Source organism: Pleurodeles waltl, chromosome 4_1, assembly GCF_031143425.1.
Source record: "Pleurodeles waltl isolate 20211129_DDA chromosome 4_1, aPleWal1.hap1.20221129, whole genome shotgun sequence".
NCBI lineage: Eukaryota > Metazoa > Chordata > Amphibia > Caudata > Salamandridae > Pleurodeles > Pleurodeles waltl.
This window is the reverse complement of record NC_090442.1, coordinates 502,190,439-502,334,617: the sequence shown is the minus strand read 5'-3', so window position 1 is coordinate 502,334,617 and position 144,179 is coordinate 502,190,439.

Genomic DNA, 144,179 nt, shown 5'->3' with positions numbered 1-144,179 from the left:
TGGCACAGGCTCGAGTTATTGGTACCTTAGGGCACGAGTTATAGTTACTTGGAAATAACTCTAACCATAACTGTTGAATTTCTTTAGTTTTGTGCATGTAAAATCTGAACCTAACTATTACGTCCCTGTAACCTGTGTTTTTTTAGTGAATTTCTAAGGTTTTTGTATTCTATTTCCTAACTATAATGTCCCTGTAAACTTTGTTACCAGTAAATTCTGTTTTTAACAATAAATAAGATGCTCATGGCAATGCATGGTGGGTGGGGGGGGGTTTGAAGCAGGGCCTGGCCCAGCATTGTGCTCTCCCCACCCAAGCTTGCTCCTCCTGCCCCCGCTCCTCCTTGCCATCCATTGTCCAAGATAATGCCCCATCTCTCTCATTGCAGCCCTCTGTGGCAGTTGTTAGGCCACTGCCCTTCCCACCTGCCTTGAGCATCCACCTCCTCCCTACCCACCTTCCCTCCATTGTCTGCATGTATGCCATTATAGTGTCACTGTTGCCCTCCAAGATGTTCTGGGCTTCCAGTGCCATCCCGCTTGCCCTCCATGGTCAGCTGGCTACTCCTTCTGCCTAGCCCCACCCTTTGTTTTCCATGTGCGGCCCCCTATCCCCTTCCTCCAGTCTTTTCAGGTATGTTGTCATGCCCCTGCCCCCTCCCTCCTGCCCTTCATGGTCTGCTATTCTCCAACTGGCCCTCCTCTCTGTCGTCTGGTATGGTCAGCTTGCTGCCCTTGCCTCTTTCCCCTCCACTCTCTGATGTCCATGTGCATGGTCCTGACCCCTCCCTGTTGTTTTCTATTGTCTGTTGGGCTGCACTGCCGTCCCCCTTGCCTGTGTGGTGTATTATGATATTGCAACCCCTGACATCTGCCCTGTGAGACTAGTCTGGTGCCCCTGCCCATCATCCTCCTGCACTCTGTTGTTCAAGTCAATGTGACTACTCCATTCCTCCTGCACTCAGTGATCCAATGTTCCATACTTTCCAACATTGTGAACTTGTTAAGAGGGAAATAAAAAAAAAAGAATCCTGGGGAATTGATTTTCCCCATTGACTTACTTTAAAAAGAGGAACTTTTAGGCAGGCGACAAATAGAATAAAGTCATTTTGGTTTGAAAAACTGATGTTCATATAAAGCACTCCTCCTCCTCCAACAACCACTCCCTCTACCTCCACTCCCATTCCTCCTCCCACACACATTGGTCTTAAGAAGCTTTTTTTTCCCCGCCTTGACCTCTTCTCTCCACCACCCTCCCGTCCTGCCTGTAAGAGGAAAGTCCTCCCCAGGCCCAGTCCCTCCGGCTCCCATTTGACTCCTGCTCCTACCCCTAAGAGTTCCCCCTCCTCTAAGGGGAACAAAAGTGGCACTCCAGCCCTCCAATCCCAAGGACACTCCTCCACCCCCTACCCAGAAGGGAAAGGACCCGCCACCTCCAAAACCCAAACCCAAGGACCCCCTCCCAAGAAGATACACCACCCACCTCACGCTCCATGAGGTGCCTGCATACCATTTCAATGATGCTCCAACCCAATGAGTGCCAATGTTGTCTGCAGTCAAGTTGGGCCTTGGACGTTGGATACTTGCATACTTTGGACTGGCCAATGGCCCTGCCTGTACATATGTTCTTAATTATGTGTTTAAGTTAACGCTTGTTCTCCAACAATATTATAGTGGTTGGTCCAGAGGTATGTGTCCTAGCTTTCTTTGCTCCTGGGTTCTTTTGCAGTCGATTTACTGTGCAGTTAGTTCTGTGTGTGTGTGGTATGTGTGTGTATGGTGTTGTGCGTGTGTGTCACTCTCCCCTCCCTCCCTTGTGTGCTAGGCGGCTGTACTCACCTTCATCAACTTCTTCGGCATTGGTGCTCCTGGACTGCCATTGCGTGTTACAGCATCGGGAAGACTTTCAGTTCTGGCTCCATGGCGGCCGCAGACTCCGCTGTGTCCCTCGAGGTGAGTGTCTCCTTTTATGTGATGTGTTTCCATCAGGCTTTTGGTGGCAGTGCTAATGCCCCAGAAATCCTGGTGGTCTGCTATGTCATAATATGGTAGGCAGATCCTTGTCTTCTGCCAGCTTGCAGTTGGCTACTGCCGTGGTCAGTGGTCATACCGCAATGGCGGTTGGGGTGGTTCATTGGCTGTCCATGGGAGGGCTCATTGCCATGCTTATAATTTGGCAGTGATTAACGCGATCCTGGCGATGTTTCTACCGCCATTGCCGGCGTGACTGTCACCTGACTGCCAATGTCATAATGACCACCTTAATTTTTTTTTTTTTCTTTTGCAGTTTTATGTAGCGCAGACTAGACCTGAAGGTACTCAATCAATCAATCGAACAAAACATTTATTAAGCTCACTACTCACCCATTAGGGTCTCAAGGCGCTGAGGGGTGGAGGGAAGGGTTGCCGTTTACTGCTCGAAAAGCTATGTCTTGAGGTGCTTTCTCAAAGTTAGGAGGTCCTGGGTCTTGCGTAGGTTGGTGGGGAGGGTGTTCCAGGTCTTGGCGGCGAGGTGGGAGAAGGATCTGCTGCCAGAGGTGGTGCGTTGGATGCGGGGGACTGTGGCGAGGGCGAGGTCAGCGGAGCGGAGAGGTCGAGTAGGTGTGTGGAAGTTTACTCGTTCGTTAAGGTAGGCTGGACCAGTGTCGTGGAGGGATTTGTGAGCGTGGATAAGGACTTTGAAGATGATCCTTTTGCTGATGGGCAGCCAGTGGAGGGATCTGAGGTGAGTGGAGATGTGTTCGTGGCAGGGGACTTTGAGGATGAGACATGCTGCTGCGTTCTGGATTCGCTGGAGTTTTTGCTGAAGCTTGGCTGTGGTACCAGCGTAGAGGGTGTTGCCGTAGTCCAGTCTGCTGCTGATAAGTGACGTTTTTCTTGTTCCTAAGGGAATCCATTTGAAAGCCTTCCGTAGCATGCAAAGGGTGTTGGAGCAGGAGTACGATATGGGGTTGATTTGCTGGGCCATGGAGAGAAATGAGTCTTAGACGATTCCGCTGTTGCGTGCGTGGTGGAGGGTGCTGGGGGTGGTCCGGGGGTGATGGGCCACCAGGAGTCGTCCCATACTGTCTTGTTGGGGCCGAAGATGATGATTTCTGTTTTGTTGGAGTTGAGTTTGAGGTGGCTTGCTGTCATCCATTTGGCATGTCGAGGAGTCCGGCATGCAGGTTTGTCTTGGCGGTGGAAGGGTTCCTGCTGAGGAAGATGATGAGCTGGGTGTCATCTGCTTAAGAGATGATGGTGATTCCGTGGGGGCGGAGGATGTTGACCAGGGGGGCCATGTAAATGTTGAAGAGGGTGTGGCTGAGGGAGGATCCTTGGGGGACCCCGCAGATGATCTTGGTGTCTAGGGACTGGAAGGGAGGGAGGCGAACTCTTTGGGCTCTTTCAGCGAGGAAGGAGGTGAGCCAGTCTAGGGCCTTGTGTCAGATTCCTGTGTCAAAAAGGCGTGCGCGGAGGATTGGTGGCATACAGTGTCGAACGCTGCAGAGATGTCTAGAAGGATGAGAGCGATGGACTCGCCCTTGTCCACTCCAGTTCTGATGCCATCTGTGCAGGCTATGAGGGCAGTTTCAGTGCTGTGGTTCTTCCGGAATCCAGACTGGGAGGCGTCAAGAGCGTTGTTTTCTTCTAGGAAGTGAGACAGTTGGGCGTTCACTATCTTCTCAGCGTCCATGGCGGGGAAGGGGAGAAGAGAGATGGGACGGTAGTTTGTGAGGTCTCCCGGGTCTGCTTTGGGTTTTTTGAGGAGCGCGTTGACTTCGGCGTGCTTCCAGATGTCTGGGAAGGTTGCGGTGTCGAAGGAGCTGTTGATTACGGCGTGGAACTGGGGAGCGATGATTTGGCTGGCCTTGCTGAATATGTGGTGGGGCAGGGGTCTGTGGGGGAGCCTGAGTGGATGGAGTTCATGTTTTTTTTGGTTTCTTAGTCGTTGGTTGGGGTCCAGGTGTGTAGTTGGTTGGGGCGTTGTGATGTTGGTTGTGTCAGTGGTGGTGACGGTGGGTGCTGATGCTATGAAACTGTTGTGTATGTCTATGATTTTGAGGTGAAAGTAGTTGGAGAGGGAGTTTTGGGTGTGAGGGGATCGATGGTGCTGGATTTGGGTTTGGTGAGCTCTTTGACGATGGCAAAGAGTTCCTTGCTGTTGTGTTAGTTATTATCTATGCGTTCTTTGTAGAATGACCGTTTGATGGTCCTGATGAGTTGGTGGTGTTTGCGTATGGTTTTTATGAGGGCGGAGAAATTGGTCATTGAGGGTTCTTGGCGCCATGCTTTCTCAATTTTACTGCGTTCTCGTTTGGAGGCTTAGAGTTCTGTGGTGAACCAGGGGGCGGTTTTGATGGTGCGGGTGTTTTTGTTTCTTTTCAGTGGGGCGCAAGTTGTTAACCATTGTGTGAGGTTGTGTGCGGCAATCGTGGGGTCGTTGGTGATGGGGGGTGGAGCTTGTGTGAGTTTAGCGCTTAGGTGTTCTTTGGAGACTTTGTCCCACTTTCGGTAGGGTGCGATGTGTTGTCGTTGGTGAGTGGGGGGTTTCATGAAGGAGAAGTGGACGCAGTGGTGGTCAGTCCAGTGGAGTTCTGTGGTGTGCGTAAAGGTGACGTGGTTGCTGGAGGTGAAAATTGCATCAAGCGTGTGTCCTGTTGAGTGAGTGGGTGAGGTGACCAGTTGCTTGAGTCCGAGGTTTGTAAGGTTGTCTAGCAGGGTTGTGGAGTTGCGGTCGTAGGTGCTTTCCAGGTGAAAGTTGAGGTCACCAAGGAGTATGTAGTCTGTGGAGGTGAGGGCGTGGGAGCTGATAGTATCAGCAATGGCATCGCAAAATGGGGGGGGTCCTGGTGGTCTGTAAATGAGGGTTCCTCTAAGGGTGGTGTTGGCGTTGATGTGAATTAAAAAGTGTAGGTGTTCTGCGCTGTCTAGGGTATTTGTTGGTGTTGGTGGAGATTTTGATGGTGTTTTTGTGTATGATGGTGATACCTCCTCCTGGCTTGTTTATGCTGTCTCTACGGGAGATTTTGTAGCCTTCTGGGATGGGTATGTTTCCGTGAGGAAGGCGATGTCAGGGGAGTATGTTGTGATCAGGTCCCAGAGCTCTATGGCATGCTTGGGGACGGAGCGGGTGTTTAGGAGCATGTAGTTAAGGTAGTTGTGGGGGTTGTTGTTGTTGTGGTGTGTGTTGGTGTTGTTGTGGTGCGTGCTGGGGTTGTGGTGTGTGTTGGTGTTGTTGGAGTTTGTGTGAGTGCAGGAAAAACGGCATGAGTGGCATGTGAATGGTCCATGTGTCTGCTTGGGGTTGGCCTGGGCGCAGGCGGGGTGCTGTCCTGGGTTGAGGGTGTGGAGTTGAGGGCCAGGGGGACCGGCGATTGGTGTGGTCAAGGCACAGACGGGAACAGACGGGCTTGCCACTGGCGCACCTGCGCACGGCCACACAGCGGCCACCATTAAGAAGGGGAGGTGGAAGGGTGGAGCAGCTGGGAGGCAGGAGGGAAGGGCCAATGGGGGCGCGACAAATCTGTAAGTTTGTGGTGGTCTGCTGCATGCTGCACAATTTGGCTCTCAGACGCCATGTGCACTATCTGCGTGAGGAGGGGGGTGACAATGTACATGTGGCAGCAGTAGACACCGAGGACAATGAGGAGGAAGAAGAGGAGGATGTCGATAACAGGACACATATCATTCTGCAGTACTTCCAATGCCACTCAGGTAAGACTGTTGATCTATAAATGTCTCCATTTTAGTAAAGTGCTGTGTGGCTGTAGTGTTGTGCCAGTTACTACCTTTGCATCACAATTGACTGTCACATATGTCTTCCCTTATTGCAGGTGTTGGTGTGGTTACAACAGTGTACTGATGTCATGATTACTGACTGCTGAGACACATTTGTTGGATGGATTGACGCATGAAAGGACATTTGCAGTTCAATACAGTTCAATTCATTGCACATTTCTATCTGATAAAGCACTATTACTCCAGTTGTGTTCAAGGGTGTTTATTTGACTTTTAGCGAAACATTTGGAAGTGCAATTGAGTTGGATGATGGTTGGGAACAGTCCAGTGTATGGGGCCAGTCTGTTTGTAGCACAGGTCCAGTGTCCAAGGGGCCATAGAAAGAGGAGCAATGGCAGTCCAAAGTGAACAAGGTGATTCAGTGGAACACAAGGGGGACATTCTTGAGGGGTTCATTTCCTGGCGGTGGTCTCGGTCTTGGCAACTGTCTGGATCGGAGGGAAAGTTTGGGGGTGGTTCACCTTCTGCAAAGGGAGGGGTGCTGATGGCCTGTGAGTCCTGTGGCAGGGCCTCCTGTCCACTAGCTGCAGCAGATGTGGAGGGCTGGTCAATACACTGGCTAGTGGTGGGTGCCCGCTGGTGTGCTGTGTACTCCCGCATGATGTTCGCCATGTCACTCAGCACCCCTGCAATGGAGGCCATGGTGGTATTCAAGGACTGCAATTGTTGCATGACTTCCTGGTGGTGTTCCCCCTGCAGCCGCTGGTTCTCCTGAATGATGTTTAATACCTGACCCTTACTGTCCTGGGATTATTGCCATGCCCCTAAAACATTTGTGAGTGCCTCCTGGGCAGTCGGTTCCCTGGGCCTATCCTTCCCACTGTGCACTCCTGTCCTCCGACTGTCCCTGGCCCCTTGTACCTGTGTCCCATGAAGGGTGTGCCCATTCCCACTGACACCAGGACCTTCAATGTCTTGCCTGTGTGGAGCTGACTCGGGTCCCTTTACTGGTGGGCATATTTTTTATTGACATGTCCTGGGGAAAGAGGCTTGGGGTGTTGGCTGACTGCAATGGTGTTTGAGTCTAGTGGGGGGGGTGGACTGGCTTCGGGATGTGGTTGCCGACTGACAAGTGGTCCCAGATGGGCCAGGGAGTTCATCCAGATCAAGACTTCCAGAGTTGATGACATCACTGAGGGGATCGTCTGGTGGGGGACTGGGTTGCCGTGGCACCTCCTCGCCACTGACATTGGCTGCGGCACCTGTGGGGACGTGAGTGATTTGTTAGGGTAATTGTCTGTCACATATTGTGCATTTCTACCTTTCCAAATGATTTTGGTGTTGTCCTCCCAGCTTTGGTAGTGTATGGGATTGGTAGTTCTCCATGCTGTCCATGCATTGGTGGTGGGTGTGCATGCTGAGATGGGAGGGATGTGCTTGCAGTGTGTATGGCATGCAGGGGTAGGCATTTAGGTGTGATAATTGGGGTGGTGCACTGTGTGGGATGGAGTGGGGTGAAGGGAGTCAGGGTGAGGGGATGAGTTGGCATGCAGGTATGGGGGTGGTGGTAGGTTGGTAATGGTGACTCACCGGTGCCCATTCCTCTGGGTACACCAGTGAGGCCCTCAGGATGCAGTATTGCTAAGACTTGCTCCTCCTATGCTGTCACCTGTGGGGAAGGAAGTAGGGGTGCACCACCAGTCCTTCTGATGGCGATCTGGTGACTTGCTGCAATGGAATGCAACTTCCCCTGTAGATCGTTTAACTTCTTCTGATTGTCATCACTTGTGCGTGGATGTTGTCCCATGGTGTTCACCCTGTCCACGATCCTCTGCAATAGCTCCAGCTTCCTGGCAATGGAGATCTGCTGTACCTGTGCTCCAAACAGCTATGGTTCTACCCTGACTATTTCCTCCACCATAACCTGCAACTCCTCGTCAGTGAAATGCGGGTGCCTTTGTGGGGAAATGGATGTGGTGTGGTGTGTGTTGTGCAAAGGCTGTTGAGTAATGTGGCGGGTTGTGTGGTGTGTGGTGCGTGATGGATGGATGGGGATTTGTGGTGTGTGTGCAGTTATCTCTGGGAGTGGCGTGGCAAGGTGTATCGGTCTTCTCATGTTTACAAAGGTGTGTGGGTGATGTGGGGGTGTTTTATGGTGCTGTTGGTAAGTGTGTGGGGTGTGTTTATTTGTGTCAGGTATGGGTTTTTGGTTCTGGCCAATGTTGTCTTGTTTAGTTTTTGAGTGGCCATTTCATCCGCGGTGGTGTGCACCGCCAATGGTTTACCACTGTTGTATGTCCGCTGTGGTGATTCGTGGGTCATTATTTGGAGGGCATTGTTTTGGTGGCGTAACGGCATGGGTGGTAGTTCCAATAGTTTATCGTGTTCGTTGGAACTGGCTGATTTGTGGTTGTGGCTGGTTTCTGTCAGTTTGGTGTATGTGTGTCATTATCTGCTTTTTCTTCCCGTTTATATAACCTGTTGGGAGTGCGCTTTCACATGAGGACAACTTCGTTTTTGATAATTAACCGGCCTGTCCAGCCGGGAAGGCAGCACCACTGCACATCGTAGCAGGTCTGTGTGACTAAAAATGGATTGTCACATAAGAGCAATCAGGTTGGGTTATTCACAGCAAATCTGACAATTTTACTTTGGATTCGCCTACAAAGGTTTTGCACTTTGGGTCATTATTTCGTTTGGCTCCAGCAACCCACTTGGGGCAAAATGAAAAAATTGCAGGACCACCACAACCAGCATGCACTGCTCACTTGAGAGGCCCACTGGGGCGGACTAGTATTTAAAGAGACTAATCAGGTGCCTGTAATTAGACAAGCTGAAGCCATGCCGGTCTTTTCAGTAAGAAAGAGATGCCTGGAACACCTCCAGCACTGGCTGCACCTACGAGGGTGAAACACTTTTATATTTTTCTCAGCTGAAGAAAGGATTGACCTTGAAACACGTGTCCAGAGATGATTTTATAACTTAAGGCCGGGAATAATGAAACTGCTTAAAGAATTCACTGTGAGTTGCTGGCTTTGCTTTTTCTTCCCGTTTATATAACCTGTTGGGAGTGCGCTTTCACATGAGGACAACTTCGTTTTTGATATATATATATATATATATATATATATATATACAAAACACAGTTGTCCCCGGACAAAAGCACACTCCCAACAGGTTGAAGTTTTTATTTAATTTCAGAAAGCAGCAAAATCAGTCACCTTCAAAGAATTCTTTATATTTCCCAGTCCTTACACATTTCAGACATCTCGTCCTTGATCACAGGCCACATGTTTGGATTGAGCAAATAATTGCAGGCACCTGGGGCCAGATGTAGGTACAAAAAAATTAGCGACTCGCAATTTGCGAGCATGTGGGACTCGCAATTTGCGTGTCGCTAACTGGAATGCAGGTAGAAAGTGCGCGAACAAATTGCGACTCGCACCCGGAGTCGCACCGCTGATAGCGAGTCCACTGTTTGCGAGGTCGCTTTTTGCGACCACGCAAAAAACGGACTCGCAATTTGTGAGTGGGTGTCGCAAATAGTGACTGTGCTGAAAATTGAAAGCAGGTGCTGCAGAACACTCCAGAAACCACTCCAGAACACTCAGGAAAACACTTCCTGCCACATGATGATGACATCACAGCCAGGAAGTTTACAAATACACCTGGGGGGAGGGAAGACCACAACCTTTTTTAACTGCAGCACAGCTAACAGAGCACCAGCAACCATGGCTGACACTCCCAGGAAGAGAAAGCTCAAGTTTGCAGAGAAGGAGCTGGAGGTACTGACGGATGAGTGCTGTCAGCACCATGATGAGCTTTTTGGGAAGGCAGCCCTCAATGTGCCAGACTCTGACAAAAAACGAATTTGGCAGGAAATCCAGGAGAAGGTAAACTCCCTGGGGGTCAGCCACAGGAGTGTGGATGAACTAAAGAAGAGGTGGTACGACCTCCGCTCCTGGACCAAGGAGAGGGTGGCAGAAAGGCTCCGGGAGATGAGTGGCACAGGAGGGGGACCATCTTCCTTACCACCACCCACACCCCTGGAGGAAAGGGTTGAGGAGACCCTGGAGCCGGAGGCTGTTACTGGAATTGGAGAACTGGACACCTCTGAGCCTGGACCATCAACCGGTGAGTACCATGTGATATGCCTGTACCCCCAACAATGCCATACCCTCACCCACCATGTACACAGGGGCATGCACAACCAAGATAGCTCCATGTCAGAGTAGCAAACACCAGAATGATGCATTATGGGCAATGTAGTCAAGTAGGCACTTAATAGGCAAATGTTTATTAGGAAGTGTTTAACAGATAGTAGACACTGACAGTGTTTTCCCCATGTCCCACAGGTCTCCCTCAAGACACCCCCACCAGCCAAAGCAGCCAGGTGCCAATAGTCAGCCAGCCCCAAGAGGAGACAACAGGACCAGCCACCACTCCCACCTGCAACACAAACACCATCCCCTCTCTGGCAACACCTGTTGCAACAGTGGTCTTGGAGCCTGCACCAGGTACAATCCGGAGTGCCACATCAGACATCACAGGGCCTCCACCTCTGCGCAGGCGACACAGGATGATGAGAGCAGGGCAGCAGGCAGAGTCAGGGCTTCCATCCACAAAACCAACAGAGGCCCAACTGCTACGGGGTCAGCGCCTGCAAAATCAACAGTTAGGGCGGATTAGTGGGGTTCTGCAGCGCTTTGAGAGGAACCATGCCAACAGCATGCAGCATGTGCATGCACAACTGGAGGTCATTGAGGACAACACTGGTGACCTAACCCTGTCAATGCGCAAACTGGTGGCTGGACTGCTAACGCAGAGTGAGGGTGCCTGGCGCGGGGACCGCCAGCTGCTCCAAAGGCTGGACAGGATGGCCTCCTCTATTGTCAGACTGGCAGTGAACACAACGGGGCTGTCAAGGAGAACAGTCAGCCTCCAGGTTGACATGGGCCACTTTGCGGGTGATGTGGCACGGGGACTGGGCCGGATCACCCATGCAATAGACCTTATGGATGCACGGCAGGTGTCCAGGGGTACAGGTGACACCCCACAAGACAGTGAGGAGGGCTCCACTGTCAGCAGTGTCTCTGCTGGTGACACCAGGGTGCTACGGAGTGGGATTACAAGGCAGAGCACTGCTGAGCAACCTGGTACCAGCCAGGCTGGCCGAGGCCGCTGTAGGCTGTGAGCTGAACACTGTCCCTGATGTTGGGGCACATGATGGCAATGTATCCCATGCCAGGTGGTCATTTGAAGTCCCTGAACAGTTTTTCCTTGTATATAGTTTGGTTTTTGCACATATTAAATCATTTGTTCGTTACACTTAACACATGGAGTGTTTGTTCTATTGGTGAGTTTGGTAGAAGTTGGCACGTACCTTCCAAAGTATTGGGTTGCAATGTGTTCCCGTCTCAGTCTGCCTTGATTTGCGATGCTCCTATCCCCATGATGACAATGTGGTTGCTCTTGCTCTTCATCCTCAGAATCTGGGTCTGCAGGGGTGAGAGGTGGGCCACATCGGGTGGCAATGTTGTGCAGGATAGCGCATGCGACAACTATTTTGAAAGCCGTTATGGGGGTATACTGGAGGGCACCTCCACTTCAGTGGAGGCATCTGAACCGTGCTTTCAGCAGTCCGAAGGTTCTTTCAATCAAGTTCCTGGTCCTCTTATGTGCACTGTTGTATCGCCTCTCACATTCATTGCTGGGTGTTAAGTACGGAGTCAGTATCCATGGCCATAGTGCATATGCACTGTCACCTGTTGGGCACAAAACGTGCACTGTTAGCAAGTCGTGGTTGGTTTGCACATTGATCTGTGTGCATGTCTACAAGGTGCATGCAGCTCTACCTAGGAGGTATCCGTCTCCAAACTCCCCACATTCCAGGAGTTGGTGTATCCCACTGTGCCTAAAAATGTAGGAGTCATGAGTACTGCCTGGAAATTTGGCAACCATGTCAGTGATGACATAATGGGCTTCACATACCACCTGAATATTGAGTGAGTGGGTACACTTTCTATTGCAGAACAGATATTCCAGGTTTGCAGGAGGGCATATCTGAATATGTGTCCCATCTACACACCCTATGACATGGGGAAAGTTGGCAATTCGGTAAAAGTCTAACTTGGTGCTGTTAATTTCTGCCTCATTCCTGGGTAGGTATATGTATCGGGACATGTGTGTGAGTAAGGCATCTAGGAATGCCCTGAGGAACCTTGACAGTGCACTTTGGGATACCCCACCTGCCACAGCAATGACCCCCTGATAGCTCCCCGAGGCCAAGAGGTGCAGTGAGCATAGCACTTGCACATGCGTAGGGATGGCGCAGCCGCGCACAGTCTGGTGTTCTAGCTGTGGTTTGAGTAATTCTATTAAATCTAGTATAGCTGCGCTGCTAAGTCTGTATTTGTCATATATTTCCTCCTCAGTTTGCTGGAAAAGAGTCTGCCTTGTTCTGTAAATCTTCTCCTGTCTCTGGCTCCTCCTCCTCCTCTGCTGGGCTGCGTGGGCTCTCCTCCTCACTGCTATCAGGTATATCTCCGCCATCTTGTGTAACCCAGATGCCTTCTGGGTCCCCTTTTATACTTTGGTAATGATTACTACCTGCTCTGAGTTAGTGGTAAATTGGACATGCAAACTGGGCTTTTTGCGACTAGTCGCAATTTGCGAGTTGCTATTGCATATGGTTTGCGACTCGCAAATTGCGACTTCCTATTAGTGGGTCGCAATATGGGGTCGCAAATTTTGAGAGTCGGTAACGGCTCGCATCGCATTTTGCGAGTCGGAAATGGGATTTTTGTATCCCATTTCCAATTTTGCGGAGTCGCAAATAGCGATTCGGGCCATTTGCGACTCGCAAAAGTTTGCTACATCTGGCCCCTGATTCCTTCATTAAATACTCTGGTAAGTGGCACATTGCATTTTGGTAAAGGTAGTCCTGCATGTTTATATTGTATCTTTAGTAGATACACATCTTTGCCTAATATATATATATATATATATACTTATACTAAATAGATCAAACAACCGTCCTACTATATATATATGTATGCAATATATGTATTTCCAATATTTTCTATGGAAACTAGGGCCTAATTATAAATAACTAGTGTAACTAGTGGCGACCTCCTCTAGGTACTCTATCTATCTATCTATCTATCTATCTATCTATCTATCTATCTATCTATCTATCTATCTATCTATCTATCTATCTATCTATCTATTGAGATATATGCATCTATTGATCTATTGATCTATCTATCTATCTATCTATCTATCTATCTATCTATCTATCTATCTATAGATATATATATATATATTTATAAATACACACACACATACATACATACATACATACATACCACGCAGCCCCCCCACACCCCGGCAACCACCACCTCCCAGGGGCAACATACAGAATTATTGATATGGGGGTCCTATGAACTCCCCTGGCCACCACTTACCTGGGGCAACATTTAAAACAAGGGGGGGCATGCAGCCCCCCAGGTGGAACCATGCCCTGGGGACCGCCATGCCCAAGGGCGGGCTAGCACCTGCTGCCTTCCAAAATGCCCACCCTTGGGAGGTGGCTGTTTGCTTTTGCTTGGAGGAGCTGACAGTTACCACCAAGCAAAAGCAAACATAACTCCTATTTCAGCAATCAGGAGCTGTCAAACAGCTCCCACTTACTGAAAGTGGAGTTTTCATCTCTTTCCCTGCATGCAACTATGCACACACAAAACTGGGCTGAGAACAAAACAGAAAGCAGTGTGAAGAAGAGAAAGGAGGGCAGCAGGCACACACAAAACCGGGCTAAGCAGAAAGCAGTGAGAAGGAAGGAGAGGCAGACAGCCGGCATGCACAAAAATAGGAATTGCGCACGTAGAAAGCAGTGAGAAGGAGGGAGAGGCAGGCAGCAGGAATGCACAAAACCAAACTGATTGCAAGGAGAAAGCAGTGAGAAGGAGGGAAAGGAGGACAGCAGGCACAGACAAAACTAGGCTGAGAAGGAGGGAAAGAAGGACAGCAGGAAAGCACAAAATCCGACTGACAGCAAAAAGAAAGCAGTGAAAAGGAGGGAGAGCCAGGCAGCAGGCACATAATAAAAATGGGATGAGCACAAGCAGAAAGCAGTGAGAAGGAGTGAGAAAGAGTCAGGCAGCAGGTACACATAAAGCTGGGCTGAGAGTAAGCCGAAGGCAGTGAGACGGAGGGAGCGGCAGGCAAGCACAAAACCTGGCTGAGTTCAAGTAGAAAGCAGTGCAAACGGGGATAAGGAGGGCAGCAGGCATTCACGATCTCAGGCTAGCGCTAGCAGAAAGCAGTGGGAAGGAGGGAGAGACTGCCAGCAGACATGCACAAAGCTAAGCTGAGAGCAAGGAGAAAGCAGTGAGAGGGAGGAGGAGAGAGGCATACACAAAACAGGGATTAGTGCAAGGAAAAAGCAGTGAGAAGGAGGGAGCAAGCACGCACAAAACTGGGCTGAATGCAAGCCAAAAGCAATGAGAGGGAGGGAGAGACAGGCAGCAAGCACACATAAAACAGGGCTGAATGCAAGCAGAAAACAGTGAAAAGGAGGGAGAGGGAGGCAGCAGGCACGCACAAAACTGAGCTGACCACAAGCTTAAAGCACTGAGAAGGAGGGAGAGGCAGCCAACAGGCATGCACAAAATTGGGCTGAGAGCAAGGAGAAAGCAGTGAGAAGGAGAGACATGCAGGCAGCAAGCAATGACAAAACAAGACTGAGCGCAAGGAAGAAGCAATAAGAAGGTGGGAAAAGAGGACAGCAGGATGCACAAAACTGGGCTGAGAGCAAGGAGAAAGCAATGAGAGTCAGGCAACAGGCACACACAAGACTGGGCTGAGCGCAAGCAGTGACAAGGAGGGAGAGGCAGACAGCAGGTACACAGGAAACTGGGCTAAGAGCAAAGAGAAAGCAGTGAGAAGGAGGGAGAGGCAGGCATCAGGTATGCACAAAAACAGTCTGAGTGCGAGCAGAGAGCAATGAGAAGGCAGGAGAGGTAGGCAACGGGCATGCACAAAACAAAGCTGAGAGCAAGGAGAAAACAGTGAGAAGAAGGGAGAGGCAGGCAGCAGGCACACACACAACTGGGCTGAGTGCAAAAAGAAAGCAGTGAGAAGGAGCGAGAGGGAGAGAGGAAGCAATCTCAAAACTGGAGAAAGCATTGAGAAAGACAGAGATGCAGGCTGCAGGCAAGCACAAAACCGGACTGAGCATAAGCAGAAAACATTGAGAAGGAGGAAGAGGCAAGCACCATGCATGGACAAAGCTGGGCTGAGCACATGGTCAAAGCAATGAGGAGGAGGGAGAGACAGGTAGCAGCATGCACTAAACCAGGCTGAGAGCAAGCTGAATGCAGTGAGAAGGAGGGAGAGGCAGGCAGCAGGCACACACAAAACTGGGCTGAGTGCAAGAAGAAAGCAGAGAGAAAGAGGGAGAGGCAGGCAGCAAGCACACACAAAACTAGGCTGAGTGCAAGCAGAAAGCAGTGAGAAGGAAAGAGGAGCAGGCAGCAGGCACTGACAAAACCGGGCTGCGCACAAGGCCAAAGCAATGAGATTGAGGGAAAGGAGGGCAGCAGGATGCACAAAACCATGTTGAGAGCTAGGAGACAGTTGTGAGAAGGAGGGGAGGCAGGCAGCTGGCACACATACAACTGGGCTGAGCGCAAGCAGAAAGCAGTGAGAAGTGGGTCAGGGCAGAGTTTGCGGAGTTGTGCTATGCGGAGGACTGCGAAGTGCCCAAAACACTCCGCTGCGCTAGATGGTGTTCCACAAGTAGTGGAGTGTGCTAGGTTGCACCTTTCGCACTGATTTTCAGTGCCAGGCGTTTGTCCTGCACTGAAAACTAAGTGTGAATGGCTCCCTGGGCAGTGCAAGAGGGTGCTGCTTCTTTTCTGCCACTCGAGTTGATTTTCTCGAGCGGCAGTTACCTCAACGTGAATGGAAGGTTTCTCAACACAAGCAGTCGAAACCATACTGCGACTGCTCGCATTGGGAAATCTCGCTGGGATGTGGTCTTGACTAAGATTTTCCTTGCTCACGGTCGCAAACTCACTGTTGAGGATCGCACGTGAGGAAAAACCTTTGCTCCTCTCCACTACACAGAGGGGGTCATTCCTACCCTGGCGGTCCGAGACCGCCAGGGTAGGGGACGGAGGAAGCACCGCCAACAGGCTGGCGGTGCTTCTGGGGCTATTCTGACCGCGGCGGTAAAGCCGCGGTCAGAAAAGGGAAGCCGGCGGTTTCCCGCCGGTTTCCCGCTGCCCCTGTGAATCCTCCACGGCGGCGCTGCAAGCAGCGCCACCATGGGGATTCCGACCCCCTTCCCGCCAGCCTGGTTCTGGCGGTTTTCACCGCCAGAACCAGACTGGCGGGAACGGGTGTTGTGGGGCCCCCTAACAGGGCCCCACATTGATTTTCAGTGTCTGCTTGGCAGACACTGAAAATCGCGACGGGTGCAACTGCACCCGTCGCACACCAGCAACCCCGCCGGCTCCATTCTGAGCCGGCTTCCTCGTTGCTGGTGCTTTCCCGCTGGGTGGGCGGCCTTTTGGCGGTCGCCCGCCAGCCCAGCGGGAAAGTCAGAATGACCGCCGCGGTCTTTTGACCGCGGTACGGTCTTCTGGCGGTTCCCGCTTGGCGGGCAGCGATCGCCGCCCGCCAAAGTAGGAATGAGGGCCAGAGTTTTCAGAACTCTGCGCTCTATGCTGAACGCAAAGTGGGAAAAACTCTGCAAACTCCATGAGCGGAGTGGACTTCACTGCTCACCCCTAGGGGGAAGGAGAGAGGCAGAGAGCAGGCAATCTAAAAACTGGGCTGAGAGCAAGCTGAAAGCACTGAGAAAGAGGGAGATGCATGCTGCAGGACAGCACATAACCGAACTGAGCACAGGCAGAAAACATTGAGAAGGATGGTACCAGGATGGTACCAGGCAAGGACAAAACCAGGCTGAGCACAAGGACAAAGCAATGAGGAGGAGGGAGAGGCAAGTAGCAGGCATGTACAATACCAAGCTGAGAGCAAGGAGAAAGCAGTGAGAAGGGGGGAGAGGCAGGCTGCAAGCGTGGACAAAACCAAACTGAGCGCAAGCAGAAAGCATTGGGAAGGAGGGAAAGGCAGACAGCACACATGAACAAAACCGGGCTGAGCACAAACAGAAAGCATGGAGAAGCAGGCAGAGGCAGGCAGCGGGCATGCACAAAACCAGGCCGAGTGCATGGAGAAAGCAGTGAGAAGGAGGGAAAGGAGGACAGCAGGCACACACAAAACTGGCCTGAGAGCAAATAGAAGGCAGTGAGAAAGAGGGAAGGCTAGCAGCAGGCATGCAGAAAATGGGGCTGAGAGCAAGAAAAAAGCTATGAGAACAAGCAAAATGCAAGCTCCAATTTTTGTGTGCCTTCCCTTTGTTTTTTCCTTGAAGGCTTTTCCCCATGTGTGGTTGAATGCACACACATGAGTTAGATGTACCTGGAGGGTTGGCCACAGGGCCTGGCTACAGGCCAGGCTATGTGGTCAACCCCCTTGGTGCATTAAAAAAACATAGATATTGCCTGAAAACACAAAGGTTATAGGGATGTTATAGTTAAGAAATAAAATAATAAAAACCTTAGAAATTCATTAACCAAAGGTTATAGGGACACTACCGTTAGGTACTGAATTTACTCACACAAAACCATAGAAATTCAGCAGTTATATATACGAGCCCTAACTATAATTTATGCCCCCCCACAGTTCACTGCGTATGACCTCACATATTATATAATTTGTGACATAGTCAGTAACATCACTGATGACATCAGTGATGACATCTCAAATGACTTCACTGATTATATCACTGGTGACATCATCCACCTAGAAACTCTTACACACCACTCACACATAAATGCAAAACCTCTCAAACACCCATTGACACACCACACTACTACTCACATACCCATTCGACACAAATATAGATATACACAACACACTCACTCGTAAAATGCACACACACACCCATTCAGTTACTCATGTAGCCAGTCACACACACCACTCACTTTGCCATGCAATTACTCACACACTGACTTATACACCCATAAACAATTCAGACTGCTATGCAGCCACCTACACAGGTAATACAATCTTCACTTCTTCTTCTTCTACAAATACTAAGAAACCCCCTCACTCACAAATAGAAGTACTCACACATTCACTTGTTTACCCATACATCTACACAGAAACCACTCAATCAGTAAAACAGCTACTGACACGGCCACTCACACAATTGTAAAGCCATTCACACAACCACTCACATACAAATACAGACACACACATATCCACTCAGATGTCATAATGACAAATACTATCACTGATCAGTAGCTGTGGAAGAGTACTAGGTTAACTTATGCAATCCCTGTGTATGCATCGTTAACTCATGTAAACATTTTTCACACACTTACACACACTGGATGATCTCATCAGTGATGTCATTTGAGATGCCATCAGTGATGTCACTGCCCAGGTCATTAGTGATGTAATATGTGAGGTCAAAAGCAGTGCATTGTGTGGGGCATAAGTTATAGTTAACTGCTGAATTTCTATGGTTTTGTGCCAATAAAGTCAGTACTTAACGATAATGTCCCTGAAACCTTTGGATTTTTCAGTGAATATATTTGTATATTCACTGAAAAAAACAAAGGTTACAGGGACGTTATAGTTAGGTTCTGAATTTACTAAACCATAGAAATTCAGCAGTTATAATTACATGAGCTACCATGAACTTGCACCCCCATAATGCACTGATTATGACCTCACATATTACATAATTAATTACATGGTCTGTACTTTGCCCCCGGGACCCGGCCCACTGGGGGCTTCAAAAAACAGCACAGGAGCCCATGCTCCTTAAAAACAAAATTGTCCTAAATTATGCAAATTTGCAAATATATATATTTTTTAATGTTTTGTTTCCCTGCAGTGTCCCTCTGGGACCTCAGCACCAGAACTAAGGGGTCAGGGTTTCTCTACCCTAGCCCCTTTTTCTTTTTTCACCTTTTTCTGAGGGACTCAGCTCCAGCTGAGTCCCAAATGGCTGCCAACACTTCCTGGTTGAAGTGTTGGCAGCCCATCACTGTACATTTCCCTGCCCAAGCTCATCATTATTCGCAAAATCATTGTGAGCAGAGATATCCACATTTGGATTTCCTTTAATTTCTCAAAAACTACTAAAGGGATTTACACCAAATAAACAAAGGTGTAATCTGCATTCTGAAAGCCACCTTTCTGCCATATTCCGTCCAGAGGTTTGGGCTGTGATCGTGTTTTAAGGTCCTATGAGAATTTAAATGGGAAATGAAACTTTTTTGACCCCCTTTTTCTCGGCCTCTGCTTGTCGGATCACCCTGAAACTTTCAGTGAGCAAATAGAATCACTGACACCCTTTGTTTGGATTTTTTTAAAAAGATTTGTCAAATGGTGCCAACGATATAGGCAAGTCAAAAACAACTTTTTCTATTGAAACATGATCCTAACTATAACTACCTAGTATTGATCGCCACTAAATAATATGTATATGTATATTGTATTGTAATGTATTTATATAGTGCTTACTACCCCTGTCGAGGCGTCGAAGTGCTTTTCGATGAGTAACATACTACTCTGGAACCCAACAAGAATTAGTGATGGATTAGTATAGTTAAATAATGAGTACAGTTTTAGTATTATTATGAGTTAATTTGAGCCGCAGATATGAGAGTTTGTTAGTTAGATTGACTGGAGTAATGGAGGGGTGGAGGAAGAAAGAAATCCAGAAGTGTTAATTGGGAGTATATCCTTCATTTACTCAACCCAAAGGCTTGGGATGAGTAAAGGGGGGCAGAGGGGGAAGAGTATGTGGAAGGGTTAGGGGGAGCATAGTAGCAGGGTGAGATAAATGTAGGAGAAATTAGTAGGGTTGTGTGGGAGGTCACAGTAGTAGAGTGAGGTTTGGTGAGTTAGATGTGGAAGCGGAGGGAAGAGCTTAGGCAGAGATATTTAGGAGATGAAAGTAGTAGAAGGGATTTGGGATGAGTCAGAGTGAGAATGGAGGATAGTTTAATAGAGAGATGACATATGATGATGAGTAGATAAGTGTGATAAGATGAGAGCAAAAATTCATAGATAGCTAGTATAACTACCCACCCAGGAGCCATGCAATGATCCACGAACATACCAAGCACAGAAACAACATATACACATACATACATATATATATACACACACACATGCACATGAATACACATACATATGAACATACAATACATAATTAGAACCATGGGTAAAAAATACTTAGTCAAACAGGTTTAAAGAGTGTGTGTGTATTTTATTGTTATGACATAGTAGCAATACATATTTTCTAAAGAAACTATAAATAAATAGAAATATACATATAATCTGAAAAACATATTTAGCAACATAGGCATATGCAGTTCATAGTTGTTTGAATAAGGTGGTTATGAAGGAAAGAGCCAACTTTTGAGTAGTTTTCTGAAGACAAGAAAGTTATCTGTGGCTCTTATAGTTAGGGGTAATGAATTCCATAGTTTGGCTGCTTGGACTGAGAAGGATGTACCACCTATAGTCTTTTTCTTGTATGGTGGTGTTCTAAGGCGGAGTGCCAATCTGGAGCAGAGGGTTCTTTGTTGGATGTATTTGGTAATTTTCTTTCTGATAAAAAGCGGTCCTGTTCCATGTATAGCTTTGTGGGTGATACAAAGCAGCTTGAAAGTGCATCTTCTGGCAAAGGGTAACCAGTGTAGTGCTCTCAAGGCAGGGGAGATGTGGGCTTGCGGCTTTATATGTAATAGTAGCCTGGCTGCGGAATTCTGGATACGTTGTAGTTTTTTCATAACAGATAGAGATGATCCATGGTAGAGGCTATTGGCATAATCCAGTTTGGATAGTACAAGCGAGATAGTAGCTTGCACCTTGTGTGGAAATCCGAGGTGGAGGAAGATGCGTCGTAAAGTCTTCTAGGTGATGAAGCTTGTGTGTGCTAATTTGTCTACTTGGGCATTCATAGTTAACTTGGAATCCATGGTGATTCCTAGGTTTTTAACTTCCTTGGATAATTGAGGAGGTGGTCCGAGATCCTCAGGCCAGACGCACAGAGGGTCATAATTTTTCCAGTCACCACATATGAGTATTTCTGTTTTAGAGGTATTTAGTTTGAGATGGCTCCAGGTCATCCACTGATCAACGGCTCTGAGGCAACTGAAGATTTGTGAGTTTTCAATGTGTTTGTAGCATGTGAGATGGAAATCATTGATCAGTTCTGGTAAAGATATCATGTAGATGTTGAAAAGCAAAGGTGAGATGATTGACCCTTGGGGGACCCCTGCTTTTATGAGGTAGGGTTCGGATGAGAAGGGGGGCGAGTGGATGATATTCGATCTTTTTTGAAGATAGGAAGTAATACTGTCGAGAGCACTCCCTTGTATGCCGGCTTTGTGGAGTCTTTGACTTAGGGTGTCATGGTCAACCGTATCAAAGGCAGCTGAGAGGTCCAAGAGAAGTAGTGCAGCAACTCCATTTCGGTCGACTGTGTTTTTAAGATCGTCCCAGATTGCCATGAGTGTCGATTCAGTGCTTCTTCCTAGGCGGAATCCAGTTTGGAAGTCTGAAAGTATCGAATTGTCTTCAATGAATTGTGACATCTGGGCGAATGGTGCTCTTTCTATCAATTTGCCCCGGAAAGGTCCATTTGTGATTGGTCTGTAGTTGTTGGGGTCTTGCGGGTCTAGGTTTGTTTTCTTTAATAAAGGTCGTATGTATGCCTTTTTCAGGTCTACAGGAAAAGTTCCTGAAGTTAAAGAGTTGTTGAGGATTCTTCTTACAAGTGTGGCAGCAGAAGTAGATAGAAGGATGTTCTTGAAGATTTGTGGTGGGCAAGGGTCAGAAGGGCAACCAGAAGGTCTGCTTGCTTTGACCAAATCCATAAATTCATCCTGGGATATTTGTTTGAAGGACTGTAGAGGTTGGGTTGGTTTATTCTTAAAGGGTATTTTAGGAAAGGGGTTGGTGCTGATGGTTTTCTTCTGTTTTAAATAAGAGTCCAATGTGTCTGCCTTGGTTGTGTGGTGAGTTGCCAATTTGTTTGTGAAATCTTGAGTAGTGGGATGACTTCCTTCCATGCATGTAGGTTTTCTAAATTCATTGAGAATTTTATAAAATTCCTTGGTTGTAGATTGAGCATTTTGAATTCTGTCTGAGTAGTATCTTTTTTTAGCTTTTTTGATTGATGATTTGTATATCCTGTTAAGTTTGTGTAGCTGGAGTTTGTCTTGACTGTTGTTTGTTTTGAGCCAGGTCCGCTGCAACTTTCTGATTTGTTGCTTTATCTTTTTAAGTTCTGTGTTTCTCCAAGGTGTTGGTTTTCTTTTGTCGTGTTTAGTTTTTCTGAGTGGTATTAGGACATCAAAAGCTTCCTCTAGCCACTCATAAAGTTTTGGTACAGAATTAATTGTATCTAGATCTGTGTTTGCTGTTAGTTGTGTTTCTAAGTGATCCAAATTGAGTTTGCTCCATGGTCGATAGGTGTATGTATGTAAGTAGTTGTGGGGCGTGTTGATTTGTGGAGTTGTATGTCGGAAAGTTATCATATGGTGGTCTGTACAGGTGATTGGTGTGATGCTATGAATAGTAACTAGTTCAGGCTTAGCAAAAATGACATCTAGGATGTGACCAGCGATGTGTGTGGGATTGTGTACAATCTGATGTAGGTTCAATGCAACTAGGCCAGTGGTGATAGCTTTTGGATGGGGCATATTGTGTTTGTCAAACCAAATGTTTAGATCCCCAAGAATGCATAGATCGGAGTACAGTGTAATAAGGTTTGAGACTGTGTCTAGAAAAGCATCTGGGAAAGTGGAGTTGTTAGGTGGAGGTCTGTAAAGGAGGAGAAAGTTACAGGAGGAAGTTGGAGTAGGGTGGCATCTGGTAAGGAGGGCTTCACAACCTTGTATGGAGACGTTGTCTGTTTTACTGAGGTTCATTGCCTGTTTGAATATAATAGCTAGTCCACCTCCTCTCTTGCCTATACGGTTTTGAGTGATGGTTTGATAGCCCGGAGGAACGGCTTCGTGCAACACTGGTACCATGTCATCTCCCAACCAGGATTCAGTTATGAATAGTAAGTCAGGTTGTGTGTCTGTGAGCAGGTCGTAGATGTGGTGCTTGTTTTTTGAGAGTGATCGAGCATTTATGAGCTGGCAGTTTAGAAAAGGTGTGTTAGTGGTAGTGTTGTTTTGTTTAGTAGAAGGGTAAGTATTGTAATGTGAGCTTGAAGCAGGAGTGTTGCTAGTTGTAATAACTGTTTGAGGCTCACAATATATAGTTATAAATATAGATAAATATATATATATCTATGTATATATATATATATATATATATATGTATATATGTTTTGGGTTTTTTTCACTGACAAAAAACAAAGGTTACATGGATTTTATAGTTATGAAATAACATTTTTTTTTTAAACATGGAAATTTACTTAAAAAATCAAAGGTTACAGGGACTTTATAGTTAGGCTCACATTTTAAACATAAGAAACCATAGACATTCACCACTTATACTCAGAGTTAACTATAACATGGGCATAAGGTAACTATATCTCATGCCCCGCCATGCACTATTTTTTCATCAAAACATTTACTGCAAATATTACATTGATATTATCAATAATGTTATCAAAGATGTCATGAGTGCTGTAATTTGTGGGGTCATTAGCAGTGCATGGCAAGGGCATGAGTTATAGTTACCTTAGGGCAATAATATATATATATATATATATATATATATATATATATACCTATATATATATGTACATATATATATATATATAGAGAGAGAGAGAGAGAGAATTGCCACTAGGTAGTTATAGTTAGGACTTTTTTTTACCATGCACAGAGCATTTTTTGTTTTGCCAGTAACTTTTGCTCCGCTTGACGGATCTTCACAAAATTTTCAAAACTTATACTTTGGTCAGTTCAACTGCTGTCTTGAAAGTTTTGGAGTGATCCGTCAAGAAGGTGCAGTGAAAAAGGGGGTCCCAAAACACATTTACCTCATTTTAAGTTAATCAGATTTTTCACATTTTTTAACACGACTACAGCCCGAACCGTTGGACATAATTACACCAAATTTGGCAGAAAGCTAGCTTTTGGTCGAAAAATTGTGCTTTTTGCGATAAATTCATTCAGTAGTTTAAGAAATATATAAGGCCAAAATATATAGATATATGGGACACAAATCCTTCACCGATCCACCACAGATCGTTCTGCGAATCCATGAATGATAGGAGGCTTCTGATTGGCTGGCTGCAACCTGAAAGGGAATTTGCGGCCCCCATTTTGTTTTTATCAGGGAATTGTCCCCAAGGCTGACATGTGGGCTGCAATTGTTATGAAGGTGTCAGTGTAGGAGTCCCCTGAACTCATAGGGTTCATGTAAATGTGGCTTATGTGTAAAATAAATAGCAAAAAAATATGTAAAATGTTTTTTTTTTTTACCTTTTTCAAAATCCACGGATCCACTACAGATTCACATGGGAGCTGCGCTGAGGCCCCTAGGAAACCTTCAGAAAGAAAATATATAAAATAAGACATACTCAGGCATTCATGCATACACTTTCACACCAAGGCATAGCCTGTTGCACTCACTTTCGCACCCTGACAGACACTGTCACACCCACTCTCACATCCAGATAGACACTGTCACATCTGCTCCAAGCCCAACAGAGACACTCTCACACCCACTCTCACTGCAAGATATACCCTCTCACAAATGGCAGGGTTGTGAGTATTGTGTTGGCTCAAATAAAGCATCCATGACAATGACAGCACTGCACCATTAAGGAGACAAATAGCTTAATCCTGTCCTTGTCCCCTGGGTTTGCAACCAAATTCTGATGTACACAAATGCCAATCCAAATGAGTCATGGTGGAAGGGTACATGGTTACCAGAAACACATGTCCATGTCTACTAAGGGTCTAACTACTGTTGTATGTAGCATAGTAATTTATATTTAAGGGAGCCATGGCAGAGTGTGTCTTGTGAGTCATGTATATGCAAAGTGACATTACATTTAGCAATGCTTGGAAAATGATTCAGTAGTAAGTCATCTGTAGTAACTATAGCGGTGACATGTATGTCAGGTTCCAGCACATATGTGTACATGTCAACCTAGCCTACCATTGTATGTCACTGAGACATCTATAATGGCCTAACTGAGTATTCCTCAACATAGGTATGCTATGGTCATTGGCAAATGATGTTTGATGTGCAATAGTTGTTCACAGTGTTCATGTGTAACATTCACAGTGCCATGTCTCACGTTCCCTCTTGCAGGTAGACCCCAAGCATACACTATTGGAGAGGTGGCAAGGTGTGATGACCCAGATGCAACCAGTGAGTCACAATCTGTATGTGTCATGTGTTGTGCAAGTGTTGTCTGTGCTGTGCTATGCGATGTCATGTACCAAGTGCATGTATGGTACTGCAAACATAACATGGGAAACATGGATATGGACTGTATGGTTGTAGTTGTGTGTAGGATGTGCATCACTAGAAATGGATTCACTGGTGGCAGCATATGCAGCAAGGGTCATGGAAATGTGGGAGACGGTACATGAGTCCAATAACAGTGATAACACTATGGACATGTGGCCGATGTTAAGGGTCCAACACATATGTGCAGGTTTGCGAGATGTTCATTATACATGTTACTGATCTGCGTGCCACGCACAGCACTAAGTAACTCAGGTCATGGTGTGATGCATAACCGTGTGACTAGTTACCTAAGATTAGCAGGAAAGTGGTCAACATACCATAATTGATATGCCAAACTTTAGACTACCTTTGTGATGTGATGCCCCATTATCTGAGTTATAGTTTTCAACATTTCTCACATATGTCATCCTCACATATCTTGTCAAGTACTTTTGGCTATTGGGATGTCCATACTACATTGACATTCAACATGCCATAATCCACAGCATCATCTACTCATGGTGATCCAGACAGTGTCCACAATGTGATGTAATAAAAACAAATGACATAAACGCACACACATATGAAATGGTGGTGCTGAGTGCTGTTATGCAACACACTGAGCATAGTTTAGGGCACATATAAAACAAGTTAATCTAGGACTATGCATCAATACATGGCACAGCTCACTAGCTACTGACCTGTGTTAATATGAGAGTTGTGTCATCATCCTCTGTGTGACATGAGTGAGTGCACCACCCAACAATTTCACATATCACATCAACTGTCATATCCAGTTTTGCATATAGCAATGTGTCCTGACATCTGTCCTTGCCATATGTGGATCTGTTGTGAGACCACATTTTACTTGCAATCTTGCTCAAATGAGTTGTTGTATGCCAACAGATCTGAGATCACTTGCACAAGCATGAGGGACACTGACAAGCAATCCAGCATAATAAGTGTAAAGTTGCATGTTCACATAGCTGAATTGTATGACAATCTTAGTCAATGGTGACATGGTCCCTTAATGATTTTCCAAGATGGATCAATGTTATTGTGCAACAAAAGCTACTCTTGATAACATGGACATGGGCAATGTAAAGAAAATATTAGTTGAGCAGATGTATGTCCCCCCAGACCTTCAGGATGTTATGGTGATTAGTGCTGGCAAATATATTCTTTCCTGCACGACAACACTCATCCCTGCAACAAAGGCCTCCTTGCAGTATGTGTGCAAAGGTTCCTGTGTTGCAGGGCTGAGTGCTTTTGTGCATGAAGGGACACCTTCTCATACATTCCCATGCACGGAAAGTGGTTGCATCTTACTATGGGTGGTTCAGGATACAGCACACATGATAAGAGGTGACAAGGAGAATGCTTTGTGACAGCTCTCCCCCTTGCATCACTCCTACCACACACATAGGTTGGCATAAGCAACTGACACATTGCCAAACATGTGAATGTGTGGATGTCTCAGGTTGCTACACTGCCTCTGGGGTGGCATTGTAATAGTGATACGCATGACTGACATTGTAGTGGGCCCATTTATTGCATCACTCAATGTGTGTTATAATTGGCAATAGGCATTGGAAGTGGCAGACACCATTCCTGATTGTTGATGTTGCAGGATGTGTCCCTACCTGCAAATGTGCAATCAAACCTGCAACACAGGCACCCTACACCATGCTCAATCTGTGCCAGTGTTGATGTTAGACAGCAGTTAGTGCCCCATCACCAAGGGTAGTACAGGGATGCATTGCATGTTAGTGACAACTACACATCCAAGCACATTCAAGATGATGGAGCACAGCAGGCAGGGCTGCTGTACTGAACTGCAAAATTTCATCAAACATGGTTAACAATGGGCCACATTTCCCAGACACTGACAGCACACTGCCCCTACCAGAGCATACTTTTTATGTTATACTCGAGTGAGGCAGAGTGGCAGACCACATTTCCTAGGCCAAGGAGGGCGCCTTGTGTGCCTTTTAATAGCCTGGTTTTATTTGTCAATGTCAGACCTCAGACTGCATGTAGGTGTCATTCCATTTGTGTTGCAGGGTGTGTTTCTGCAGAACACACATGTAGCCTACCCAACTCCTGAGGCATTCCCAAATATTCACATCTGAAAATGCTGCAGTTTCATACACCACGTCAGGTTTTGTGTGTAAGTGACATGAGGGTGAGCGTCATCTTTGTTAGTTCCAGTAATGTCATGTTACTCTGTGTGCTGCATTGTGCATTACACAGGACGGAAACACCCACTTGTACCTGACGTTGTGCAAGAAGATGTCCCTTCATGCACAATAGCAATCATCCCCCAAACACAGTCACCCTTGCAGCATGGTACAGGTGTGCCTGTGTCAGCACATGGCAGCATATTGGGCACCAGCTCAGACGGTAATGCAAGAAATGCCCCGTATGCTGTGTGCAATTACATTAGTGCTGTTTCCCAGTAGTATAGGAAGGCACATCCCTGCCCTTGCTGTCTCACCCTGCAAAACAAGCCTTGTAGATGGTGGCCAATGAGGGTTAAACATGGCCAGATAGTACAGTTGACACAGTGAAGATAGAGGTGTGAGGGTTGGAAAGTGGTCTGTGCATATAGTGGGGGGGGTAAGTGCATATTACATGTGTTTGGTGTTTAGCTGTTATTGTGCCCCCACACAACCCTTTCACATGCATAGAGTATCTCCTATGTGCCTCCCTCTCTTGTGCCATTATTTATTTACAACATTGCCTCCTGTGGAACTTACCCTGTGTTTGTTGTTGCTCATCATATGCCGCTCTGTCCTGTCCCTGGACTCTGGTCACCAACTCCTCTGGGATGACACCTGCCACCATCTCCTCAAGCTCGTCCAGCTCCTCCTGGGGTGCAGGACTTCCATCACTGGTCTGTAGTGCTGACTTTCGGTTTCTGGCTTTTTTCTCTTTGTTCTATGCTTGCAATCGTGCCAGGGCTTCATGCAATCTGTCACAGTCCTCTTCACCTCTGCCACCATGTTGACTTTATCAACTATGGATTGCCATATGGCCTCCTTCCTACTTATTGGTAATTTAGAGTTGACGAACAGCTGGTGTTGGTGCTCCGTCAGGACTTGATTCTCCTCCTCACTGAACCTACTTTTCCTCTTCTTTTTCCCCTTCCCCTGGGAGTCTGTCTGAACATCTTGGCTTGTAAAGGGCTGATTGGGGTCTCTCTGTGGTCTTTCTTGTCCTGAATCCTCCATTTTTTTACCTCATGGATTCTGTTTGGCGTTTTTGCAGGGTTTTTCCTTTACTCTTTTAAGGCCAAAAGTGGCACCTGCACAATTAGCATCAAAGAACGTACTGCAAATCATGCTAGTGCTTCTTTTGCGGAACAAGCGTCATTGTTTCTGCAACATGTCGCAAAGGTTACCATAATTTGTTTTGCGCTAGCCTTTACTTACTGCCATGCTGCGCAATTTTAGAAATATGGTGTAAGCATGGAGGTAAGATTTGACAATAGCTAGCATTAACATTTTTGATGCACAACTGCGTTAGGGCAGTTGTGCTTCATTTCTTGTAAATATGCCTGTAGTGTCTAACTAATACTACAACTCACATAGCTAATCACAAAATAATAGTATATAAAAATAGAGCTATATGTATTTTTTATTTCATTTGCAGATATTCACTTGTACGGGAAAAAGAAAAATCTGAATGCCTAATAAGACACAAATTAGAAAGAAACAGAGAAAACAATACTAGCTAATTCAAACTGACAGCAAAAAAGACAGATAAGGTGCAGAATGGTGACAAGAAAAAAAGAACAGCTGGTAAGAGCAGTAAGGACGTTCTAAAAGAATATGTCAAAATATGCAAATTGAAAAAAAAGTCCAACGAGAAGAGGAGTTGCAAATTAAATGACAAAGAGGAAGGTTTACTTGCTAGTGAAAGTAGAAAATGTAATCAACAATGGAACAATTTGACTTGGAGACAAAACCATTTTAGGGACATTAGAGCAAAATTGCTTTGAACGAAAATACATAAAATTTGATGAACAAGATGAAGCAGAAAGAGTAGAGCTATATTTAAGCAGAAGCAACTTATTTAGAGCATATTGGATAAAGCATTAGTTTTGAAAAGGAAACTTTTTATCCTACTATCAAACAGAATGAGGACACTAGGCAAAACAGTACTCTCCATGAGGAAAAGAACATTAACCGGTACGGTGCCTTGGACGAGGTGATCTCGTCCAAGGCACCGGTTCCCGGGTGCCTTGGACGAGATCACCTCGTCCTGCACCCGGGAACTGGGGGGAGCAATAGTGCTCCCCCCATGGGCCCCCCACCCAAACACCCCGGTCGTGGATGGATGGGGAATCCCTTCCCCTTCCACCCCCGACCCTACCTCGGCAATCCGATGACGTCAGCGCGCTCACAACGCGCCGACGTCATCAAATATTGCCGAGAGACGCGCTGGAAGCCATTTGCTTCCAGCGCTTCGAGGGAACAGGACCTACAGGTAAGTCCTTCCCTCTTTGGGGGTTGGGGGGGGGGAACAGACACGTAGAAAGGAAAAGGTTTTTCCTTTCCCCCTGTGCCTGTTTTCAGTGGGCCCGCGATCGTGGAGCAGGAATCCCCACTAGGCACCAGGGATTTCCTTTTGGTGTTAGTTTTGGGGGCGACCCCTTGAGAAAGGGTCGCTCCCATTGGGGGCCATTATTTACCTTTTTCTGGGCAGATCGTCCAGTTTTTCGGCCGATCTGCCCCCAGGGGGGACTGAAAAACCACAACACCAGGGAAATAATTTTTTGCATACATTTTGGGAGCGACCCCTTGGGCAAGGGTCGCTCCCATTGGGAGCAAATTGTTTCTGTATTTCGGCCCCCCCCTGGGGGCAGATCGGCTGATTTTTCGGCGGATCTGCCCCCGGGGGTGGCCCAAATCCACTAGACACCAGGGAAATGATGTAGGGCATGCATTTTAGGGAGCGACCCCTTGGGCAAGGGTCGCTCCCATTGGGGGCTAATTTATTTTCCTATTTCGGCCCCCCCTAGGGCAGATCGGATGATTTTTTGGCCGATCTGCCCACGGGGGGGGGAAACACTAGACACCAGGGAAATTATTTTCTTTGTTTTAGGGCAGCGACCCCTTAGGCAAGGGTCGCTGCCCCGGGGGCAATAATTTTGTTATATGTTTCAGCACCCCCTGGGTCTAGATAGGCCATGTTTTTGGCTGATCTGGCCCCCGGGGGGGGTCAAAACCCACTAGGCGCCAGGGATTGTGAAGTGTGTGTGTTTTTTTGTGTATTTGGGGGCACCCCTTGGGCAAGGTTCGCCCCCCCAAAGGGGGAAAATTTCATATTGGCCATCTCTGCCCCCCTTGGGGGCAGATGGGCCTATTTTTGTAGGCCCATCTGTCCCCAAGGAGGGCAGAAACCACCAATACGGCAGGAAATTTTTTTTTGGTTCACCTCTTTTTGTTTAGTGCTGGGGGTGCCCCTCGTTTGCCCCCTTTGGCAAGAGTCGCCCCCTAAAGTGGGCACAGAGCTTTTGGCCATTTCTGTCCTCCTTGGGGCAGATCAGCCAATTTTTTTACACCCTTCTGCCCCCAAGGGGGGCAAAATCCACTTAGGCACCAGGGATCCTGTGTGTGTGTGTTTTGTGTGGGGGTGCGGCGGCACCTTTTGCAAGGGTCGCCCCCCAAAGGGGGCACGTTAGTGATGGCCATTTCTGCCCACCTTGGAGGCAGATCAGCCTTTTTTTTTTAGGACCATCTGCCTCCTAGTGGGGCAGAAGCCACCTAGGCACCAGGGACAATTTCTAAGTTCTTGGTGGTGGGGTGTTTGTCAACTGGCGAAGTATTTGTATTTGTGATTATAACAGTTTATTTCTTCTTTTTGTTCTAGTTCAAAGCTTTTGCTTCCTTTGCTGTGAATCCTTGCGGTTTTGGCAGTAGTTGTCCTGCGGTTTGCATAGTTGCATGTTTTAGGTAAGTTAAAGCAATTTACTCCAAAGGAGTATTGTTGACATGCATGAATGACATGTTTGTAGGTGGTGTACTAAATGCAGTATTGTGTGTGAAATTGTCCTTAGATTTGAGCACAATGATATTTGTGTTGTCATATGTCTAATTTGCTTTTTTCTTTTTAGTGGGATATCATTGGTGATTGCTGGGTCTGTGCAGAGTAGTTGCTGGTGAGTAGCTTGTTCAGACAAGTGAGTGGTATAGTTTTTTAGTACATTACTCTTTGTGATAAAGCTACACTTTGTTTATTACTTATTTAAGTGCTAGTTGTTGTTGGCAATCTATTTGTTGTTAGTGAGGATCATGGCTAGCCGCAGAATGACTGCTCAGCAGGTTGTTGGCATGCTCTTTGAGTCGTCTTCAGACCATGATTACCAGACTGACTCTGCATCTGAGGCAGAGGAGGAAGTGAGAGATTCTGGCAGTGAGTTTTCTGTCCGAGAGTATTCTTCTGATGAGGAAGCTACTCTCAGTGCAGATGAAGGGCCTGTTTTAGAGCAGGACAATGATGTGTCAAGAGTGCAGCAGCCTGGGGCTGAAGGGTTTCCCATTAGAAGACCTGACACCTGGATTGCCCCAAACATGGAACAGCCAAAGTTACCTGCATTTACTGGTCTCCCAGGGTGTAGAGTCAATACGGAAAACTTTTTGACTGTCCATTTCTTTCACTTGTTTATGGACAAAGTATTTTTGGAAGAGATTGTGGAGCAGACTAATTTGTATGCAGAGGTCTATGTTCCAGGCAAAGAGATAAGTGTGGCCGAGTCTTTGGTCCTTTTCAAGGGGCGTTTAGTTTTTAAGCAGTACATTCCTAGTAAGAGGGCACGGTATGGGATTAAATTGTATGTGCTGTCAGAAAGCAGTACAGGATATGTGTATAATTTCCGGGTCTACACTGGTAGGGATTCCAGTATTGACCCTCCTGGTTGACGATGTATGTTTGGAAGAGATTGTGGAGCAGACTAATTTGTATGGAGAGCAATATTTGAGGGTCAACGCTGCCAGACTTAGGCCTCAGTCTAGAGCTACTCAGTGGGTTCCCACATATCTGGAAGAGATGAAAACGTTTTTAGGTTTGACTTTTTTGATGGGGTTGATCAGGAAGCCGTCACTGGCTTCTCATTGGTCTACTAGTCCCTTGATGGCAACGGCTATATTTCCTGCAACTATGACACGTAATCGCTATTTGCTTATTTTTCGTATGCTGCATTTTGTAGACAATGCTTTAGCCTTGCCACGAGATCACCCTGATTGTGACTGTCTTTTTAAGATTAGGCCTGTCCTTGATCATTATGTAGATCGGTTTTCAGAGGTCTATGTTCCAGGCAAAGAGATAAGTGTGGCCGAGTCTTTGGTCCTTTTCAAGGGGCGTTTAGTTTTTAAGCAGTACATTCCTAGTAAGAGGGCACGGTATGGGATTAAATTGTATGTGCTGTCGGAAAGCAGTACAGGATATGTGTATAATTTCCGGGTCTACACTGGTAGGGATTCCAGTATTGACCCTCCTGGTTGTCCGGCCACTTTTGGAGTTAGCGAAAAAATTGTGTGGGAACTTGGTAGACGACTGTTTAACAAAGGTCACGATTTGTACGTAGATAATTTCTACACTGGAGTGCAGTTGTTCAAGGAGTTGTTTAGAGTGGACACTGTTGCTTGTGGCACAATCCATTCTAACCGGAAAGGCTTTCCAAGGGAGCTTGTCTGTAAAAAACTTGAGAGGGGACAGTGCAGTGCCCTGCAGAATAATGAGCTGCTAGCTCTGAAATTTTCAGACAGGAGGGATGGTACATGCTATCTACCATCCATGATGAGAGTACTTCCCCTGTGACTGTTTGGGGTCAGGTTGCGGAAGTGCGCAAACCTGAGTGCATTTTGGACTACAAAAGGCATATGGGTGGTGTTGATAGAGTAGATCAGAGGTTGGAAACTTACGCTGCTCTTCGTAAGTCTTACGTGTGGTATAAAAAGTTGGCCCTACATTTATTTCATTTGGCAACTTTTAATGCTTTTATTGTGTTCACGGATTGTGCACCTGAGTCAAGGATGACATTTGTTAAATTTCAGGAGTCAGTGATAGAGAGCCTTATTGTGGTGGAACGGGCAAGAGTTCCTAGAGTAGAAGTGGTGGAGGAAGTAGCTAGATTGAAAGATCGCCACTTTCCAGATCACATTCCTCCCACTCCCAAAAAAGACTTGCCCACAAAGAAATGTAGAGTATGTGCCCAGAGATCAATCCCGAGGGAGAGCCGGATGTACTGCCCCGAATGCCCTTCAAAGCCTGGGCTGTGTGAGCCCGGCTGTTTTAGAAGTTACCACACTAGGAATTTTTGGGGGGAAATACCGAGAGCGTAAAGTGCCTGTTTTATATTTTCATATGTTCAGTTTTCACGGTTGGCATTACTGTCATGTATTTAGTTAGAGCTTTTGTGTTTGTAGTTTTGTACTTATTTTATAATTAATTAGTGGTTTCTTTATTGTTTATAAACCAAAAAAAAAGTGGTGGCAGTGTGCGTGGGGTGACGCTTGGCTGGCGGTGTGCTTGGGGTGGCGCTTGGCTGGCGGTGTGCGTGGGGTGGCTCTTGGCTGGCGGTATGGGTGGGGTAGCACTTGGCTGTCGGTGTGCTTGGGGTGGCGCTTGGCTGGGGGTGTGCGTGGGGTGGCGCTTGGCTGGCTGTGTGCTTGGGGTGGCACTTGGCTGGCGGTTTGGGTGGTTTGGCACTTGGCTGGTGGTGTGCTTGGGGTGGCGCTTGGCTGGCGGTGTGCTTGGGGTGGTGCTTGGCTGGCGGTATGGGGGTGTGGCACTTGGCTGGCGGTGTGCTTGGGGTGGCGCTTGGCTGGCAGTGTGCTTGGGTGGTGCTTGGCTGGCGGTGTGCATGGGGTGGCGCTTGCCTGGTGGTATGGGTGGTGTGGCGCTTGGCTGGCGGTGTGCTTGGGGTGACGCTTGGCTGGCGGTGTGCTTGGGGTGGTGCTTGGCTGGCGGTGTGCGTGGGGTGGTGCTTGGCTAGCGGTGCTAGCCAAATGCCAGTCCACACACTCCTCAGCTGGGGTGATTGTTGTATCAGGCATGTGGGCGTATGAATGTGATGGGCCCTTGACTGGCGCTGTCTATCGATGCAAGTGTTGTAATGTGCTGGGCCAGTGGCTGGAGGCGTGAATGGTCTTGTGCATGTCATGTATGAAAGGTGTGTGAATGGACTGTAAAGCGGTTGGTGCCTTGCCGTGGCTTTACAACTCACGAGCTGTGAGTCATTGGTTCAGTTTTTTGGCCTTTCAGTTATTACCAGTGCATTTCACTTTTGGGAAATCTCTTGTTAATAAAATTTGATCTACTGAACCATCACTCACCCTCGTGCCAAATCCAACCAGTATGTGTGGTAAAAATGAAAAAACCTGCTCCGCTGTAATCAGGCGTTGCAGCACACTTGTGACACGCTAGGTGTCTCAGGTGGGACCCCGATGTTGAAGCATGCCACCAACTTTGTTGGTGGGTGAGGGGTCTTTTTCACATAACCCAAGTGCGTTTCTTTTCACAATTTTAGTGTTTGGCACATCACAGACGTATGTGGACACATCAAACTGATATATAACAAAACTACCTGTGTTTGGGGGGAAGGGGGCACCTATTGTTTTGGTCCTGGGTGCGGCCTTCATCTAGGGAAACCTACCAAACCCAGACATTTTTTTAAACTAGACAACCCAAGGAGTCCAGGGAGGTGTGTTTTACGTGGATCCCCCAACATTTTCTTACCCAGACTCCTCTGCAAACCTCAAGATTTGCTTAAAAAAGCATATTTTCCTGACTTTCGTTTGTACGATCACCGCTCCAGCACAGAAATTCCTACTCCCCAGTGTTCCCCTCAGTCTCCCAAGTAAAATGACACCTCACTTGTGTGGGTCCCCAAAGCTGAGTCAGCCTAAAGATGTATAAAAGAAGAATGTGTGCTTATCAACTCGCTGTGCTATCCCCATAATCTCTACAAGTTTGTGGCCTTTTTCTGTTGCAGGCACCTGGCCCACCCACACAAGTGAGGTATCATTTTTATCGGGAGACTTGGGGGAACGCTGGGTGGAAGGAAATTTGTGGCTCCTCTCAGATTCCAGAACTTTCTGTCACCGAAATGTGAGGAAAAGGTGTTTTTTTAGCCAAATTTTGAGGTTTGCAAAGGATTCTGGATAACAGAACCTGGTCAGAGCCCCACAAGTCAGCCCATCTTGGATTCCCCTAGGTCTCTAGTTTTTTAAAAAAAGCACAGGTTTGGTTGTTTTCCCTAGGTGCCGGCTGAGCTAGAGGCCAAAATCTACAGGTAGGCACTTTGCAAAAAACACCTCTGTTTTCTGTCAAAAAATGGGATGTGTCCACGTTGTGTTTTGGGGCATTTCCACACAAGTGAGGTATCATTTTTATCGGGAGACTTGGGGGAACGCTGGGTGGAAGGAAATTTGTGGCGCCTCTCAGATTCCAGAACTTTCTGTCACCGAAATGTGAGGAAAACGTGTTTTTTTAGCCAAATTTTGAGGTTTGCACAGGATTCTGGATAACAGAACCTGGTCAGAGCCCCACAAGTCAGCCCATCTTGGATTCCCCTAGGTCTCTAGTTTTAAAAAAAGCACAGGTTTGGTAGGTTTCCCTAGGCGCCGGCTGAGCTAGAGGCCAAAATCTACAGGTAGGCACTTTGCAAAAAACACCTGTTTTCTGTCAAAAAATGGGATGTGTCCACATTGTGTATTGGGGCATTTCCTGTTGGGGCGCTAGGCCTACCCACAAAAGTGAGGTATCATTTTTATCGGGAGACTTGGGCAACGCTGGGTGGAAGGAAATTTGTGGCTCCTCTCAGATTCCAGAACTTTCTGTCACCGAAATGTGAGGAAAATGTGTTTGTTTAGCCAAATTTGGAGGTTTGCAAAGGATTCTGGGTAACAGAACCTGGCCAGAGCCCCACAAGTCACCCCATTGTGGATTCCCCTAGGTCTCTAGTTTTCAAAAAAGCACAGGTTTGGTAGGTTTCCCTAGGTGCCGGCTGAGCTAGAGGCCAAAATCTACAGGTAGGCACTTTGCAAAAAACACCTCTGTTTTCTGTCAAAAAATGGGATGTGTCCACATTGTGTATTGGGGCATTTCCTGTTGGGGCTCTAGGCCTACCCACAAAAGTGAGGTATCATTTTTATCGGGAGACTTGGGCAACACTGGGTGGAAGGAAATTTGTGGCTCCTCTCAGATTCCAGAACTTTCTGTCACCGAAATGTGAGGAAAATGTGTTTGTTTAGCCAAATTTGGAGGTTTGCAAAGGATTCTGGGTAACAGAACCTGGCCAGAGGCCCACAAGTCACCCCATCCTGGATTCCCCTAGGTCTCTAGTTTTCAAAAAAGCACAGGTTTGGTAGGTTTCCCTAGGTGCCGGCTGAGCTAGAGGCCAAAATCTACAGGTAGGCACTTTGCAAAAAACACCTCTGTTTTCTGTAAAAAAATTTAATGTGTCCACGTTGTGTTTTGGGGCATTTCCTGTCGCGGGCGCTAGGCCTACCCAAACAAGTGAGGTATCATTTTTATCGGGAGACTTGGGGAACTCTGGGTGGAAGGACATTTGTGGCTCCTCTCAGATTCCAAAACCTTCTGTCACCGAAATGTGAGGAAAACGTGTTTTTTTTAGCCAAATTTTGAGGTTTGCAAAGGATTCTGGGTAACAGAACCTGGTAAAAGCCCCACACGTCACCCCATCTTGGATTCACCTAGGTCTCTAGTTTTCAATAATGCACAGGTTTGGTAGGTTTCCCTAGGCGCCGGCTGAGCTAGAGGCCAAAATCTACAGGTAGGCACTTTGCAAAAAACACTTCTGTTTTCTGTCAAAAAATGGGATGTGTCCACATTGTGTATTGGGGCATTTCCTGTCGGGGTGCTAGGCCTACCCACAAAAGTGAGGTATCATTTTTATCGGGAGACTTGGGCAACGCTGGGTGGAAGGAAATTTGTGGCTCCTCTCAGATTCCAGAACTTTCTGTCACCGAAATGTGAGGAAATGTGTTTTGTTAGCCAAATTATGAGGTTTGCAAAGGATTCTGGGTAACAGAACCTGGTCAGAGCCCCACAAGTCACCCCATCTTGGATTCCCCTAGGTCTCTAGTTTAAAAAAATGCACAGGTTTGGTAGGTTTCCCTAGGTGCCGACTGAGCTAGAGGCCAAAATCTACAGGTAGGCACTTTGCAAAAAACACCTCTGTTTTCTGTCAAAAAATGGGATGTGTCCACGTTGTGTTTTGGGGCATTTACTGTCATGGGTGCTAGGCCTACCCACACAAGTGAGGTATCATTTTTATTGGGAGACTTGGGGGAACATAGAATAGCAAAACAAGTGTTATTGCCCCTTGTCTTTCTCTACATTTTTTCCTTCCAAATATAAGAGAGTGTGTAAAAATATGTAAATTTGAGAAATGCCCTGTGATTCACATGCTAGTATGGGCACACCAGAATTCAGAGATGTAAACTGTAAACTTTGCACTTGTATAGCACACTACTCACCCTTTAGGGTCTCAAGGCGCTGTACTCATACCACTATGGAACCCCTCCTGGCTTTTCCCTGTGAGGTGCCCACTCCTGGGCACCCCCATGGTGAAGCCAGGCATCCAAGCACTGTTGGGGCCATTGTGGAGATTAAGCAAGCTATTGCCCAGAGTTGCAGAGTGGGACTCATTAATTAGATGAGGCACCGAGGCAAGAATTATCTGGTCCAAGGGAATTGAGCCCAAGACCTGCTGAAGCAGGACTTGAACCCTGGTCTTGAGCCAGAGCTCTGCTTCAGGGTCTGCCACTCTAACCATTGTGCCACACTTCTCCACTGATGTGTAAATAACCACTGTTCCTCAACACCTTATCTTGTGCCCATTTTGGAAAAACAAAGGTTTTCTTGATAGCTATTTTTCACTCTTTATATTCCAGCAAATGAATTGCTGTATACCCGGTATAGAATGAAAACCCACTGCAGGGTGCAGCTCATTTATTGGCTCTGGGTACCTAGGGTTCTTGATGAACGTACAAGCCCTATATATTCCTGCAACCAGAAGAGTGCAGCATACGTAACAGTATATTGCTTTAAAATATCTGACATTGCAGGAAAAAGTTACAGAGTAAAACGTAGAGAAAAATTCCAGTTTTTTTACCTCAATTTCAATATTTATTTTATTCAGTTGTTATTTTCTGTAGGAAACCCTTGTAGGATCTACACAAATTACCCCTTGCTGATTTCAGAAGTTTGTATGCTTTTCAGAAATGTTTAGGTTTCTGAGAGCCAGCATTGGTTTCATGCCCATTTCTGTCACTGACTGGAAGGAGGCTGAAAGCACAAAAAATCATAAAAATGGGGTATGTCCCAGTAAAATGCCAAAATTGGGTTGACAAATTGGGTTTTCTGATTCAAGTATGCCTGTTCCTGAAAGCTGGGAAGCTGGTGATTTTATCACCGCAAACCCTTTGTTGATGCCATTTTCAGGAAAAAAAACACAAGCCTTCTTCTGCAGCCCCTTTTTTTAAAAAAAACGAATTTTTCACTGTATTTTGGCTAATTTATTGGCCTCCTTCAGGGGAACCCACAAAGTCTGGGTACCTCTAGAATCCCTAGGATGTTGGAAAAAAAGGACGCAAATTTGGCGTGGGCCTAAGCGAGAACTATTCCAAATAGGCAAAAAAAGGCCTGGCACAGGAGGGGGAAAAGGCCTGGCAGCGAAGGGGTTAAGGAAAAGGCTTATTAACAAAACACAATTTTGAAAAGTTTTTAAAGGTGAAGGGATACACACATCTAGCACAGGGCCATTTTTTAATGAAGAGAGCTACTTGCAAGGAAACATATTAGTGCACGCAGTTGACACAAGTGGCCATTGCTATGAATTGAAGGATGGCAGTCCTATAGAAAATGAACAGTTAGTTCATAGGAATGTAAAACAAGTGATAGATGAAGAAGTACAAGGTAGGTGTAAACAAGCTCCTGTGTATAAGTGGAAGTGTAGAAGTAGCTGTACTGTCCATCAGGAATCAATTCATAAATTAAAAAAGTTTCTAAGAGAATTTTCATGGAGGAGTCTGAAACAGAAAATTAAGATGCTTCAAGAATTAGATCCATGTAAAGCTGGAAAATACACAAACCTACAAGTCATTTATTGGCATGTCTTTAAAAAATGTGTGCAAAAGTACTTTTCACCACTTTAGAATGTTAGCTGTGCATAATTAAAAAATGCACAATCTAGTTAAGAGACTATTTTGTAAAAAGACCAGCTTTTTGTTTAGGATCTTTGACTAGAGCTCTGTTACATGGTAGTGAGACAGATGTTGAGAAATGTTCCGAAGATATTCAATTAAATTTATTTGCCCCTGAAGAAGATAACAGGGAAAATTAGGAGGATACTTTGAGAACTGTAAAAGAAGTGGATAGACAGATAAGTGCTGCAAACTTTACACAGGAAATAAAAAAGTTAAATGTAGTGTGTTCTGAGAAACTTGAGCATCTGTTGTCACCGTACATATTACAAAATCGGAATTCGTAATGTAGGTGTGTTTTCTAAAACTGAAGAAAACAGCAATGATGAGTGAAATTAATTTGTTGCATATCTATTTGTAGAAGAATGGTTTAATTTAGATGCAAAAGCAACAATATGTAAGTATTGCTATACCAAATTGGAGAATGATATAAAGCAAGCTGGAGCAATTCATAATAGATAGAGTTAGTACCAATTCCAAAAGAACTTGATGAATTAAATGTGTATGAATCAATTCTAGTACAAACTGTGCACCCATTTCAAGAAAATATTTGAAAGGCGCCAAAAACAGGGAAACTGCCACCAACATAACTACTGAAAGAACTTAGAGGAACAGTTGTACATTTACCTCAAGGTTTAAAAAAATGTTGATACTGTTGGTGTTGAACAAGATATAGAAGGACCACTGATTATTCTCGTAAATGGAGTACCTACCAAGTAAGAAAGTCAGGCAAGAATTAGTGGATGTGAATAAAGTAAAAAAAGCTACAATATACTTGAAAGAAAATAATGGCCCTTATTTAAACTTTTTTAGTGCTGCATTTGCATAATTTTTTTAGTAAAAGCGGTGCAAACTTACAAAATACAATTGTATTTTGTAAGTTTGCACCGCTTTTGCATCAAAAAGCAGTGCAAATGCGGTGCTAAAAAAGTATAAATATGGGCCAACGTTTTTTACAAACATGTGAATATCACTGGAGAGGTAAGTTGTATTGATGATGAAGCACTACAATTAAGTGAACAAATAGAGAAGGTGGATAAGCAGAAATCAGAAGAAATATATGAGCATTACAGTATTTATTCACTACATTCAAAAAAGGATATTGGGAACGCCATTGATCGTTTTCACATGAAACAAGTTAGAGGAGCTCCAATGAGTGTCTGGGAGAAAGGTTTCGAGACTTGCTGTTTTCGACAGCTATTTCTTACCGGAGAAGGTTGGTGCTAAGATGAGAGACCTATACAAATACCAGCATCTGAATATAGGTCAACAAGACTATATTCAGAGGACCCTAGGTTTCAAAAATCTATTTCATCTGTTACCTGAAAGTGACTTGTCAGGACTCTCTTATGCTGTGATCCACATTCTTAAGAATGGGATCAATCTGCAAAATCTTTCTGCAAGGGAGATTGTGGATAAAATACAAGGTAAAGGTCAAAACCTAGAGCACAACTTAATTGATTTATTGGTACGTCTACATGGGACTCATGGCTACTGGTATCGTCGTAATGGAGAACTTAAATGTATGCTCCACAACTTAGGTCCACCTACTTGGCTTTCAGCACTTAGTTGTGCAGAGTACGCATGGGATGCTTTGCTACAAATTCTAAAAGAAGCAAACTCTAACATTAAGGATATCCATTTGAAGACAGCAGGAGAAATTTGCTCTTTGGATCCTGCTAATATATGTAGGTATTTCAATCATAAGTTTCAATTGATGATACATTTTATATGCAATAAAATCAACCCTCCTCACAGATTTTTTGGGTGAAAAGAATACCAAGCAAAAGGTGCTTCCTATATAAACATGCTCTTATTGATAAATGAAGCACCAAAATTCAGCACTGATACTAATGAATGTGTACTGTCTTTCATAGAATAATATGTTACGTGTAGTATTCCAGATGAGAAGAAAAACAAAGCACTGTGACACCAAGTTGTATTTTTCCAAACACAGAGATGTAGCAAGTATTGCCGCAAAAGATACAGATCTAAAGTAAAGTTTTATACCAGGTGTTCTTTTGGATTTCCAAGGCCTATCATTTCAAAAGGAAGAGTCAACAGCTTTTTATCTGCAGTGAGACACACATTGACAAGAAAATCACCCCAAAATGCAGACAGTCTAAAAAGATCAGAGGTCTCCAAATATATTAACGATTATAATCCTGTGATCCTTAAATTATGGAATGGAAGCAAGGATATACAGTTTGTTGCTGACAATTCCAATGCTGTTGCTCGCTTTGCCACTACACACATTACAAAATGAGAAAAAAACCATGATGAAGGAAACATGGGAAGAGATTTCTGCAGAAAAATATACAAAGAAAAAATTATACAGTTTCAGCTTAAAAAAGTTCTTACATAGAGAGATAAGCTCCTATAAGTGCTGTGATAAATTAAGTTCAACTAGTTTGTTCTCAAAGTCTAGAGGAATTCTTTGGGTTAGTCTAGGCCTTGCCAACATGCGAAACAAAGTCTTGAAATTGTATCAAGAAATTCAGTACTTATCAGAGTTTGATACAGACAGTACAGATATTGTAAAAACAAATTTGCTGGATACTTACCATCCAAAGAGGAGTCCACAACTACAAATGATGTGTCTTTATGAAATCCTGCAGCACTATAGGTACAAAAATAATGTTTTAGAAAACATTGGTGAACAAAAATATGATGTAGCTGGTTGTGATTGTTGTTTGGTTTGGCATCTAAAAGGTAACTTAATAAACCATGGAAAAAGTAAGCGTCAAACTGCTGAGAAAAAATAATTGTTCTACTTAGCTCTTCTCCAGCTGTTCAAACCTTTGTGTTCTGAAACAGAGTTACTTGGACAATACTACTCCTATGAAGTCTCTTTCCATGCTGTAAAAGACAGCATTCAGTGTCCAATATTTCCAAACTATCTGAGAATGTTGAATGAAGAAATTGAACAAGAGGAGACAATTTCTACTGAGATAGCAAACAACAGGTCCCAAAGCAGCCAGATTTCTAGATCTCTTAGTCAAGATCCCCTTGGACAGCCAATAATCAAAAATGAAGCTTCCATTGCAATGAATGAAGTAGAGACAGCAATTCAACAAGCAAGAGAAGAAAATGTTGACTTGGAACAGTCAGTAGAACAACTCAATGAAGAGCAGAAAGAAATATACAACAAAGTTAAAGAAAAAATAGGCCATAGACTTCCATGAAATGAATCAATGTAAATGTTCAAGTTTTAAGGTCATTCTTTTCTATGTAAATGGACAAGCTGGCAGTGGAAAAAGGTTTTTTAATGCAAGTTCTCACCACTTTTCAGCATAAGACTGCAGATTCTATTTTATCATATGTAGTAATGGCACCTACTGGATTGGCTGCACACAATATCAAAGGAATTACCTAACATCACCTACTTATGCTGCCTGTTGAACACAGTAATAAACTGGAGTACCAGACGTTATGTGGAAAATCTTGTCACAATATTTCCAGCGTTTTGAAGAAATTGAAACATTTAATCATTCTTGAGGTCAACATGGTCTCAAACTAAATGCTCACCTTTGTACGTTTAAGAATGCAACAGATATTGAAGACAGATTATGTTGTCCTTTTTGGTGAAAAACATGTAATTGGGTTTGGTGGTTTGGTACAACTTGCCCCAGTGAAAGGATAGCCTGTATTCAAAACACTCTTACATGAAGAAAATGGTAATTCTTTAGGAAGTGTTGGAAATGTCAACATTTGGTTGAATGTGCTCTACAAAGAACTAACTAGAATCATACATCAAGCATCTGATATGCAATATGGGAATATTCTAAACAATATAGGAGTAGGAATACTGTAAAAAGAAGGGAAACATTGTTTGGAAACCCAACTTATCAAAAACATCTGCAGCACAGTTAACGTTTGAATTCATTCAACAAGGAAAATCCATTGTGTGTCTAATGCCTACTATTAAACAATGTAGCTGTTTCAATGAAGAATTACTACAACTGGAGAAAGAACAAATATTGAAACTCATATCAATTGATAAAATGTAACATCAAGGAGTGACAATAATGTTGAGTGAAAACTATAATCAAAACTCAACTATTTGGAAAAGTCTGTTTCCAAAACTGCAGGATTAGAAAAGGTCTATATGTTTGTAAGAACTATAGGGTGCCTTTAAAGTTTAATTTGAAAGTTGAAGAAGGATTAGTTAAAGGAGCTATCGGTAAAATAATTAATTTCATTCCGTATACAAAAATGAGGTTCAGTATCTAGCAATTCAATTTGGTGATCTTGAATGTATAAATCATATAGCAAGGTCTGTTGCACGTTTCTTACTTGTAAAAGACTTGTATGTCCACTCAAAGCAGTTTCCAATATTTTTAGCATATACTGTGACAATACATAAGTCTCAAGGTTTAAGTGTTGATGCAGCATTTATTAATACTGGCAGCACTGTGTTCAAGGGAGGTGATAGACTTTTCATCCTTGTTGGGGTCTCCCTTAACTTTTTTCCTCTGTTTCCCAGGTTGTTGATGTGTGCTGAACTCTGTTTTTGCTGTTTTTGTTACCCTGTGTACTTTATCACTGCTAACCGGTGCTAAAGTGCAAGTGCTCCTATACAAAATGTATAAGTAATTGGTTCATCCATGATTAGCATATTTGATTTACTAGTACGACCCTAGTAAAGTGCACTAGAGATGCCCAGAACCTGTAAATCAAATGCTACTAGTGGGCCTGCAGCACTGGTTGTGCCACCCACATTAATAGCTCTGAAATCATGTCTCAGACCTGCCACTGCAGTGTCTGTGTGTGCAGTTTTAACTACAAATTCGACTTGTCAAGTGTACACACTTGCCAGGCCTAAACCTTCCCTTTCCTTACATTTAAGGCACCCCTATGTAGGCCGTAGGTAGCCCCAAGGGCAGGGTGCAGTGTATGGTTAAGGTAGGACATATAGTAACGTGTTTTATACTGTATGTCCTGACAGTGAAATACTGCTAAATTTGTTTTTCACTGTTGCAAGGCCTGTCCCTCTCATAGGTTAACATGGGGGCTACCTTTTAATATGGTTAAAGTGTAGATTCCCTTTGGGATTGGATTGACATGTGGAGTCTGGGGTCTCTGAGCTCACAATTTAAACATACATCTTTTAGTAAAGCTGATTTTATGATTGTGTGTTTGAAAATGCCACTTTTAGAAAGTGAGCATTTTCTTGCTTAAACCATTTCTGTGACTCTGCCTGTTTGTAGATTCCCTCTCTGGGTCAGTTTGACAGTTGGGCTGGTTGCACCTCTCACTAGACACTGACACAAAGGGAGATGGGGTGAAGTCTGCATTTCCTGATGAGCCATCTGTGCTAGGAGGGAGGAGAGGAGTGGTCACTCACACCTGAAAGGTTTGTGCCTGCCCTCACTCAATTCAGTCTCCAACCCCCCTTGTGTGTGTCTGGGGCATGGCCTGGGCAAGGCAGGATTTAACAAACAAAAGAGACTTTTCCTTTGAAATAAGCCTACTTCAAAGGGTAAAATGGGTATAAGAAGGGCACCCAAAACCACAGACTTTAGAACACTTCTGGAAAGCAAGAGGAACCTCTGCCTGGAGAAGAGCTGAAGAGCTGAGGAAGATGAGCTGCCCTGCCTGTGACTCTGCTTTGTGAGGCTATCCTGCAGTTCCTTCTTCTGCCTGTGCTAGAGGCCAAAAACTGGACTTTGTGTTGCTTTCCTTCTTGTGCAGATCACCAAGGGCTTCATTTAGAGCTTGCCTTCTGTTATTTGAAGTCTCATGGACAGCAAAGACTTCTCTCTGCCAGCACCTGAAGTCTCTGGAGAGACTCCTACTCTGCCAAGCGGTGCCCCTCCAGTTCCTGGGACCCTGAAAGGAGAAGCTGGCAGTCCAAGAATGAGAAATCTACACACAGAACGCCATGGGGGGAAAAGATCGACGCAACTCCGATCTGTGGCTGAAAAATCAACGCGCTGCTGGTTTTGCAGCTGAAAATCGATGCTCGCCTACAACGTGACCCGAAGATCAGCGCCAGGGGCTGGAGAAACGATGCACAGCATCGCTGATGGAGGCTGGTGAGATCGCAACCGGCGCTGCATGGTTTTCAGATCATCGTGCGGCCGGATTTCTGACGTGAACTCCACTGGGTGTGTAAAAACGACGCAAGGCCTGCCCGGACCTGAGAGTGCTGACCTGATTAACGCATCGCTCTCCTGCAGAGAGAAGAACCAACGCACACGACCGACTAAAGGAGAAACAATGCAAGGTCTCGCTCGTTGGTAATATTAACACATAACATGCCCTTTTTGACACACTCTCGCTGGTGCGGGGTTATTTTTGACACACCCAAGGTATGTTTTCACGCTAACAGTGTTAGTGTGTGTTTAAAATCACATGATGACTCTTTCGATTTTTTGTGATAACTTGACTTGTGTATTGTGGATTTTTGTCGTTTTGGTCTTGTTTTGTTTGGATAAATATTTTCTATTTTTCTAAACTTGGGTTGTGTCATTTTGTAGTGTTTTCATTAAGTTACTGTGTGTATTGGTACAAATACTTTACACCTAGCACTCTGAAGTTAAGCCTACTGCTTGGGCCAAGCTACCAAGGGGGAAAGCAGGGGTTAGCTGAGGGTGATTCTCTTTTACCCTGATTAGAGTGAGGGTCCTTGCTTGGACAGGGGGTAACCAGACTGCCAACCAAAGACCCCATTTCTAACAGAAGGTATGTCATATGTAGCATTGTCTCGGGTTAGAACTTAGTCTGGTTTGCATCTGATGGAGTTTGATGACAATAAAGTAAATGCTGATTCCACTTGTGTACTGGAGTACAACCATTTGAGAAGCATGTGTGCTCCACATCTAGGACATTTTACAAAAAGCTTAAAATCTTACCAAACTGATAAATTTCAAAGGATCAGTCTGATATTCCTTTAAACAGAAGAAAAGAAAGAGGTATTAGAGAAAAATAATAGTAAAAAGGATGTTGAAATTTTAGGTTACCAGTTCTCAAACATCCCTGGAGTCAACTGCTTTGCTAATGTAGTCATCAATTCACGATTCAGTTTTTCTACTCTGATTCATGAACTAAAACAGAGAAAGGAAAAAAGATTATGCTCTATTCTCTTGAGCTTGTTAGAACGCTTGTGCAGTGAAAGAACTAAAATGTACTCTGCATCTTGTATTTGAGATCTTGCACAAGTGTGTGCTTGATTAGTGCAGTTCACTCAAAACATTCAAGAAGATGTACAAGTGTTTTTGATGGTCCTGCTAAGTATTTTAGAGGAAGAGATCATACCTATTGAGCAACTATTTGGACTAGTTATTGATGGGAGCAGAACTGTGATTTTTTTTCCTTTTCTTCAGAAATAGACTCAAAATGATTCATCTATTTGACTCTACCAGACTGTAAAACTGTCAGTTTTGATAAATTGTTTAGCGATGTATCACAGAATAATACCTGCACAAAGTGTAACTCTGACCTTCTATCAACTTCGAACATCAGAAGAACTGGCAGGTATATCATCCTAATGCTACAACAATGCAAAGAAGATGAAACTAAATTAGAAACTCAAATTACCAATTTTAGAGCTGGACAAATCTCTATTTGTGGAAAGCATATACCTGTACAGCCATAAAGTAAGAGAAGGAGTACGTGTTATATCTGGACATTACACTATCTACAAAAAGAATACAATTGGATGGACAGAGTGTAATATTAGTAAACTTACATTTAAGCAGTGATTACCATATCAATTACCAAATTCTGTCCTTCTGTTTCCTGAACCAAAGTTCCAAGGAGGATTACTACTGGAGAAATGCAATAATACAGCTAGGGGATTTCAAGGGACTGTAAATCTTTAAATCTTCTTAGTCTTGGATGGAAACCACATACACGGTCTTAAGCTGGAAATAAAGATCAGAAACTTTGAACTACAAACATATATCTACAAAAGATAGCAAGAAAGACTGGTAAACGTTTGTTTCTGGAACAGCTGATATACTATACTCCTCTTCAATGAATTACTGGACTTTATGACATCATGCGGCCTATCAAGGATGATATCTTTAAACACTTTTTACTAGTACTATGATTCATACACAGTAATTCTACTATAAAGATCTAATTTTATTTATATAATCTGACAAGTATGGGTAAAAGAGTTTGGTTAATATTTATAGTGAATGCCACACATAGCAATGTAAATTTCAAATAACGTGCTATGAACTTAGGTGTTTTTTTAAAGTCCATATGACTTTTTCCCTCTCCCCCACTGCTCAAGGATGAGTACCTATATGCACTGTGCAGTAATATAAATGTATTGTATCTTCTAATTAGCAATTTCATTTTTATTACAGATTGTGAACTTTTAATAGATATGTTAATAATACAAAAGTTCACATTTTATTTGTATTTTCTCTTTTTTTAGACGGATCGAAGGAGCTATTTATTGCAGTAATGTAGGTAATTAATTAGATATTTCTTCATAAAAGACCATTCGTAAACATACTCGAGTACATATGGTTAGTTGTTGTTGGCCTCTCCATAGGATCATTTATGCTGGCCTCTCCATATGATCATTTATGTCACCACAGAATATTGCTAAAAGGCACATGAGTCAGAACCACATTGCTAAATGCAGACAAGGTTGCTGACCACATTCCCTTGTGGTCCATTACACAACTGTAGTTTATAATATACACTGGACATTTATTCAACAAAATAGCTGTTACTAACTAACCAGTAGAAAGTATTTCAATTGCATAGACATTTTATGCAAAACAGTGGACTCTTGTTGAATAAATAGGCAGGTGCAGTTCCTTTATTGCCAAGTCACTCATGGACCCACTAACATGCTTGCACAGACAATCACACACACTATCAAATGCACTCAGACACTCAATCAGACATTCATACACCTAGTCACAGACTCACCCACAGACTCTTCTACTCAAACTCAGACCCACTCACACAATCATTGACCCACTCATACACCCACTGAGACAATCACACACTCACTGAGAGACCCACTCAGACATTCATATACCCACTGTCAAACCACACATGCTCACACAACCACTCACAGACCCACTCAGAATGAGGCACTCACTTAAAGACCCACTCATGCACCCACTCACAGACTCAATCTGGCACATATGCACCCACTCACAAACTTATTGAGGTACTGATGCACCCAGTCACAGGCCCACTCACAGACCCATATAGCCACTCATACACCTTCTTTCACAGTCCCACTCATGCACTTACTCACAGACTCAAACTGGCACAGATGCACCCACTCACAGACGTACTGTGGTACTGATGCACCCAGTCACAGACCCATACAGCCACTCATACACCTTCTCACCTACCTATACAACCATACACACAATCAACTTGAAGATTACAGGTTACAGCTAGGAAATAAAATTTAGAAAAACATTGAAATTAACTGAAAAAACAAAGGTTACAGAGACATTATAGTTATGAAATAACATTTTAAAAAACATAAACATTCACAGAAAAAAACAAAGGTTACACAGGCGTTATAGTTTGGAAATAGAATTTAAAAACCTTAGAAATTAAATGAAAAAAACAAAGGTTACAGGGGTGTTATAGTTAGGCTTTCATTTCATTTGTACCAGTGAAATTCAGCAGTTTTAGTTACCTGAATTAACTATAACTTACGCTCCCGCAATACACTGCTTATGACCTTTCACATTGCATCACTCATGGCATGGTCAGTGACATCACTGATGATATCACTGATTGTATCTCAAGTGTCATCAATGATGACATCACTGATGACATCATCCAAAGAACTACTCACACCCCAATACAACCGCTCATACACCGACTCACACACCAACACAACCACTCACATACCCATTCACAGAACTATTCAACTACTGACACACACACTCACTCATGCAGCCACTCACACATCCACTTGCTTACTCATACAGCCACTCACAGACCCATACATCTACACAAAACCACTTTCTGCTCTTTCCATACTAGAAGGTGACACAGAAGTTAAAAAAGTACTACAACCTTAAATATTGGAAAGTTCAAGAGCCCAGGTTTTCTTCTTACAGAATATATCGAACTTCCTAGTGAATGCTAATCTGGAATAACCAGGTTAGAGGCTAACCCCACAATATTCTAAGATACTAGCTGCATACACACAACCTGCAAATTATTTACATCCCTTAGTTCAATGTTTCTTGTAGTTTAAGAACGTTAAACTCTGGTCGCCATTTAAGATTGTCCCTTTCTGAGTCATTGGTGCCACCATTTTCTTTAGGCAATAGTCAATCAATTCTGTCCGTTGTACTCAATGGGGAAAGAAGTTACTGATGAGTACATTGTATGTAATTATTTGGTCCCTGTAGCCCACCCTTGTGGCAAAACGTTGCATTAATCTGTCACAGTCCATTGGGTGGTAGAAAAGTCTCCATAGTGATGCTTTTCATTTGTTGTAGCCAAGATTCAGAGAGGTGAGTCTGCGCAAAAGATTACTTACAACTAAAGCATTTAAAAAATTTGCCACCACACAGTCCCCCTTCACAGACTTCTGGTAGTAACCCATGCACAAGACTCTTCTGATCACAATAATATCCTTGTTTTGACGTTTGACGTTGAATCTGGCCTACTTCCTGGCCAGCAAAGGGGTTCAACGTGCTTCAATACCACTGCATAAGGGGTTGCTGCAGGCAGTATTTATAGTCAGCAAGTCTCACTGAGAAGGGCACAAAACATATTTGTGGGACAGGTTGGTCTAATCTTCTGAGTCATACCCCTCACTGCGATTGCCTTACATGATCATGGAGCCGTACCTTGATGATAAGTGATCACCCTGCCCTCCCTGTTGTGACACTCAGGGCCTGATTCAGACCCTGGCGGCCGGTGACCGCCAGGGTCACCGGCCACGGGAGCACCGCCGACAGACCGGCGGTGCTCCAAAGGGCATTCTGACCGCGGCGGTTCTGCCGCGGCCAGAAAGGGTAAACCGGCGGTCTCCCGCCGGTTTACCGCTGCCCTTGGAATCCCCCATGGCGGCGCAGCTTGCTGCGCCGCCATGGGGGATTCTGACACCCCCTACCGCCATCCTGTTCCTGGCGGTTCGGCCGCCAGGAACAGGATGGCGGTAGGGGGTGCCACGGGGCCCCTGGGGGCCCCTGCCCTGCCCATGCCAATGGCATGGGCACGGCAGGGGCCCCCGTAAGAGGGCCCTACTGTGTATTTCAGTGTCTGCCTAGCAGACACTGAAATACGCGACGGGTGCAAACTGCACCCGTCGCACATGCCCACTCCGCCGGCTCCATTCGGAGCCGGCTTCCTCGTGGGGAGGGGTTTCCCGCTGGGCTGGCGGGCGGCCTTCTGGCGGTCGCCCGCCAGCCCAGCGGGAAAGCCAGAATGGCCTCCGCGGTCTTTCGACCGCGGAGCGGCCATATGGCGGTTCCCTCCAGGCGGGCGGCGACCGCCGCACGCCGGGGTCAAAATGACCCCCTCAGTCCTTTGTTAGCTTATAGTGTCACCAGGGCATTTTACAGCTGGTCTCTCCTCCAGTGCTGCTGCAGCACAAGTGAATGTCTTTGGACTCACATTAGCAGATTCAATAAGACGACATCCTAGACTTCATCTCACTTAACTTACGTAAAATAGAGTTGCACAGTTGTTTAAGGTGGCCTCCCAGTTTAATCAAACTTTGTCATAGCTCCCAGTGTAATTCCATTAAATCAACATTACAGGACGGTTGCATTGTCTTCAGATTGTTAAACATGCACCTGCCAGTGTTATGGTTAAGATTGCATTCTGTGGAATGTTCCTTTCATGGAATGCAGAGTGCAACCAGTTTATCCTTGACTGTCTTTCTATGAAGGTGGACCTGCTGTGCTACCAGAGCATACCTTTGAACTTCAACTTGGATTAGTATTACTACAAACCAATTGCATTGCCCTCCTATTCAGTATGAAAGTTTAATTTCTGGGGGGGGTGACTTCCTTTGCTGCTTTTGTAGTTTGACACATCATATCTAAAGTGTCATTTTCTTTTTCTTCACCTTGGTAACTATAGAGAGAATCTTGTTATGACTAATAGCTAATGGTGTGTTATACATGCAGAAAGTACTGCTTGCTCCCTTTCTCACCGTGCTTCACCTCTTGTGCTTGGAGGCAGCTCCACTAGGTTTACTAGAAATAGAAGAGACAACTTCTACATTTGGACGTGATGACCCCGGGTCTTTCTTCAATGGTCTTTGTCTCATAATTTATCATCTTCATTGCAGTACTTGATGCTGCTGTTGTCAGGCAATCCTCCTACCTCCTCTGTATAATATGCGTAGATTTTCTCTTACCCATTCAGGAGTTAAATCCTGTAACTCTTACTGTGCAGGTGGTCTACTTTCCACCAAAAAAGCCAAGATGAGTTGCCAAATTCAGTCTTCTTTGGGCTGTGATGTCACAGACAGGCATCCTGCATAAGTACCACAAAGTCCTCTGGTGCCACACACCACCTGTTATAGCTGATTCCAGGGTCCAGTTTCTCAGTTATAGGTATAAATGTGGCACGCCATTTCAAGGTGACTCGTAAGACATCTTGAAAATTCATATAGGAGAAATTCTGTAGAAAGAAGTCATTCTTATTTTTCACAGATTTTAACATTTCCTTCTTTTCACTGTAGAAGTGGAATTTAGCAAGAATGACTTCAGGGCTCTGGCATTGCCCTGCCCCTATCCCATCATGATCTCTGATGTGGCAGAGGATGGTGAAAAAAGGGAGTGCCAACACACATCCTCCAGAGTCCTTCCCACCAGGGCGTCCTATACCGATATGGAACCTCTGAAGTCACCAGCGCTCCTCGTTTACTGGACAGAGCATTATCACAGAAGTCATAGAGGGGCATATTTATACTCTGTTTGCAATTAATTTAGTTCATTTCTTTTTCGCAAATTTAGCGCAAACTTAACTCCATATTTATATTTTTACGCTAGACCCATCTAGCGTCAAAATATGGGAGTTAATGCAATTTTTTAGATGTGTGAAACCACCTTGCGTCAAAGAGATGCACGGCAGGTGTTCCTGTCCAAAAAATGATTCAAAGCCCCTAGCGCATTATTTATCCTCCACTGCAAAAATGGTGCAAGAGAGGGATGCTAAGCCTGCTTAGCGCCTTCATTTAATACTTAGGTCAGAGCAGGCGTTAGGGGACCTGTGGACCCATTTCCATGGTCAAACACCATGGAAAGAGCCCACAGGTGCCCACCCAAGCCCCAGGAAAACCTCCACCCACACCAGAGGGACACCAGAGGATGGGGGACCCCATCCCAGCTAAGTAGGGTAAATAGAGGTAAGTATTTAAAAAAAACAATTAAGTGCCATTGAGGACCCTGAAATGTGCCCCTCTACATGGCACTGAGTGTAATGGCCATGCCCAGGGGACACTTGTCCCCTGTGCTGGCCATTGGGGTGGTGGGCATGCATCCTGTCTTTTAGAAAACAGGAGTCATGTGGTATGGATGGCTTTGCATTGTCGTAGTTTGGACTCTTGCTCTGGGCAAGACTGCTGGTTTAGGATGACAGTACTTTTGTTTGTAAGCGACTACGTCTTTCCTACAACAAGTTGCAACTGTTGTCACAACCTTACCGGCTCACTAACAGCACCTCACCAGAAACACAATAGTAAAAGGTGATTTATGGCAGCCGTTACGCATGGACTCGAGAATCAGATTTCTCAGGGAGTGTCGTGGTTAAACGGAGATTACCCTTTTCTCACAGATATATTATGTCTCATACAAACACAGGCAATGATACAGATGCAGTATGGTTACAATAGTTTTTATTTAACATAACTGCAATTTACGATAAGTTGCATGGGCTGCAATGATTAGGATAATAAAAAATGCAAGAAACAGAATTGTGAAGACGAGAGTCATTATTACAAAGACCCCCACCATCTTGCAATATGTAAAAAAGATATATGAGATGTAATATGCCCTAATACCCTAATGTGAAAAGCCTAACCTCCTACCAAAAGGAGAGCTGGGTTTGTTAAACCTAATCTGCCAATGCCATGTCCATGAGAGGAGCCCCCAACCCTCGTTATCTTGGAATGAGGTCTCTATCTCAGACTCCGCAGGGACACGAAGACTGGGTCAGCATCAAGACGACTGCAGCATCGGTATCAGCGATGGTGGCGATGCCCTCTGGTTGGAATCCCTCTGATTATCTGTCTAAAGTGTGATGTATTTATACAGATCTACAAGGTCCCCTGACGTAGGTGTGTTCCTAAACAATAGATAATAGACATGCTTGGGATGGCAATTAATATCAACAATCCCTAGAAGGTATAGAGAGGGAAAATCCCTAAGTGTGAACACCTACTGTTTGTTTGTCTTTGGTGCTTGATCTTGACGCCTTGGCACAGTGACACTGATAATGTTACCCATAACAAGTGGCCTAACTATAAGCAAAGCAGCCATCTTAGAAGAAATAAATAATTAAATGGGCTAAGACAGAGCAAGCTAAGTAGGTTAAAAGTCACTAGGTGACGGGGGCACAAGCCTACAAGCCAGAGGCTAAGCTAACTCCTGTTATCCCATTAAAACAAACTAGGATTCACTACACCCTCCCCATTGCCGTAACAGGTAAGACGAAGGTACAGGAACCCAAATGCTAAAACTTGCTTCTGAACTAAAAGCTAAAGGCAAAAACAAGCTAAAAAAGCATTAGCATGTGTTAAAAATATGTTAAAACAAATCTGTTAAAATACATACAGAGATGTTAATGTCAACTATGACAAGTACAGCATGCAACAGCAAATGTCAATTTAAATGCATAATTTGGAATCGGGAATGGCAAGTCAATTCATCAAATTATTTGTTATATGCATGATCTTGAAGAATGTTATCGAAGTCACCAACAAAGGACCTCAAAAATGAGTCAACATCGTGCGATGTTAAGTCGAGTGCTGGGCGGACAAATGGATCCACAGAGCAGAAGTGAGCCGTACTTCCAGGTGTATCGTTATCCATTGCAGTGTTCTCATCCATGGTAGATCTCATAACGGAAGGCTCATAGGTGGCCTAACGGAGCAACCTCAGTCTCAAGGGGCATGACCGTGTATGAACCCCCATCGGGGACATCAGCAGTTCGTGGTCCACAGGAGATGTCGGTGCAACAGCAAGACAGACCATAGGCAGATGTTCAAAGAGACACCATATGCAACGGAAGACTGGTTGTACACACCAGAGAAGGGGCAGAAATGACAACGACCAGTCAAGCTCCAGTTCCACCAGCAAAGGTGCACCGAAGATCCGAACCATGCGCTCACGGCACAGTGGAGTTTGTGGGAACGGCTCCATTGTTCTGCGTTGCTGGAAAGAAACAACCACTGCGAATCAGAAGAAATAGCAGTAGTAGTCCGCCAATCAAAGCCAAAATAATTGGAAAGCCACACACTTGAAAAGAGAGAATGGATGGCTGATGGGATGACTCCGAAGACAGTCTGGAAGATGGACACGAAACCAGACCCGACAGCCTTAAAGAAATGAACAATGCCAGTGGTGCTCGAAGCATTGAATATTCTGGATACCAGTTCTACAAAGTGTTTGGGGAAATTGGTATTTAAAAGGGATTGTATTTCGGCTGATGATCTTGCAATCTGGAGAGCATACGTCTCTTTTGCGGATGTCAAGGCGACCTGTTTCTGAAACAATAGCGCCTTTAGCCTACTCAGCTTGTCATAGTTCACATTAATCTTTTGTGTGGGTGGAAATAAAACATGTCCACAACACGTAACGACCTTCATGACCGAGATTGCGTAGGCAATTCAAGGTCTCATGCCGCAATAACTTTGATCGTTCAGTACCACATAACTTCCATTGGAAAGTACATGAAATACCTGACGAATCAGAGGGACGGGAGTACCCTTCAGAAAACAGGCCAAATTCGCGATCCCCGCATTGCAAAGCCCATGAAGAGACACCTGCTTGCATATCATAGAATGACGAACAGCAGTCTCACATTCGCTTCCACTAAGAAAGACCTCCTTCTCACCGTTCAGACATCTATAGTCAAAGGGCAACTCCCACTCTTCCTTAATAAAGCTATCTCCTAGTTGCTAATATCTTCCCACTGCAAGATGTTTCAGGCAGCTTGAGAAACGAAAGGTCAAAATCGGTAAATTAATAATGCCATGTAAGAGCCAGATAGTTGAAGGACTCTCTGCTATCGTGCAGGGCAACTTATCTAACTTCTCTACTTGAAGCAGGGCGAAACTAGCCTCCCTTTTAGCAATTGTCGTTTGTTCCTTGGAAAAATTAAAAGCAGTGAAGAATTCACTCCCATTAATATACTTCCATGGAATGCAGCCACTTTTCAGTGTCTGTAATGTCCAACCTAGCTGCATGATGGAACGTAGCTGTGTTTGCGCATGATATAACCGGGACAAGTCTGTCTGAGTGATATCAATAGCAGATAACACTATATTTGATAGTGAATAAATCCTGTTGGACAGTGTATTCATGCCGTTGTCAACGACAGCTAATGTTTTTTCTAAGTTTTCTCTATCCAGTTGCCCTAAACGAGCAGCACCCTCAATCTGGGAAAGATTCCAATTTCAATTTAAATAGCGTATAAAAACCTCTTTGAGCGCTGTTTCCTAGGACCCAGCAGAAAATCCTGCAAGTCTACATTGTCAGAAAGAGTGTTCAGGTGTTTCTTAACTGCGGTTAACGTGTTTGTTTGTACCCATTGCTGGCACAGCTTACCCACACTGTATGTTGTAACTATACCTGTATGTTGACCCGATATGAAGCAAGGGTCTGGCCTGTTAATTAAAAAAAGACCTGAAGAGTTCAAAAAACGTGCTTGACACCCATTAGTGTCAGTAGACCATATTAACCACCCTCCGGTACTGGAAAGTGAAGAATTATAGGTACCAGCCTCAACCATTGAGTCTAGCCTTTCCTCTGTGATATTAAGGAAGTGTTGCCAATAATAAAACCTTGCCGGAGTAGGGATACTAGGCGTGTTCAGATCTTTAATTTTTGCTAACCCCAGACAGGATGTCTGCTGAATAGTGTCATTTAAGAAAATCATTTGCACAGGAATCAGGCATGCTCGAAATAAAGCCTCCCCATCCTGTATTTGCCAATCTTGTGTTCCCCATACACTTTTTAAGTCAATAGTGTTCTTCCAGTATTCGTAACCCTCAATTGCGAGCCGGGAAACAAAGGGATCTGAATAAATCAGTTTTGTAACAGTTAGCAAAATTTTCGTCATTTGTGCCGGAGGTAATTTAAAACAATACGACTCTGCTTTTCTTGCATCATGCCCAGAAAAGTATGTAAATTTATCGTTATAATACTTCGGACTCCCCACCAGTGGTGTAGAACAATGTTCCCACTGTGTGTAGTTCAATACTGGCCTGTATCTAGTAGCACAGTGTAGGTAGTCATGTCCCCAATTGTTATAGCAGAACCATAATTCATTGTATAATCATATACATCATTACTTTCAAAAGCGGAATAGTCCTTCATTTCAGTTAGCATGGAATTAACTGTTTGGACATCCCAATCATCAGAGACAACATCAGGTGTAATCACATCAGTCATAGAAATTTTGAACACGTATGGTATTTGAATAATTTCTGTAGGCCCGTATATATCGAATGGAACATTGTCCCACACAATCCCATCAGTAATTGGTATTGCTGTAATATTTACAGGGGACAAATCTCTCCGGACCTTATGTGAAGAATGATGCGGTGTTAAAACTTCATCAACAGGCTCCACAGAGGAGCGATCAGGAATATAGTGACCATTTATAAGTAAAAAGAAAACAGTCACAAAACCAATCCACAAAAATAATGCAAAAAATGTCAAACAGAACCACAAGTAGTTCCATGGTTATATCAAATAGTTCTTTTTAAGCCATCGATACAGCCTACTTCCTTTTGAAACATTGCCAATCACAGTAGCGGATGAATCTGAAGAAAAATCAGCAATGTCAATAAATAACCAGAACTAGTCTCTGCAAACACAGGAGCCGATGTACCCTGGTCCATTGCACGTGGAGGCTCTTGGTAGACAACGTCATCAGTCGTTGAAGTGTTCGTGTAAAATACAGCTAAATCTTGAAGCGGGGTGGTCACTGAAGATGTGACTGGAACCAACAAGTGTTCATTTTCCGCCCTCCCCATGGTCGATGAGGTGTCCGGAACAGCAGTTGACATTGTTACATAGTCTGTAGTAGTGATGTTCACCCTACTATGTAGATGGATGTCCTGTTGGGTTGTGAGAGGGGATCGGGAACCACCCAAGGGACCTCCTGGTCTACTGTGAAGGATCGGCCACATGGTGTAGTTTGATGTCATCAATGGAGATGAATTGGTTCTTCTTAGAACCAGACAGTGGTGGTAAGATGACAGTCCTGGTGCCTTGTATTCTGAAGACTGGTACAGGTGCTCTGTATGATGGACCAAACTCCTTCTTCACAGCGATCTTCTCACGAACCAGATCCCCAACTTTAGGAATACAGCCAGTTCAAGTTTTCGCCAAATCCCCTATTCCTAAGGTGGCAACACTTGCAGATGATTTATCATCACAAAATTGTTGAAGGTCCTGTAAAACAGTGAGTCGTTCTTTTATGTCAAATGGTGTGTCTGCTGCCACCATACCAGGGGCATCAAGGTCTGGGACATACATAGGTATCCCAAAGAGAACCTCATACGGTGAGCGTCCCCCAAGGACTGTCTTGGCAGATTATTCAGTGCTCTCTGGACCCCATATAGGTGATGCAACCAACTGCGGCCTGAACCTAATACCAGAGCTGCTAAGGACTGCTTTAGATCACGATTCCACCTCTCCAAGACCAAATTTCCCTCGGGATGGTATGGTGAGGAGTAATGGAGTTCCACACCCATCGTCCCCATGGTGTCCCTGAACGCCTTACAGGCAAATGCAGGGCCCTGGTCCGAATGGAATGCTGCAACTGCATATGTACCAATAAAGATAAGCAAGTCTTTTATAACAGTCCGGGCGTCAGCCGACCGCTGTGGCCATACCCACAGGAATCTAGAACGGGAATCTACAGCTACTAAAATGTATTTGTATGCACCATCAGACTGTAAGGGACCACAATGGTCCAGGTACACACACTGTAGTGGCTTATTGGACACTAAGAGGGATGTCTGCGGTTGGCGTTTGACATTAGAGCCCATAATCAGCTGGCAAATGTCACAGCAAAGGACATACTGCTTTGTTCGTCTACACAGACCAGGCCACCAGTAGCGTTGCTGTAGGAGTGTTATTGTGGCCTGTATCCCAGCATGCGTAGAAGCAACACCCTCATGAGCTGCTGTAATTATGTCTAATCTCTGGTCATCATTGGGGATCACTCAATCTCCAACTCCAGGAATCGTTGTGTAAGCAACATTCTGTGCACTGATATGGTAAGTATAGTTCGTAGGGTATCCTTTTGGAAGGGGCTTGCCTGCAGCCGAAGCTTTAATGGCAATCAGTATTTAATTATCCAACCTCGTCCTAGAACGAGTCAATGCAGCCACAGAAGCCGTAGCTACTGATGCGTTGGCCGCCTCATCAGCCAATGTATTACCGGTAACGTGTACTCCTACACGTTGGTGTCCCAATGTATGGACTACATGGACACACAGTAGCTTATCCTTAAGATCGGCCACCCTCCCCCACAAAGTCTTGTGTTTAATGGTGTTCCCTTTAGAATCTCTGAACCTGTTCAGTTTCCAATGATTGAGATATTCATTGTATGACTGGACGCAGTAATATGAGTCACAGACTATCAAAGTCTGGCTTCCTGTCTCAGTATGTTAGAGCGCTAGAATAAAAGCTTTAAGCTCAGCCAACCGTGCCGTGCAGTCCCCTAAGGTCTGCGTGTAGGTATTGTGAGGGCGGAAAACTTCATCTTCCATCACTCCGCTCACGGCTGCGCAAGCTGCTGGGTTTTGATGTTTAGTACCTACAGCCGGTTGTGCTGAACCGCCATTGTATATGACAGTATGGTAGCTGTCTAGTGGCAAGATATTTAGAGGAGTGGGGTACTCTTGTTCATACTGGAGAAATTCTTGTGTCTGAAGTTTGGGATCGAATATATAATCGACATCAGAGGCGGTCAGAGACGTTGCCCATTGAATCCAACGCGGATGTACTGCTTTTGAGTTAGGAACGCTGGCTTTGGTGACAGCCTCTAAGACCGGCACTGGGGAGACAACAATTATACGTTTCCCCCAGGCAAGTGGCCTCTCCTTTATGACGGCCATCTGAATTGCCATTAGAATCTTTTCTGTAGGTGCAAAACGTTGTTCAGCATTTGAGTATAAATGTGATTTATATGCTATGGGTACCGTGTCATCCTCATTAAAGGTGACATAAGTAAATCCAAGGGCACCAGCAATTATTCTGATGACCAAGTTTCTTTTATTGTCACGTGTGTGTAAGTGTTTAGCTTCTTGCATGTCCTGTTGCATGTCTCTAAGGATGTGCGTGTGTTCAATTGTCCAGCGTCTGTTAGAAAAATTGGGCTGAACTAAGTCATAAAGTGGCTTGATGCGTTCTGCATAATCTGGAATGTATGTTCTGCCAAAATTGAAGAAACCCAGTAACAACTGCAATTTCTTAAGTGTGTTTGGAGGCGGTAGTTGAGCACATTTCTCTAGAAAGTGCGGGCCAGGTTCTTCCCCTCGTTTGACAGCTCATATCCCAGGAATAATACACTAAGAAAGGCTATCTTGCTTTTCTTAAAATGGAATTTATAACCGAGGTCTGCAAACCCCAAAATTACCCGATCGACCCTCGCAAGATGAATGTCGAGGTCGTCGTCTGTGAGATATATGTCATCCACATAGGACAATGCCTCAGAATCAATATCATGTAATAGTGATGTTACATGGGCTGAAAACAGGCCTGGACTATTTTATAGCCTTGAGGTAAACGACAAAAGCGTTTCTGAGAGCCAAATGAAAATGCACTTAGGTCCCGACTTTCATGTGCTAAATTCTGGCAGAAGAATCCATTAGATATCTCTAATGTTGTTTTATATTTTTTACACACTATATTGTTTATCAGTGCTGTGGTATGTGAAGTTTGTGTAGCATACGTGGTGTGTGACTATTTAAGTGTCTATAATCAACGACTATTCTATATGAATGGTCTGGCTTTGCAACGGGGAATAACGGATTATTCATTGCAGATGTACAGGGCTCAATTACACCCTGGTACTCAAGTTGTGATATTATTTCCTTCACCGGAGCTTTCGCTTCATGTTTAACAGGGTATTGTGGCTGCGGTTGGGGTGTAGACCTAACGGGAATAATATGATAAGGAGACTCCTTGTCCCAACCTACATGATTGCGATATAGTGCAGGTGCCTGCACTAATGCCCATTCAGAAGTATAGGCTTCTTTATCTGCTTCTGGAACAAGATCGGAGAAAGAAGGCAAAATGACATCTTCCCCATGCGGGAGCTTGCAGGCGTGTTTAGGTGGCCAATCTCTTTCGGCCAATAGGATATCACTAGTAAGTTCATCCCAAAATATCACACTAATAGTGCGCTCCACATCTCCCTCTATCTGAATTCTTAAATCATAAACCCTATCGGGGGGAGAACGCGGCCATCCACTGTTTCAACTGCGATGTAATCGCTAGTTGCTGTCGCATCCAGATGATCTTTCAGACTCAGGCGACATATCGTGACTTCTGCCGCACTGTCTAACAGAGTCACTGCCCACGTCTTGTTCCTCAACAGCGTTCTCAATTTTACTTGCATTTTTAACTGTCAGAGCCGCCACCTTTTTCTTTTTAAACTGTGGCTTTTGTTGAGCAGTCTTTTCTTCTTTTTTAATGGTAGACTGTGGCGAGTCTTTCTTCTCTTTCACATATTCCGGACATCGATCTTGGCGGCCCCCTCTCTTGCTACGTCTATCCGGTGCATCCTGAAAGGAACGAGAGGGACGTGAATCAGTATATTTGTCTGGAGTTTTAATGTTCTCCCTACTTCTGAGATTACAACTTCTTTCGGAGCTCTCCGGGTGTGGAGAATCAGCTCTCTTATTTCTTCTTTCTTTGAAATCTTTTTGTTTGTCCCAGCGCTTCTTTGAGCCCTCTTGTGCCTGCTTTGTACCCTCCTTATGGGCGGTACCTTGTATTTCCAATTTTTTAGGTTTGGCTTTCAAACTATCCCGTCCTATACCAGTATAGGTATCGGAAATTATTTTCGCTAGCTGTCTCTCTTGTTCCTGGTGTGGAGTTTCCCGGAGACGCTGGTGAATTGCCAGTGCCACCGCTTCCCCTTTAATATTACTGAGTATTATCGAGGATACGGCGTCAAAGTTACGCATTCATTTCATCCCCAAATCCAGGGCTGGTGCAGCCCCATGCTCATTTTGTCTTTGTTTTAACACTTCTGGCAAGTTGGCAAGTGTCGGGGTACCATAGGGGTTAGTATATATGGCAGTGAAGACTGTACCCCATGTGGCACAGTCATCCACCGAGGGAACCATCCCAAAAGACAAGCACATGGTGAGCAATCTATGTTTTTTCTGTGGTCCCGTATGGGGAAACACAGTTTCCAGCTGATTCGTTTTCTGGGCAATCCAGAATGGTATTTTTTCCCGTTTTGTGGGCACTTTACCCATAATAGTATGCACTGTTTGTGGATTAATCCCAGTAGCCAGTTGATAACCACCAGCTACTGGCGGTGCTGGACGCACTGGTGTTGTGTTCAATGTTCGCATTACGAACTGGACTAATCCTCTATATAGTGCCACTAATTCATTATATAAAACTCGTAAAACTGCTATCGGCAAATTTTGTAAGCCTGGGTGAGGAGTGTATGTGGCAAACATAGGCCACGTAGGTCCATCATTACTTAAAGGACCTAACCTCACTCTTTGTAGTACATGTGGTAGGGCGCCTTCGAATCAGTTCTGATTCTCCTGGTATGTGAGTGAAATTTCATGATACTGGTATGCTTGGTACCGTAAAGGTGCGTTTGCAACTTCATATGTGTGAAATGTGTGCGTTCTTTCATTAACCTCAGGAAAGTTGACCCAACAGTAAAATGTTACTGTTTGGTATGCTTCATTAGCTTCTATTATCAGAGTAACATCCCCACCCTCATCTGTAAGGCCATGGGTTAATAAATGTTGTGTTAGTGCATGTCTAGCATTTTCAGGAATGTCTATGGCATTAGCCATAATTGTTTAGAGAAATGGAACACCAGAAATGGGAAGTATAGTCCTTTTATGAGTTTGAGCTCGAACAACCTACAGCTTAATCAGATATTACCCTTTCAGCTGAGGAGGATTCTCCCAAAGACCACGGACGTTTCCATATAATGGTACTAAGGGTACCTGATGTCTGTGAGACAGTGATAGTCAGGGTATCCGTAAATTAGTGCCTAAACACCACCGTTGGTGGCGCCATGTCGTAGTTTGGACTCTTGCTTTGGGCAAGACTGCTGGTTTAGGAAGACAGTACTTTTGTTTGTAAGCGACTACGTCTTTCCTACAACAAGTTGCAACTGTTGTCCCAACCTTACCGGATCACTAGCAGCACCTCACCAGAAACACAATAGTAAAAGGTGATTTATGGCAGCCGTTACGCATGGACTTGAGAATAAGATTTCTCAGAGAGTGTTGTGGTTAAACGGAGATTACCCTTTTCTCACAGATATATTATGTCTCATACATACACAGGCAATGACACAGATGCAGTATGGTTACAATAGTTTTTATTTAACATAACTGCAATTTGCGATAAGTTGCATGGGCTGCAATGATTAGGATAATAAAAAATGCAAGAAACAGAATTGTGAAGACGAGAGTCATTATTACAAAGACCCCCACCATCTTGCAATATGTAAAAAAGATATATGGGATGTAATATGCCCTAATACCCTAATGTGAAAGGCCTAACCTCCTACCTAAAGGAGAGCTGGGTTTGTTAAACCTAATCTGCCAATGCCATGTCCATAAGAGGAGCCCCCAACCCTCGTTACCTTGGACTGAGGTCTCTATCTCAGACTCCGCAGGGACACGAAGGCTGGGTCAGCGTCAAGACGACTGCAGCATTGGTATCAGCGATGGTAGCGATGCCTTCTGGTCGCAATCCCTCTGATTATCTGTCTAAAGTGTCATGTATTTATACAGATCTACAAGGTCCCCTGACGTAGGTGTGTTCCTAAACAATAGATAACAGACATGCTTGGGACGGCAATTAATATCAACAATGCCTCGAAAGTATAGAGAGGGAAAATCCCTAAGTGTGAACACTTACTGTTTGTTTGTCTTTGGTGCTTGATCTTGACGCCTTGGCGCGGTGACACTGATAATGTTACCCATAACAAGTGGCCTAACTACAAACAAGGCAGCCATCTTAGAAGAAATAAATAATTAAATGGGCTAAGACAGAGCAAGCTAAGTAGGTTAAAAGTCACTAGGTGACGGGGGCGCGAGTCTACAAGCCAAAGGCTAAGCTAACTCCTGTTATCCCATTAAAATGAACTAGGATTCACTACAGCATCAGGAAATGATGCTAGGCTGGTTAACAGCTTTTTTTGCCTCTAACCAGCCTAGGGTCATTTTCTGATGCAAAATCCCCTTTCCCCGTACCACCATCCCCACGTCATTTTTCTGACGCTAGCCCAACCAGTGTACCGGCTTGCTGGGTTCCGTAAATTTGCCACCCGGCTGGCGCTCTGGAATGGCGCAAGCCAGCACTATACTTTTTGATGCAAAACTCAGTTTGTACATTTGTGCATAAAAAAAGTATAAATATGGGCCGGAAACCCACGAGAAACTGGAGAATGGGAGGTGCGTCATGGAGCACTGCAGACAAGGGCCCAGCGCACTCACCTTCCCCATTGAGTCCTTAACTCCAGTACCACTTCCTTTTGGTACTCAAGTTTGACAGCGCAGCCTGCACCACCTTCCCCAGAGGTCCAGGCAACCATAGTTCATGCATCTTCACTGCAGCGCCCAGCTGGCCTACCGCCACTTCAGAAAGGCATTACTTCTTAGCTGTCCTGGCCCTTGTGGCACCGAGGCAACACAGCTGCATTGGGCTACAGGTTTTATAAGTGCCATCTCCAGGGCGGGCTCGTGAAAAGGCTCAGAATGCTGAACGTGCTAAAATAGGTTTAAGTGGTCAGTTATGGAAGCCTTACCATTGCAAGTTAGGAGGTAAAGGGAGCCAGGGACAGGGAAAAACATCTGTTCGTACCACTATCTTGGCCACACTGATCTGAACTTTACTTGTTTACTTGTTTTTCTATTGCCAACACTCTTTAGCAACATATTTGAAAGTAAACTTAAATCCTGCCATACCATACAGCATACAACACAAAGATTATCATTGCCAAAGTCCATAATACCTATCTATGCTTTACCAAGAGTCGTAAGTGCAAATAGTTGGATTGATCAGTAATCTCCACATTCAAAAAGGAGCCCTGTAGCGCTAGTCAACAGGACACGATCTCATATTTACACTATGGTGTCAAAAGCTGTGTTTACAGATGCAAGGGTCCGTGTCATCTAAAGTTTCAAGAGCACATGGTTTTGTAAGAACATACTAATGGATTACCACTCCCACTTTCTCTATTCTTGATATTGATAATTGACTTGTATAATTATTTAACTATCAATTTGAGTAACAAGCATTTTCAGTGAATGAACTTCCTTGCAAATTTAGTTACCATAAATGTATCCACTTACTAGAGGCACCTTTATTCACTTTACACTTTCCTGTTCCTGTTATGCTAGAGACCTTTGTCATAAAGTGGGCTAATCATTTGGGGGTTAGAGGTTATATTACCGTGAAAAAATGCTCTGTGATTATGCCTAACATTTCTCTGGAAAACGTAACACTGGGGAGCTCTGGCACAAGTAGCTGACAATTTCTCCGAGAAATGCATGTAAAATTCAGTCACTGGTAAATGTTTAAAAATTTGTAAAATACAATAAAATATCAAACCAATTACAAAACTCAGGAAAATCTTATCAAGCAGCTATAAAGTAAAAAAATAACAATTACATAAGGTAGAAATGGAGGTATGACTAGGACCTTGGCGTGATTCCATGCTGAACGCGATAAAGCGGACATCGGACATGCCAAGCTGTTTGCCCCAGGCAAACAATTTACATTGGGACCAACAGCCTTTGAGCTTGCCTTTCGCTGCCTTAATCCGTAAGTGCAGATGAGAGATACCACTCCTCTGCCCTCTCTGTAGAGCAGTCACCATATTTAGAGATCTCCACCAGACAGGCAGAGATGTATATGCTATCAAAAGGGCTTCCATTGCAGGGGCTCCAGTAAAGGCAATGGACGTTTTCCGAGCGGCTACAACGTTTAATGAAGCCATTCAGCAAAGCGTTTTGTTCTTCACAAACAAACTCTCAAAGTGAGAATTGTTTTCGGAAAATAAATAATTAAGGGGCTGATTCAGAGTTTGGCGGAGAGGGTACTTCAGCATAGTGGTGACAGAGTGACCTCTCTGCCAAACTGGAGGCCCACTCGCCTGAATTACACCATTCCACTGTACAACAATCTGCTCTATGCAACTCCAATCTACTCTATTCTAGTGCATGTAAATCCACTCTACGTCTCTTCAGTGTACGCCACGCCACTGTATGCCACTCTGCTATATGCTACTCCAGTATATGCTGTTCCACTCTACACCATTCTACTGTAAGCATTTCCACATTATGGTATTCCACTGTATGCCACTCCACTGCATGCTGCTCCTTTCTACGCCACTCCATTGAATGCCTGTTTCCAAAACTGTACAACACAGCACTTCACTCTACTGTATGAGATGCCACTCCAATTTATATCAGTTTCCTCAACTCTACACTATGCTACTTCAATATTCACCGCTCCATTCTATACGAATCTACTGTACCCTATTCCACTTTAAGCCACTCCATTGCACACCACTCCGCTCACCCTAAAAGTCTACCACACTTCATAGCACTCTACGACATTCTACTCTACTTTATCCTTATACACTCCACTGTCCAGCACTATACTCCACTCTATGCCCATGCACTCCAATGTACAACACTCTACACAACACAGTACTCCACTCTACTGTACAAAACTGTAGGAGGCTGGCCTGGTTTGTAGTGGGTACCTTGGGTACTTACAAATTATAATAGGTACAGTTATCCCTTATTAGTGACATGTAGTAGTGTTCTAGCATCTTAGGCTGATGGAGGTAGCTATAGCAGAGCAGCTTAGGCTGAACTAGGAGACATGCAAAACTCATGCAATACCAATTATAGTTACACAGTACTTATACACAAGTAAAGACAATACTCAGTGTTGCCAAAAATAAAGGTATTTATTTGGGTGAAACAGTACCAAAAATATCTTCTGGAGGTAAGTATTATACACAATATATACACTAGACACCAAAATTAGACAAGTAAATAGTCATAGAACAATGCAAACAATAGGAAATGCTATTGAATGCAATAGGTCAATGGGAAACACAAACCATTTACTAAGAAAGTGGAATGTGAATCGCGAATTCCCCCCTAGACAAGTGTAGTGTGTGCACAATCGCTGGGAGAGTAAGAATACAGTAAAGGTAAGTAAATTACCCCATCCCAGAGCGCAGAAAAGCAGGAGTAAAGTACTGCAAGTTTCCTTAGGACACACTACACCACGTGATTGGGATATTGCAGCAACCAACCAAGTCTGGAAAGAACAAATGCTGGATTTCTGGACGTGAGGACGTGCAAACAAAGGGGTCTAAGGGCCAGATGTAGGTAGGTTTCCTTTTGCGGGGTGCAAATTGCGAGTCCCAGCGACTCGCAATTTGCACCTCGCAAAAGGAAATGCAGAAAGGTGTCTCAGACACCTTCTGCGACTCGCTGCGGGGTCGCAAAGACCCACCTCATAAATATTTTTGAGGTTGGTCGCAGTTTACGACCCCATAGCGAGTCTAGGCACTCACGGGGATGGTGGCCTGCTGGAGACAGCAGACCACCATGTCCGTGACTGCTTTTAAATAAAGCAGTTTTTTTTTCTCTTTGCAGCCCATTTTCCTTAAAGGAAAAAGAGCTGCAAATAGAAAAAATACCGAAACCTTTTAGTTTCGTTTTTTTTCAGAGTAGGCAGTAGTCCATAGGACCACTGCCTGCTCTGAAAAAATATTATTGTGAGCATTCACAAAGGGGAAGGGGTCCCATGGGGACCCCTTCCCGTTTGCGAATGAGTTACCATCCACTTCAAGTGGATGGTAACTGCGAATTGATTTGCAACCGCTTTCGCGGTCACAAATCAACTCTACATCACGGTGCGACTCGCAAATAGGAAGGGAACACCCCTTCCTATTTGCAAGTCTGAAACACATTTTGCAAGTAGGTACCGACTCGCAATATGTGTTTCTGCATCACGTGAGGGCATTTGCGCCTCGCAAACAGCGTTTTTTGCCCTTTGCGAGGCGCTAATGCCTTCCTACATCTGGCCCTAAGTCCGCAAGTCGAAAGAAGTTCCAGGAAGGACAGGAGCCCCTTCCAACCCAGAAGAGGGTGCAAAAGAAGAGTACCCAGTTAGTTGAAGACTGCAGGAATGCACCCTAAGAAGATGCAAAGGATGTCCCACGATGTGAAGATTGTTGCAGACTTGATTTCGTGTTGGAAGTTGCCAACAAGCCTTGGCTATGACAAAAGTGCATTTTGAGTCAAAATGGTGCTGGATGGACCCAGGGGGCTCAACTCTGTGTGAGGAGGAAGAGGGGGCTCTCAGCACTTTAGAGAGCCCTCAGGATGCCATCCAACACCCCCGGGAGTTGCAGGATCTGGGGACAAATGAGGTGCAAAATGTGGTTGATGCAGCACATCAAAAGAAGGTCCCACGCCGCCGAAGAACAACTCATCGAGTTGAGTGTCCCAGGATGGAGTGCTGGGGACCTGGGTCAGGCTGTGCATGAAGGAATTTTGCAAATAGTGCACAGAGGTCTCAGGAGGTGAAGAAGACGCAGAACACATGGGTACCGTCGCTCTCGGGGAAGGCAAGATCTTACCTCCTCCAAAATGCGTCAGCAGGACCTCAGGACAGTCTATGTCGGTGATGTCCACCCTCTGTGTCCTCAGGAGCATGCTCGTTGCTGTGAGAGGAGTCCAAGGGTCATCGTCTTGGAAGGTGCTTGCTTGAGCAGGGAAGTGACTCCGTCACCCCACAGGAGATTTCTTCAGCCCTTCTGGTGCAGGATGAAGACAGGGGGTCCCCAGAGCGGGAACACCATGGAAACTGTTGCAGTTGCTGACTTGGAGCTGAGGTTGCAGAAGAAAAGTATCCCTTGTGGATACTTTGTTGCAGTTCCACCATTTCTTGGATCAGGCTGCGGTTGATCTGAGGTCAGAGGATGTTGAAGTAATTGTAGAGGATTCCTGAAGGAAACTTGCAAGCAGAATCTGAAGATAACCCACAGGAGGGACCCTAATTAGCCTTGAGAGTGGGGTTGGCTACCTTATTAGGTATGGACCTATAAGGAGGGGTCTCTGCTGTCACCTGCTTTCACTGGCCACTCAGAGGCGTCCACAGTGCCCCCACACATTGCAAAGCAAGATGGCGGAAGTCTGGGACACACTGGAGGAGCTCTGGGCACCACTCCAAGGGTGGTGATGGACAGGAGAGCGGTCACTACCCTTTCCTTTGTCCACTTTCACACCAGAGCAGGGGACAAAGGGTCCCTGAGCTGGTGTAGACTGGCTTATGCATGGAGGGCACCTTCAAAACATTTCCAGAGGCTGAGGGTGGCTACCCTTCCCCAGCCTGTAACACCTATTTCGAAAGGGAGAGGGTGTAACACCCTGCTCTCAGAGGAAGTGCTTTGTTCTGCCTTCCTGGGACTGGGCTGCCAAGACCCCAGGAGGGCGGAACCCTGTCTGTGAGGTGGCAGCAGCTGTAGCTGCAGTGCAAGCCTCAGGGAGCTGGTTTGGCAGTACTGGGGGTCCATAGTGGAGCCCCCAGGATGCATGGAATTGGCTCCCCTATACTAGATTTGGAATGGGGGGAAAATTCCATGATCTTAGACATGTTCCATGGCCATATTCTGAGTTACCATTGTGAAGCTACATATAGGTATTGACCTATATGTAGTGCACGCATGTAATGGCGTCCCCCCACACACAAAGTCCCGGGAAATGGCCCTGAACTATGTGGGGGCACCTTTGCTAGTGCAAGGGTGCCCTCACACTTACTAACTTTGCACCTAACCTTCAGCAAATGAAGGTGAGACATATAGGTGACTTATAAGTTAATTAAGTGCAGTGAAAAGGACTGTGGAATAACATGTGCGTTATTTCACGCAGGCTGCAATGGCAGGCCTGTGCAAGGGTTTGTCTGAGCTCCCTATGGGTGGCAAAAGAAATGCTGCAACCCATATGGCTCTCCTGGAACCCCAATGCCCTGGGTACCTAGGTACTATATACTAGGGACTTATAAGGGGGATCCAGTGTGCCACTTGAAATTGGTCAATTAAGTCACTAGCCTACAGTGACAAATTTAAAAGCAGAGAGAGCATAAGCACTGAGGTTCTGGTTAGCAGAGCCTCAGTGACACAGTCAAGCACTATACAGACACACACATTGGGCCATAAACTGTGAGCACTGGGGTCCTGACCAGCAGGATCCCAGTGCGACAGGCAAAACACACTGACATATAGGTTTTTATCTATGAGAACTGCGGTCCTGGCTAGCAGGATCCCAGTAACACAGTAAAAACACACTGATACAGACTCACAAACAGGCCAAAAGCGGCGGTCACTATGCTAGAAAGAGGCTACTTTCTCACACTACCCCCACCCACCGAAGGACAATAAGGCTAACTTTGGCCTGTTGAGACTTTATTGTCTAAGTGGTGATAAGTGAAGAGTAGATCTGCAATAGAGAGGTTACTCCCTTTCTCATCCACTGTATGGTTACTTCCCTATGGGGATGTAAAACACCATGTTTGGAGATTTTTACCTATCCAACAGTGTGAGTGTAAATTCTCAGAGTTCCTATGAGTATGTTTTAAAGTTGGGCAGTGGTATTGGTCCACTGGGCCTATGTCAAATGCCAGAAATGCTATACAGGGATGCTGTCTCAATAAAGCCATAGCTGGGCAAAAACTTTGTCCATATGGCTGTAAGAGAGAACAGGGTTGCTGTTTTGCTTGAGTTGGAGCAGGGCAGGGCTGCTGTCATATAAGCTCCACACCAGGACAGGGCTGCTGTCGTAAGTGTTTAGAGGCATTTCAGGTCTGCTGCACTAAAGTTTCTCTGGGAGTGCTGGAGTGATGCCCCATATTTAGTAAAATGGTGCAGTTTTCCACATCTGGATTAGTAGTTCCACAGCGAGGTACTTTTACCTCTGGGAGTCCAGCTGCGGTAGCTGATGGCTCCTTTGGTACAGGTTCTACCCCAGGAGAGGTGTTTCCCACCACAGGAGTGGTATCCTTAGTGTCAGGGTGGGGAAGGGATACTTTGATACCCTTCTTACCTGTTTGTGGAGATGGATCCTGAGATTTCAGGCCTTTTTCTCTCTTTTGCTTTTTCATTTCACCAGAAATGAGAGGAAGCAATTCCTCAGGGATACTCAGCATGGATGCATGGGTACTAAACTCTACCTCGGCCCAACCTGAGGCCTCTAGGTCATTCCCTAAGAGACAATCTACAGGTAAGCTAGATGATATTACCTCCTGTTTAGGGCCAGTAACTCCACCCCAACTAAGTTGAACTACAGCTAAGTGGAGAGACTGAGTGGAATTACTGACATCAGTAACTTGGTACTTCTGTCCAAGGGGGTGTTGTGCAGGTGACACCAGGTTTTCAGTCACCAAAGTGATACTGGCACCTGTGTCCCTGTAGGCCTGGGCCTCAACACCATTTATTAAGATCGACTGCCTGTACTTATCCATGTTAAGGGGACAAGCAGCCAAATGTGGCAAGGCCAATGTCAACAGATGTGACAGAAACTGTCTTGGGACTGTCGACTCCAGTTTCTATTATGGTCCCAAAAGTAAACCCAACTACACGTTTAGTTTTACTATTGCCAGTTGTCCCACCACTATTACCACTACTGCTAGGGTCACTAGAGTCTGATGTCTTAGTGGTGGTAGGCTCAGGGGCTTTACCTATGCAGGACTTATTCCCTGGCCAATGGCCTTTATTTCTACACACATAGCACCAAGGCATTTTCTGATTGTGTGAAGAGTTTGAAGAAGATGAAGAAGTTTTATCCCAACCCCCAAGAAGCATTTTGGACCTGAAGAAGGATCTCTGTGTTTACTCTTATGCCCATGCTTGTCCTAAGATTTTTCACCATCTTTCTTTTTGCTGTCTTTGTCACCCCCTGTATGAGCTTTTCTGCTCACCCTTGTTCTGACCCATTTGTCTGCCTTCTTTCCCAATTCTTGGGGAGAGATCATATCTGAGTCCACAAGATATTCATGCAACAAGTCAGACACACAATTATTCAAGATATGCTCTCTCAGAATCAAGTTAAATAGGCTTTCATAATCAGTCACCTTACTGCCATGTAACCAACCTTCTTGGGCCTTCACAGAACAGTCTACAAATTCTGTCCAGTCCTGTGATGACTCCTTTCTGGTCTTTCTGAACTTACGTCTGTACTGTTCAGTGGTTAAGCTAAGCCCAGACCATCGAAGAGTGCATTCTTAAGAATTTGGTAATTATCTGCATCATCCTCTCTGACAATAAGAAGTCTGTCTCTCCCCTTGCCAGAGAAGGATAACCAAGGTATAGCAGCCCACTGTACATGAGTGACCCTCTGAACTTTACAGGCCATTTCAAGTGCAGCAAACCACTTGTTGATGTCATCACGATCCTTGCAAGGAGGGACAACTTTGTGCAGATTCCTAAAATCAAATGAAGGTTCCCTAACATTTGTATTCCTAAAACTGCTATTGCCACCATGGGGAACTAACCCTATACCCTGCCTCTCTTTCTCCACAGCCAGGGATTCCCTGTCTAAGGCCAACTGTTGCTGCATTAGCTTCAGTCTGGCCTCCTCTAGCCTCAGCTTTCTGAGTTCCCTATCTAGGGACTGGTCCTCAGGGTTAGAATTATGTGACGCCTCTGAAACAGAAGTAACATGAGAGTATGCAGAGGCAGACCTATCTCTAACAGGGGCCACTCTAGTGACCTGGCCTCTAGGGGTGAAGGGAGCCCTACTTGAGTGTGAACCCTTCCCACCACCACTTATACCAGGGGGCTTGTTGACAGATAGGTCTGTGGAAGGACCCTCCCCAGGATTGTCATCTTGCTCCTCTGAGCACTCCTGGTTGGAGTCATCCTCTACCTCTTCCCCTGTCCCTGATCTTCCTGGAGGAGAAGATTTAAGAGGAACTCCTTATTGGGGTTCTTCCTAATTCCTAAACTTCTTTCAATGCAGAGACCCCTCAAACATTTAAAGTTTAGATTCTCATAGATAGCCTTGACAGCTCTAGGGGTAGCGTCTACAGAAGACATATTGAAAGAAAAAAGTTTAGGAAACTGAGTAAAAAGTTAGTAGATTAACAGAGCTAACGTTTTAAAGAAAAGAGAAAACTTTTCAGAACTTTGCAAAAAATGTTTGCAAAGTTTACAGAACTTTTAGAAAGTTAGAAAATGGTTTCTAAGTATATATTATATATGCTCTAAGTAATGGAGCATGCTTTTCTTGTGAAAAGCACAGGTACCAAAATGGTAAAGCAATTGCAAGTACTTATCCCACCGCTGCACCAGCAATGTAGGAGGCTGGGCTGGTTTGTAGTGGGTACGTTTGGTACGTACACCTTATATCAGGTCCAGTAATCCCTTGTTAGTGAAATGTAGTAGTGTTCTAGCAGCTTAGGCTGATTGAGGTAGCCATAGCAAAGCAGCTTAGGTTGAACTAGGAGACATGCAAAGCTCATGCAATACCACTTACAGTTGCACAGTACTTATACACAAGTAAAGACAATACTCAGTATTACCAAAATTAAAGGTATTTATTTGGGTGAAACAGTACCAAAAATATCTTAGAGACAATACTCCTTCTGGAGGTAAGTATTATGCACAATATATACAATAGACACCAAAATTAGACAAGTAAATAGTCATAGAACAGTGCAAACAATAGCAAATGCTATAGAATGTAAAGGGAAAGAATAGGTCTAGGGGCAACACAAACCATATACTAAAAAAGTGGAAGGCGAATCACAAATTCCCCCCTAGGCAAGTGTTGTGTGTGCAGAATCTCAAGGAGAGTAAGAATACAGTAAAGGTACATAAATTACTCCACCCCAGAGCCCAGAAAAGCAGGAGTAAAGTACTGCAAGTTTCCTTAGGACACACTACACCTTGTGATTGGGATATTGCAGAAACCAACCAAGTCTGCAAAGAACAACTGCTGGATTCCTGGACCTGAAGACCTGCAAAGGAAAGGGACCAAGTCCAGAAGTCAAAAGAAGTTCCAGGAAGGACAGGAGTCTCTTCCAACCCAGAAGAGGGTGCAAAAGAAGAGTCCCTTGTTAGTCAAAGACTGCAGGAATGCACCCTAGGAAGAAGCCAGTGGGTTCCTGCATGATGCAAAGGATGTCCCACGATGTGAAAATCGTTGCAGATGTGATTTAGTGTTGGAAGTTGCCAACAAGCCTTTGCTACGGCAAAACGGCGAGTTGCATCAAAATGGTGCTGGATGGACCCAGGAGGGATCTGGGGGCCTCAACTCTGTGTGAGGAGGAAGAGGGACTCTCAGCACTTTAGAGAGCCCTCAGGTTGCCGGCAGCACCCTCAGGAGTCGCAGGATCCAGGGACAAAGGAGGTGTAAAACATGGTTGATGCAGCACAACAAAAGAAGGTCCCACCCCGCCGGAGAAAAACTCAGCGAGTTGAGCATCGCAGGATGGAGTGCTGGGGACCTGGGACAGGCTGTGCATGAAGGAATTTTGCAAAGAGTGCACACAGGCCTCAGGAGGTGAAAAAGATGCAGAACACAGGGGTACCATCGCTGTCGGGGAAGGCAAGGTCTTACCTCCTCCAAATTGCATCAGCAGGACCTCAGGACAGTCTATGGCAATGAGGTCTGCCCTCTGTGTCCTTAGGAGCATGCTCGTCGCTGCGAGAAAAGTCCAAGGGTACCGGTCATTGTCTTGGAAGGTGCCTGCTGGAGCAGGGGAGTGACTGCGTCACCCCACTGGAGATTTCTTTGGCCCTTCTGGTGCAGGATGAAGACAGGGGGTCCCCAGAGTGGGCACCCATGGAAACTGTTGCAGTTGCTGACTTGGAGCTGAGGTTGCAGAAGAAAAGTATCCCTTGTGGATACCTTGTTGCAGTTACAGTGTTTCTTGGAGCAGGCTGCGGTTGATCAGAGGTCAGAGAATGCTGAAGTAGTTGCAGAGGATTACTGAAGGAAACTTGCAAGCAGAATCTGAAGAGAACCCACAGGAGAGACCCTAAATAGCCCTGAGAAGGTGATTGGCTACTTTATCAGGTATGGACCTATCAGGATGTGTCTCTGATGTCACCTGCTGGCACTGGCCACTCAGAGGCCTCCAGAGTGCCCCCACATCTTTCAAAGCAAGATGGATGAAGCCTGGGACACACTGGAGGACCTCTGGGCACCACCTCTAGGGTGGTGATGGAAAGGGGAGTGGTCACTCCCCTTTCCTTTGTCCAGTTTCGCGCCCGAGGAGTGTACAAGGGGTCTCTGAACGGGTGTAGACTGGCTTATGCAAGGAGGGCACCATCTGTGCCCTTCAAAGCATTTCCAGAGGCTGGGGGAGGCTACCCCTCCCTAGCCTGTAACACCTATTTCCAAAGGTAGAGGGTGTAAAACCCTGCTCTCAGAGGAAATTGTTTGTTGTGTCTTCCTGGGACTGGGCTGCCCAGACCCCAGGAAGGCATAACCCTGTCTGTGAGGTGGCAGCAGCTGTAGCTGCAGTGCAAGCTTCAGGGAGCTGGTTTGGCAGTACTAGGGGTCCATAGTGGAGCCCCCAGGATGCATGGAATTGGCTCCCCTATACTAGATTTGGAATGGGGGGACAATTCCATGATCTCAGACATGTTCCATGGCCATATTCGGAGTTACCATTGTGAAGCTACATATAGGTATTGACCTATATGTAGTGCACGCATGTAATGGCGTCCCCCCACACACAATGTCCCGGGAAATGGCCCTGAACTATGTGGGGGCACCTTTGCTAGTGCAAGGGTGCCCTCACACTTACTAACTTTGCACCTAACCTTCAGCAAATGAAGGTGAGACATATAGGTGACTTATAAGTTAATTAAGTGCAGTGAAAAGGACTGTGGAATAACATGTGCATTATTTCACGCAGGCTGCAATGGCAGGCCTGTGCAAGGGTTTGTCTGAGCTCCCTATGGGTGGCAAAAGAAATGCTGCAACCCATATGGCTCTCCTGGAACCCCAATGCCCTGGGTACTTAGGTACTATATACTAGGGACTTATAAGGGGGATCCAGTGTGCCACTTGAAATTGGTAAATTAAGTCACTAGCCTACAGTGACAAATTTAAAAGCAGAGAGAGCATAAGCACTGAGGTTCTGGTTAGCAGAGCCTCAGTGACACAGTCAAGCACTATACAGACACACACATTAGGCCATAAACTATGAGCACTGGGGTCCTGACCAGCAGGATCCCAGTACGACAGGCAAAACACACTGACATATAGGTTTTTATCTATGAGCACTAGGGTCCTGTCTAGCAGGATCCCAGTAACACAGTAAAAACACACTGATACAGACTCACAAACAGGCCAAAAGCGGGGGTCACTATGCTAGAAAGAGGCTACTTTCTCACACTACCCCCACCCACACGAAGGACAATAAGGCTAACTTTGGCCAGTTGAGACTTTTTTGTCTAAGTGGTGATAAGTGAAGAGTAGATCTGCAATAGAGAGGTTACTCCCTTTCTCATCCACTATATGGTTACTTCCCTGTGGGGATGTAAAACACCATGTTTGGAGATTTTTACCTATCCAACAGTGTGAGTGTAAATTCTCAGAGTTCCTATGAGTATGTTTTAAAGTTGGGCAATGGTATTGGTCCACTGGGCCTATGTCAAATGCCAGAAATGCTATACAGGGATGCTGTCTCAATAAAGCCATAGCTGGGCAAAAACTTTGTCCATATGGCTGTAAGAGAGAACAGGGTTGCTGTTTTGCTTGAGTTGGAGCAGGGCAGGGCTGCTGTCATATAAGCTCCACACCAGGACAGGGCTGCTGTCGTAAGTGTTTAGAGGCATTTCAGGTCTGCTAAACTAAAGTTTCTCTGGGAGTGCTGGAGTGATGCCCCATATTTAGTAAAATGGTGCAGTTTTCCACATCTGGATTAGTAGTTCAACAGAGAGGTACTTTTACCTCTGGGAGTCCAGCTGCGGTAGCTGATGGCTCCTTTGGTACAGGTTCTAACCCAGGAGAGGTGTTTCCCACCACAGGAGTGGTATCCTTAGTGTCAGGGTGGGGAAGGGATACTTTGATACCCTTCTTACCTGTTTGTGGAGATGGATCCTGAGATTTCAGGCCTTTTTCTCTCTTTTGCTTTTTCATTTCACCAGAAATGAGAGGAAGCAATTCCTCAGGGATACTCAGCATGGATGCATGGGTACTAAACTCTACCTCGGCCCAACCTGAGGCCTCTAGGTCATTCCCTAAGAGACAATCTACAGGTAAGCTAGATGATATTACCTCCTGTTTAGGGCCAGTAACTCCACCCCAACTAAGTTGAACTACAGCTAAGTGGAGAGACTGAGTGGAATTACTGACATCAGTAACTTGGTACTTCTGTCCAAGGGGGTGTTGTGCAGGTGACACCAGGTTTTCAGTCACCAAAGTGATACTGGCACCTGTGTCCCTGTAGGCCTGGGCCTCAACACCATTTCTTAAGTTCGACTGCCTGTACTTATCCATGTTAAGGGGACAAGCAGCCAAATGTGGCAAGGTCAATGTCAACAGAGGTGACAGAAACTGTCTTGGGACTGTCGACTCCAGTTTCTATTATGGTCCCAAAAGTGATCCCAACTACACGTTTAGTTTGACTATTGCCAGTTGTCCCACCACTATTACCACTACTGCTAGGGTCACTAGAGTCTGATGTCTTAGTGGTGGTAGGCTCAGGGGCTTTACCTATGCAGGACTTATTCCCTGGCCAATGGCCTTTATTTCTACACACATAGCACCAAGGCATTTTCTGATTGTGTGAAGAGTTTGAAGAAGATGAAGAAGTTTTATCCCAACCCCCAAGAAGTATTTTGGACCTGAAGAAGGATCTCTGTGTTTACTCTTATACCCATGCTTGTCCTAAGATTTTTCACCATCTTTCTTTTTGCTGTCTTTGTCACCCCCTGTATGAGCTTTTCTGCTCACCCTTGTTCTGACCCATTTGTCTGCTTTCTTTCCCAATTCTTGGGGAGAGCTCATATCTGAGTACACAAGATATTCATGCAACAAGTCAGACACACAATTATTCAAGATATGCTCTCTCAGAATCAAGTTAAATAGGCTTTCATAATCAGTCACCTTACTGCCATGTAACCAACCTTCTTGGGCCTTCACAGAACAGTCTACAAATTCTGTCCAGTCCTGTGATGACTCCTTTCTGGTCTTTCTGAACTTACGTCTGTACTGTTCAGTGGTTAAGCTAAGCCCAGACCATCGAAGAGTGCATTCTTAAGAATTTGGTAATTATCTGCATCATCCTCTCTGACAATAAGAAGTCTGTCTCTCCCCTTGCCAGAGAAGGATAACCAAGGTATAGCAGCCCACTGTACATAAGTGACCCTCTGAACTTTACAGGCCATTTCAAGTGCAGCAAACAACTTGTTGATGTCATCACGATCCTTGCAAGGAGGGACAACTTTGTGCAGATTCCTAAAATCAAATGAAGGTTCCCTAACATTTGTATTCCTAAAACTGCTATTGCCACCATGGGGAACTAACCCTATACCCTGCCTCTCTTTCTCCACAGCCAGGGATTCCCTGTCTAAGGCCAACTGTTGCTGCATTAGCTTAAGTCTGGCCTCCTCTAGCCTCAGCTTTCTGAGTTCCCTATCTAGGGACTGGTCCTCAGGGTTAGAATTATGTGACGCCTCTGAAACAGACGTAACATGAGAGTATGCAGAGGCAGACCTATCTCTAACAGGGGCCACTCTAGTGACCTGGCCTCTAGGGGTGAAGGGAGCCCTACTTGAGTGTGAACCCTTCCCACCACCACTTATACCAGGGGGCTTGTTGACAGATAGGTCTGTGGAAGGACCCTCCCCAGGATTGTCATCTTGCTCCTCTGAGCACTCCTGGTTTGAGTCATCCTCTACCTCTTCCCATGTCCCTGATCATCCTGGAGGAGAAGATTTAAGAGGAACTCCTTATTGGGGTTCTTCCTTATTCCTAAACTTCTTTCAATGCAGAGACCCCTCAAACATTTAAAGTTTAGATTCTCATAGATAGTCTTGACAGCTCTAGGGTTATCGTCTACAGAAGACATATTGAAAGAAAAAAGTTCAGGAAACTGAGTAAAAAGTTAGTAGAATAACAGAGCTAACGTTTTAAAGAAAAGAGAAAACTTTTCAGAACTTTGCAAAAAATGTTTGCAAAGTTTAAAGAACTTTTCGAAAGTTAGAAAATGGTTTCTAAGTATATATTATATATGCTCTAAGTAATGGAGCATGCTTTTCTTGTGAAAAGCACAGGTAGCAAAATGGTAAAGCAATTGCAAGTACTTATCCCACCGGTGCACCAGCAATGTAGGAGGCTGGCCTGGTTTGTAGTGGGTACGTTTGGTACGTACACCTTATATCAGGTCCAGTAATCCCTTGTTAGTGAAATGTAGTAGTGTTCTAGCAGCTTAGGCTGATTGAGGTAGCCATAGCAAAGCAGCTTAGGTTGAACTAGGAGACATGCAAAGCTCATGCAATACCACTTACAGTTGCACAGTACTTATACACAAGTAAAGACAATACTCAGTATTACCAAAATTAAAGGTATTTATTTGGGTGAAACAGTACCAAAAATATCTTAGAGGCAATACTCCTTCTGGAGGTAAGTATTATGCACAATATATACACTAGACACCAAAATTAGACAAGTAAATAGTCATAGAACAGTGCAAACAATAGCAAATGCTATAGAATGTAATGGGAAATAATAGGTCTAGGGGCAACACAAACTATATACTAAGAAAGTGGAAGGCGAATCACAAATTCCCCCTAGGCAAGTGTTGTGTGTGCAGAATCGCAAGGAGAGTAAGAATACAGTAAAGGAACATAAATTACTCCACCCCAGAGCCCAGAAAAGCAGGAGTAAAGTACTGCAAGTTTTCGTAGGACACACTACACCTTGTGATTGGAATATTGCAGCAACCAACCAAGTCTGCAAAGAACAACTGCTGGATTCCTGGACCTGAAGACCTGCAAAGGAAAGGGACCAAGTCCAGAAGTCAAAAGAAGTTCCAGGAAGGACAGGAGTCTCTTCCAACCCAGAACAGGGTGCAAAAGAAGAGTCCCTTGTTTGTCAAAGACTGCAGGAATGCACCCTAGGAAGAAGCCAGTGGGTTCCTGCATGATGCAAAGGATGTCCCATGATGTGAAAATCGTTGCAGATGTGATTTAGTGTTGGAAGTTGCCAACAAGCCTTTGCTACGGCAAAACGGCGATTTGCATCAAAATGGCGCTGGATGGACCCAGGAGGAATCTGGGGGCCTCAACTCTGTGTGAGGAGGAAGAGGGACTCTCAGCACTTTAGAGAGCCCTCGGGTTGCCGGCAGCACCCTCGGGAGTCGCAGGATCCAGGGACAAAGGAGGTGTAAAACATGGTTGATGCAGCACAACAAAAGAAGGTCCCACGCCGCCGGAGAAAAACTCAGCGAGATGAGCATCGCAGGATGGAGTGCTGGGGATCTGGGACAGGCTGTGCATGAAGGAATTTTGCAAAGAGTGCACACAGGCCTCAGGAGGTGAAAAAGATGCAGAACACAGGGGTACCATCGCTGTCGGGGAAGGCAAGGTCTTACCTCCTCCAAATTGCATCAGCAGGACCTCAGGACAGTCTATGGCAATGAGGTCTGCCCTCTGTGTCCTTAGGAGCATGCTCGTCGCTGCGAGAAAAGTCCAAGGGTACCGGTCATTGTCTTGGAAGGTGCCTGCTGGAGCAGGGGAGTGACTGCGTCACCCCACTGGAGATTTCTTTGGCCCTTCTGGTGCAGGATGAAGACAGGTGGTCCCCAGAGTGGGCACCCATGGAAACTGTTGCAGTTGCTGACTTGGAGCTGAGGTTGCAGAAGAAAAGTATCCCTTGTGGATACCTTGTTGCAGTTACAGCGTTTCTTGGAGCAGGCTGCGGTTGATCAGAGGTCAGAGAATGCTGAAGTAGTTGCAGAGGATTACTGAAGGAAACTTGCAAGCAGAATCTGAAGAGAACCCACAGGAGAGACCCTAAATAGCCCTGAGAAGGTGATTGGCTACTTTATCAGGTATGGACCTATCAGGATGCGTCTCTGATGTCACCTGCTGAAACTGGCCACTCAGAGGCCCCCAGAGTGCCCCCACATCTTGCAAAGCAAGATGGATGAAGCCTGGGACACACTGGATGACCTCTGGGTACCACCTCTAGGGTGGTGATGGAAAGGGGAGTGGTCACTCCCCTTTCCTTTGTCCAGTTTCGCGCCCGAGGAGTGTACAAGGGGTCTCTGAACCGGTGTAGACTGGCTTATGCAAGGAGGACACCATCTGTGCCCTTCAAAGCATTTCCAGAGGCTGGGGGAGGCTACCCCTCCCTAGCCTGTAACACCTATTTCCAAAGGTAGAGGGTGTAAAACCCTGCTCTCAGAGGAAATTGTTTGTTGTGCCTTCCTGGGACTGGGCTGCCCAGACCCCAGGAGGGCATAACCCTGTCTGTGAGGTGGCAGCAGCTGTAGCTGCAGTGCAAGCTTCAGGGAGCTGGTTTGGCAGTACTAGGGGTCCATAGTGGAGCCCACAGGATGCATGGAATTGGCTCCCCTATACTAGATTTGGAATGGGGGGACAATTCCATGATCTTAGACATGTTCCATGGCCATATTCGGAGTTACCATTGTGAAGCTACATATAGGTATTGACCTATATGTAGTGCACGCATGAAATGGCGTCCCACCACACACAATGTCCCGGGAAATGACCCTGAACTATGAGGGGGCACCTTTGCTAGTGCAAGGGTGCCCTCACACTTACTAACTTTGCACCTAACCTTCAGCAAATGAAGGTGAGACATATAGGTGACTTATAAGTTAATTAAGTGCAGTGAAAAGGACTGTGGAATAACATGTGCGTTATTTCACGCAGTCTGCAATGGCAGGCCTGTGCAAGGGTTTGTCTGAGCTCCCTATGGGTGGCAAAAGAAATGCTGCAACCCATATGGCTCTCCTGGAACCCCAATGCCCTGGGTACCTAGGTACTATATACTAGGGACTTATAAGGGGGATCCAGTGTGCCACTTGAAATTGGTAAATTAAGTCACCAGCCTACAGTGACAAATTTAAAAGCAGAGAGAGCATAAGCACTGAGGTTCTGGTTAGCAGAGCCTCAGTGACACAGTCAAGCACTATACAGACACACACATTAGGCCATAAACTATGAGCACTGGGGTCCTGAACCAGCAGGATCCCAGTGCGACAGGCAAAACACACTGACATATAGGTTTTTATCTATGAGCACTGGGGTCCTGGCTAGCAGGATCCCAGTAACACAGTAAAAACACACTGATACAGACTCACAAACAGGCCAAAAGCGGGGGTCACTATGCTAGAAAGAGGCTACTTTCTCACACTACCCCCACCCACACGAAGGACAATAAGGCTAACTTTGGCCAGTTGAGACTTTATTGTCTAAGTGGTGATAAGTGAAGAGTAGATCTGCAATAGAGAGGTTACTCCCTTTCTCATCCACTATATGGTTACTTCCCTGTGGGGATGTAAAACACCATGTTTGGAGATTTTTACCTATCCAACAGTGTGAGTGTAAATTCTCAGAGTTCCTATGAGTATGTTTTAAAGTTGGGCAATGGTATTGGTCCACTGGGCCTATGTCAAATGCCAGAAATGCTATACAGGGATGCTGTCTCAATAAAGCCATAGCTGGGCAAAAACTTTGTCCATATGGCTGTAAGAGAGAACAGGGTTGCTGTTTTGCTTGAGTTGGAGCAGGGCAGGGCTGCTGTCATATAAGCTCCACACCAGGACAGGGCTGCTGTCGAAAGTGGTTAGAGGCATTTCAGGTCTGCTGCACTAAAGTTTCTCTGGGAGTGCTGGAGTGATGCCCCATATTTAGTAAAATGGTTCAGTTTTCCACATCTGGATTAGTAGTTCCACAGAGAGGTACTTTTACCTCTGGGAGTCTAGCTGCGGTAGCTGATGGCTCCTTTGGTACAGGTTCTAACCCAGGAGAGGTGTTTCCCACCACAGGAGTGGTATCCTTAGTGTCAGGGTGGGGAAGGGATACTTTGATACCCTTCTTACCTGTTTGTGGAGATGGATCCTGAGATTTCAGGCCTTTTTCTCTCTTTTGCTTTTTCATTTCACCAGAAATGAGAGGAAGCAATTCCTCAGGGATACTCAGCATGGATGCATGGGTACTAAACTCTACCTCGGCCCAACCTGAGGCCTCTAGGTCATTCCCTAAGAGACAATCTACAGGTAAGCTAGATGATATTACCTCCTGTTTAGGGCCAGTAACTCCACCCCAACTAAGTTGAACTACAGCTAAGTGGAGAGACTGAGTGGAGTTACTGACATCAGTAACTTGGTACTTCTGTCCAAGGGGGTGTTGTGCAGGTGACACCAGGTTTTCAGTCACCAAAGTGATACTGGCACCTGTGTCCCTGTAGGCCTGGGCCTCAACACCATTTCTTAAGTTCGACTGCCTGTACTTATCCATGTTAAGGGGACAAGCAGCCAAATGTGGCAAGGCCAATGTCAACAGAGGTGACAGAAACTGTCTTGGGACTGTCGACTCCAGTTTCTATTATGGTCCCAAAAGTGAACCCAACTACACGTGTAGTTTGACTATTGCCAGTTGTCCCACCACTATTATCACTACTGCTAGGGTCACTAGAGTCTAATGTCTTAGTGGTGGTAGGCTCAGGGGCTTTACCTATGCAGGACTTATTCCCTGGCCAATGGCCTTTATTTCTACACACATAGCACCAAGGCATTTTCTGATTGTGTGAAGAGTTTGAAGAAGATGAAGAAGTTTTATCCCAACCCCCAAGAAGTATTTTGGACCTGAAGAAGGATCTCTGTGTTTACTCTTATACCCATGTTTGTCCTAAGATTTTTCACCATCTTTCTTTTTGCTGTCTTTGTCACCCCCTGTATGAGCTTTTCAGCTCACCCTTGTTCTGACCCATTTGTCTGCTTTCTTTCCCAATTCTTGGGGAGAGCTCATATCTGAGTCCACAAGATATTCATGCAACAAGTCAGACACACAATTATTCAAGATATGCTCTCTCAGAATCAAGTTAAATAGGCTTTCATAATCAGTCACCTTACTGCCATGTAACCAACCTTCTTGGGCCTTCACAGAACAGTCTACAAATTCTGTCCAGTCCTGTGATGACTCCTTTCTGGTCTTTCTGAACTTACGTCTGTACTGTTCAGTGGTTAAGCTAAGCCCAGACCATCGAAAAGTGCATTCTTAAGAATTTGGTAATTATCTGCATCATCCTCTCTGACAATAAGAAGTCTGTCTCTCCCCTTGCCAGAGAAGGATAACCAAGGTATAGCAGCCCACTGTACATGAGTGACCCTCTGAACTTTACAGGCCATTTCAAGTGCAGCAAACCACTTGTTGATGTCATCACGATCCTTGCAAGGAGGGACAACTTTGTGCAGATTCCTAAAATCAAATGAAGGTTCCCTAACATTTGTATTCCTAAAACTGCTATTGCCACCATGGGGAACTAACCCTATACCCTGCCTCTCTTTCTCCACAGCCAGGGATTCCCTGTCTAAGGCCAACTGTTGCTGCATTAGCTTCAGTCTGGCCTCCTCTAGCCTCAGCTTTCTGAGTTCCCTATCTAGGGACTGGTCCTCAGGGTTAGAATTATGTGACGCCTCTGAAACAGAGGTAACATGAGAGTATGCAGAGGCAGACCTATCTCTAACAGGGGCCACTCTAGTGACCTGGCCTCTAGGGGTGAAGGGAGCCCTACTTGAGTGTGAACCCTTCCCACCACCACTTATACCAGGGGGCTTGTTGACAGATAGGTCTGTGGAAGGCCCCTCCCCAGGATTGTCATCTTGCTCCTCTGAGCACTCCTGGTTGGAGTCATCCTCTACCTCTTCCCCTGTCCCTGATCATCCTGGAGGAGAAGATTTAAGAGGAACTCCTTATTGGGGTTCTTCCTAATTCCTAAACTTCTTTCAATGCAGAGACCCCTCAAACATTTAAAGTTTAGATTCTCATAGATAGTCTTGACAGCTCTAGGGGTAGCGTCTACAGAAGACATATTGTAAGAAAAAAGTTTAGGAAACTGAGTAAAAAGTTAGTAGAATAACAGAGCTAACGTTTTAAAGAAAAGAGAAAACTTTTCAGAACTTTGCAAAAAATGTTTGCAAAGTTTAAAGAACTTTTAGAAAGTTAGAAAATGGTTTCTAAGTATATATTATATATGCTCTAAGTAATGGAGCATGCTTTTCTTGTGAAAAGCACAGGTAGCAAAATGGTAAAGCAATTGCAAGTACTTATCCCACCGCTGCACCAGCAATGTAGGAGGCTGGCCTGGTTTGTAGTGGGTACGTTTGGTACGTACACCTTATATCAGGTCCAGTAATCCCTTGTTAGTGAAATGTAGTAGTGTTCTAGCAGCTTAGGCTGATTGAGGTAGCCATAGCAAAGCAGCTTAGGTTGAACTAGGAGACATGCAAAGCTCATGCAATACCACTTACAGTTGCACAGTACTTATACACAAGTAAAGACAATACTCAGTATTACCAAAATTAAAGGAATTTATTTGGGTGAAACAGTACCAAAAATATCTTAGAGGCAATACTCCTTCTGGAGGTAAGTATTATGCACAATATATACACTAGACACCAAAATTAGACAAGTAAATAGTCATAGAACAGTGCAAACAATAGCAAATGCTATAGAATGTAATGGGAAAGAATAGGTCTAGGGGCAACACAAACCATATACTAAGAAAGTGGAAGGCGAATCACAAATTCCCCCTAGGCAAGTGTTGTGTGTGCAGAATCGCAAGGAGAGTAAGAATACAGTAAAGGAACATAAATTACTCCACCCCAGAGCCCAGAAAGCAGGAGGAAAGTACTGCAAGTTTTCGTAGGACACACTACACCTTGTGATTGGAATATTGCAGCAACCACCCAAGTCTGCAAAGAACAACTGCTGGATTCCTGGACCTGAAGACCTGCAAAGGAAAGGGACCAAGTCCAGAAGTCAAAAGAAGTTCCAGGAAGGACAGGAGTCTCTTCCAACCCAGAAGAGGGTGCAAAAGAAGAGTCCCTTGTTAGTCAAAGACTGCAGGAATGCACCCTAGGAAGAAGCCAGTGGGTTCCTGCATGATGCAAAGGATGTCCCACGATGTGAAAATCGTTGCAGATGTGATTTAGTGTTGGAAGTTGCCAACAAGCCTTTGCTACGGCAAAACGGCGATTTGCATCAAAATGGCGCTGGATGGACCCAGGAGGGATCTGGGGGCCTCAACTCTGTGTGAGGAGGAAGAGGGACTCTCAGCACTTTAGAGAGCCCTCAGGTTGCCGGCAGCACCCACGGGAGTCGCAGGATCCAGGGACAAAGGAGGTGTAAAACATGGTTGATGCAGCACAACAAAAGAAGGTCCCACGCCGCCGGAGAAAAACTCAGCGAGATGAGCATCGCAGGATGGAGTGCTGGGGACCTGGGACAGGCTGTGCATGAAGGAATTTTGCAAAGAGTGCACACAGGCCTCAGGAGGTGAAAAAGATGCAGAACACAGGGGTACAATCGCTGTCGGGGAAGGCAAGGTCTTACCTCCTCCAAATTGCATCAGCAGGACCTCAGGACAGTCTATGGCAATGAGGTCTGCCCTCTGTGTCGTTAGGAGCATGCGCGTCGCTGCGAGAAAAGTCCAAGGGTACCGGTCATTGTCTTGGAAGGTGCCTGCTGGAGCAGGGGAGTGACTGCGTCACCCCACTGGAGATTTCTTTGGCCCTTCTGGTGCAGGATGAAGACAGGGGGTCCCCAGAGTGGGCACCCATGGAAACTGTTGCAGTTGCTGACTTGGAGCTGAGGTTGCATACCTTGTTGCAGTTACAGTGTTTCTTGGAGCAGGCTACGGTTGATCAGAGGTCAGAGAATGCTGAAGTAGTTGCAGAGGATTACTGAAGGAAACTTGCAAGCAGAATCTGAAGAGAACCCACATGAGAGACCCTAAATAGCCCTGAGAAGGTGATTGGCTACTTTATCAGGTATGGACCTATCAGGATGTGTCTCTGATGTCACCTGCTGGCACTGGCCACTCAGAGGCCTCCAGAGTGCCCCCACATCTTGCAAAGCAAGATGGATGAAGCCTGGGACACACTGGAGGACCTTTGGGCACCACCTCTAGGGTGGTGATGGAAAGTGGAGTGGTCACTCCCCTTTCCTCTGTCCAGTTTCGCGCCCGAGGAGTGTACAAGGGGTCTCTGAACCGGTGTAGACTGGCTTATGCAAGGAGGGCACCATCTGTGCCCTTCAAAGCATTTCCAGAGGCTGGGGGAGGCTACCCCTCCCTAGCCTGTAACACCTATTTCCAAAGGTAGAGGGTGTAAAACCCTGCTCTCAGAGGAAATTGTTTGTTGTGCCTTCCTGGGACTGGGCTGCCCAGACCCCAGGAGGGCATAACCCTGTCTGTGAGGTGGCAGCAGCTGTAGCTGCAGTGCAAGCTTCAGGGAGCTGGTTTGGCAGTACTAGGGGTCCATAGTGGAGCCCACAGGATGCATGGAATTGGCTCCACTATACTAGATTTGGAATGGGGGGACAATTCCATGATCTTAGACATGTTCCATGGCCATATTCGGAGTTACCATTGTGAAGCTACATATAGGTATTGACCTATATGTAGTGCACGCATGTAATGGCGTCCCCCCACACACAATGTCCCGGGAAATGGCCCTGAACTATGAGGGGGCACCTTTGCTAGTGCAAGGTTGCCCTCACACTTACTAACTTTGCACCTAACTTTCAGCAAATGATGGTGAGACATATAGGTGACTTATAAGTTAATTAAGTGCAGTGAAAAGGACTGTGGAATAACATGTGCGTTATTTCACGCAGGCTGCAATGGCAGGCCTGTGCAAGGGTTTGTCTGAGCTCCCTATGGGTGGCAAAAGAAATGCTGCAACCCATATGGCTCTCCTGGAACCCCAATGCCCTGGGTACCTAGGTACTATATACTAGGGACTTATAAGGGGGATCCAGTGTGCCACTTGAAATTGGTAAATTAAGTCACTAGCCTACAGTGACAAATTTAAAAGCAGAGAGAGCATAAGCACTGAGGTTCTGGTTAGCAGAGCTTCAGTGACACAGTCAAGCACTATACAGACACACACATTAGGCCATAAACTATGAGCACTGGGGTCCTGACCAGCAGGATCCCAGTGCGACAGGCAAAACACACTGACATATAGGTTTTTATCTATGAGCACTGGGGTCCTGGCTAGCAGGATCCCAGTAACACAGTAAAAACACACTGATACAGACTCACAAACAGGCCAAAAGCTGGGGGCACTATGCTAGAAAGAGGCTACTTTCTCACACTACCCCCACCCACACGAAGGAAAATAAGGCTAACTTTGGCCAGTTGAGACTTTATTGTCTAAGTGGTGATAAGTGAAGAGTAGATCTGCAATAGAGAGGTTACTCCCTTTCTCATCCACTATATGGTTACTTCCCTGTGGGGATGTAAAACACCATGTTTGGAGATTTTTACCTATCCAACAGTGTGAGTGTAAATTCTCAGAGTTCCTATGAGCATGTTTTAAAGTTGGGCAGTGGTATTGGTCCACTGGGCCTATGTCAAATGCCAGAAATGCTATACAGGGATGCTGTCTCAATAAAGCCATAGCTGGGCAAAAACTATGTCCCTATGGCTGTAAGAGAGAACAGGGTTGCTGTTTTGCTTGAGTTGGAGCAGGGCAGGGCTGCTGTCATATAAGCTCCACACCAGGACAGGGCTGCTGTCGTAAGTGTTTAGAGGCATTTCAGGTCTGCTAAACTAAAGTTTCTCTGGGAGTGCTGGAGTGATGCCCCATATCCAGCTGCGGTAGCTGATGGCTCCTTTGGTACAGGTTCTACCCCAGGAGAGGTGTTTCCCACCACAGGAGTGATATCCTTCGTGTCAGGGTGGGGAAGGGATACTTTGATACCCTTCTTACCTGTTTGTGGAGATGGATCCTGAGATTTCAGGCCTTTTTCTCTCTTTTGCTTTTTCATTTCACCAGAAATGAGAGGAAGCAATTCCTCAGGGATAGGCAGCATGGATGCATGGGTACTAAACTCTACCTCGGCCCAACCTGAGGCCTCTAGGTCATTCCCTAAGAGACAATCTACAGGTAAGCTAGATGATATTACCTCCTGTTTAGGGCCAGTAACTCCACCCCAACTAAGTTGAACTACAGCTAAGTGGAGAGACTGAGTGGAGTTACTGACATCAGTAACTTGGTACTTCTGTCCAAGGGGGTGTTGTGCAGGTGACACCAGGTTTTCAGTCACCAAAGTGATACTGGCACCTGTGTCCCTGTAGGCCTGGGCCTCAACACCATTTCTTAAGTTCGACTGCCTGTACTTATCCATGTTAAGGGGACAAGCAGCCAAATGTGGCAAGGCCGATGTCAACAGAGGGGACAGAAACTGTCTTGGGACTGTCGACTCCAGTTTCTATTATGGTCCCAAAAGTGAACCCAACTACACGTTTAGTTTTATCATTGCCAGTTGTCCCACCACTATTACCACTACTGCTAGGGTCACTAGAGTCTGATGTCTTAGTGGTGGTAGGCTCAGGGGCTTTACCTATGCAGGACTTATTCCCTGGCCAATGACCTTTATTTCTACACACATAGCACCAAGGCATTTTCTGATTGTGTGAAGAGTTTGAAGAAGATGAAGAAGTTTTATCCCAACCCCCAAGAAGTATTTTGGACCTGAAGAAGGATCTCTGTGTTTACTCTTATACCCATGCTTGTCCTAAGATTTTTCACCATCTTTCTTTTTGCTGTCTTTGTCACCCCCTGTATGAGCTTTTCTGCTCACCCTTGTTCTGACCCATTTGTCTGCCTTCTTTCCCAATTCTTGGGGAGAGCTCATATCTGAGTCCACAAGATATTCATGCAACAAGTCAGACACACAATTATTCAAGATATGCTCTCTCAGAATCAAGTTAAATAGGCTTTCATAATCAGTCACCTTACTGCCATGTAACCAACCTTCTTGGGCCTTCACAGAACAGTCTACAAATTCTGTCCAGTCCTGTGATGACTCCTTTCTGGTCTTTCTGAACTTACGTCTGTACTGTTCAGTGGTTAAGCTAAGCCCAGACCATCTAAGAGTGCATTCTTAAGAATTTGGTAATTATCTGCATCATCCTCTCTGACAATAAGAAGTCTGTCTCTCCCCTTGCCAGAGAAGGATAACCAAGGTATAGCAGCCCACTGTACATGAGTGACCCTCTGAACTTTACAGGCCATTTCAAGTGCAGCAAACCACTTGTTGATGTCATCACAATCCTTGCAAGGAGGGACAACTTTGTGCAGATTCCTAAAATCAAATGAAGGTTCCCTAACATTTGTATTCCTAAAACTGCTATTGCCACCATGGGGAACTAACCCTATACCCTGCCCCTCTCTCTCCACAGCCAGGGATTCCCTGTCTAAGGCCAACTGTTGCTGCATTAGCTTCAGTCTGGCCTCCTCTAGCCTCAGCTTTCTGAGTTCCCTATCTAGGGACTGGTCCTCAGGGTTAGAATTATGTGACGCCTCTGAAACAGAGGTAACATGAGAGTAGGCAGAGGCAGACCTATCTCTAACAGGGGCCACTCTAGTGACATGGCCTCTAGGGGTGAAGGGAGCCCTACTTGAGTGTGAACCCTTCCCACCACCACTTATACCAGGGGGCTTGTTGACAGATAGGTCTGTGGAGGGACCCTCCCCAGGATTGTCATCTTGCTCCTCTGAGCACTCCTGGTTGGAGTCATCCTCTACCTCTTCCCCTGTCCCTGATCATCCTGGAGGAGAAGATTTAAGAGGAACTCCTTACTGGGGTTCTTCCTAATTCCTAAACTTCTTTCAATGCAGAGACCCCTCAAACATTTAAAGTTTATATTCTCATAGATAGTCTTGACAGCTCTAGGGGTAGTGTCTACAGAAGACATATTGAAAGAAAAAAGTTTAGGAAACTGAGTAAAAAGTTAGTAGAATAACAGAGCTAACGTTTTAAAGAAAAGAGAAAACTTTTCAGAACTTTGCAAAAAATGTTTGCAAAGTTTAAAGAACTTTTAGAAAGTTTGAAAATGGTTTCTAAGTATATATTATATATGCTCTAAGTAATGGAGCATGCTTTTCTTGTGAGAACCACAGGTACCAAAATGGTAAAGCAATTGCAAGTACTTATCCCACCGCTGCACCAGCAATGTAGAAGGCTGGCCTGGTTTGTAGTGGGTACGTTTGGTACGTAAACCTTATATCAGGTCCAGTAATCCCTTGTTAGTGAAATGTAGTAGTGTTCTAGCAGCTTAGGCTGATTGAGGTAGCCATAGCAAAGCAGCTTAGATTAAACTAGGAGACATGCAAAGCTCATGCAATACCACTTACAGTTGCACAGTACTTATACACAAGTAAAGACAATACTCAGTATTACCAAAATTAAAGGTATTTATTTGGGTGAAACAGTACCAAAAATATCTTAGAGACAATACTCCTTCTGGAGGTAAGTATTATGCACAATATATACACTAGACACCAAAATTAGACAAGTAAATAGTCATAGAACAGTGCAAACAATAGCAAATGCTATAGAATGTAATGGGAAAAAATAGGTTTAGGGGCAACACAAACCATATACTAAGAAAGTGGAAGGCGAATCACAAATTCCCCCCTAGGCAAGTGTTGTGTGTGCAGAATCGCAAGGAGAGTAAGAATACAGTAAAGGTACATAAATTACTCCACCCCAGAGCCCAGAAAAGCAGGAGTAAAGTACTGCAAGTTTCCTTAGGACACACTACACCTTGTGATTGGGATATTGCAGCAACCTACCAAGTCTGCAAAGAACAACTGCTGGATTCCTGGGCCTGAAGACCTGCAAAGGAAAGGGACCAAGTCCAGAAGTCAAAAGAAGTTCCATGAAGGACAGGAGTCTCTTCCAACCCAGAAGAGGGTGCAAAAGAAGAGTCCCTTGTTAGTCAAAGACTGCAGGAATGCACCCTAGGAAGAAGCCAGTGGGTTCCTGCATGATGCAAAGGATGTCCCACGATGTGAAAATCGTTGCAGATGTGATTTAGTGTTGGAAGTTGCCAACAAGCCTTTGCTACGGCAAAACGGCGATTTGCATCAAAATGGTGCTGGATGGACCCAGGAGGGATCTGGGGGCCTCAACTCTGTGTGAGGAGGAAGAGGGACTCTCAGCACTTTAGAGAGCCCTCAGGTTGCCGGCAGCACCCTCGGGAGTCGCAGGATCCAGGGACAAAGGAGGTGTAAAACATGGTTGATGCAGCACAACAAAAGAAGGTCCCACGCCGCCGGAGAAAAACTCAGCGAGTTGAGCATCGCAGGATGGAATGCTGGGGACCTGGGACAGGCTGTGCATGAAGGAATTTTGCAAAGAGTGCACACAGGCCTCAGGAGGTGAAAAAGATGCAGAACACAGGGGTACCATCGCTGTCGGGGAAGGCAAGGTCTTACCTCCTCCAAATTGCATCAGCAGGACCTCAGGACAGTCTATGGCAATGAGGTCTGCCCTCTGTGTCCTTAGGAGCATGCTCGTCGCTGCGAGCAAAGTCCAAGGGTACCGGTCATTGTCTTGGAAGGTGCCTGCTGGAGCAGGGGAGTGACTGCGTCACCCCACTGGAGATTTCTTTGGCCCTTCTGGTGCAGGATGACACAGGGGGTCCCCAGAGTGGGCACCCATGGAAACTGTTGCAGTTGCTGACTTGGAGCTTAGGTTGCAGAAGAAAAGTATCCCTTGTGGATACCTTGTTGCAGTTACAGTGTTTCTTGGAGCAGGCTGCGGTTGATCAGAGGTCAGAGAATGCTGAAGTAGTTGCAGAGGATTACTGAAGGAAACTTGCAAGCAGAATCTGAAGAGAACCCACAGGAGAGACCCTAAATAGCCCTGAGAAGGTGATTGGCTACTTTATCAGGTATGGACCTATCAGGATGTGTCTCTGATGTCACCTGCTGGCACTGGCCACTCAGAGGCCTCCAGAGTGCCCCCACATCTTGCAAAGCAAGATGGATGAAGCCTGGGAAACACTGGAGGACCTCTGGGCACCACCTCTAGGGTGGTGATGGAAAGGGGAGTGGTCACTCCCCTTTCCTTTGTCCAGTTTCGCGCCCGAGGAGTGTACAAGGGGTCTCTGAACCGGTGTAGACTGGCTTATGCAAGGAGGGCACCATCTGTGCCCTTCAAAGCATTTCCAGAGGCTGGGGGAGGCTACACCTCCCTAGCCTGTAACACCTATTTCCAAAGGTAGAGGGTGTAAAACCCTGCTCTCAGAGGAAATTGTTTGTTGTGCCTTCCTGGGACTGGGCTGCCCAGACCCCAGGAGGGCATAACCCTGTCTGTGAGGTGGCAGCAGCTGTAGCTGCAGTGCAAGCTTTAGGGAGCTGGTTTGGCAGTACTAGGGGTCCATAGTGGAGCCCCCAGGATGCATGGAATTGGCTCCCCTATACTAGATTTGGAATGGGGGGACAATTCCATGATCTTAGACATGTTCCATGGCCATATTCGGAGTTACCATTGTGAAGCTACATATAGGTATTGACCTATATGTAGTGCACGCATGTAATGGCGTCCCCCCACACACAATGTCCCGGGAAATGGCCCTGAACTATGTGGGGGCACCTTTGCTAGTGCAAGGGTGCCCTCACACTTACTAACTTTGCACCTAACCTTCAGCAAATGAAGGTGAGACATATAGGTGACTTATAAGTTAATTAAGTGCAGTGAAAAGGACTGTGGAATAACATGTGCGTTATTTCACGCAGGCTGCAATGGCAGGCCTGTGCAAGGGTTTGTCTGAGCTCCCTATGGGTGGCAAAAGAAATGCTGCAACCCATATGGCTCTCCTGGAACCCCAATGCCCTGGGTACCTAGGTACTATATACTAGGGACTTATAAGGGGGATCCAGTGTGCCACTTGAAATTGGTAAATTAAGTCACTAGCCTACAGTGATAAATTTAAAAGCAGAGAGAGCATAAGCACTGAGGTTCTGGTTAGCAGAGCCTCAGTGACACAGTCAAGCACTATACAGACACACACATTAGGCCATAAACTATGAGCACTGGGGTCCTGACCAGCAGGATCCCAGTACGACAGGCAAAACAAACTGACATATAGGTTTTTATCTATGAGCACTGGGGTCCTGGCTAGCAGGATTCCAGTAACACAGTAAAAACACACTGATACAGACTCACAAACAGGCCAAAAGCGGGGGTCACTATGCTAGAAAGAGGCTACTTTCTCACACTACCCCCACCCACACGAAGGACAATAAGGCTAACTTTGGCCAGTTGAGACTTTATTGTCTAAGTGGTGATAAGTGAAGAGTAGATCTGCAATAGAGAGGTTACTCCCTTTCTCATCCACTATATGGTTACTTCCCTGTGGGGATGTAAAACACCATGTTTGGAGATTTTTACCTATCCAACAGTGTGAGTGTAAATTCTCAGAGTTCCTATGAGTATGTTTTAAAGTTGGGCAGTGGTATTGGTCCACTGGGCCTATGTCAAATGCCAGAAATGCTATACAGGGATGCTGTCTCAATAAAGCCATAGCTGGGCAAAAACTTTGTCCATATGGCTGTAAGAGAGAACAGGGTTGCTGTTTTTGCTTGAGTTGGAGCAGGGCAGGGCTGCTGTCATATGAGCTCCACACCAGGACAGGGCTGCTGTCGTAAGTGTTTAGAGGCATTTCAGGTCTGCTGCACTAAAGTTTCTCTGGGAGTGCTGGAGTGATGCCCCATATTTAGTAAAATGGTGCAGTTTTCCACATCTGGATTAGTAGTTCCACAGAGAGGTACTTTTACCTCTGGGAGTCCAGCTGCGGTAGCTGATGGCTCCTTTGGTACAGGTTCTAACCCAGGAGAGGTGTTTCCCACCACAGGAGTGGTATCCTTAGTCTCAGGGTGGGGAAGGGATACTTTGATACCCTTCTTACCTGTTTGTGGAGATGGATCCTGAGATTTCAGGCCTTTTTCTCTCTTTTGTTTTTTCATTTCACCAGAAATGAGAGGAAGCAATTCCTCAGGGATACTCAGCATGGATGCATGGGTACTAAACTCTACCTCGGCCCAACCTGAGGCCTCTAGGTCATTCCCTAAGAGACAATCTACAGGTAAGCTAGATGATATTACCTTCTGTTTAGGGCCAGTAACTCCACCCCAACTAAGTTGAACTACAGCTAAGTGGAGAGACTGAGTGGAGTTACTGACATCAGTAACTTGGTACTTCTGTCCAAGGGGGTGTTGTGCAGGTGACACCAGGTTTTCAGTCACCAAAGTGATACTGGCACCTGTGTCCCTGTAGGCCTGGGCCTCAACACCATTTCTTAAGTTCGACTGCCTGTACTTATCCATGTTAAGGGGACAAGCAGCCAAATGTGGCAAGGCCAATGTCAACAGAGGTGACAGAAACTGTCTTGGGACTGTCGACTCCAGTTTCTATTATGGTCCCAAAAGTGAACCCAACTACACGTTTAGTTTGACTATTGCCAGTTGTCCCACCACTATTACCACTACTGCTAGGGTCACTAGAGTCTGATGTCTTAGTGGTGGTAGGCTCAGGGGCTTTACCTATGCAGGACTTATTCCCTGGCCAATGGCCTTTATTTCTACACACATAGCACCAAGGCATTTTCTGATTGTGTGAAGAGTTTGAAGAAGATGAAGAAGTTTTATCCCAACCCCCAAGAAGTATTTTGGACCTGAAGAAGGATCTCTGTGTTTACTCTTATACCCATGCTTGTCCTAAGATTTTTCACCATCTTTCTTTTTGCTGTCTTTGTCACCCCCTGTATGAGCTTTTCTGCTCACCCTTGTTCTGACCCATTTGTCTGCCTTCTTTCCCAATTCTTGGGGAGAGCTCATATCTGAGTCCACAAGATATTCATGCAACAAGTCAGACACACAATTTTTCAAGATATGCTCTCTCAGAATCAAGTTAAATAGGCTTTCATAATCAGTCACCTTACTGCCATGTAACCAACGTTCTTGGGCCTTCACAGAACAGTCTACAAATTCTGTCCAGTCCTGTGATGACTCCTTTCTGGTCTTTCTGAACTTACGTCTGTACTGTTCAGTGGTTAAGCTAAGCCCAGACCATCGAAGAGTGCATTCTTAAGAATTTGGTAATTATCTGCATCATCCTCTCTGACAATAAGAAGTCTGTCTCTCCCCTTGCCAGAGAAGGATAACCAAGGTATAGCAGCCCACTGTACATGAGTGACCCTCTGAACTTTACAGGCCATTTCAAGTGCAGCAAACCACTTGTTGATGTCATCACGATCCTTGCAAGGAGGGACAACTTTGTGCAGATTCCTAAAATCAAATGAAGGTTCCCTAACATTTGTATTCCTAAAACTGCTATTGCCACCATGGGGAACTAACCCTATACCCTGCCTCTCTTTCTCCACAGCCAGGGATTCCCTGTCTAAGGCCAACTGTTGCTGCATTAGCTTCAGTCTGGCCTCCTCTAGCCTCAGCTTTCTGAGTTCCCTATCTAGGGACTGGTCCTCAGGGTTAGAATTATGTGACGCCTCTGAAACAGAGGTAACATGAGAGTATGCAGAGGCAGACTTATCTCTAACAGGGGCCACTCTAGTGACCTGGCCTCTAGGGGTGAAGGGAGCCCTACTTGAGTATGAACCCTCCCCACCACCACTTATACCAGGGGGCTTGTTGACAGATAGGTCTGTGGAAGGACCCTCCCCAGGATTGTCATCTTGCTCATCTGAGCACTCCTGGTTGGAGTCATCCTCTACCTCTTCCCCTGTCCCTGATCATCCTGGAGGAGAAGATTTAAGAGGAACTCCTTATTGGGGTTCTTCCTAATTCCTAAACTTCTTTCAATGCAGAGACCCCTCAAACATTTAAAGTTTAGATTCTCATAGATAGACTTGACAGCTCTAGGGGTAGCGTCTACAGAAGACATATTGAAAGAAAAAAGTTTAGGAAACTGAGTAAAAAGTTAGTAGAATAACAGAGCTAACGTTTTAAAGAAAAGAGAAAACTTTTCAGAACTTTGCACAAAATGTTTGCAAAGTTTAAAGAACTTTTAGAAAGTTAGAAAATGGTTTCTAAGTATATATTATATATGCTCTAAGTAATGGAGCATGCTTTTCTTGTGAAAAGCACAGGTAGCAAAATGGTAAAGCAATTGCAAGTACTTATCCCACCGCTGCACCAGCAATGTAGGAGGCTAGCCTGGTTTGTAGTGGGTACGTTTGGTACGTACACCTTATATCAGGTCCAGTAATCCCTTGTTAGTGAAATGTAGTAGTGTTCTAGCAGCTTAGGCTGATTGAGGTAGCCATAGCAAAGCAGCTTAGGTTGAACTAGGAGACATGCAAAGCTCATGCAATACCACTTACAGTTGCACAGTACTTATACACAAGAAAAGACAATACTCAGTATTACCAAAATTAAAGGTATTTATTTGGGTGAAACAGTACCAAAAATATCTTAGAGGCAATACTCCTTCTGGAGGTAAGTATTATGCACAATATATACACTAGACACCAAAATTAGACAAGTAAATAGTCATAGAACAGTGCAAATAATAGGAAATGCTATATAATGTAATGGGAAAGAATAGGTCTAGGGGCAACACAAACCATATACTAAGAAAGTGGAAGGCGAATCACAAATTCCCCCTAGGCAAGTGTTGTGTGTGCAGAATCGCAAGGAGAGTAAGAATACCGTAAAGGAACATAAATTACTCCACCCCAGAGCCCAGAAAAGCAGGAGTAAAGTACTGCAAGTTTTCGTAGGACACACTACACCTTGTGATTGGAATATTGCAGCAACCAACCAAGTCTGCAAAGAACAACTGCTGGATTCCTGGACCTGAAGACCTGCAAAGGAAAGGGACCAAGTCCAGAAGTCAAAAGAAGTTCCAGGAAGGACAGGAGTCTCTTCCAACCCAGAAGAGGGTGCAAAAGAAGAGTCCCTTGTTAGTCAAAGACTGCAGGAATGCACCCTAGGAAGAAGCCAGTGGGTTCCTGCATGATGCAAAGGATGTCCCACGATGTGAAAATCGTTGCAGATGTGATTTAGTGTTGGAAGTTGCCAACAAGCCTTTGCTACGGCAAAACGGCGATTTGCATCAAAATGGTGCTGGATGGACCCAGGATGGATCTGGGGGCCTCAACTCTGTGTGAGGAGGAAGAGGGACTCTCAGCACTTTAGAGAGACCTCAGGTTGCCGGCAGCAACCTCGGGAGTCGCAGGATCCAGGGACAAAGGAGGTGTAAAACATGGTTGATGCAGCACAACAAAAGAAGGTCCCACGCCGCCGGAGAAAAACTCAGCGAGATGAGCATCGCAGGATGGAGTGCTGGGGACCTGGGACACGCTGTGCATGAAGGAATTTTGCAAAGAGTGCACACAGGCCTCAGGAGGTGAAAAAGATGCAGAACACAGGGATACCATCGCTGTCGGGGAAGGCAAGGTCTTACCTCCTCCAAATTGCATCAGCAGGACCTCAGGACAGTCCATGGCAATGAGTTCTGCCCTCTGTGTCCTTAGGAGCATGCGCGTCGCTGCGAGAAAAGTCCAAGGGTACCGGTCATTGTCTTGGAAGGTGCCTGCTGGAGCAGGGGAGTGACTGCGTCACCCCACTGGAGATTTCTTTGGCCCTTCTGGTGCAGGATGAAGACAGGGGGTCCCAAGAGTGGGCACCCATGGAAACTGTTGCAGTTGCTGACTTGGAGCTGAGGTTGCAGAAGAAAAGTATCCCTTGTGGATACCTTGTTGCAGTTACAGTGTATCTTGGAGCAGGCTGCGGTTGATCAGAGGTCAGAGAATGCTGAAGTAGTTGCAGAGGATTACTGAAGGAAACTTGCAAGCAGAATCTGAAGAGAACCCACAGGAGAGACCCTAAATAGCCCTGAGTAGGTGATTGGCTACTTTATCAGGTATGAACCTATCAGGATGCGTCTCTGATGTCACCTGCTGGCACTGGCCACTCAGAGGCCTCCAGAGTGCCCCCACATCTTGCAAAGCAAGCTGGATGAAGCCTGGGACACACTGGACGACCTCTGGGCACCACCTTTAGGGTGGTGATGGAAAGGGGAGTGGTCACTCCCCTTTCCCTTGTCCAGTTTCGCGCCCGAGGAGTGTACAAGGGGACTCTGAACCGGTGTAGACTGGCTTATGCAAGGAGGGCACCATCTGTGCCCTTCAAAGCATTTCCAGAGGCTGGGGGAGGCTACCCCTCCCTAGCCTGTAACACCTATTTCCAAAGGTAGAGGGTGTAAAACCCTGCTCTCAGAGGAAATTGTTTGTTGTGCCTTCCTGGGACTGGGCTGCCCAGACCCCAGGAGGGCATAACCCTGTCTGTGAGGTGGCAGCAGCTGTAGCTGCAGTGCAAGCTTCAGGGAGCTGGTTTGGCAGTACTAGGGGTCCATAGTGGAGCCCCCAGGATGCATGGAATTGGCTCCCCTATACTAGATTTGGAATGGGGGGACAATTCCATGATCTTAGACATGTTGCATGGCCATATTCGGAGTTACCATTGTGAAGCTACATATAGGTATTGACCTATATGTAGTGCACTCATGTAATGGCGTCCCCCCACACACAATGTCCCGGGAAATGGCCCTGAACTATGAGGGGGCACCTTTGCTAGTGCAATGGGTGCCCTCACACTTACTAACTTTGCACCTAACCTTCAGCAAATGAAGGTGAGACATATAGGTGACTTATAAGTTAATTAAGTGCAGTGAAAAGGACTGTGGAATAACATGTGCGTTATTTCACGCAGGCTGGAATGGCAGGCCTGTGCAAGGGTTTGTCTGAGCTCCCTATGGGTGGCAAAAGAAATGCTGCAACCCATATGGCTCTCCTGGAACCCCAATGCCTTGGGTACCTAGGTACTATATACTAGGGACTTATAAGGGGGATCCAGTGTGCCACTTGAAATTGGTAAATTAAGTCACTAGCCTACAGTGACAAATTTAAAAGCAGAGAGAGCATAAGCACTGAGGTTCTGGTTAGCAGAGCCTCAGTGACACAGTCAAGCACTATACAGACACACACATTAGGCCATAAACTATGAGCACTGGGGTCCTGACCAGCAGGATCCCAGTGCGACAGGCAAAATACACTGACATATAGGTTTTTATCTATGAGCACTGGGGTCCTGGCTAGCAGGATCCCAGTAACACAGTAAAAACACACTGATACAGACTCACAAACAGGCCAAAAGCGGGGGTCACTATGCTAGAAAGAGGCTACTTTCTCACACTACCCCCACCCACACGAAGGACAATAAGGCTAACTTTGGCCAGTTGAGACTTTATTGTCTAAGTGGTGATAAGTGAAGAGTAGATCTGCAATAGAGAGGTTACTCCCTTTCTCATCCACTATATGGTTACTTCCCTGTGGGGATGTAAAACACCATGTTTGGAGATTTTTACCTATCCAACAGTGTGAGTGTAAATTCTCAGAGTTCCTATGAGCATGTTTTAAAGTTGGGCAGTGGTATTGGTCCACTGGGCCTATGTCAAATGCCAGAAATGCTATACAGGGATGCTGTCTCAATAAAGCCATAGCTGGGCAAAAACTATGTCCATATGGCGGTAAGAGAGAACAGGGTTGCTGTTTTGCTTGAGTTGGAGCAGGGCAGGGCTGCTGTCATATAAGCTCCACACCAGGACAGGGCTGCTGTCGTAAGTGTTTAGAGGCATTTCAGGTCTGCTAAACTAAAGTTTCTCTGGGAGTGCTGGAGTGATGCCCCATATTTAGTAAAATGGTGCAGTTTTACACATCTGGATTAGTAGTTCCACAGAGAGGTACTTTTACCTCTGGGAGTCCAGCTGCGGTAGCTGATGGCTCCTTCGGTACAGGTTCTACCCCAGGAGAGGTGTTTCCCACCACAGGAGTGATATCCTTAGTGTCAGGGTGGGGAAGGGATACTTTGATACCCTTCTTACCTGTTTGTGGAGATGGATCCTGAGATTTCAGGCCTTTTTCTCTCTTTTGCTTTTTCATTTCACCAGAAATGAGAGGAAGCAATTCCTCAGGGATACTCAGCATGGATGCATGGGTACTAAACTCTACCTCTGCCCAACCTGAGGCCTCTAGGTCATTCCCTAAGAGACAATCTACAGGTAAGCTAGATGATATTACCTCCTGTTTAGGGCCAGTAACTCCACCCCAACTAAGTTGAACTACAGCTAAGTGGAGAGACTGAGTGGAGTTACTGACATCAGTAACTTGGTACTTCTGTCCAAGGGGGTGTTGTGCAGGTGACACCAGGTTTTCAGTCACCAAAGTGATACTGGCACCTGTGTCCCTGTAGGCCTGGGCCTCAACACCATTTATTAAGATCGACTGCCTGTACTTATCCATGTTAAGGGGACAAGCAGCCAAATGTGGCAAGGCCGATGTCACCAGAGGTGACAGAAACTGTCTTGGGACTGTCGACTCCAGTTTCTATTATGGTCCCAAAAGTGAACCCAACTACACGTTTAGTTTTATCATTGCCAGTTGTCCCACCACTATTACCACTACTGCTAGGGTCACTAGAGTCTGATGTCTTAGTGGTGGTAGGCTCAGGGGCTTTACCTATGCAGGACTTATTCCCTGGCCAATGACCTTTATTTCTACACACATAGCACCAAGGCATTTTCTGATTGTGTGAAGAGTTTGAAGAAGATGAAGAAGTTTTATCCCAACCCCCAAGAAGTATTTTGGACCTGAAGAAGGATCTCTGTGTTTACTCTTATACCCATGCTTGTCCTAAGATTTTTCACCATCTTTCTTTTTGCTGTCTTTGTCACCCCCTGTATGAGCTTTTCTGCTCACCCTTGTTCTGACCCATTTGTCTGCCTTCTTTCCCAATTCTTGGGGAGAGCTCATATCTGAGTCCACAAGATATTCATGCAACAAGTCCGACACACAATTATTCAAGATATGCTCTCTCAGAATCAAGATAAATAGGCCTTCATAATCAGTCACCTTACTGCCATGTAACCAACCTTCTTGGGCCTTCACTGAACAGTCTACAAATTCTGTCCGGTCCTGTGATGACTCCTTTCTGGTATTTCTGAACGTACGTCTGTACTGTTCAGTGGTTAAGCTAAGCCCAGACCATCTAAGAGTGCATTCTTAAGAACTTGGTAATTATCTGCATCATCCTCTCTGACAATAAGTAGTCTGTCTCTCCCCTTGCCAGAGAAGGATAACCAAGGTATAGCAGCCCACTGTACATGAGTGACCCTCTGAACTTTACAGGCCATTTCAAGTGCAGCAAACCACTTGTTGATGTCATCACAATCCTTGTAAGGAGGTACAACTTTGTGCAGATTCCTAAAATCAAATGAAGGTTCCCTAACATTTGTATTCCTAAAACTGCTATTGCCACCATGGGGAACTAACCCTATACCCTGCCTCTCTTTCTCCACAGCCAGGGAATTCCCTGTCTAAGGCCAACTGTTGCTGCATTAGCTTCAGTCTGGCCTCCTCTAGCCTCAGCTTTCTGAGTTCCCTATCTAGGGACTGGTCCTCAGGGTTAGAATTATGTGACGCCTCTAAAACAGAGGTAACATGAGACTATGCAGAGGCAGACCTATCTCTAACAGGGGCCACTCTAGTGACCTGGCCTCTAGGGGTGAAGGGAGCCCTACTTGAGTGTGAACCCTTCCCACCACCACTTATACCAGGGGGCTTGTTGACAGATAGGTCTGTGGAAGGACCCTCCCCAGGATTGTCATCTTGCTCCTCTGAGCACTCCTGGTTGGAGTAATCCTCTACCTCTTCCCCTGTCCCTGATCATCCTGGAGGAGAAGATTTAAGAGGAACTCCTTACTGGGGTTCTTCCTAATTCCTAAACTTCTTTCAATGCAGAGACCCCTCAAACATTTAAAGTTTAGATTCTCATAGATAGTCTTGACAGCTCTAGGGGTAGCGTCTACAGAAGACATATTGAAAGAAAAAAGTTTAGGAAACTGAGTAAAAAGTTAGTAGAATGACAGAGCTAACGTTTTAAAGAAAAGAGAAAACTTTTCAGAACTTTGCAAAAAATGTTTGCAAAGTTTAAAGAACTTTCAGAAAGTTAGAAAATGGTTTCTAAGTATATATTATATGTGCTCTAAGTAATGGAGCATGCATTTCTTGTGAAAAGCACAGGTACCAAAATGGTAAAGCAATTGCAAGTACTTATCCCACCGCTGCACCAGCAATGTAGGAGGCTGGCCTGGTTTGTAGTCGGTACGTTTGGTACGTACACCTTATATCAGGTCCAGTAATCCCTTGTTAGTGAAATGTAGTAGTTTCTAGCAGCTTAGGCTGATTGAGGTAGCCATAGCAAAGTAGCTTAGGTTGAACTAGGAGACATGCAAAGCTCATGCAATACCACTTACAGTTGCACAGTGCTTATACACAAGTAAAGAAAATACTCAGTATTACCAAAGTTAAAGGTATTTATTTGGGTGAAACAGTACCAAAAATATCTTAGAGACAATACTCCTTCTGGAGGTAAGTATTATGCACAATATATACACTAGACACCAAAATTAGACAAGTAAATAGTCATAGAACAGTGCAAACAATAGCAAATGCTATAGAATGTAATGGGAAAGAATAAGTCTAGGGGCAACACAAACCATATACTAAGAAAGTGGAAGGCGAATCAGAAATTTCACCCTAGGCAAGTGTTGTGTGTGCAGAATCGCAAGGAGAGTAAGAATACAGTAAAGGTACATAAATTACTCCACCCCAGAGCCCAGAAAAGCAGGAGTAAAGTACTGCAAGTTTCCTTAGGACACACTACACCTTGTGATTGGGATATTGCAGCAACCAACCAAGTCTGCAAAGAACAACTGCTGGATTCCTGGGCCTGAAGACCTGCAAAGGAAAGGGACCAAGTCCAGAAGTCAAAAGAAGTTCCAGGAAGGACAGGAGTCTCTTCCAACCCAGAAGAGGGTGCAAAAGAAGAGTCCCTTGTTAGTCAAAGACTGCAGGAATGCACCCTAGGAAGAAGCCAGTGGGTTCCTACATGATGCAAAGGATGTCCCACGATGTGAAAATCGTTGCAGATGTGATTTAGTGTTGGAAGTTGCCAACAAGCCTTTGCTACGGCAAAACGGCGATTTGCATCAAAATGGCGCTGGATGGACCCAGGAGGAATCTGGGGGCCTCAACTCTGTGTGAGGAGGAAGAGGGACTCTCAGCACTTTAGAGATCCCTCAGGTTGCCGGCAGCACCCTCGGGAGTCGCAGGATCCAGGGACAAAGGAGGTGTAAAACATGGTTGATGCAGCAAAACAAAAGAAGGTCCCACGCCGCCTGAGAAAAACTCAGCGAGTTGAGCATCGCAGGATGGAATGCTGGGGACCTGGGACAGGCTGTGCATGAAGGAATTTTGCAAAGAGTGCACACAGGCCTCAGGAGGTGAAAAAGATGCAGAACACAGGGGTACCATCGCTGTCGGGGAAGGCAAGGTCTTACCTCCTCCAAATTGCATCAGCAGGACCTCAGGACATTCTATGGCAATGAGGTCTGCCCTCTGTGTCCTTAGGAGCATGCTCGTCGCTGCGAGCAAAGTCCAAGGGTACCGGTCATTGTCTTGGAAGGTGCCTGCTGGAGCAGGGGAGTGACTGCATCATCCCACTGGAGATTTCTTTGGCTCTTCTGGTGCAGGATGAAGACAGGGGGTCCCCAGAGTGGGCACCCATGGAAACTGTTGCAGTTGCTGACTTGGAGCTGAGGTTGCAGAAGAAAAGTATCCCTTGTGGATACCTTGTTGCAGTTACAGTGTTTCTTGGAGCAGGCTGCGGTTGATCAGAGGTCAGAGAATGCTGAAGTAGTTGCAGAGGATTACTGAAGGAAACTTGCAAGCAGAATCTGAAGAGAACCCACAGGAGAGACCCTAAATAGCCATGAGAAGGTGATTGGCTACTTTATCAGGTATGGACCTATCAGGATTTGTCTCTGATGTCACCTGCTGGCACTGGCCACTCAGAGGCCTCCAGAGTGCCCCCACATCTTGCAAAGCAAGATGGATGAAGCCTGGGACACTCTGGAGGACCTCTGGGCACCACCTCTAGGGTGGTGATGGAAAGGGGAGTGGTCACTCCCCTTTCCTTTGTCCAGTTTCGCGCCCGAGGAGTGTACAAGGGGTCTCTGAACCGGTGTAGACTGGCTTATGCAAGGAGGGCACCATCTGTGCCCTTCAAAGCATTTCCAGAGGCTGGGGGAGGCTACCCCTCCCTAGCCTGTAACACCTATTTCCAAAGGTAGAGGGTGTAAAACCCTGCTCTCAGAGGAAATTGTTTGTTGTGCCTTCCTGGGACTGGGCTGCCCAGACCCCAGGAGGGCATAACCCTGTCTGTGAGGTGGCAGCAGCTGTAGCTGCAGTGCAAGCTTCAGGGAGCTGGTTTGGCAGTACTAGGGGTCCATAGTGGAGCCCCCAGGATGCATGGAATTGGCTCCCCTATACTAGATTTGGAATGGGGGGACAATTCCATGATCTTAGACATGTTCCATGGCCATATGCGGAGTTACCATTGTGAAGCTACATATAGGTATTGACCTATATGTAGTGCACGCATGTAATGGCGTCCCCCCACACACAATGTCCCGGGAAATGGCCCTGAACTATGTGGGGGCACCTTTGCTAGTGCAAGGGAGCCCTCACACTTACTAACTTTGCACCTAACCTTCAGCAAATGAAGGTGAGACATATAGGTGACTTATAAGTTAATTAAGTGCAGTGAAAAGGACTGTGGAATAACATGTGCGTTATTTCACGCAGGCTGCAATGGCAGGCCTCTGCAAGGGTTTGTCTGAGCTCCCTATGGGTGGCAAAAGAAATGCTGCAACCCATATGGCTCTCCTGGAACCCCAATGCCCTAGGTTCCTAGGTACTATATACTAGGGACTTATAAGGGGGATCCAGTGTGCCACTTGAAATTGGTAAATTAAGTCACTAGCCTACAGTGACAAATTTAAAAGCAGAGAGAGCATAAGCACTGAGGTTATGGTTAGCAGAGCCTCAGTGACACAGTCAAGCACTATACAGACACACACATTAGGCCATAAACTATGAGCACTGGGGTCCTGACCAGCAGGATCCCAGTACGACAGGCAAAACACACTGACATATAGGTTTTTATCTATGAGCACTGGGGTCCTGGCTAGCAGGATCCCAGTAACACAGTAAAAACACACTGATACAGACTCACAAACAGGCCAAAAGCGGGGGTCACTATGCTAGAAAGAGGCTACTTTCTCACACTACCCCTACCCACACGAAGGACAATAAGGCTAACTTTGGCCAGTTGAGACTTTATTGTCTAAGTGGTGATAAGTGAAGAGTAGATCTGCAATAGAGAGGTTACTCCCTTTCTCATCCACTATATGGTTACTTCCCTGTGGGGATGTAAAACACCATGTTTGGAGATTTTTACCTATCCAACAGTGTGAGTGTAAATTCTCAGAGTTCCTATGAGTATGTTTTAAAGTTGGGCAGTGGTATTGGTCCACTGGGCCTATGTCAAATGCCAGAAATGCTTTACATGGATGCTGTCTCAATAAAGCCATAGCTGGGCAAAAACTTTGTCCATATGGCTGTAAGAGAGAACCGGGTTGCTGTTTTGCTTGAGTTGGAGCACGGCAGGGCTGCTGTCATATAAGCTCCACACCAGGACAGGGCTGCTGTCGTAAGTGTTTAGAGGCATTTCAGGTCTGCTGCACTAAAGTTTCTCTGGGAGTGCTGGAGTGATGCCACATATTTAGTAAAATGGTGCAGTTTTCCACATCTGGATTATTAGTTCCACAGAGAGGTACTTTTACCTCTGGGAGTCCAGCTGCGGTAGCTGATGGCTCCTTTGGTACAGGTTCTACCCCAGGAGAGGTGTTTCCCACCACAGGAGTGGTATCCTTAGTGTCAGGGTGGGGAAGGGATACTTTGATACCCTTCTTACCTGTTTGTGGAGATGGATCCTGAGATTTCAGGCCTTTTTCTCTCTTTTGCTTTTTCATTTCACCAGAAATGAGAGGAAGAAATTCCTCAGGGATACTCAGCATGGATGCATGGGTACTAAACTCTACCTCGGCCCAACCTGAGGCCTCTAGGTCATTCCCTAAGAGACAATCTACAGGTAAGCTAAATGATATTACCTCCTGTTTAGGGCTAGTAACTCCACCCCAACTAAGTTGAACTACAGCTAAGTGGAGAGACTGAGTGGAGTTACTGACATCAGTAACTTGGTACTTCTGTCCAAGGGGGTGTTTTGCAGGTGACACCAGGTTTTCAGTCACCAAAGTGATACTGGCACCTGTGTCCCTGTAGGCCTGGGCCTCAACACCATTTATTAAGATCGACTGCCTGTACTTATCCATGTTAAGGGGACAAGCAGCCAAATGTGGCAAGGCCAATGTCAACAGATGTGACATGAAACTGTCTTGGGACTGTCGACTCCAGTTTCTATTATGGTCCCAAAAGTGAACCCAACTACACGTTTAGTTTTACTATTGCCAGTTGTCCCACCACTATTACCACTACTGCTAGGGTCACTAGAGTCTGATGTCTTAGTGGTGGTAGGCTCAGGGGCTTTACCTATGCAGGACTTATTCCCTGGCCAATGACCTTTATTTCTACACACATAGCACCAAGGCATTTTCTGATTGTGTGAAGAGTTTGAAGAAGATGAAGAAGTTTTATCCCAACCCCCAAGAAGTATTTTGGACCTGAAGAAGGATCTCTGTGTTTACTCTTATACCCATGCTTGTCCTAAGATTTTTCACCATCTTTCTTTTTGCTGTCTTTGTCACCCCCTGTATGAGCTTTTCTGCTCACCCTTGTTCTGACCCATTTGTCTGCCTTCTTTCCCAATTCTTGGGGAGAGCTCATATCTGAGTCCACAAGATATTCATGCAACAAGTCAGACACACAATTATTCAAGATATGCTCTCTCAGAATCAAGTTAAATAGGCTTTCATAATCAGTCACCTTACTGCCATGTAACCAACCTTCTTGGGCCTTCACAGAACAGTCTACAAATTCTGTCCAGTCCTGTGATGACTCCTTTCTGGTCTTTCTGAACTTACGTCTGTACTGTTCAGTGGTTAAGCTAAGCCCAACCATCTAAGAGTGCATTCTTAAGAATTTGGTAATTATCTGCATCATCCTCTCTGACAATTAGAAGTCTGTCTCTCCCCTTGCCAGAGAAGGATAACCAAGGTATAGCAGCCCACTGTACATGAGTGACCCTCTGAACTTTACAGGCCATTTCAAGTGCAGCAAACCACTTGTTGATGTCATCACGATCCTTGCAAGGAGGGACAACTTTGTGCAGATACCTAAAATCAAATGAAGGTTCCCTAACATTTGTATTCCTAAAACTGCTATTGCCACCATGGGGAACTAACCCTATACCCTGCCTCTCTTTCTCCACAGCCAGGGATTCCCTGTCTAAGGCCAACTGTTGCTGCATTAGCTTCAGTCTGGCCTCCTCTAGCCTCAGCTTTCTGAGTTCCCTATCTAGGGACTGGTCCTCAGGGTTAGAATTATGTGACACCTCTGAAACAGAGGTAACATGAGAGTATGCAGAGGCAGACCTATCTCTAACAGGGGCCACTCTAGTGACCTGGCCTCTAGGGGTGAAGGGTGTCCCTGATCATCCTGGAGGAGAAGATTTAAGAGGAACTCCTTATTGGGGTTCTTCCTAATTCCTAAACTTCTTTCAATGCAGAGACCCCTCAAACATTTAAAGTTCAGATTCTCATAGATAGTCTTGACAGCTCTAGGGGTAGTGTCTACAGAAGACATATTGAAAGAAAAAAGTTTAGGAAACTGAGTAAAAAGTTAGTAGAATAACAGAGCTAACGTTTTAAAGAAAAGAGAAAACTTTTCAGAACTTTGCAAAAAATGTTTGCAAAGTTTAAAGAACTTTTAGAAAGTTAGAAAATGGTTTCTAAGTATATATTATATATGCTCTAAGTAATGGAGCATGCTTTTCTTGTGAAAAGCACAGGTAGCAAAATGGTAAATCAATTGCAAGTACTTATCCCACCGCTGTACCAGCAATGTAGGAGGCTGGCCTGGTTTGTAGTGGGTACGTTTGGTACGTACACCTTATATCAGGTCCAGTAATCCCTTGTTAGTGAAATGTAGTAGTGTTCTAGCAGCTTAGGCTGATTGAGGTAGCCATAGCAAAGCAGCTTAGGTTGAACTAGGAGACATGCAAAGCTCATGCAATACCACTTACAGTTGCACAGTACTTATACACAAGTAAAGACAATACTCAGTATTACCAAAATTAAAGGTATTTATTTGGGTGAAACAGTACCTGTAGGAAAGTACCATCTTGCCTGGCATGTTACCCCCATTTTTCACTGTATATATGTTGTTTTAGTTGTATGTGTCACTGGGACCCTGGTAACCCAGGGCCCCAGTGCTCATAAGTGTGCCTGAATGTGTTACCTGTGTAGTGACTAACTGTCTCACTGAGGCTCTGCTAATCAGAACCTCAGTGGTTATGCTCTCTCATTTCTTTCCAAATTGTCACTGACAGGCTAGTGACCATTTTTACCAATTTACATTGGCTTACTGGAACACCCTTATAATTCCCTAGTATATGGTACTGAGGTACCCAGGGTATTGGGGTTCCAGGAGATCCCTATGGGCTGCAGCATTTCTTTTGCCACCCATAGGGAGCTCTGACAAATGTTACACAGGCCTGCCACGGCAGCCTGAGTGAAATAACGTCCACGTTATTTCACAGCCATTTTACACTGCACTTAAGTAACTTATAAGTCACCTATATGTCTAACCTTTACCTGGTAAAGGTTAGGTGCAAAGTTACTTAGTGTGAAGGCACCCTGGCACTAGCCAAGGTGCCCCCACATTGTTCAGAGCCAATTCACTGAACTTTGTGAGTGCGGGGACACCATTACACGCGTGCACTACATATAGGTCACTACCTATATGTAGCTTCACCATGGTAACTCCGAATATGGCCATGTAACATGTCTATGATCATGGAATTGCCCCCTCTATGCCATCCTGGCATTATTGGTACAATTCCATGATCCCAGTGGTCTGTAGCACAGACCCTGGTACTGCCATACTGCCCTTCCTGGGGTTTCTCTGCAGCTGCTGCTGCTGCCAACCCCTCAGACAGGCAGCTGCCCTCCTGGGGTCCAGCCAGGCCTGGCCCAGGATGGCAGAACAAAGAACTTCCTCTGAGAGAGGGTGTGACACCCTCTCCCTTTGGAAAATGGTGTGAAGGCAGGGGAGGAGTAGCCTCCCCCAGCCTCTGGAAATGCTTTGTTGGGCACAGATGTGCCCAATTCTGCATAAGCCAGTCTACACCGGTTCAGGGACCCCTTAGCCCCTGCTCTGGCGCGAAACTGGACAAAGGAAAGGGGAGTGACCACTCCCCTGACCTGCACCTCCCCTGGGAGGTGTCCAGAGCTCCCTCCAGTGTGCTCCAGACCTCTGCCATCTTGGAAACAGAGGTGCTGCTGGCACACTGGACTGCTCTGAGTGGCCAGTGCCACCAGGTGACGTCAGAGACTCCTTGTGATAGGCTCCTTCAGGTGTTAGTAGCCTTTCCTCTCTCCTAGGTAGCCAAACCCTCTTTTCTGGCTATTTAGGGTCTCTGTCTCTGGGGAAACTTTAGATAACGAATGCATGAGCTCAGCCGAGTTCCTCTGCATCTCCCTCTTCACCTTCTGATAAGGAATCGACCGCTGACCGCGCTGGAAGCCTGCAAACCTGCAACATAGTAGCAAAGACGACTACTGCAACTCTGTAACGCTGATCCTGCCGCCTTCTCGACTGTTTTCCTGCTTGTGCATGCTGTGGGGGTAGTCTGCCTCCTCTCTGCACCAGAAGCTCTGAAGAAATCTCCCGTGGGTCGACGGAATCTTCCCCCTGCAACCGCAGGCACCAAAAAGCTGCATCTCCGGTCCCTTGGGTCTCCTCTCAGCACGACGAGCGAGGTCCCTCGAATCCAGCGACACCGTCCAAGTGACCCCCACAGTCCAGTGACTCTTCAGCCCAAGTTTGGTGGAGGTAAGTCCTTGCCTCACCTCGCTGGGCTGCATTGCTGGGAACCGCGACTTTGCAAGCTTCTCCGGCCCCTGTGCACTTCCGGCGGAAATCCTGTGTGCACAGCCAAGCCTGGGTCCACGGCACTCTAACCTGCATTGCACGACTTTCTAAGTTGGTCTCCGGCGACGTGGGACTCCTTTGTGCAACTTCGGCGAGCACCGTTTCACGCATCCTCGTAGTGCCTGTTTCTGGCACTTCTCCAGGTGCTACCTGCTTCAGTGAGGGCTCTTTGTCTTGCTCGACGTCCCCTCTCTCTGCAGGTCCAATTTGCGACCTCCTGGTCCCTCCTGGGCCCCAGCAGCGTCCAAAAACGCCAAACGCACGATTTGCGTGTAGCAAGGCTTGTTGGCGTCCATCCGGCGGGAAAACACTTCGGCACGACTCTCCAAGGCGTGGGGGATCCATCCTCCAAAGGGGAAGTCTCTAGCCCTTGTCGTTCCTGCAGTATTCACAGTTCTTCAGCCTAGTAAGAGCTTCTTTGCACCAACCGCTGGCATTTCTTGGGCATCTGCCCATCTCCGAGCTGCTTGTGACTTTTGGACTTGGTCCCCTTGTTCCACAGGTACCCTCAGACAGGAATCCATCGTTGTTGCATTGCTGATTTGTGTTTTCCTTGCATTCTCCCTCTAACACGACTATTTTGTCCTTAGGGGAACTTTGGTGCACTTTGCACTCACTTTTCAGGGTCTTGGGGAGGGTTATTTTGCTAACTCTCACTATTTTCTAATAGTCCCAGCGACCCTCTACAAGGTCACATAGGTTTGGGGTCCATTCGTGGTTCGCATTCCACTTCTGGAGTATATGGTTTGTGTTGCCCCTATCCCTATGTTTCCCCATTGCATCCTATTGTAACTATACATTGTTTGCACTGTTTTCTAAGACTATACTGCATATTTTTGCTATTGTGTATATATATCTTGTGTATATTTCCTATCCTCTCACTGAGGGTACACTCTAAGATACTTTGGCATATTGTCATAAAAATAAAGTACCTTTATTTTTAGTATAACTGTGTATTGTGTTTTCTTATGATATTGTGCATATGACACTAAGTGGTACTGTAGTAGCTTCACACGTCTCCTAGTTCAGCCTGAGCTGCTTTGCTAAGCTACCATTATCTATCAGCCTAAGCTGCTAGACACCCTATACACTAATAAGGGATAACTGGGCCTGGTGCAAGGTGCAAGTACCCCTTGGTACTCACTACAAGCCAGTCCAGCCTCCTACATTGGTTGTGCAGCGGTGGGATAAGTGCTTTGAGACTACTTACCACTCTTGGCATTGTACTTTTCATAAGAGAAAAATATACAAAACAAGGTCAGTGTATATACACATAGCCAAAAAGTTTTGCATTTCCTCTTTTCACTCTTTTCTAAGTGCTGAAAAGTACTTCTAAACTTTCAAAAAGTTCTTAAAAGTTTAAAAAGTTTTTTCTGTCTTTCCAAAAAGTTCTGAAAACTTTTTTTTCTCTTTGTCTATCACTTTAACTCTCTCTAAAAAATGTCTGGCACAGGCCAAAAAGTTGAACTGTCCAAACTTGCATATGATCACCTTAGCTGGAAAGGAGCAAGGAGTCTCTGCATAGAGAGAGGTTTGAGTGTAGGGAAGAATCCTTCTTTAGAACTGTTAATTAATATGCTTAGAGTACAGGATAAGGCCATAAGTGCCCAATCTGTAGAAAAAGTAGCTAATGGTTCTCAATCTGATCCAGGGACTCCCCCAGGAAAAGGTTCAGGAAAGAAACTTCTCAGCCTGCCCATTACTAGACAGTCTAGCATAGTTGGTACAGAGGTTGAATCACACCATACTGATGGTGTGCTCTCACATTATACTGGTAGCCAAGCTGTTAGGGTGCCCTCTGTAAGGGACAGGTCTCCTTCTGTTCATTCCCATCATACCTCTGTATCTAGAAATGTCCCTCCCACCCACCCTGATGACAGATTGTTAGAAAGGGAGCTCAATAGATTGAGAGTGGAGTAAACCAGACTGAAGCTCAAGAAGCAACAGCTGGATTTGGATAGACAGTCTTTAGAAATAGAGAGGGAAAGACAGAAGATGGGTTTAGATACCCATGGTGGCAGCAGCAGTATTCCCCATAGTCATCCTGCAAAAGAGCATGATTCCAGGAATCTGCATAAGATAGTTCCCCCTTACAAGGAGGGGGATGACATTAACAAGTGGTTTGCTGCACTTGAGAGGGCCTGTGTTGTACAGGATGTCCCTCAAAAGCAGTGGGCTGCTATCCTATGGCTATCATTTACTGGAAAAGGTAGGGATAGGCTCCTTACTGTAAAAGAAAATGATGCTAACAATTTCCAAGTTCTTAAGAATGCACTCCTGGATGGTTATGGCTTAACCACTGAACAGTACAGGATGAAGTTCAGAGATACCAAAAAGGAGTCTTCACAAGACTGGGTTGATTTCATTGACCAGGCAGTGAAGGCCTTGGAGGGGTGGTTACATGGCAGTAAAGTTACTGATTATGACAGCCTGTATAACTTGATCCTGAGAGAGCATATTCTTAATAATTGTGTGTCTGATTTGTTGCACCAGTACTTGGTGGACTCTGATCTGACCTCTCCCCAAGAATTGGGAAAGAAGGCAGACAAATGGGTCAGAACAAGAGTGAACAGAAAAGTTCATACAGGGGGTGACAAAGATGGCAACAAAAAGAAGGATGGTAAGTCTTCTGACAAGGGTGGGGACAAATCTAAAAATGAGTCTTCATCAGGCCCACAAAAACACTCTGGTGGGGGTGGTGGGCCCAAATCCTCCTTTAATCAGAACAAGGAAAAGAAACCATGGTGCTATTTATGTAAGATAAAAGGCCATTGGACAACAGATCCCAGTTGTCCAAAGAAAGGCACCACAGCTCCTACCACTACAACCCCTACTGCTACACCTAGTGTCCCTACTAATAGCAGTGGTGGTGGGAGCAAACCTACTAATAGCCAATCCAAGGGAGTAGCTGGGCTCACTTTTGGTAATTTAGTTGGGGTTGGTCTGATTAGGGAGACCACGGAGGCTACTTTAGTCTCTGAAGGGGCTATTGACTTAGCCACTTTGGTTGCTTGCCCCCATAACTTGGAGAAGTACAAGCAACTAACCCTAATAAATGGTGTTGAGGTCCAGGCCTACAGGGACACAGGTGCCAGTGTCACAATGGTGATTGAGAAACTGGTGCACCCTGAACAACACATACTTGGACACCAGTACCAAGTAACCGATGCTCACAACATAACACAAAGCCACCCCATGGCTGTTGTAAATCTCAACTGGGGGGGGGGTATCTGGTCCAAAGAAAGTTGTGGTAGCTTCAGATTTACCTGTAGACTGTCTATTAGGGAACGATTTGGAGACATCAGCTTGGTCAGATGTGGAGTTGGAGGCCCATGCAGCAATGCTGGGCATCCCAGGGCATATTTTTGCTTTGACAAGGGCTCAGGCCAAAAAGCAAAAAGGACAGGGAAGCTTGGATCCTGGAACAATGGACCAAGTGCTCCCTAAAGCTAGGGCTAGTAGAAGCAAACCACTTCCTACTATCCCTCCCTCTACAGTGGATTCTACTTCTGAGGAAGAAGAATTCCCTCCCTGTGCAGGACCTACACCAGAGGAGCTGGAAGCAGACACTGCTGAGCTTTTGGGTGAAGGGGGGCCTGCCAGAGAGGAGCTGAGTGTGGCACAGCAAACCTGTCCCACATTAGAGGGTCTCAGACAGCAAGCTGTCAAACAGGCTAATGGGGATGTCAGTGACTCACACAGAGTTTACTGGGAGGACAATCTCTTGTACACTGAGCATAGGGATCCTAAACCTGGAGCTGCCAGGAGATTAGTGATTCCTCAGGAGTACAGAAAGTTCCTCCTAACACTGGCACATGACATTCCCTTAGCTGGGCACCTGGGTCAAATGAAAACTTGGGACAGATTGGTACCACTGTTTCATTGGCCTAGGATGTCTGAGGACACAAAAGAATTTTGTAAGTCCTGTGAAACCTGTCAAGCCAGTGGCAAGACAGGTGGCACTCCAAAGGCACCCCTTATCCCACTGCCTGTGGTTGGGGTTCCCTTTGAAAGGGTAGGGGTTGACATAGTTGGCCCCCTTGACCCTCCTACTGCTTCAGGCAATAGGTTTATCTTAGTGGTAGTGGACCATGCCACAAGATATCCTGAAGCTATTCCTTTAAGGACCACTACAGCTCCTGCAGTGGCAAAGGCCCTCCTGGGAATATTTTCCAGGGTGGGCTTCCCAAAGGAAGTAGTATCAGACAGGGGAAGCAATTTCATGTCTGCATACTTAAAGGCCATGTGGAAGGAGTGTGGTGTAACTTACAAGTTCACAACACCCTATCATCCACAAACAAATGGACTGGTGGAGAGATTTAATAAAACTCTCAAAGGCATGATTATGGGACTCCCTGAAAAACTCCGCAGGAGATGGGATATCCTTCTACCATGCCTCCTTTTTGCCTACAGGGAGGTACCCCAGAAAGGAGTGGGCTTCAGCCCCTTTGAACTTCTTTTTGGACACCCTGTTAGGGGTCCACTCACACTTGTAAAGGAGGGTTGGGAACAACCTTTAAAAGCTCCTAAGCAGGATATTGTGGATTATGTACTTGGCCTCAGATCAAGGATGGCTGAGTACATGAAAAAGGCCAGTAAAAACCTTCAGGCCAGCCAAGAGCTCCAGAAGCAATGGCATGATCAGAAGGCTGTTTTGGTTCAGTACCAACCAGGGCAGAAAGTGTGGGTCTTGGAGCCTGTGGCCCCAAGAGCACTCCAAGATAAATGGAGTGGACCCCACACAATTGTTGAAAAGAAGGGTGAAGTCACCTACTTGGTTGACTTAGGCACTGCCAGGAGTCCCCTTAGGGTGCTCCATGTCAACCGCCTGAAACCCTACTATGACAGGGCTGATCTCACCCTACTCATGGCAACAGATGAGGGACAGGAAGAAGACAGTGATCCTCTACCTGATCTCTTCTCTTCCACAGAACAAGATGCTCTTGTGGAAGGTGTAGTTTTGGCTGATTGTCTTACTGCTGAGCAGAAAGATAATTGCATAAATCTCCTAGGACAATTTTCAGAACTCTTCTCCATTGTGCCAGGCACCACTTCTTGGTGTGAGCACACTATAGATACTGGAGACAGTTTACCTGTCAAAAGTAAGATCTATAGGCAGCCTGACCATGTCAGGGACTGCATAAAGCAAGAAGTTCAGAAGATGTTGGAACTAGGAGTGGTTGAGCACTCTGACAGTCCATGGGCTTCTCCTGTGGTACTGGTACCAAAACCCAATTCTAAAGATGGAAAGAAAGAAATGCGGTTTTGTGTAGACTATAGAGGTCTCAACTTGGTAACCAAAACTGATGCTCACCCTATACCCAGGGCAGATGAGCTCATAGATACACTGGCATCTGCCAAGTATCTAAGCACTTTTGATTTGACTGCAGGGTATTGGCAGATCAAAATGTCAGAAGATGCTAAACCTAAGACTGCATTTTCTACCATTGGAGGACATTACCAGTTTACTGTAATGCCTTTTGGTTTGAAAAATGCACCTGCCACTTTTCAGAGGTTGGTGAACACAGTCCTGCAAGGGCTGGAAGCTTTCAGTGCAGCATATTTGGATGATATAGCTGTCTTTAGCTCCAGCTGGGATGATCACCTGGTCCACCTTTGGAAAGTTTTGGAGGCCCTGCAAAAGGCAGGCCTCACTATCAAGGCTTCAAAGTGCCAGATAGGGCAGGGTAAGGTGGTTTATCTGGGACACCTTGTTCGTGGGGAACAGATTGCACCACTTCAGGGGAAAATCCAAACTATTATTGATTGGGTTCCCCCTACCACTCAGACTCAGGTGAGAGCCTTCCTAGGCCTCACTGGGTATTACAGGAGGTTCATTAAGAACTATGGCTCCATTGCAGCCCCTCTTAATGACCTCACATCCAAGAAAATGCCTAAAAAGGTATTATGGACAGCAAACTGTCAGAAAGCTTTTGAGGAGCTGAAGCAGGCCATGTGCTCTGCACCTGTCCTGAAAAGCCCTTGTTACTCTAAAAAATTCTATGTCCAAACTGATGCATCTGAATTAGGAGTAGGGGCAGTTCTATCACAACTTAATTCTGAGGGCCAGGATCAACCTGTTGCTTTTATTAGTAGAAGGTTGACCCCTAGAGAAAAGCGTTGGTCTGCCATTGAGAGGGAGGCCTTTGCTGTGGTCTGGGCTCTGAAGAAGTTGAGGCCATACCTGTTTGGCACTCACTTCATTGTTCAGACAGACCACAAACCTCTACTTTGGCTAAAACAAATGAAAGGTGAAAATCCTAAATTGTTGAGGTGGTCCATATCCCTACAGGGAATGGACTATACAGTGGAACATAGACCTGGGAGTAGCCACTCCAATGCAGATGGACTCTCCAGATATTTCCACTTAGACAATGAAGACTCATCAGGTAATGGCTAGTCTTATTGTCCTTCGTTTGGGGGGGGGGTTGTGTAGGAAAGTACCATCTTGCCTGGCATGTTACCCCCATTTTTCACTGTATATATGTTGTTTTAGTTGTATGTGTCACTGGGACCCTGGTAACCCAGGGCCCCAGTGCTCATAAGTGTGCCTGAATGTGTTACCTGTGTAGTGACTAACTGTCTCACTGAGGCTCTGCTAATCAGAACCTCAGTGGTTATGCTCTCTCATTTCTTTCCAAATTGTCACTGACAGGCTAGTGACCATTTTTACCAATTTACATTGGCTTACTGGAACACCCTTATAATTCCCTAGTATATGGTACTGAGGTACCCAGGGTATTGGGGTTCCAGGAGATCCCTATGGGCTGCAGCATTTCTTTTGCCACCCATAGGGAGCTCTGACAAATGTTACACAGGCCTGCCACTGCAGCCTGAGTGAAATAACGTCCACGTTATTTCACAGCCATTTTACACTGCACTTAAGTAACTTATAAGTCACCTATATGTCTAACCTTTACCTGGTAAAGGTTAGGTGCAAAGTTACTTAGTGTGAAGGCACCCTGGCACTAGCCAAGGTGCCCCCACATTGTTCAGAGCCAATTCACTGAACTTTGTGAGTGCGGGGACACCATTACACGCGTGCACTACATATAGGTCACTACCTATATGTAGCTTCACCATGGTAACTCCGAATATGGCCATGTAACATGTCTATGATCATGGAATTGCCCCCTCTATGCCATCCTGGCATTATTGGTACAATTCCATGATCCCAGTGGTCTGTAGCACAGACCCTGGTACTGCCATACTGCCCTTCCTGGGGTTTCTCTGCAGCTGCTGCTGCTGCCAACCCCTCAGACAGGCAGCTGCCCTCCTGGGGTCCAGCCAGGCCTGGCCCAGGATGGCAGAACAAAGAACTTCCTCTGAGAGAGGGTGTGACACCCTCTCCCTTTGGAAAATGGTGTGAAGGCAGGGGAGGAGTAGCCTCCCCCAGCCTCTGGAAATGCTTTGTTGGGCACAGATGTGCCCAATTCTGCATAAGCCAGTCTACACCGGTTCAGGGACCCCTTAGCCCCTGCTCTGGCGCGAAACTGGACAAAGGAAAGGGGAGTGACCACTCCCCTGACCTACACCTCCCCTGGGAGGTGTCCAGAGCTCCTCCAGTGTGCTCCAGACCTCTGCCATCTTGGAAACAGAGGTGCTGCTGGCACACTGGACTGCTCTGAGTGGCCAGTGCCACCAGGTGACGTCAGAGACTCCTTGTGATAGGCTCCTTCAGGTGTTAGTAGCCTTTCCTCTCTCCTAGGTAGCCAAACCCTCTTTTCTGGCTATTTAGGGTCTCTGTCTCTGGGGAAACTTTAGATAACGAATGCATGAGCTCAGCCGAGTTCCTCTGCATCTCCCTCTTCACCTTCTGATAAGGAATCGACCGCTGACCGCGCTGGAAGCCTGCAAACCTGCAACATAGTAGCAAAGACGACTACTGCAACTCTGTAACGCTGATCCTGCCGCCTTCTCGACTGTTTTCCTGCTTGTGCATGCTGTGGGGGTAGTCTGCCTCCTCTCTGCACCAGAAGCTCCGAAGAAATCTCCCGTGGGTCGACGGAATCTTCCCCCTGCAACCGCAGGCACCAAAAAGCTGCATCTCCGGTCCCTTGGGTCTCCTCTCAGCACAACGAGCGAGGTCCCTCGAATCCAGCGACACCGTCCAAGTGACCCCCACAGTCCAGTGACTCTTCAGCCCAAGTTTGGTGGAGGTAAGTCCTTGCCTCACCTCGCTGGGCTGCATTGCTGGGAACCGCGACTTTGCAAGCTTCTCCGGCCCCTGTGCACTTCCGGCGGAAATCCTGTGTGCACAGCCAAGCCTGGGTCCACGGCACTCTAACCTGCATTGCACGACTTTCTAAGTTGGTCTCCGGCGACGTGGGACTCCTTTGTGCAACTTCGGCGAGCACCGTTTCACGCATCCTCGTAGTGCCTGTTTCTGGCACTTCTCCGGGTGCTACCTGCTTCAGTGAGGGCTCTTTGTCTTGCTCGACGTCCCCTCTCTCTGCAGGTCCAATTTGCGACCTCCTAGTCCCTCCTGGGCTCCAGCAGCGTCCAAAAACGCCAAACGCACGATTTGCGTGTAGCAAGGCTTGTTGGCGTCCATCCGGCGGGAAAACACTTTGGCACGACTCTCCAAGGCGTGGGGGATCCATCCTCCAAAGGGGAAGTCTCTAGCCCTTGTCGTTCCTGCAGTATTCACAGTTCTTCAGCCTAGTAAGAGCTTCTTTGCACCAACCGCTGGCATTTCTTGGGCATCTGCCCATCTCCGAGCTGCTTGTGACTTTTGGACTTGGTCCACTTGTTCCACAGGTACCCTCAGACAGGAATCCATCGTTGTTGCATTGCTGATTTGTGTTTTCCTTGCATTCTCCCTCTAACACGACTATTTTGTCCTTAGGGGAACTTTGGTGCACTTTGCACTCACTTTTCAGGGTCTTGGGGAGGGTTATTTTGCTAACTCTCACTATTTTCTAATAGTCCCAGCGACCCTCTACAAGGTCACATAGGTTTGGGGTCCATTCGTGGTTCGCATTCCACTTCTGGAGTATATGGTTTGTGTTGCCCCTATCCCTATGTTTCCCCATTGCATCCTATTGTAACTATACATTGTTTGCACTGTTTTCTAAGACTATACTGCATATTTTTGCTATTGTGTATATATATCTTGTGTATATTTCCTATCCTCTCACTGAGGGTACACTCTAAGATACTTTGGCATATTGTCATAAAAATAAAGTACCTTTATTTTTAGTATAACTGTGTATTGTGTTTTCTTATGATATTGTGCATATGACACTAAGTGGTACTGTAGTAGCTTCACACGTCTCCTAGTTCAGCCTGAGCTGCTTTGCTAAGCTACCATTATCTATCAGCCTAAGCTGCTAGACACCCTATACACTAATAAGGGATAACTGGGCCTGGTGCAAGGTGCAAGTACCCCTTGGTACTCACTACAAGCCAGTCCAGCCTCCTACATTGGTTGTGCAGCGGTGGGATAAGTGCTTTGAGACTACTTACCACTCTTGGCATTGTACTTTTCATAAGAGAAAAATATACAAAACAAGGTCAGTGTATATACACATAGCCAAAAAGTTTTGCATTTCCTCTTTTCACTCTTTTCTAAGTGCTGAAAAGTACTTCTAAACTTTCAAAAAGTTCTTAAAAGTTTAAAAAGTTTTTTCTGTCTTTCCAAAAAGTTCTGAAAACTTTTTTTTCTCTTTGTCTATCACTTTAACTCTCTCTAAAAAATGTCTGGCACAGGCCAAAAAGTTGAACTGTCCAAACTTGCATATGATCACCTTAGCTGGAAAGGAGCAAGGAGTCTCTGCATAGAGAGAGGTTTGAGTGTAGGGAAGAATCCCCCAGAGCCCAGAAAAGCAGGAGTAAAGTACTGCAAGTTTTCGTAGGACACACTACACCTTGTGATTGGAATATTGCAGCAACCAACCAAGTCTGCAAAGAACAACTGCTGGATTCCTGGACCTGAAGACCTGTAAAGGAAAGGGACCAAGTCCAGAAGTCAAAAGAAGTTCCAGGAAGGACAGGAGTCTCTTCCAACCCAGAAGAGGGTGCAAAAGAAGAGTCCCTTGTTAGTTAAAGACTGCAGGAATGCACCCTAGGAAGAAGCCAGTGGGTTCCTGCATGATGCAAAGGATGTCCCACAATGTGAAAATCGTTGCAGATGTGATTTAGTGTTGGAAGTTGCCAACAAGCCTTTGCTATGGCAAAACGGCGATTTGCATCAAAATGGCGCTGGATGGACCCAGGAGGGATCTGGGGGCCTCAACTCCGTGTGAGGAGGAAGAGGGACTCTCAGCACTTTAGAGAGCCCTCAGGTTGCCGGCAGCACCCTCGGGAGTCGCAGGATCCAGGGACAAAGGAGGTGTAAAACATGGTTGATGCAGCACAACAAAAGAAGGTCCCACGCCGCCGGAGAAAAACTCAGCGAGTTGAGCATCGCAGGATGGAGTGCTGGGGATCTGGGACAGGCTGTGCATGAAGGAATTTTGCAAAGAGTGCACACAGGCCTCAGGAGGTGGAAAAGATGCAGAACACAGGGGTACCATCGCTGTCGGGGAAGGCAAGGTCTTACCTCCTCCAAATTGCATCAGCAGGACCTCAGGACAGTCTATGGCAACGAGGTCTGCCCTCTGTGTCCTTAGGAGCATGCTCGTCGCTGCAAGAAAAGTCCAAGGGTACCGGTCATTGTCTTGGAAGGTGCCTGCTGGAGCAGGGGAGTGACTGCGTCACCCCACTGGAGATTTCTTTGGCCCTTCTGGTGCAGGATGAAGACAGGGGGTCCCCAGAGTGGGCACCCATGGAAACTGTTGCAGTTGCTGACTTGGAGCTGAGGTTGCAGAAGAAAAGTATCCCTTGTGGATACCTTGTTGCAGTTACAGTGTTTCTTGGAGCAGGCTGCGGTTGATCAGAGGTCAGAGAATGCTGAAGTAGTTGCAGAAGATTACTGAAGGAAACTTGCAAGCAGAATCTGAAGAGAACCCACAGGAGAGACCCTAAATAGCCCTGAGAAGGTGATTGGCTACTTTATCAGGTATGGACCTATCAGGATGCGTCTCTGATGTCACTTGCTGGCACTGGCCACTCAGAGGCCTCCAGAGTGCCCCCACATCTTGCAAAGCAAGATGGATGAAGCCTGGGACACACTGGAGGACCTCTGGGCACCACCTCTAGGGTGGTGATGGAAAGGGGAGTGGTCACTCCCCTTTCCTTTGTCCAGTTTCGCGCCCGAGGAGTGTACAAGGGGTCTCTGAACCGGTGTAGACTGGCTTATGCAAGGAGGCCACCATCTGTGCCCTTCAAAGCATTTCCAGAGGCTGGGGGAGGCTACCCCTCCCTAGCCTGTAACACCTATTTCCAAAGGTAGAGGGTGTAAAACCCTGCTCTCAAAGGAAATTGTTTGTTGTGCCTTCCTGGGACTGGGCTGCCCAGACCCCAGGAGGGCATAACCCTGTCTGTGAGGTGGCAGCAGCTGTAGCTGGAGTGCAAGCTTCAGGGAGCTGGTTTGGCAGTACTAGTGGTCCATAGTGGAGCCCCCAGGATGCATGGAATTGGCTCCCCTATACTAGATTTGGAATGGGGGGACAATTCCATGATCTTAGACATGTTCCATGGCCATATTCGGAGTTACAATTGTGAAGCTACATATAGGTATTGACCTAAATGTAGTGCACGCATGTAATGGCGTCCCCCCACACACAATGTCCCGGGAAATGGCCCTGAACTATGAGGGGGCACCTTTGCTAGTGCAAGGGTGCCCTCACACTTACTAACTTTGCACCTAACCTTCAGCAAATGAAGGTGAGACATATAGGTGACTTATAAGTTAATTAAGTGCAGTGAAAAGGACTGTGGAATAACATGTGCGTTATTTCACGCAGGCTGCAATGGCAGGCCTGTGCAAGGGTTTGTCTGAGCTCCCTATGGGTGGCAAAAGAAATGCTGCAACCCATATGGCTCTCCTGGAACCCCAATGCCCTGGGTGCCTAGGTACTATATACTAGGGACTTATAAGGGGGATCCAGTGTGCCACTTGAAATTGGTAAATTAAGTCACTAGCCTACAGTGACAAATTTAAAAGCAGAGAGAGCATAAGCACTGAGGTTCTGGTTACCAGAGCCTCAGTGGCACAGTCAAGCACTATACAGACACACACATTAGGCCATAAACTATGAGCACTGGGGTCCTGACCAGCAGGATCCCAGTGCGACAGGCAAAACACACTGACATATAGGTTTTTATCTATGAGCACTGGGGTTCTGGCTAGCAGGATCCCAGTAACACAGTAAAAACACACTGATACAGACTCACAAACAGGCCAAAAGCGGGGGTCACTATGCTAGAAAGAGGCTACTTTCTCACACTACCCCCACCCACACGAAGGACAATAAGGCTAAGTTTGGCCAGTTGAGACTTTATTGTCTAAGTGGCGATAAGTGAAGAGTAGATCTGCAATAGAGAGGTTACTCCCTTTCTCATCCACTATATGGTTACTTCCCTGTGGGGATGTAAAACACCATGTTTGGAGATTTTTACCTATCCAACAGTGTGAGTGTAAATTCTCAGAGTTCCTATGAGCATGTTTTAAAGTTGGGCAGTGGTATTGGTCCACTGGGCCTATGTCAAATGCCAGAAATGCTATACAGGGATGCTGTCTCAATAAAGCCATAGCTGGGCAAAAACTTTGTCCATATGGCTGTAAGAGAGAACCGGGTTGCTGTTTTGCTTGAGTTGGAGCACGGCAGGGCTGCTGTCATATAAGCTCCACACCAGAACAGGGCTGCTGTCGTAAGTGTTTAGAGGCATTTCAGGTCTGCTGCACTAAAGTTTCTCTGGGAGTGCTGGAGTGATGCCACATATTTAGTAAAATGGTGCAGTTTTCCACATCTGGATTATTAGTTCCACAGAGAGGTACTTTTACCTCTGGGAGTCCAGCTGCGGTAGCTGATGGCTCCTTTGGTGCAGGTTCTACCCCAGGAGAGGTGTTTCCTACCACAGGAGTGGTATCCTTAGTGTCAGGGTGGGTAAGGGATACTTTGATACCCTTCTTACCTGTTTGTGGAGATGGATCCTGAGATTTCAGGCCTTTTTCTCTCTTTTGCTTTTTCATTTCACCAGAAATGAGAGGAAGCAATTCCTCAGGGATACTCAGCATGGATGCATGGGTACTAAACTCTACCTCGGCCCAACCTGAGGCCTCTAGGTCATTCCCTAAGAGACAATCTACAGGTAAGCTAGATGATATTACCTCCTGTTTAGGGCCAGTAACTCCACCCCAACTAAGTTGAACTACAGCTAAGTGGAGAAACTGAGTGGAGTTACTGACATCAGTAACTTGGTACTTCTGTCCAAGGGGGTGTTGTGCAGGTGACACCAGGTTTTCAGTCACCAAAGTGATACTGGCACCTGTGTCCCTGTAGGCCTGGGCCTCAACACCATTTATTAAGATCGACTGCCTGTACTTATCCATGTTAAGGGGACAAGCAGCCAAATGTGGCAAGGCCAGTGTCAACAGATGTGACAGAAACTGTCTTGGGACTGTCGACTCCAGTTTCTATTATGGTCCCAAAAGTGAACCCAACTAAACGTTTAGTTGCACTATTGCCAGTTGTCCCACCACTATTACCACTACTGCTAGGGTCACTAGAGTCTGATGTCTTAGTGGTGTTAGGCTCAGGGGCTTTACCTATGCAGGACTTATTCCCTGGCCAATGGCCTTTATTTCTACACACATAGCACCAAGGCATTTTCTGATTGTGTGAAGAGTTTGAAGAAGATGAAGAAGTTTTATCCCAACCCCCAAGAAGTATTTTGGACCTGAAGAAGGATCTCTGTGTTTACTCTTATACCCATGCTTGTCCTAAGATTTTTCACCATCTTTCTTTTTGCTGTCTTTGTCACCCCCTGTATGAGCTTTTCTGCTCACCCTTGTTCTGACCCATTTGTCTGCCTTCTTTCCCAATTCTTGGGGAGAGCTCATATCTGAGTCCACAAGATATTCATGCAACAAGTCAGACACACAATTATTCAAGATATGCTCTCTCAGAATCAAGTTAAATAGGCTTTCATAATCAGTCACCTGACTGCCATGTAACCAACCTTCTTGGGCCTTCACAGAACAGTCTACAAATTCTGTCCAGTCCTGTGATGACTCCTTTCTGGTCTTTCTGAACTTACGTCTGTACTGTTCAGTGGTTAAGCTAAGCCCAGACCATCGAAGAGTGCATTCTTAAGAATTTGGTAATTATCTGCATCATCCTCTCTGACAATAAGAAGTCTGTCTCTCCCCTTGCCAGAGAAGGATAACCAAGGTATAGCAGCCCACTGTACATGAGTGACCCTCTGAACTTTACAGGCCATTTCAAGTGCAGCAAACCACTTGTTGATGTCATCACGATCCTTGCAAGGAGGGCCAACTTTGTGCAGATTCTTAAAATCAAATGAAGGTTCCCTAACATTTGTATTCCTAAAACTGCTATTGCCACCATGGGGAACTAACCCTATAACCTGCCTCTCTTTCTCCACAGCCAGGGATTCCCTGTCTAAGGCCAACTGTTGCTGCATTAGCTTCAGTCTGGCCTCCTCTAGCCTCAGCTTTCTGAGTTCCCTATCTAGGGACTAGTCCTCAGGGTTAGAATTATGTGACGCCTCTGAAACAGAGGTAACATGAGAGTATGCAGAGGCAGACCTATCTCTAACAGGGGCCACTCTAGTGACCTGGCCTCTAGGGGTGAAGGGAGCCCTACTTGAGTGTGAACCCTTCCCACCACCACTTATACCAGGGGGCTTGTTGACAGATAGGTCTGTGGAAGGACCCTCCCCAGGATTGTCATCTTGCTCCTCTGAGCACTCCTGGTTGGAGTCATCCTCTACCTCTTCCCCTGTCCCTGATCATCCTGGAGGAGAAGATTTAAGAGGAACTCCTTATTGGGGTTCTTCCTAATTCCTAAACTTCTTTCAATGCAGAGACCCCTCAAACATTTAAAGTTTAGATTCTCATAGATAGTCTTGACAGCTCTAGGGGTAGCGTCTACAGAAGACATATTGAAAGAAAAAAGTTTAGGAAACTGAGTAAAAAGTTAGTAGAATAACAGAGCTAACGTTTTAAAGAAAAGAGAAAACTTTTCAGAACTTTGCAAAAAATGTTTGCAAAGTTTAAAGAACTTTTAGAAAGTTAGAAAATGGTTTCTAAGTATATATTATATATGCTCTAAGTAATGGAGCATGCTTTTCTTGTGAAAAGCACAGGTACCAAAATGGTAAAGCAATTGCAAGTACTTATCCCACCGCTGCACCAGCAATGTAGAAGGCTGGCCTGGTTTGTAGTGGGTACGTTTGGTACGTACACCTTATATCAGGTCCAGTAATCCCTTGTTAGTGAAATGTAGTAGTGTTCTAGCAGCTTAGGCTGATTGAGGTAGCCATAGCAAAGCAGCTTAGGTTGAACTAGGAGACATGCAAAGCTCATGCAATACCACTTACAGTTGCACAGTACTTATACACAAGTAAAGACAATACTCAGTATTACCAAAATTAAAGGTATTTATTTGGGTGAAACAGTACCAAAAATATCTTAGAGACAATACTCCTTCTGGAGGTAAGTATTATGCACAATATATACACTAGACACCAAAATTAGACAAGTAAATAGTCATAGAACAGTGCAAACAATAGCAAATGCTATAGAATGTAATGGGAAAGAATAGGTCTAGGGGCAACACAAACCATATACTAAGAAAGTGGAAGGCGAATCACAAATTCCCCCCTAGGCAAGTGTTGTGTGTGCAGAATCTCAAGGAGAGTAAGAATACAGTAAAGGTACATAAATTACTCCACCCTAGAGCCCAGAAAAGCAGGAGTAAAGTACTGCAAGTTTCCTTAGGACACACTACACCTTGTGATTGGAATATTGCAGCAACCAACCAAGTCTGCAAAGAACAACTGCTGGATTCCTGGACCTGAAGACCTGCAAAGGAAAGGGACCAAGTCCAGAAGTCAAAAGAAGTTCCAGGAAGGACAGGAGTCTCTTCCAACCCAGAAGAGGGTGCAAAAGAAGAGTCCCTTGTTAGTCAAAGACTGCAGGAATGCACCCTAGGAAGAAGCCAGTGGGTTCCTGCATGATGCAAAGGATGTCCCACGATGTGAAAATCGTTGCAGATGTGATTTAGTGTTGGAAGTTGCCAACAAGCCTTTGCTACGGCAAAACGGCGATTTGCATCAAAATGGTGCTGGATGGACCCAGGAGGGATCTGGGGGCCTCAACTCTGTGTGAGGAGGAAGAGGGACTCTCAGCACTTTAGAGATCCCTCAGGTTGCCGGCAGCACCCTCGGGAGTCGCAGGATCCAGGAACAAAGGAGGTGTAAAACATGGTTGATGCAGCACAACAAAAGAAGGTCCCACACCGCCGGAGAAAAACTCAGCGAGTTGAGCATCGAAGGATGGAGTGCTGGGGACCTGGGACAGGCTGTGTCGCGCCGCACCGCGCGGCGCGAGCCGAGTGTTTGGCACAAGCCGGGCGTTCGGCTCGGGCCGCGCATCGCGTTTCTAAGACGCGGCGCGCCCCAAGCCTTTCCTGTACTTTACGAGGCCCCAGACCTCACATGGGGCCTCGCACTGCTCTCTCCCTCCGCATTTTTGGGGTCTCCTGACCCCTCTTACCTGTTCTTGTTTCTTCTTTTTCTTCTTTCTTCTTTCTTGGGTTTTTGCTGCACTTTCCTTTATGTCTTTTCCCCCTTCCCAGGTTACCTTTTTCTTCCCAGCATTCCTCATTCCCTAGTCTCTATGGTTTCTACTCTATTCTGTTCTATCTACTTTTCCCTATCTAAGATGGTGTCCTTTTTCTTCCTGTGGGTCACTTCCTGTTTTTTGGTATTTAAGGGCGGTGTTTTCTTCTCTTCTTTGCGCTGCAACACTTTCTGTTCAGATGGTGTCTTCGCTCCTGATTTCCTTGCCTTTTGGTTCTGGAATTCGCCAATTCTGTGCTATTTGAATTCAGTTCTTTTTGATTCCTGTTCTTTTGTTCTTGTTTTCAGAAGTCATTCTGTTGGAGGTTTTTTCCCCTTTTTTGGAAGGTTTTTTTTCTCTCTGGCGCCATTTTCTGAAGGTCACGGTCTGTTCTTGGCGTTTCCATTGCCTACAGCACCGTGGCTACCAGAAAGAGTCGCCCCTTTTTGGGCCAAAGCCGAACACTCAAGATCCACGCCATGAGATATGCAGATTCCAGGCGCAAGCAGCACATGAGTCGTGACAGATTGCAGCGCCAAACCATTCCGACGTCTTCAAACACCATGGATGACACAGTGGTGGCTGCTGCAGATCCGGATCAATCTCTCCTGACGACGATTCAGCAAAAAGCTCAAGAATTACAACAACTACGCAATGAGAATGCTGCGTTATGACAGGCTTTGGCTTTCCGCAGTGGTGATGTTCCAACGCTTTCAGCTTCTACCCATCGTTTTTCCGGTGAACCAACCAAACTGCGTGAGTTCCTTGATTCATTAACGGTGTACTTCGCCTTCCGACCCACCCAATTCTCCCATGACAGAACAAAGGTGGGTTATCTAATCAGTGCCTTATCTGATCCTGCCTTGGCCTGGGCAACCCCGATGGTATCGTCCAACGATCCAGTATTGTCGGACTATTCCGCCTTCGTGAATCGCTTCAAACAAATGTTTAGTCGTCCTGGATTGGAGGCTTCAGCGGAAGAAGCCTTATGCGACATTCAACAAGGTTCACAAGATGTCCTACAATACATAACACGTTTTCGTCAGTTAGCGGCAGAGACCACCTGGGTGGAACGTACGCTGGTGACTTTGTTTCGTAGAGGACTCAAAGAAGAAATAAAGGATGAATTAGTACATTCCACCAGAGTGGAAGATCTTCGTGGCCTGATGGATCAAGCCCTTTCCATTGAATACCGCCTTCAGGAACGGAGATCGGAGAAGAGAAGGAGTAGAGGGTCTTTCCAACCAAGCACTTCACAAGTTTATCCGCATCGTTCTGAGGAACCTCGCCCTCCTGCTAGAGACATCGAAGGAGAACCCATGCAGGTGGATACTACTCGAGGCCCTCTCTCCGCTAGCGAGCGGGAAGACAGGCGAAAGAAAGGGTTGTGCCTGTACTGTGGTTCTGCTGGCCATATGCTTCGTACCTGTCCTGTACGTCCGTCAAGGCCATCGGGAAACGCCACTTCCCATCCTCTGTAAGAAGGGAGGGGACGGGATTATCAGCTATACCTTCCATCAGTTCCTTTAATGACAATACAACATCCTTGTTCATAGTACCAGTCCTGTTACAATTTCCTGACGGCCGTCAAGAAAAGACTATGGCTTTACTAGACTGTGGTGCTAGTGGTATTTACATGGATAAGACGTGGGCCACTACTCAACAAGTTCCTACACAACCCAAGGAAATTCCCGAACAAGTGCACACAGTGGACGGATCCTTGATATCCTCTGGTCCAGTTGATACAACTACTCTGCTGCTGAATTTACAGATCGGTAACCATCAAGAACACGTTGCCTTTGATCTCATAACATCCCCCAACCATACCATCATTCTTGGAATTCCATGGTTCATTAGACATAATCCGTATGTGAATTGGGCAACCCGGACAGTTTCCTTGTCTTCACAATTTTGTTACGAGCACTGTTTTTCTTCTGACAAGTATTGGTCACCTAAGAGATCAATAATTACGGAAGGTACCACCGGTTCTTCCATTAATACAGTCCAAGCAGTCCCTGAACACTATTTGGAGTTTCAAGATGTGTTCCAAAAACCATCCAGACATGTGTTACCTCCACATCGAGACTATGATTGTGCTATTCCCTTGGAACCTGGCACTATCGTTCCTTTTGGAAGGATGTATTCCCTCACGGAACCTGAAAAGGAAGTTCTAAAAGAGTATCTGGAAGAAAATATACAGAGTGGTCTTATTGTTCCATCGTCTTCTCCGGCCGGGGCTCCTCTCTTTTTTGTACCCAAGAAATCAAAGGATCTTCGCCCTTGCCTTGATTTTCGAGGCCTGAATAAGATAACTATTAAAGATCGTTATCCTTTGTCTCTCATCAGGGATATTCTAGAAGCAGTCAGAGGGGCTCAACGGTTTACCAAACTAGATCTACGGGGAACCTACCACCTTTTACGCATTAAAGAAGGAGACGAGTGGAAACCAGCTTTTAGGACCCCTTTTGGTCACTTTGAATACAAAGTAATGCCTTTTGGTCTCACTAATGCCCCCGCAATCTTCCAGAGATTTATGGACTCAGGGGCATATTTATACTCTGTTTGCACCGAATTAGTGTCATTTTTTTTAACTCTAATTCGGTGCAAAACTAACTCCATATTTATATTTTGGTGCTAGACCCCTCTAGCACCAGATTTATGGAGTTAAAGTCATTTTTTGAAAGTGGAGACCTACTTTGCCTTAATGAGATGCAAGGTAGGCGTTCCCATGCAAAAAATGACTCTATGGCCTTAACGCCATACTTAGGGGCATATTTATACTCTGCGGCATATTTATACTCTGTTTGCACCGAATTAGTGTCATTTTTGTTTTACTCTAATTCGGTGCAAAACTAACTCCATATTTATACTTTGGTGCTAGACCCATCTAGCACCAAGGCCCTAATTTAAACTTTTTTTGCACCGCATTAACGTCATTTTATGACACAAAAGTGGCGCAAACTTACAAAATATTGGCCCTTATTTCTACTTTTTGCTGCAAAACTGCACTAACTCAGTTTTGCACCAAAAAGTTTAGCACCGGCTTGCACCATTTCTGTGCACCAGCCGGGCACCATATTTATGGAATGGTGCAAGCCGGTGCAAAGGGTAGGCTAGAGTTTAAAAAAATGACTTTAGTCGGGTGGGGCTGGCAGTATAGAAGAAAAGGGTTTAGCACCAAAAAATGGCTTTAGGCAGGTTAGAGTAAAAAAAAATGACTCTAACCAGATTAGCGTCATTTTATGGTGCTAAACCTACCATGCCACATGACTCCTGCCTTAGAAAAGGCAGGAGTCATGCCCACCACCCCAGTGGCGAGCACAGAGGACAGGGGTCCCCTGGGCACGGCCATTGCACCCTGTGCCATGTATGGGGGCCCATTTCAGGGCCCCCTATGGCACTTTCAAAAATAAAATGCACTTACCTGTACTTACCTGGGATGGGGTCCCCCATCCTCGCAGTCCCTCTAGTGTGGGTGGGGGTGCCCCTGGGGCCTAGGGAGGGCACCTCTGGGCTTATTCCATGGTGTTCCATCATGGAAATAGGGCCACTGGTCCTCTAACGCCTGCCCTGACCCAGGTCTTAAAAAATGGGGCAAAGCAAGCTTTGCCCCATTTTTTGACCCCTCCTCCCTCCCTTGCACCATTTTTACATGGGAGTATAAATATGGTGTTAAGGCCATAGAGTCATTTTTTTGCACGGGAACGCCTACCTTGCATCTCATTAAGGCAAGGTAGGTTTCCACTTCCAAAAAATGACTTTAACTCCATAAATTTGGTGCTAGACGGGTCTAGCACCAAAGTATAAATATGGGGTTAGTTTTGCACTGAATTAGAGTAAAAAAACCTTGACGCTAATTCAGTGCAAACAGAGTATAAATATGCCCTTTAGCGTAAAAAAATGCTGCTAATCTGGTCAGAATAATTTATTTTGACTCAAAACTGCCTAACGTCATTTTTTGTTAATCTAGCCTACCCTTTGCACCGGCTTGCACCATTCCATAAATATGGTGCCCAGCTGGTGCTAAAAAATGGTGCAAGCCGGTGCAAAACTTTTTGGGGCAAAACTGCCTTAGTGCAGTTTTGCACCAAAAAGTATAAATAAGGCCCTCAGTGTTTTCTGACCTTCTGAACCAGACAGTTGTAATTTACTTAGATGATATTCTTATTTATTCTAGGAATCCCGAACTCCATTCTTCCCATGTGAAACAAGTCCTTCAAAGACTCCGGGCACATCAGCTATTTTGCAAACCAGAAAAGTACGAGTTTGACAAGACAGAAGTTAAATATCTGGGTTATCATTTAAGTCCCACCGGCATAGCTATGGATCAAGAAAAAGTACAAGCTATTCTAGATTGGCCTTCCCCATCTTCTATTAAAGAAACACAATGTTTTCTAGGGTTAGCGAACTTTTATCGGCAATTCATCTTAGACTTTGCAAAACAGACTAGCCATATAACTCACACTTTAAAGAAGGAAAATTTAACAAAAGGGTTTGTCTGGACTAAGGCGGCCGAAACAGCCTTTCAAGATTTAAAGAAGGCGTTCACTCAAGCTCCCATCTTAAGACATCCAGATACCAACAAACAATTTATTGTAGTTACCGATGCTTCCGAAAGAGCCATTGGAGCCGTCTCACTTCAACAACAAGAGGATGATGGTCTTGAACATCCTGTTTTCTACCTGTCCCATATACTCTCTATAGCAGAACAACATTACTCAGTACTGGAAAGAGAATTATTGGCCCTGAAAACAGCCTGCCTAGAATGGAGACAGTTCCTGATGGGTTCCAAGGAGCCTTTTGAGGTGAGAACAGATCACCGTAATTTACAATGTTTACGAAATTTCGTATGCCAGAATAGTCGCCAAGCTCGTTGGGCCTTTTTCTTCAGTCAGTATGATTTTTACATTACTTATATTCCTGGATCCCAAAACATTCTGGCTGATGCTCTGTCTCGCCGTTATCCAGATTGTACTCCTGCCCCATCTCAACATCTACTGGAACCTAGTAAGATCATTGGAGTAGCTCAGTCTTTTCTGGAGGAGGTACAACTGGAATACTCCAACTTATCTGATCACGAAGTATAGAAACTAAGGCCTCTATTACATAAAAGACAAGGTTACTATTATTATTAAGATCTGTTATTCCTCCCTACTGACAGAGTAAGAGAAAAAGCATTACAAATGTGCCATGATTCACCGGTTGCGGGTCATAGAGGCATAAAGGCCACACAAGAACTTCTTTCGCGATTTTTCTGGTGGCCTACCTGGAAACTGGATATTGAAAGATACGTTCAGGCTTGTCCCACATGCGCTCAAGTCAAGATTCCCCGTACCAGACCTGCAGGAATACTCCAGCCTTTGCCCGTTCCGCCAACTCCATGGCACACCATCTCTACTGATTTTATGTGTTCGCTACCACCTTCAGCAGGAAACCGGGTAATCATGGTCACTGTGGATTCCTTTACTAAAATGGCTCACTTCACTGCCCTGAAAAAGCTACCTACATCCCAAGAACTAAGCCAGATATTTATCGATCATATCTTCTGTCTTCATGGACTTCCACATACCATTGTATCCGATAGAGGAACTCAGTACATTTCCCGGTTTTGGAGATTTTTTTTGTAAAACACTAAGGTGGTCATTCTGACCTTGGCGGGCGGCGGAGGCCGCCCGCCAAAGTCCCGCCGTCAAGTTACCGTTCCGCGGTCGAAAGACCGCGGCGGTAATTCTGACTTTCCCGCTGGGCTGGCTGGCGGTCGCCTTCAGACCGCCAGCCAGCCCAGCGGGAAAGAGGCTTCCACGATGAAGCCGGCTCGGAATCGAGCCGGCGGAGTGGAAGCTGTGCGACGGGTGCAGTTGCACCCGTCGCGTATTTCACTGTCTGCGCAGCAGACAGTGAAATACATGTAGGGGCCCTCTTACGGGGGCCCCTGCAATGCCCATGCCAGTGGCATGGGCACTGCAGGGGCCCCCAGGGGCCCCGCGACCCCCCCTACCGCCATCCGGATCTCGGCGGTCCGACCGCCGGGATCTGGATGGCGGTAGGGGGGGTCGGAATCCCCGCGGCGGTGCAGCAAGCTGCGCCGCCGCGGAGGATTCAATGGGGCCGCGGTACACTGGCGGGACCCCGCCAGTGGTGCCGGTCCGACCGCGGCTTTACCGCCGCGGTCGGAATCCCCATTGGAGCACCGCCGGCCTGTCGGCGGTGCTCCCGCGGTCCTCCGCCCTGGCGGTCAAAGACTGCCAGGGTCAGAATGAGGGCCTAAATATCAATAGAGCCCTGTCATCAGGCTTCCATCCTCAGACCAATGGACAGACCGAGCGTCTGAACCAAAGATTAGAGCAATATCTTCGCTGTTTTTGCAATTCTACTGAAAGCAACTGGAACACTTATCTCCCTATTGCAGAATTTTCCTACAATAATACTGTCCATAGTGCCTCCAAGGTCACTCCTTTTTTCTGTTCCTATGGCTTTCATCCTACCTCTTTTCCTACTTCTCCTCGGTCTACCTCTCCCCTGCCCGCTATCACTCATTTCTCCAAACGACTTCTACAAATCCATAGACTAATTCGATCCAATCTATTACACACCAAGAGATATATGAAGAAAGTAGCAGACAAGAAACGTAGGTCCACTCCGGAATACCAACTGCAAGATAAAGTTTGGCTTTCTTCCAAATTCTTACCCTCAAGTCTTTCTCAGAACAAGTTCACACCTCGCTACTACGGGCCTTTCCGTATTCTTCAGTTGATTAATCCTGTCACTGTCCGTCTTCACTTGCCTCATACGTGGAAGATTCATCCAGTCTTTCATGTCTCCCAGCTTAAACCTTATGTGCCTGACCCTTACTCTCGTCAGTTTCCTTGTCCTCCTCCTGTCTTAGTGGATGATGTTCCTGAATATGAGGTTCAGGACATTTGTGTCTCTCGTCTTTCTCACAAACGTCTGCAGTATCTGATTCATTGGAAGGGTTATCCTCTCAGTGAATGTTCTTGGGAAGACGCATCTTCTGTTCACGCGCCTCTTCTGATTCAGCGCTTTCACCGTTTATTTCCTCTCAAACCTGGGCCTTCGGGAGGGGGAGCTACTGTCGCGCCGCACCGCGCGGCGCGAGCCAAGTGTTCGGCACAAGCCGGGCGTTCGGCTCGGGCCGCGCATCGCGTTTCTAAGACGCGGCGCGCCCCGAGTCTTTCCTGTACTTTACGAGGCCCCAGACCTTACATGGGGCCTCGCACTGCTCTCTCCCTCCGCATTTTTGGGGTCTCCTGACCCCTCTTACCTGTTCTTGTTTCTTCTTTTTCTTGTTTCTTCTTTCTTGGGTTTTTGCTGCACTTTCCTTTATGTCTTTTCCCCCTTCCCAGGTTACCTTTTTCTTCCCAGCATTCCTCATTCCCTAGTCTCTATGGTTTCTACTCTATTCTGTTCTATCTACTTTTCCCTATCTAAGATGGTGTCCTTTTTCTTCCTGTGGGTCACTTCCTGTTTTTTGGTATTTAAGGGCGGTGTTTTCTTCTCTTCTTTGCGCTGCAACACTTTCTGTTCAGATGGTGTCTTCGCTCCTGATTTCCTTGCCTTTTGGTTCTGGAATTCGCCAATTCTGTGCTATTTGAATTCAGTTCTTTTTGATTCCTGTTCTTTTGTTCTTGTTTTCAGGAGTCATTCTGTTGGAGGTTTTTTCCCCTTTTTTGGAAGGTTTTTTTTCCCTCTGGCGCTATTTTCTGAAGGTCAAGGTCTGTTCTTGGCGTTTCCATTGCCTACAGCACCGTGGCTACCAGAAAGAGTCGCCCCTTTTTGGGGCAAAGCCGAACACTCAAGATCCACGCCACGAGATCTGCAGATTCCAGGCGCAAGCAGCACGTGAGTCGTGACAGGCTGTGCATGAAGGAATTTTGCAAAGAGTGCACACAGGCCTCAGGAGGTGAAAAAGATGCAGAACACAGGGGTACCATCGCTGTCGGGGAAGGCAAGGTCTTACCTCCTCCAAATTGCATCAGCAGGACCTCAGGACAGTCTATGGCAATGAGGTCTGCCCTCTGTGTCCTTAGGAGCATGCTCGTCGCTGCGAGCAAAGTCCAAGGGTACCGGTCATTGTCTTGGAAGGTGCCTGCTGGAGCAGGGGAGTGACTGCGTCACCCCACTGGAGATTTCTTTGGCCCTTCTGGTGCAGGATGAAGACAGGGGGTCCCCAGAGTGGGCACCCATGGAAACTGTTGCAGTTGCTGACTTGGAGCTGAGGTTGCAGAAGAAAAGTATCCCTTGTGGATACCTTGTTGCAGTTACAGTGTTTCTTGGAGCAGGCTGCGGTTGATCAGAGGTCAGAGAATGCTGAAGTAGTTGCAGAGGATTACTGAAGGAAACTTGCAAGCAGAATCTGAAGAGAACCCACAGGAGAGACCCTAAATAGCCCTGAGAAGGTGATTGGCTACTTTATTAGGTATGGACCTATCAGGATGCGTCTCTGATGTCACCTGCTGGCACTGGCCACTCGGAGGCCTCCAGAGTGCCCCCACATCTTGCAAAGCAAGATGGATAAAGCCTGGGACACACTGGAGGACCTCTGGGCACCACCTCTAGGGTGGTGATGGAAAGGGGAGTGGTCACTCCCCTTTCCTTTGTCCAGTTTCGCGCCCGAGGAGTGTACAAGGGGTCTCTGAACCGGTGTAGACTGGCTTATGCAAGGAGGGCACCATCTGTGCCCTTCAAAGCATTTCCAGAGGCTGGGGGAGGCTACCACTCCCTAGCCTGTAACACCTATTTCCAAAGGTAGAGGGTGTAAAACCCTGCTCTCAGAGGAAATTGTTTGTTGTGCCTTCCTGGGACTTGGCTGCCCAGACCCCAGGAGGGCATAACCCTGTCTGTGAGGTGGCAGCAGCTGTAGCTGCAGTGCAAGCTTCAGGGAGCTGGTTTGGCAGTACTAGGGGTCCATAGTGGAGCCCCCAAGATGCATGGAATTGGCTCCCCTATACTAGATTTGGAATGGGGGGACAATTCCATGATCCAAGACATGTTACACGGCCATATTCGGAGTTACCATTGTGAAGCTACATTTAGGTGTTGACCTATATGTAGTGCACGCGTGTAATGGCATCCCCGCACTCACAAAGTCCCAGGAAATGGCCCTGAACTATGTAGGGGTACCTTTGCTAGTGCAAGGATGCCCTCACACTTAGTAACTTTGCACCTAACCTTCAGCAAGTGAAGGTTAGACATATAGGTGACTTATAAGTTATTTAAGTGCAGTGAAAATGGCTGTTAAATAACATGTGCGTTATTTCACGCAGGCTGAAATGGCAGGCCAGTGCAAGGGTTTGTCTGAGCTCCCTATGGGTCGCAAAAGAAATGCTGCAGCCCATATGGATCTCCTGGAACAGCAATGCCCTAGGTACCTAGGTACCTAGGTAACATGTACTAGGGACTTATAAGGGAGGTCCAGTTTGCCAATTGAAATTGGTAAATGAAGTCATTAGCCTGCAGTGACAAATTTAAAAGCAGAGAGAGCATAACCACTGAGGTTCTGGTTAGCAGAGCCTCAGTGACACAGTCAAGCACTATACAGACATACACATTAGGCCATAAACTATGAGCACTGGGGTCCTGACCAGCTGGATCCCAGTGAGACAGGCAAAATACATTGACATATAGGTTTTTATCTATGAACACTGGGGTCCTGGCTAGCAGGATCCCAGTGACACAGTAAAAACACACTGATACACGCTCACAAACAGGCCAAAAGTGGGGGTAACCATGGTAGAAAGAGGCTACTTTCTCACAAAAACCCCATTCCAATTCATGACAGTTTACTACCTATGCTACTGTAACTCTTACCCTAATGTAACTATAACTCCCGCCCCCGCCATGGACAGTTTTTTCCTCAAACACTTGACTGCAAATGTTACAGAGATATTATCAACTAAGCCAAAGAAGATGTCATGAGTGTTGTAATAATTAGGGTAATTAGCAATGCATGGTGAGGGCACAAGTTATAATTACTTTAGGGCACGGGTTATAGTCACTTGAAATAACTATAACTATAACAGCTGAATTTCTGTGGTTTTGTACGTGTAAAATCTGAACCTAACTATAATGTCCCTGTACCTTTTGTTTTTTCAGTGAATTTCTAGAGTTTTTTTAACATTAAGTAAGATGCCAATTGCAATTGTCGGTAGGGGGATTTGACGCAGGCCTGGCTTCCTAATGTCCTTATTTACTCCAGTATACTCAGTAGAAAAGGCTTTCAGTTTTCAAATCAAATCAAAAACATTTATAAAGCGCGCTACTCACCCGTGAAGGTCTCAAGGCGCTAGGGGGAGGGGGTTACTGCTGCTCGAAGAGCCAGGTCTTGAGTTGCCTCTGGAATGCGAGGTGGTCCTGGATGGTCCTGAGGTTGGTGGGGAGGGAATTCCATGTCTTGGCCGCAAGGTAGGAGAAGGATTTCCCACCTGCCGTGGTGCGGCAGATGTGAGGGACGGCTTGCGAGTGCGAGGTTGGTGGAGCGAAGTTGACGGGTGGGCGTGTAGAAGCTGAGGCGACGGTTGAGGTATTCAGGTCCCTTGTTGTGGAGGGCTTTGTGTGCATGGGTGAGGAACCGGAAGGTGATCCTTTTGTTGACGGGAAGCCAGTGCAGGTATCTCAGGTGGGCGGAGATGTGGCTGTTGCGGGATATATCGAGGACGAGGCGGGCGGAGGCGTTTTGTATTCGCTGCAGACATTTCTGGAGTTTAGCGGTGGTTCCTGTGTATAGGGTGTTACCGTAGTCCAGGAGGCTCGTGACAAGAGCGTGGTTCACAGTCTTTCTGGTGTTGGCGGGGATCCAACGGAAGATCTTTCGGAGCATGCGGAGGGTGAGGAAGCAGGAGGATGATATGGCGTTGACTTGTTTGGTCATGGTGAGAAGAGGGTCCAGGATGAATCCGAGGTTGCGTGCGTGATCTGAGGGGGTTGGTGCGGTGCCAAGGGCCGTGGGCCACCAGGAGTCGTCCCAGGCGGACGGGGTGTTTCCAAGGATGAGGACTTCCGTTTTGTCTGAGTTCAGTTTCAGACGGCTGAGTTTCATCCATTCTGCGACGTCTTTCATTCCAACTTGCAGGTTGGTCTTGGCGCTGGTGGGGTCCTTGGTGAGGGAGAGTATCAGCTGAGTGTAGTCGGCATAGGAGGTGATGTTGATGTTGTGTTTGCGTACGATGTCGACGAGGGGACTCATGTAGACATTGAAGAGAGTCGGGCTGAGCGAGGAGCCTTGAGGGACGCCGCAGATGATCTTGGTGGGGTCTGAGCGGAACGGTGGGAGGTAGACTCTTTGGGAGCGGTTGGAGAGGAAGTAGGAGATCCAGTCCAGGGCCTGTCCTTGGATACCGGTGGAGCGGAGGCGGGATATTAGGGTTCGGTGGCAGACTGTGTCGAAGGCAGCCGAGAGGTCGAGGAGGATGAGGGCGACTGTTTCTCCGTTGTCCATCAGAGTTCTGATGTCGTCTGTGACTGAGATGAGGGCGGTTTCTGTGCTGTGATTGGCTCGGAATCCGGACTGAGAGGGGTCGAGTAGGTTGTTGTCTTCAAGGAAGTTGGGAAGTTGCTTGTTGACGGTCTTCTCTATGACTTTGGCAGGGAAGGGGAGGAGCGAGATGGGGCGGAAGTTCTTCAGGTCACTGGGGTCTGCCGTAGGTTTCTTCAGTAGGGCGTTGACTTCTGCGTGTTTCCAGCTCTCGGGGAAGGTGGCAGAAGCAAACGAGCTGTTGATGATGGTCTGGAGATGCGGGGCGATGATGTCGTCGGCTTTGTTGAAGATGAAGTATGGGCAGGGGTCCGAGGGGGCACCGGAGTGGATGGAGTTCATGGTAGCTTTGGTCTCTTCCGTGCTGATGTGAGTCCAGGCGTTGAGGGTGATGGCTGGGGTTGTAGGATCTGTGGTGGTTGGCTGGGTCTGGTGTCCGAAGCTGTCGTGTAGGTCGGTGATCTTACGATGGAAGAAGGTGGCGAGGGAGTTGCAGAGGTCTTGTGAGGGCGTGATGGCGTTGGCGTTGGGATTGGAGAGCTCTTTGACAATGTTGAAGAGTTCTTTGCTGTTGTGAGTGTTCTTTTCCAGTCTGTCTGTGAAGGAAGTTCTTTTGGTGGCGCAGATCAGATGGTGGTGTTTGCGGGTGGCGTTTTTGAGGGCAGACATGTTTTCTGCGGTGTGGTCCTTGCGCCAGGCTTTCTCGAGGGTGCAGCAGGTTTTTTTTAGATTCCTTGAGGGTGTCTGTGAACCAAAGAGGTTTCCTGGTGTTGGTCTGTCTTGGGAGGCATCTGAGGGGTGCGAGGTTGTCTGTGCAGTTGGTGATCCAATGCGTGAGGCGGAGTGCTGCGTCATTGGGGTCGGTGGAGAAGGTGGGTTGGTTGTCGCTGAGAGTGGAGAGAAGCTGTTCCGCGGGGATTTTGTTCCAATGTCTGCGTGGGATGGATTGTGTGCGGAGGTGGCGAGTCTCGCGTCGGAAGGTGAAGTGGACACATCTGTGGTCGGTCCAGTGTATTACGGAGGAGTGGCTGAAGTATACGTGGTTGCTGGTGGAGAAGATGGGGTCGAGCGTGTGTCCGGCGATGTGGGTGGGGGTGTTCACCAGTTGCTTGAGACCGAGGTTGGCGAGCAGGGCGGTGGTGCTGGGGTCGTTGTTCTGTTCCAGGTGGAAGTTGAGGTCACCGAGGAGGATGTAGTCCGGTGAGGCAAGGGCGTGCGGGGAGATGAAGTCAGTGATAGAGTCGCTGAAGAGGGCGCGTGGTCCAGGGGGTCTGTAGATGAGAGTTCCTCTGAGGGTGGTCCTGGGGTCGGTGTGATCTGGAAGTGCAGGTGTTCGGCGGCGAGGGGGGTGTCTTCGGTGGAGGTGGTGACGTTGATGGAGTTCCACTTCGATTCCATCAAGATGGCATTCTGATGTGCCCCACATTGACATAAATTCAGACTGCTAGCACTCCAGTTGCTCATTAGTATCCTGTAAGCTGTTAATCACCAGGGAGTTAACTGGCTGTCTATTGCTGGTGTTAAACGTGCATGTTGCAGTCCCCATGTCAGAATATTTTAAAGAAATAGAAGAGAAAGATATTTGAGAACTCACTTAAAGCGTGATAATTTTTCTTTCTACAGCACTTACCATGCTTTCTATGACAACATGAACCCCTAATTTTGTTCCATTCTAAATGAAATCTTTTAAGTTTACCATTTTGATTCAATCGGATGGCTTCAGGTGTGCCACATTTTTGTCATATATAAGACTGTTAGCACTCTAGTTGCTCTTTAGAACACTCTGGGAGGTTGCAGTAGAACACAGGGCAATCAGCTGATAGGCTGCTCCTGTTGGAAGTGCATATTTGACTGTGAATGTCAGACTTCATTCTCATATAGCTGTGAACGATAGTGTGAATTTACAGAAATATGCTTTAATTTTAGCTTTTGGAGCACCTTAGACCTAGAAAAACAAAAACTTTAACTGATAAGATAGCGCCTTGTGATCTTACGCAGGTCAAAGCTTTTTGGTACCCAGGAATTTTATTTGACGTTAGCTTACGTTGGACAAACATGCTTTCTGTAAGATGCCAGTTGCCAATAGGTCAACAGCTGTGCTTTCAAAATTTGCATCCAGTATCTAAAATGCTGTATAGGAGTGAGATTTGGGAGTATGTCAGGCTCAACACTCTACGTGGTGGAAAACAAGTTTTTACGATGGTTGCTCTGTGCCCCACAAAGTACCCACTCCTTTATAGTGCGTAAAGAGCTGGGGTCTAGATACGTTAATGACACCATTGCCCTCTACCCTTTTCTATGCTGGGTTGACCATTGGACCAAAGGAGCACAATTAAATAGGAAGATAGCACAAGACTTCCTATTCATTGATCTTTCCTTGTGATTCATCTTTTAAGAAGTATATTTATTAAGAGCTTCATGCTCTGCAGAGGGGGGAATCTTTTTCCTTGTCCAGACAGAATTGTAAAGGCTGATTGTGGTTGGTTGATAGATAATTGTTTAAGAAGTAAAATGTTAGCTTGGGAAATAGAAGCTCGCCAGAAAGTTTTGGGGCAGAAGTACTTATTGTAGAAAACTTGCCAATTTATAGAGCCCTACCTTACGCTGATACCTTCCTACCATGTTCACTTCCTGCTAACCAGATTGCATTTTCTGGATTTTTAGATTGTTATTGCAAACAACAAAATAGAGACCAAACTGTAAAGAAAAATGAGTGCAGGCAGTACTATACTGAATGCTTGAAGTTTTCACCCAAGTACCTCAAAGCAGGTATCCCATATGGTGGAGTGCTGCGCTCACCCGTAATTTTAGTACTAAAGCTAATGCCATTGCATGTCAGAATTACATGATTTGTAGATGTAGACAGAGTTGATACAGCACGGGATTTTTAAGACAAACACAGGAGGTGGTGTATAAACAGGACAGGAAAACCATTCTTTTTGCCAGGAAAGTCAGCCTACAGGGCAAAGGGCAAATCAGACTGGGCACGCCTTACAGTAATCAGGACAACACATTAAGATTATTGATATGGAAGAACTGTCATGTTATTCAATTTGATCCACTTACAGGTTTGTTGGTACCTAGAAATCCACTGATTACACATCGTAGGGCTTAATCAATGTGGGATGCTTTAGTAAGGAGTAGTCATGAATTAAGTAAGTCAAAGAGTTGTTTCACCCTTAAGAAAGGATTTTGGAAATGTACAAAGTGCAAAGCATGCACAATAGGCATAGCTTGATCAGAATAAGAACCACCTTTCATGATACATACTGCAGGATTATGGGCAATTTTATCCGCAGGACTGATTTTGCAGGACTGATTTTGCAGTGTATGTACTTACATGTAGCTGTAATATGCAGTATGTAGGCAGCACAGTGCTGCAGGTCCGTCCATAAACACATAATATAGACTATGCGCATAATCATCAATGCTGACCAGACATAGCCAGTGGCCTGTACTGTGCTGAATTCCATTATAACAATCTGATGCACATGAGATATTTTGTAATTGATTCTCTCCCAGTCAGCAGACAATCTTGATTCGAAGTTCCCAAATTGGTCCAATATGGATGAGTAGCTTCATACTTTGTTGTAATATGAGAAGTAGCCCATTGGAAGTAGATTCCATTTGCTTAACGTATTTTGATTGTCTTGGTTTAACTGAGTCTGTATAGTTACGTTGTAGTTGTCTCACCTTTTAGTTTACAGTTTTTTGAATGTATGATGAGGTTCCACTCTTCACATGAGCATGCTGTAATTCATAAATGATTAATCATGGACATTTATAATATTGTATTTATGGCCCATCAAGGCATGAACCCCTCAGTGGCACAAACACGCTGAGCATGAATGTCCACTTGGGCTCAATTTTGCAGTTTACCTATGAATGTATTATAATCAAGGATTTCTTTCATGAATAAATAATTGGGTATGAATATACATATGTACCATCTGTGACATAATCAGTTGAGTATGCGTATCAGACTTCATTTAGAGATAACAAACAGGGTAGCAGTGAATTTGCCCACTTAGGCTCAACTGTGTAGTTTAATTGTGAATGTACTATATTGAATGATTCTTTCTCATAAATGTCTGTTTATGTTAAATATAGGAAATATACAATATCAATGAATTGGGTGAACATCCAGTTGGGGTTTAGTGAGAATAACAGTCTGAAGCATATTTCATTTCTGGAGCACTCTAAGTGATGGTTGAAATGCCTAGTGTGTGGACTGGATAAAATTGTGCACCTCATTTCTGTAAAGAAGGGCCACCGAACACAGGATTGCATGCGCGCAATGAATGACATAAAATGCATGATTTGGTTATTGTTCAATAATGTTGAATTCGTTCACAGATGAATTCCTACAAATGTTTTATTTTTTTATTTTAGCCAAACCATGGCTCCCCTTCCCAGGCCACTTTTAGTCCCAGGGACCCCATCTCTGGTTCAATTTGTGGGGGACGTAGGGCACCTGCCTCTCTCCCTGGGCAGATTGTGACCTTGGGAGCACTGTCCACAGGGCCTGCCACATTTTGTTCGGATAAAGGGTATGTGGCCCTGAGCTGTTTTTAGCCCAGGGGACCCCATCCTCTGGGGCCCAATATTATATTTATGGGGAGGGGGCACACAGTCCCCCTACCGAGGCCAATTACAGCCATTGGGACCCATCCCTCCAGGCACAGCTGTATTAAAATGTGAAAGGGGGCAGACCCAGGGACCAAATCACAAAGGGCCCACCCAAAGTTAAGGGGCACGCTTCACCCCTACCCAGGCCAATATCAGCCTCAGGGGCCTCATCCCTCAGGACCCGGCCAACTACTAAAGGGGGAGGTGGCCATGTGGCCTCCATCCTCTGGCTGATTTCCACTCAGGGCCCCCACTGTGTCCACAATGGGGACCGCAAGAGAGTCCTGGTGCTCCTGCGCCCCCAGCCGGCTCCCACATCCAGCAGGAGCCAGC